This window comes from Staurois parvus, unplaced genomic scaffold, assembly GCF_062004578.1.
Source record: "Staurois parvus isolate SC_StPar_1 unplaced genomic scaffold, SC_StPar_1.0 ptg000553l, whole genome shotgun sequence".
Taxonomy (NCBI): Eukaryota; Metazoa; Chordata; class Amphibia; order Anura; family Ranidae; genus Staurois; species Staurois parvus.
The window spans coordinates 925,245-1,047,140 of NW_028318349.1; the positions used below are offsets into that span (position 1 = coordinate 925,245).

At 44.0% G+C, this 121,896-nt stretch overlaps 3 protein-coding genes across 5 annotated transcripts in view; 1 reads left to right on the plus strand and 2 right to left on the minus strand.

Moving 5' to 3' along the window:
• Positions 1–1,678, minus strand: part of HEATR5A (HEAT repeat containing 5A) — a 132,048-nt gene extending 130,370 nt beyond the window's left edge. For both annotated transcript variants that reach the window (XM_089691190.1, XM_089691189.1), the window contains exon 1: positions 1,477–1,678. In XM_089691190.1, coding sequence (XP_089547316.1) covers positions 1,477–1,596 — 120 coding nt within the window. In that variant the 5' untranslated portion in view covers positions 1,597–1,678. The remainder of the gene's footprint in view (positions 1–1,476) is intronic.
• A 39,216-nt stretch (positions 1,679–40,894) lies between these two features.
• Positions 40,895–67,393, minus strand: DTD2 (D-aminoacyl-tRNA deacylase 2). 2 transcript variants are annotated; one of them, XM_089691192.1, is made up of 4 exons: positions 67,247–67,393; positions 52,404–52,514; positions 48,146–48,215; positions 40,895–41,456 (listed from the first exon to the last, which is right to left on the minus strand). In XM_089691192.1, the coding sequence occupies exons 1-4, from the start codon at positions 67,331–67,333 to the stop codon at positions 41,116–41,118; spliced, it is 609 nt and encodes a 202-aa protein (XP_089547318.1). In that variant the 5' UTR covers positions 67,334–67,393; the 3' UTR covers positions 40,895–41,115. The 2 variants fall into 2 exon arrangements, with proteins under 2 accessions (XP_089547318.1, XP_089547319.1); XM_089691193.1 differs by having other exon boundaries at positions 40,895–41,441; positions 67,247–67,392.
• On the plus strand, positions 67,325–121,545 carry NUBPL (NUBP iron-sulfur cluster assembly factor, mitochondrial). Its single transcript, XM_089691191.1, has 11 exons — positions 67,325–67,484; positions 91,054–91,201; positions 93,369–93,403; positions 96,688–96,778; positions 96,899–96,938; positions 102,482–102,572; positions 103,225–103,318; positions 106,860–106,945; positions 111,132–111,252; positions 116,356–116,438; positions 120,458–121,545. The coding sequence occupies exons 1-11, from the start codon at positions 67,386–67,388 to the stop codon at positions 120,524–120,526; spliced, it is 957 nt and encodes a 318-aa protein (XP_089547317.1). The 5' UTR covers positions 67,325–67,385; the 3' UTR covers positions 120,527–121,545.
• Positions 121,546–121,896: the final 351 nt, after the last annotated feature.

Sequence of the window (121,896 nt, forward strand, 5' to 3'; positions counted from 1 at the left end):
TGAATGTCATTCAGAAAAGCTGGCAACTATGGGTGATTATGGTGTGCCCAGGCACACCTGGCACAACCCATGCACACACCTATGACCATACGGTTGGGATCTTTTCAGAACCTGGACCAGCTGAGTGACGTCAACCGACAGTGGACTTTAGCTGAAAACAGGTCACAGGAATGCAGAACTAACTGCTCTCCCGTGATCCATAGAAGTACAAACAAAATAGCTTTGGCCATACTTCTTTAATAAAATTTTGGATGTTTTCTTCGAGATCTCTGGTGTGCTGATGACATATCTTTTAATCTATGCGGTTGCAGCAAAGTAGTGTGGCATTTAGGGGGTTACAACACAAAGTGAGGAGGTGACATATTACTTCCTCCTTGCCTGTCAACCTCATCTGAAAAATCACCCATGTTCAAATCACTTTTCAGAAGTGTTTCACAGATCATTGATCAGCTCCAAGTATCTTATTTTCAGCTGATCAAAAACAGTAAACTGCATGTCCATCATTACTGATCATCACAGACAGTTCAAACTGCAGGTGATGTGCTCAGTGTAGGAGGATACAGGTTGATGACTCGTGTCAGCTTGTCATAGACTTCCCAGCACACGATAGGGGCAGGATCACAGCAGTCACACACCAATTGTGTCCCCTCAGTACAGTGCGGTGACCCCGGCTGTAGCTTTATCCCCTCAGTAAAGTGCGGTGATCCCGGCTGTAGCTGTATCCCCTCAGTACAGTGCAGTGACCCCAGCTGTAGCTGTATCCCCTCAGTACAGTGCAGTGACCCCGGCTGCAGTTGTGTCCCCTCAGTACAGTGCAGTGACCTCGGTATTCGTGTCCCCGCAGTACAGTGCGGTTACCCCGGCTGTAGTTGTGTCCCCTCAGTACAGTGCGGTGACCCCGGCTGTAGTTGACACCCCTCAGTACAGTCCGGTGACCCCGGCTGTAGCCCCGTCCCCTCAGTTCAGTGCGGTGACCCAGGCTGTAGCCGTGCCCCCTCAGTACAGTGCGGTGACCCCGGCTGTAGCCGCGTCCCCTCGGTACAGTGCGGTGACCCCGGCTGTAGCCGCGTCCCCTCGGTACAGTGCGGTGACCCCGGCTGTAGCCGCGTCCCCTCGGTACAGTGCGGTGACCCCGGCTGTAGCCGCGTCCCCTCGGTACAGTGCGGTGACCCCGGCTGTAGCCGCGTCCCCTCGGTACTGTGCGGTGACCCCGGCTGTAGCCGCGTCCCCTCGGTACAGTGCGGTGACCCCGGCTGTAGCCGCGTCCCCTCGGTACAGTGCGGTGACCCCGGCTGTAGCCGCGTCCCCTCGGTACAGTGCGGTGACCCCGGCTGTAGCCGCGTCCCCTCGGTACAGTGCGGTGACCCCGGCTGTAGCCGTGTCCCCTCAGTACAGTGCGGTGACCCCGGCTGTAGTTGTGTCCCCTCGGTACAGTGCGGTGACCATAGCAGCAGCACCACCCCGCCCCCTCATTACCCGAGCTGTGACGGGCAGCTCCATCCTCAAATACTGGAGCCATTCCAATACACGCAGAGCCCGCTGTGGCTCCTCCAGTCCAGACACATCCAGTAGTTGCAGCCGCTCCGAGCGCTCCATTCCTCGGTAAAGCGCCGTGACAATCACATCTGGGCTCTGCACAAAGGTCTGCCGGGGCCGCCAGCCCTTCTATCGGTAATCGTCAGCAAGACCTGTCAAGTCCAGAGATCGGCAATCCGCGCTGTAGGCTGCAAAGCGTCGAGGTAATCGATGCGAGCTGAGGCTGTGGAAGGGGAGTGACTTCTCAGGGACCCGTGAAAGCCTGCATGGAGGAAGTTCTCCTGGTGGTCAGGCTGGGCTCATGAGAAAAGGCACCAGCCAGCCCTCTCTGATGTCTTACTCCATCACTCACCCTTGCAATGGGTAGAGGAACTTCGCTGCCCCCCTATATTTGCCTCCTGCCCCTTTTACATTGTATACAGTGGGTATAGAAAAGAATCAACCCCCCCCTTTTTTTTTTTAATAATCACATTTTGTTGATTTGCATCGTGAAATAAAGACAGGCACAGTTTTTGTTTTATCCACATCAGTGCAACTTACAACATCCAAGTGAAAGATGTAACACCAACATGTCAGAGAAAAATAAAAATTCAAAAACAATTGCTGAGTTGGAAAAAGTATCCCCCCCTTGTGTCAGTATTTTGTTGAACCCCATTTTGCTTTAATTCCATCCTTTAGTCTGTTGGGATATGTCTCTACTAACTTTGCACATCTAGACTTTGCAATATTTGCCCGCTCTTCTATGCAGAATTGCTCAGATTCAGTCGGGCGGACTGACCATTCGAGCACTGAGGCACCGCCCGGGGTCAGTAGGGGGCCCCATAAACTGCCCCTGCTACCTTTTATAGTCTTTTTTGGGTGTGATTTGAGTGTGGGCAAGGACACGGGCCCCATGATCCCCTATTGCCCGGGGCCCCATGAGTTCTCAGTCCGCCCCTGGGTTCAATTACATTTGATGGTGACCGTTTGCGGACTGCAGTTTTCATCATTCCACAGATTTTCAATGAGGTTGAAGTCTGGACTATGACTAGGCCATGCCAGGGAATTCACCTTTTTCCCCTCCAACCACTGTGTGCTCATTTGTGCTGTGTGATTTGGGTCATTGTGATGTTGGAAGGTAAACCTTCTTCCCAGTGACAACTTTCTGGCAGAGGGCAGCAGATTTTCCTCAAGATTTTGATGGTATTTTACCCCATTCACCTTTTCTTCTATCCTGAGATGTGCTCCAGTCCCTGCTGCTGAGAAACCCCCTGTTAGGGATCCGGGTATGACCAGAAATGTGTGGACTGACACAGGGAAACACAGGCTCCAAGTATAGTATAAACAATACAATTTATTAAAGACTAAACAATACATAAACACAGTGCAACTAAACCTCCAACAGATAACAATAAGAACAATACTAAACATAGTCGGGCAGGCCGGGTCGGTAGCAAACGGGTAGGCAAGGTACAAGGAGCAGGCGGAAGCATAGTCAGGAATAGCCGAGGTCAGGACAGGCAGAGTTCATGCAGAGTCAGGATTAAAGCAGGATCAGGCCGGAAGCAGACAGGATGCAGGTACAGGGGCTCATGGGAAACATACACCAAGGCCCTGATCACAGGCCTGGCCATTCCTTAAATACACCTGCTGTAATCAGCCTCAGGTGATGGCTCATTGCAGGAGTGAGCCTCTGGTTGCTGAGAACACCTGCTGGCCAGCCCTGGTACTGCAGCCCACAAGGCAGGTGAGTCCCACCACCACTGGCAAGTCCATTCCTGACACCCCCCATAACAGGATATCACCACCTCCATGCTGTACTGTAGGAATGGTGTTATTTGGATGGTGAGCTGTATTGGACATATCGTTTAGTATTGAGGCCAAATAATTAATTTTTAGTCTCATCTGACCAGAACACGCTTTTCCATGTGGCCTGAGAATCTTCAAGGTGTGTTTTGGCGAAGCTCAGTTGTGACTGCATGTAGCCTTTCTCGAGGAGCAGCTTTTTTTCTTGCAACCCTCCCATACAAGCCACATTTGTGGATAATGTGTGATAATGTCACATACACGCAATGACCATTCTTTGTCATATTTTCCTGCAACTGCTTCAGAGTTCCTGTAGGCCTCTTGGTAACCTCTCTGACCAGTTTCCTCCTGGCTCTTTCATCTAGTTTGGAGTGACGTCCTGATCCAGGGAGGGTCTGTGTTATCCAAATACCTTCACTTCTTTTTTTTTAAAATCAGATCATTTTTATTAGAAAAACCAACAAGTTTCCATTTTCAAAATAACAGTTCTTGTACAAAAACGCGTACAAAAGTAAAAACAATCAAAAACAGAAATCACAGAAAAAAACAAACAAGGACAACTGCCAAAATCTCTGTCACAGATCAAACACACACTAGATTGTTGTGCAGGGCTGTACCATCAGGGTATATAATACACTGACTATATGTCCACCTGCGCAATCATGTCACACAATGTTACTAATGGTTTTGAACCGTATCGACAAGTTGAAAGAGGAAAAAGAAAAAACATGGCAATACAAAAACCACTTAGACAGCACTGTCTCTGTGCTGGTATGCGTCACTCAGCACCATTTGGAGTTGGACAGAATATTAGCCATTAACTGCTTAAGGACTGCCCTATAGCAGATATACTGTTACAGGGCGGCACCTGTGCGCAGAATCACATATGTACACGTCATTTTGCATTTCCGGGTAGGGGGCGCACACGAGCCACGCACGTGCCCTACCCACGCCGCCATTTGTGGCCACGGATGTCAATCACCCCAGCCGGTAATTACCCGCCAGCGCCCGGTGATTACCGAGCATCCCCAATGGGGAGGAAGAATGTTTTGTTTGCAAACAATATTCCTCCCTGTCAGCTGGAGCACACAGCACACTGGTGAAGAACACCCCCCCCCTAGTAAAACACTCCCAGCACACAGTTAACCCTTTGATTGCCCCTCACATTAACCCCTTCCTGCCAAATGCCATTAGTACAGTGTCAGTGCTTTTTTTTTAGCACTGATCACTGTATTGGTGTCACTGGGGTGTAAGTGACACCAAGTTAGTTCCCCCCCCAGTGTCCGAATGTCCGCCGTAGTCCTGCTAAAAGTCGCTGATTGCCACCATTACTAGTAGAAAAAAAATCCCATTATCTATACCGCTATTTGTAAATGCTATAACTTTTATGTAAACCAATTCATGTGCACATATTGGGATTTTTTTAGCAAAGACATGAAGCAGAATACATTTTGGCCTAAATTTGATGAAATGTGATTTTTAAAATATTTTTACTGGACATGTTTAATAGCAAAAAGTTCAAAAAGTTTTTTTCTCAAAATTGTTGGTCTTTTTTTGCTTATAGTGCAAAAAAAAAAAAAAAAACACACAGGCGATCAAATACCACGGAAAGAAAGCTCAATTCGTGGAAAAAAAAGAACGTAAATTTAATTTGGGTGCAGCGTTGCATGATAAATCCTCAGGAGGGCAAGTGATTAAAGGACATTATTATATAATGTAAATACCTCAGCCCAAGTGGAAGGGAACACAGGTAGCTTGTTCTTGATAATGTGAGTACTACTAACAAGGGGATTTCTCAAGTGTCATACCAACCCAAGGGGCAATCCACCACTCAGTAGCCTATCCTTCACTAGGTGAAATGGTTTCAGGCCTGGCATACCCAACCAGGCATCCCATAGTTTCATCAATTTGCCCGCAGTTCCCCTGTGTTGGTAAACTAGTTTTCCCGGTGTAACATATCATTGACTGCCTTGATCCAACAAGCCATAGACCGGGGGGGTTGGAGACAACCATTTTTGTGCTATGAGCTTCCTAGCCATAAATAAAAGATAATTTATAGCTGTGTATGTGAGTTTTTCAATGGTCTCCTCATCTAACCACCTAAGCAGAGTTTAGGATCTACAGGGAGAGCAAGAGTGAAATGTTTATTAATCAACTTCATTACAGATGTCCAATAGCGCACCAATTTAGGGCATTTCCACAGCATATGTAATAGGGTTCCATTTTCTATAGCACAACGTGGGCAAAGGGGGTATCCTTCCTGTGCCAATCAAATAATCTCTGGGGGGGGGGTGATGGAGAATGAAAACCTGGGTAAGCTTTTGTGACGAAGACACAGATGCCAATAAAATATTAGAAAGAATGGAGGACCACTCTTCATCAGAAATATACTCCAAATCCCAGGACCACTGCAGTCTACAATTAAGAGACATAGCCCTGGATACCCGTTGGATCAATGCACTATACAGTGAGGAGATCTGTCCCTTTTTGGTTTGGTATCCCAATTTATTGAGAAGCCGGGGAAGGAGCCAAATTCATTGATTAATGTCATTAGGCATGTGAGGGGAGTGACTTTTGGGGGTGGGGGGACCCCTGTATCATCTTCCCTAATTCTTATATTTAACACACCCTGTATATCATATGTACTCTCCAGCACCTCAGGATATGCACAGCCAAAGGGGAAGCCAAGGAAAACAGGACAGCAACAACCAAAGGAAATGCTTCAGGGGTGCAGCCCTCCACAGACAGGGAGATCAGCCACTAGATAAAGAAAAAACAGGTGGCGCACACACCTAGTGCATTATCCAAGGTTTATTGAAAGGAGTGAAAGATAAAAACATACTCACAGACGAAGCTTATATCTAAAAAGCATTGCAAAATGACGATGGCCACAATGGCAGGCAAGTTGTTCCCACTGTCAGTACGGTCAAATGGCTGACGCATTTCGGGGACGAATCTCTTTCCTCAGAGCTATTGACCAGCTTGTGTGTGCTAGGTGTGTGCGCCACCTGTTTTTTCTTTAACACACCCTGTGCCTGTTAAGGGGTACAGGGTGTGAATGTATATTGTGTATTGGTGTGTTGTCCTTTGTTCTCTGCCATGTGGCTGTCCATTGTCCTCTGCCATGTGCTGCATCCCATTGTTCTGTGTCTTGGTTGGGGGGGTGTTTCCTGTATCCCTTCCCACTGATGGGGTGGTCTGATGATGTGTTTCCTGTAGCCCTTCCCACTGATGGGGCGGGCTGATGAGGGGTTTCCTGTCCCTGGTTGTGTTTCCCCGCCCTGTGTATATATCTTGTGTGTGTAAGAATAAAGGAGTTGACTTCCTGTCTTAAGTAGAGTCGGGTGCTGTCTTATTTCCTGCATGATCAGCGGGTGGTGTCCGGGGATTTGTGTTCGGACAGGGAAACTGGAGTATAACGGAAAAGTGTGGTCTGGGGTCCGGGTTCTGTTACAAGGCATGTCAACGAGGCGGATGTATCACCCAAAAACAGAAGGGTGTTGTTGGCAAATAATGCTACTTTCTCCATCTGCTCTCCTCTACAAAAACCAACTATACCCGGATCCTCTCTAATGGCAGCCGCCAGAGGTTCTATCGCTAAGGCGAATAACAGCGGGGAGAGAGGAAAGCCCTGTCATGTCCCTCTGCCTAGTGTGAATGAGGTGGATAGGTCATTATTAACCCAAATTCTGGCTGACGGGGCACTCTAGAATAACTGAATCCATGAAATGAAGGTGTCCCGTAGGTTAAATTTCACAAGGACTTGCCAAAGGTATCTCCATTCTACACTGTCAAACGCCTTAGCAGCGTAGAGACAAAATCCCCCTGTCTCCTTCCACTTCTTAATAATAGACTTCACTGTGCTTCTAGGCATTGATAAAGCCTTTGAAATCTTTTGTATCCATGTCCTGACTTGTGCCTGTCCACAACTTTATCCCGGAGATCTTTTGAGAGTGCCTTGCCAGGCATAGTTGATTATTTGCTTCAGTTGCACTATCAGGGACTGAAATGTTCCAGGAAAGCTCTTTTCATGCTGAGCTAATCAAAATGACCACAGATGATCACAGTTGAAAGTCAAATGGCTTTGTGTGCAATTGAGAAGGTAATTAGCTACACCTGATTGAGTTTACAAGTTATATTTAGGAGGGGGCGATCCTTTTTCCAGTGATTTTGTTTTTGAATCTTTTAAATTTTTTTCTGACATGTTGGTGTTATATATTTCACATGGATGTTATAAGTTGCACTGAGAAAATACTGCTGGATAAAACAAAAACTGCGCCTATCTTCATTTCAGGCTGCACAGCAACAAAATGTGATTACTTTAAAGGTGAGTGACTCTTTTCTATACCCACTGTGTATAGATAGATACAAAATAATTCATAAATACAACAATCATCAATACTTATAAATATCAGAGGTACCATACATCATAAAACACTACAATGGCACTAAACGCTGGTTTAAAAAAAAATACACCAATCAGCCATAACTTTATGATCACTGATATGGAAAGTTAACAACATTGATGAACTCGTTAAAACACATTTTTGCACCTTTATGTACAGCATTTTAAAGTGTTTTTGAGCTTTGGAAAAATGTCATCTGTTTCATCTTTTGTTGCTATGTTTTTCAGTTTTTTCATCTGCTTTTATTTATTAATCTTTTTAACTTTTTTTGTTTAAGGGTTAAGGGTTAATTTATTTAATTATTATTATTTGTATTATTTAATATTATTATTTATATTATTTATTTACTTATTTATTTATTTATTTTAGGGGCTGGCTTAATTTATTTATTTTTATTATAATTTTATTTAATAATTATTATTTATGTCTTTTTGTTAGGGGTTAGAATTAGGGGTAATTAATGTATTTATGAATTATTTATTTTATTTTATATTTATTAATTATTATTATTTATTTTCTTTCTTTAATAGTAATATTATTTATTTTTAATTATTTATTGCATTTGAGTGGAAAAAACACTTACAACTCGCAACAGAACACGTGAAAATGCTCAAAAAATGCGCAAATCGCGACTTTTCAACGCATGGGGGAAACATTTTTTTTTTTTTAAATGCAGCAATCTGCCCAAATCGATCTACAAAAGGCTTCAAAACTTTATTGTGCTTAAGACATTTGAATTCAGGTGACTTGAGTGAGAGTTAAGATGTGAACCAACTCCATAGAGAATAATTGATTTTTTTTTCTCCTCCAGTGTTTTGGAGCTACTGACTGCTTGATGCCAGATTCCACAGCATACCATCAGAGGTCTAGTGGAGTCCATGCCTCGACGAGTTACGGTGGGTGGTCTTAATATTATGGCTAATCTGTACACACAGTATAAATATTTATACACATATATTGTATATATGGATTGATACAAATTATTTCATAAATACAAGAATCTATATATTAAAATAAATACTTATAAACAACAGTATTGCCATAAATAATAAAACCCTAAATTGACACTAAACTCTGGTTTAAAAAGTATATTCTATTCAAGTATGTATTCTTAAAGTGACTGTAAACCCTCACCTTGTAAAACAACCCATTCAGTTTAAAACAGAAATGAAAGGCAAACATTTGTGTACAGATATAAAAAAACCTTATAAACACATTGTTTTTTGTTTTTTTTTTATAACTGATCACATTCCCTCTGTTCTCAATGCATACCAGGTGGGGCAGGAGGAGAAACAGCAGCACATTAATCTTCCCAGTGAATGGCTGTGCGGGGGGAGGTGTCAGGACAAGTCTGATCATTGGAGGAGAACAGGCTGAATTCCCAGCACAACTAGAGAACTGACCACGTCATACTCCCCTGCTTTGTGTGGTCAGTTTTTAATAGGAAAGCAGAGGGATTGGCAGAAACACCAGGGATTTCACACAAACAAAACAATACACAGAGCTTTTTTAATACAAGTACTGTACATGGTACAGCAGGCACATTTATGAAGTATTGGGTTTATATACTCTTTATCTCAAAACAGTATCTTCCATAGCTCTCAGTCTCCTCGAAATCCTTTCCTGCCTGATCTTCCACTCATAGAACCCGTATCACAGCTTCTATGAATGACACAGGTTGGGTGGATGATTGATGGCTCCATGCCCTCCATTCATAGATCATGTATTATTATTATTATGGCTTCTATGAATGGTGGATCAGGCTCGATCTCCAGCTGTGCTGCCTGTGTCCAAAGACACAGACAGCATGAAAAGGCTTTGCTACTAAACACACTGCAGCTATCTGCAGCTAAATGCAATGCATGTTTAGCTGCAGATAGTTTACCTTGTACACAGCACTTTCCTTCTTTTCCTAAACACAGCTAAACTGCTGCAACTAAATGTTGCTAATCATTATGTATGAATAACATGATTACTTGCATTGTGTGAGTCCACCTGCTTTCAGGCTAGGTTTACAGTTGGGGGTGTGGGAATCGTACCTGTTACCAAACCCTCAACCACCCACAGCCCAATCATGCAGCTCTTGTGAGACGCACAGGGCTGCCATTCATTCTGAATGGCACCCCACGCATCTCAGCCCACAGTGCAATTGGAATATCAGGGAAACTGCATGGTCAAAAAGACCATGTGGTTTCCCTGCGGCCGCATTTTCAAAAAGATGTATGTACCTTTTATGTGCAGAAACACGGGCACAGCAGCCCATTCAAATGAATAGGCTGTGGTGCTTGAGCAAACAAGGACCACAGAGCCCGCAATAGTGTGAACCAAGTCTAAGGAAAAAAAAAAAGAAAAATAAATTTAGCAATCTGTGTGAATGTAGCCTATCTTCTTTCTAGAGCATGTTTCACAAATTGACTCCATTGTTGATTTCTGTATTACTTGGTGTTTTGGAAGTAAGGTCTCCTGTGATGCAAATTCATTATTGGTCCCTGACTTCCTAGAAAAATGTCTGTTTTCCAGATTTTCATTATTTACTTGATGTTTAACTGCTTCCGCACGCGCCCTATCTGCACCGCCATTCACTGCCTCGACTGTCAAAGGGTCCCGGCCGGTGATTCCTCGCTGGCACCTGTGGATTGCCAAGTATCACAGACGGGGGAGAGACCTTTGTATAAATAACACATCTCTCCCCTGTCAGCTCCTGCACACTGCTTTGTATGGCTCTGTACAGCAGAGCCATACATAGCAGTGTGCTTGCAGAGTAAAGCACACACACAGCACAACAGCACACAGTTAACCCTTTGATCGCCTCAGATGTTAACCCTTTCCTGCCCAGTGCCATTAGTACAGTGTCAGTGCTTTTTACTAACAGTGATCACTGTATTGGTGTCACTGGGGATGTCAGTGACATCAAGTCAGTCCCAACTCAGTGTCAGAATGCCCGTCGCAGTGCTGCTATAAGTCACTGGATTGCCGCCATTACTAGTAAAAAAAACTAAAATTCCAGTATATATTGTTTTTTTTGTTTTTTTTAGCAAAGACATGTAGCAGAATACACTTTGGCCTACATTTATGGTGAAATTAGATTTTTTAATTTTTGGCCTGGTCAGGAAGGGGGGGGTAAATCCTCTGGAGGGCAAGTGGTTAAATCAAGTTTTAATTTCGTTTTGTGTCCTTTGGTCTGCCAGAATGTCTGATTTGTCTATCTAGCTTCCTACAATCTTCAAGGACTTCAAATCAGTTCTTGGTAGGTACAGTATATAAAAATTGTCTTCCCCATTGTTGATTCACACGTGTGTGGTGTGGATTGAAGGTTCGTATTGAAGCTCAGGTTTCGAAGCTAATTGACACAGTAGTTGTTCACAGGTTCATCTCAGATTTACATCAGCTTCAGGATAGGATTAGGTCAGGATTTTATCCTGTTCACACATGTGCAGTTTGGAAACGGTTCACAAAGAAGTCAGTAGCCTGTAATCTGAACCGGACCACACTGCTCAGAAACCGTATAGGACTCTTTTTCAAACTGCAGTGAACCCGCACTGAATCCACAGCTCCAGTGCACTGGGCATATGTGAACAGGCAGCATAGGAAGCAATGTTATTTCAAGTCATGCGGATTGGATGCAGTTCAAATGAACTGGCACTGAGATTTTGTACACAATCAGGTTTTGTACCTTTTTTAACTTTTTTCTTTAAAGGAAATCTATAGTCTCAGCTTCCAATTTCATCCATGACATTAGCATTGTAAGAACAAAACAAACAATATTTATATTTTACAATATAAACTTACTTTCAAAATCCTCTTTCATGTTGTGAGTTCTGCATATCTGCTGCTATTCTTTTTTCATAACATCCTGGTTGCCTGCATGCTTTGCAGCTTCTCCCCTGCTGTTTACTGTAATTTCTAAGGACTACATATCTCATGGTACCTTGCTGCCTCCAACCAGTGACTCCTTTACTGACTCCACCTCCTGGGACTCCTTCTCTCAGCACCTCTGTAACTCAGAAGGCAGGTTCCATGAACTCTGTGACACAGCAGTGCTACTCACAGGACATAGTGAATATGTGTCACAGAAGTCAAGGGAGTAAATGTGTGGGATCTTTATTAAGTACATTTACAGATTCCAAAATTGTTCATATTTATGGCGATAGGCTATAAATAATTACAATACAATGTGGAAATGAATATATAATTTTACATTATGACAATAGATATGGTTTAAATATCCTACCAAAATTCCTGGACTTGTATCACTTTACTTGCAAGAGAAGATACTGCAGATTGTGTCAAATCTAGGGGATGGGGGGTTCTTTGAAACATCATATATTTGGGTGTTATCTGTTATGCCTAGGTCCTTTGTTTTAATAATATTGTCTTATATTGAAATAATATGTAATAAATGGAACACATTTTTATAAGACGACAGATATGTTTATTTGATTAAGAATGGTATCGTGATAGTCCCAGGTGTTTAAACAACAGAAAAGTAGTATTTCTTCTGGGATTATGATAGGGATAATGATACAGTGGGGCAAAAAAGTATTTAGTCAGCCACCAATTGTGCAAGTTCTCCCACTTAAAAAGATGAGAGAGGCCTGTAATTGGCATCATAGGTAGACCTCAACTATGAGAGACAAAATGAGAAAACAAATCCAGACAATCACATTGGCTGATTTGGAAAGAAACTCCCTCCAAAGGTTTTCAATGGGGTTGAGATCTGGAGACTGGCTAGGCCACTCCAGGACCTTGAAATGCTTCTTACGAAGCCACTTCTTCGTTGCCCGGGCGGTATGTTTGGGATCATTGTCATGTTGGAAGGCCCAGTCACTTTTCATCCTCAATGCCCTTGCTGATGGAAGGAGGTTGCACTCAAAATCTCACGATACATGGCCCCATTCATTCAGTCCTGTACATGGATCAGTCGTCCTGGTCCCTTTGCGGAGAAACAGCCCCAAAGCATGATGTTGCCACCCCATGCTTCACAGTAGGTATGGTGTTCTTTTGATGCAACTCAGCATTCTCTCTCTTCCAAACACGACGAGTTGTGTTTCTACCAAACAGTTCTATTTTGGTTTCATCTGACCATATGACATTCTTCCAATTCTCTTCTGGATCATCCAAATGCTCTCTAGCAAACTTCAGACGGCCCGGGCATGTACTGGCTTAAGCAGGGGGACACGTCTGGCACTGCAGGATCTGAGTCCCTGGCGGCGTAGTGTGTTACTGATGGTAGCTTTCGTTACGTTGGTCCCAGCTCTCTGCAGGTCATTCACTAGGTCCCCCCGTGTAGTCCTGGGATTTTTGCTCACTGTTCTTGTGATCATTTTGACCCCACAGGGTGAGATCTTGCGTGGAGCCCCAGATCGAGGGAGATTATCAGTGGTCTTATATGTCTTCCATTTTCTAATTTTTGCTCCCACAGTTGATTTGTTCACACCAAGCTGCTTGCCTATTGCAGATTCAGTCTTCCCAGCCTGGTGCAGGTCTACAATTTTGTTTCTGGTGTCCTTCGACAGCTCTTTGGTCTTCACCATAGTGGAGTTTGGAGTGTGACTGTTTGAGGTTGTGGACAGGTGTCTTTTATACTGATAACAAGTTCAAACAGGTGCCATTGATACAGGTAATGAGTGCAGGACAGAGGAGCCTCTTAAAGAAGAAGGTACAGGTCTGTGAGAGCCAGAAATCTTGCTTGTTTGTAGGTGACCAAATACTTATTTTCCACCATAATTTGCAAATAAATTCTTTCCAAATCAGCCAATGTGATTGTCTGGATTTTCTTTCTCATTTTGTCTCTCATAGTTGAGGTCTATCTATGATACCAATTACAGGCCTCTCTCATCTTTTTAAGTGGGAGAACTTGCACAATTGGTGGCTGACTAAATACTTTTTTGCCCCAATGTAGCTGATGTAATGGATGATCTCTACAATGTAAGAAAGAATGCTGAAATCATGTTCAAAAACTGATGACATGTACAATTCAGAAGTGGTTTCCATATTAGTAAATGAGCCTGAATCTGCACCTGAACCTGACCGCACTGCTTAGAAAACTGGCAGGACTCTTTTTTTTTTTTGCACTGAATCCACACTCAGGCTGCACCAGACATATGTGAACACAGTGGCTTCCCTAGGAGTGTGCGGGGGGTACGCGCCACACCGGGTGACACCTATCGCACAGGGTGACCCCGGACCCTCTGCACGAGCTCCACGAAAAGGAAAGTTTTAAAGCAAGTTGACAATTCCCGCAAGATGGTTCAGATCTGCAGATTGAACATAATGGATCTGAGTCTGATCCATTATGCTCCCCAATCTGTAGATCCGATCCATCTTGCGGGGATCTTCAGCTTGCAACCTATACGGGTTAACTGATCTACAGTAGGTAAGGCTGTGCAAAATCCGGGACTTGTCTGTAATCAGGAAATGCGGCTGCGATAGCTGGAACCTCCTCCATCTGACATCACTTCTCGAGCATGTGAAGACCTCGTATAGTTTGCAAGCCGACGATCCCCGCAAGATGGATCAGAACTGCGGATTGGGGAGCATAATGGATCGGACTCCGATCCATTATGCTCAATCCGCAGATCCGATCCATCCTGCGGGGATTGTCGGAGGGGTGACACCAACCCTAGGGATGCCCCTGTGTGAACAGGCACAAGAGAAAGCACTGTTATTTCACATGTCATGCAAATTGGATGCGGTTCAATACACATCCAATTCGCATATATTTGAACCAGCTCTGAAGTTAGATTTATTTACAGTAAACCAGAATCCATCCAAACACAAGCACACAGCAAACATAAACATAAATGAACCAAAAACCCAGTGACAGAATACCTAGCAACAAACAGCTATCGAACTACAGTATATATAATATATACAAAATGGGGTACATAGAAAAGCAGGGGCAAACTGTAGGTGCAGGGAGTAGATGTGAAGGGGGAACCAAAACTGGGATCAGATACAAGCCAGCAGGGGCAGGAGCAAGTCCAAGATAAATGGCAAACAGAATCTGGCAGCAGTAAAACACAGGAGCAAGAGGCACTAGTAGGGGAGGACCTAAATACCCTCTCAGCAGCCAGCATCAGGTTGAAACTGATTACTCGGATCTGCTGACTGTTGGGATGCACCCTCTGGAGGACACCAGAACTACAACCTGCTGCTCATGGGAGCAGAATGCAGCCAGCACACCCCCCACGTCCGCTATCTCCGCCGGACACAGCAGAATGAGAATCCCTGTAATCGGGACTTGGTGATCACAATGACAAAGCTTTTATGAATCAATCTGATTCGTAAACGCTTTGCTTCTGTTCCTGGGGAGCTGTGATTGGTCCACAACTCTCATATGGCACATGGGGCCAATCACAGCACCTTGTACCATGTGACCAGCTGGAGCCAATCACAGATCACTGTATTTTGAACTGTCATGAACTTAACACATTCATGACAGTTCAAAGCAAGCTTTGCATTGCAGAGCAATAATCCTCATTGCTCATGCAATGCAAAGTGTAAAAAAAAAAAAAAATCCCTGATCACCCTCCTATAGTACAATGTTACTACTCTGATGAAAGTATTTGAAAAAAATAGTAAAAGGAAAATAATGTTTAAAAAACATAAAATATGTTTTTAAAAAATTGAGAGAAATTATTTTTTAAATTTACTTGCCGCCTGCTCGCCAACAATGTGCGACAAAGCAACATAATCTTACAATGCTTTCTATTTCCGGGTATGCGTGCGCATGTGTGCATCCCCCGCTGCCCCCTATGCCATCCAAGAAGAGAAGAATGAACATGGCACTGAGTAAAAGCACTACATTTTACACGTTAGATTAGCACATTTAACTCTTTGATCACCCCTATTAACCCTTTGATCACTCCGTCACCCAGCCAGTTCCATTAGTACAGTGTCAGCATATAGAATTTTTCACTGATCACTGTATTACTGTCACTAGCAACATCACATAGTATCAGAATCAGTTAGCGTCCCTCCCATCCAGGGTCAGCAAGCGTTAGATTGCCCACACACTATCGCACTCACGCTATATGTCGCTGATCACCGCCATTACTAGTATAGTGTTTGTACAGATCAATATATTAATCATGAACAGAACTATACTGGTGCCTCCTTAGTATAGTATCCCCAAAAATGCAGTGTTAGCAGGATCAACTCCGTTTGCTGCCAGCACTAGCGTTTAGTCCCCAATGTATACACACAATACATGGACACCCACCCAAATTCAGTCCTTGCCAGACAGTTCGCATGGAAACCTATCCTTTCCAAATTTAAACTTTTTTGGACCTAACCCTCAATATGGACATTACAAAAAAGAATGAATTGCTGTGATATTGGTCCACAGACCCAATTCATCATATGCCCGTGTTCTCTGCTGTTGCATACACTATTTTGCCAAAAGGATTGGGACGCCTGCCTTTACACGCACGTGAACTTTAATGACACCCTAGTCTTAGTCCGTAGGGTTCAATATTGAGTTGGCCCACCCTTTGCAGCTATAACAGCTTCAACTCTTCTTGGAAGGCTGTCCACAAGGTTTAACAATTGTCTATGGGAATGTTTGACCATTCTTCCAGAAGCGCATTTGTGAGGTCAGGCACTAATGTCGGATGAGAAGGTCTCGCCGTCTCCACTCTAATTCATCCCAATGGTGTTCTATCGGGTTGGGGCCAGGACACTGTGCAGACCAGTCAAGTTCTTACACCCCAAACTCGCTCATCCATGTCTTTATGGACCTTGCTTTGTGCACTGGTGCGCAGTCATGTTGGAATAGAAAATGCTGATGTCTTAAGAGTTCCCTTTCAGCCCAACCCCTGAAAAACAACCCCACACCATAATCTCCCCTCCATAAAACTTTACACTTGGCACAATGCAGTCAGGCAAGTACCGCTCTCCTGGCAACTTCCAAACCCAGACACGTCCATCAGATTGCCAAACAGAGAAGTGTGATTCGTCATTTCAGAGAACATGTCTCCATTGCTCTAGAATCCAGTGGCGGCGTGCTTTACACCACTGCATCTGACACTTTGTATTGCACTTGATGATGTAAGGCTTGGATGCAGCTACTTGGCCATGGAAACCCATTCCATGATACACTCTATGCACTGTTGTGTTAATCTAAAGGGCACACAAAGTTTGGAGGTCTTTAGCTATTGACTCTGCAGACAGTAGGCAACTTCTGCTTGCTGTGAGCTTCAGCATGAGCTGACCCCGCTATATCATTTTACTTGGCCTATTACTGTGTGGCTGAGTTGCTGTTGTTCCCAGTTGCTTCCACTTTGTTATAATGCTACTACCAGTTGACCGTGGAATATTAGTAGCAAGGAAATGTCATGGATGGACTTATTGTACAGGTGGCAACCTATCACGGTACCACGCTTAAATTCACTGAGCTCCTGAGAGCGACCCATTCTTTCATAAATGTTTGTAGAAGCAGTCTGCATGCCTAGGTGCTTGATTTTATACACCTGTGGCCATGGAGGTGATTGGAACACGTGAATCCAATAATTTGGAGGGGTGTCCCAATACTTTTGGCAATATAGTGTATATGCCCAACATGAACCAGCAACATACTAGTACATCACTGAACTTTGAGTGGTTAAAACAGGATGATGCCTGCAGCTACAGGCATTATTCTGGTATCGTTTCTTTCAGCTGGAGGTCAGCTTTCATTTAAAAACAATCTTAACTGCTAACTGCCACCTTCCGAGGTTTTCTTGGGCACTCTGTTCCTACAGGAACTAGCTGACAATAGAGCTGATTGGAGACTGGAATGCCTCCAATCATCTCTATGGTCTAAGAGACCGGAAGCTAAAAGCATTTCATCATTTATGTTTCTACAGATATAAACAGCGCCATTTTAAAATCTTGAGAGAAGCTGATCACACCGATCTTGGTGTGATCAGATGTTTTAAGGGCAGAGCAGAGATCTAGAGTCTAATAGACCCCAGATTTCTTAGAAAAGAGTACCTGTCACTGCCTATTGCTGTCACAGGGGATACTTACATTTCCTGTGATAAAAATGATCGAAAAAAAATGAAAGGGACAGTGTACAAATAATAAAAAAAGCAAAATAAATAATAATATAAAAAAAAAATTCACCTCCCACCCCTGTGCTCACATGCAAAGGCAAATGCAAGTGGCGATCCCGTGACGCTATGTAAACAAAGATTGTACCATGCATGTGAGGTATCACCGTGAAAGTCAGATTGAGGGCAGTAATTCTAGCACTAGACCTCCTGTGTAAATCTAAAGTGGTGACCTGTAAATGCTTTTAAAGTGTCACCTATGGATATTAAAAATGTACGTAATTTGTCGCCGTTGCACAGGCGTGCAAAATTTTAAGGCATTTCATGTTTGGTATCCATTTAGTCGGTGTAATATCATATTTTATATTTTATCAAACAATTGGGCAATATATTGTATTTGTGCATTAAAATTCTAAAGTGTATTTTTCCAAAATATTTGCTTTTAAAAAATCGTTGCGCAAATACTGTGTGACATAAAAAAATTTCAACACCCACGGATTTATTCTCTAAGGCCTCTGCTTTAAAAACATATATAATATTTGGGGGTTAAAAGTAATTTATTTTCAAGTAAACAAAGTTTGTTAGAAAAGCTTGTTCTTTAAGTGGTTAGAAAAGTGGGTGATGTCTGGCATGAGCTTCTAATGTTAGCCCTGAAATGCCAGAATAGTATTGGAAAGTAACCCCTTCTTGGAAAGTAGACACTCCAAGGTATTTGCTAAGAGGCATGGTGAGTATTTTGCAGATCTCATTTATTGCCGCAAGTTTTTAGAAAAAGAAAAATGTATTTTTCCTTTTTTTTAATTATTTTTCAAAACCCTATGACAACAATGATATCTGTAAAATACTCACCATGCCTCTTATCAAATTCCATGGGGTGTCTACCTTCAAAAAAGGGTTCATTTGGGGGGGTGTTTGTACTATCCTGGCATTTTAGGGCCTCCGAAACTGTGATAGGTAGTGAGGAAGTGATATGAGGAAATATGCCCTTTGAAAGCTTGGAGGTGGTGGATTTTGGGGGCCTATATGTAGCTAGGCTGTAAAAGGTTTCTCATATGTGGTATCCCCATACTCAGGTGAAGTAGCAGAATGTGTTTTGGGGTGCAATTCCACATATACCCATGGCATGCGCGAGCAATATATTATTTAAGTGATAACTTTGTGTAAAAAAACCCAAAACATTTTTGTTTGTTTTTTTAAATTTGTGGCAAAAAATAAAATGTTCCATAGACTCAACATGCCTCTCAGCAAATACTTTCCAAAAAGGGGTCACTTGGGATTTTTTTGTACTGCCCTGGCATTCTAGCACCTCAAGAAATGTGATAGGCAGTCTGAAAGTAAAAGCTGCGTAAATTCCAATATATATATATATATATATTTATTTATACACACACACGCCATAGTTTGTAGATGCTATAACTATCACACAAACCAATTAATATATATGAAATTAGGTGTTGCGCTAAGAGTGAACAACATAAATTAATAAAACCAATAAATGAATACACAATAAAGTGCACTACATACACAAATGATGACAGTCCGTAAAGGACCTTATAGTGCTCAAAATCCACATATATAAAAATTATTGTGAGAACAGTCTTAGCGAGTAAAGAAGGTTTCTTGAATGTGCAAATACATCCAAACATCATCAATGTGAATGGCCACCACCATATTTAAGCAAACTAAAGGCTTACCAGATTCTCAGACCTCTTAATTATAGGAGCTCGAGTTAGGCTCAGTGTGAATGAGACTTCCGTCAGACTGATGGACTACATGGGACCCATTGCTCTGCTCCGATATAATCAGCCGTTCCAAAATTAAAGATCAGGGTTGGCTCATAAAAAACAATAAAGAGGTGCCTCTCATAGTGTAGTAAATTCAATTCCAGATTCTCAGACCTCTTACTTATAGGAGGTCAAGTTGGGCTCAGTGTGAATGTGACTTCCGTCAGACAGATGGAGTATATGGGACCCATTGCTCTGCTCCCATATAATCAGCCGTTCCAAAATTAAAGATCAGGGTTGGCTCATAAAAAACAATAAAGAGGTGCCTCTCAAAGTGCAGTAAATCCAATTCTTTTATTGAAACAAACAAGATTGCATTTACAACAGCGCTGAAGTTACAGGCATCACTCGTTACACATGGGTGTTCCAAGATGGCGGACAACACAATGACATCAGAAGGGAAGCTCTACCCCGACGCATTTCGTCAAACAGCTGGCTTCCGGAAGACATCTGTTTATGACGAAATGCATTGGGTGGAGTTTCCCTTCTGACGTCATTGCATTTTCCGCCATATTGGAACACCCATGTGTAACGATTTTGGCCATTTTGGGCCAAATGTATGACTAACTTTGAGTATACTGGAAAGTAAAAAATATTGTGTTTTTTTTCAAAATTTTTGGTCTTTGTTTCCGTTTATATTACAAAAAGTAAAAAACCCATTGGTGAGCAAACACCACCAAAAGAAAGTTCTATTTGTGTGGAAAAAAAAATTTTGTTTGGGTACAGCACTGCAAAACTGCACAATTACGAGGTAAAATAGAGCAGTGTCAAAAAGCAAAAAATGGCCTTGTCATTAATCTTCCGGAGGGCAAGTGGTTAATACCCCTTTTCTCCTCTCATACACAGTTTTTCCCCTTTTTCCTACTCCACCTCTTCCCACATTAATCTCCTTACCTTCCCATCTGCTCATATCCCTTACCCTTCTTCCACTCCCCAAAACCTAATTCACTTACCCCCTTCATAGATTCTCCCTCACTTTCTTCCATCTCTATTGTGATTCCCCGCTTCGCCTTTCCTTCTTGTCTGACTTTTCTTCCTGTCTGTAAATCCTTCTTGTTAGTCCTACAATAGCAAACGATTGTACTGCTATTTTACCTTTGCTCACTGCCAACCACACTGAATGTCAAGCACTCTGCTGTTATGTTTACTTCTCAATGACAATACTGAATTACACTTCTCCAGTTATGGTTTGTAATCCGCTTTGCTTATTTAAAAAAATAAAGAATTTACAAAACAAACTGTAACTAAAACATATTTTCCCCATTTGCATGGAAAATTAGGGATGGTATTCCTCCATTCCTCAACATGTTTTCCAGCTAAAGAGGAAGACCAGAATACTGGTCTAGCTCCCTGACAGCCAGAAAAGGGAAACTGGGGGCCAAGACATTGACTTTTTATTTTATGCTTTATCTGATACACATTAAATAGGGACATAAATAGTCACCAATAAACACTTGAGACATGCTATAACCTTTCTATACTTTACCACCCAAAATTTGTCAGGAATTTAACTTCATAAAGAAAATATAGCCTCCCATTAGCCTAGAGCAGTGGTCTCCAAACTGCAGCCCGAGGGCCAGATGTGGCCCTTTGCTTGCCTTTATCCAGCCCTTGGGGCACCATGCTATCCACTGACACCAATGATAGGGTACAATTCCTCCTACAGACACGAATGACGGGGCACCGTTCCTCCCATTGACACTAACATTTGTGCACCATTCCTACTGTGAATACCAACAATGGGGCACCATTTCTTCAACTGATACCAACAATAGGGAATTATTCCTTCCATTAAAACCAATGATGGGGCACTGTTTGCTCTCACCAGCACCATGGTGTTTTCTAGTCCCATTGGCCACAGTCTGGCCCCTCTAAAGTCTCAAGGACAACAAACAAAGTTTGGAGACTCCTGGCCTAGAGAATGATGGACCCACCAAGACTTTCTTAAATTACTAATATTATTAGCTTGTTAATGCTGTTACAAATCCATTATCATATCCTGTATCATATACTGTACATTGCCTGAATCTTTTACATCACTTGCCAAATGAGCAAGGAAGTCCCTAGTTACAGACAAGTAAAAGCAGCTCTTGTTAAAACTAAATTATATTTGCTGGCAGCACTCCTACACAGGTCAAAGTCTCTGATTAGTAAAGGTGAAATGATATGTGTCTAAGTGACACAAGTATCATAGTGCGTCTCATTCATCAGCCAAGTATTGAATCTCACCTTTATTTGACATTCTGACTCATTATCACATTGCAACACCCACACATACATGCCAAGGAAGCTGAATTAGCAGAACCCATTCACATTTTGTATAACAATGCCCCTAAATTGTAAAACAAAAACGAATTCTCCTGCGCTCTAGGGCTCAGACAGGTGGCGAACAGATGGAACCAGGCCTGGAGGGATCGTCCACCAATGCATAAAGGGCTGTGCGGCTCCAAAACAAGGCTGGGGAAGCCCAATCAACACTGCAGAATGAAATGAAAACGAGAAGCGCACCAACCTTGCGCATTACCTCAGTAACCAAAATTTATTAATTGTAAAAAATATACTCACAAACAGCGAATAAAATCAGGCATGTAAGTCCTCACAGGGACTTGAAGCTAACATGAGTCCCATCAGGGGAGTAGGTGTTCAGTACAGCTGACGCGTTTCGAAGGGGGTCCCTTCTTCCTCAGAGCTCTGAGTTTGTGAGTATATTTTTTACAATTAATAAATTTTGGTTACTGAGGTAATGCGCAAGGTTGGTGCGCTTCTCGTTTTCATTTCATTCTGCAGCCTAAATTGTAAAATCCTTTGTGCAGGCCGCTTATGCTATTTGCGTTTTGTAGTTCAAATGTTTTACACTCTGCACAGCATCACAGAAAATAATGATAATAAATATAATTGCTCTAGTGAATAGTGTATACAATTTACAAGTTCTTCTAGCTGCTTTGGATACATTTAGAACAGATTCATTTTGTCACAGATTGGGCATCTGCTCCTAGGGCAAATTGGATAACCAAGAGCTGGTAGCAGCAGCAGCTGAGACTAGGCAGGGGTGTTGGCCACAGAGGAGACACGGGTAGACCCCCCCGGGGGGGGGGGGGGGTGTCTGTGATGGGATGGATACTTGAAGGCACTGGTGGTAAGAACCCAGCATGCTCCCATCACAAGCATGCGTGCATCAGCCCTTAGAAGGGCCAGGGTGCTAAGTCTAAGGCAGGGGTGCTCAACCTTTTGAAGAGCAAAGGCCACTTAAGTAATTTGGTAACCGGTCATGAGTCACAAATGTAAACGAGCCCTTACTGTCTTGGGCCCCTTATATGGCTCCTTTCACACTGATATGCTGAAGTTTACCCATACCATGGGTGCAGCACAGTGCACCTGCAGGTTAGGTGCGTTTTGCCATAGTTTTATTTTATATCTTGGGGGGTGTGGTGGTTTTTCTGAAAGAGCACTGAACCCGCAGGATATAATAGAAGTCTATGGCCCAGTGCAGATAACCTGCAGGAAAGCCACAGGTGCACTGCGCTGCACCCGTAGATCAATGTAAAACAGCCTAATATCTATTAACCCTTTTATAGGTGCTAATATGCCTATTGCAAAAGCTATAATGCTCAGTGTATGTATAGTTGAATACAATGATCTTATTTTTCCTGGCATTGCTTTCAGGCTGCTTGAAAGGATTAGAGGTGAAGTGCACCTGGTATCACTCAGTTACGCCACCAGTCACGTGGCTTCATCAGGGGAATGAATGATGAATCATTTTCCCTGATGAGGCCAGGTGACCGGTGGCGTAACATGTAGGGGAGGGGCTTTGACGTCACGATGCCTGATGGTTCCATACTGACACCAGCTGGTAATTTTAGGATTTTCACCACTGCCAAAAATTCAGGACGATACATTTTGTGCACAAAGCGGTTTATATACAGATATTATGTGAGTGCATTACTTTTATTAATAAAATGTTTTCAAAGGATAAAACACTATGATTTGATTATTTCTCTATATAAACCACAGTGAAGGAGAACCTATCGATTGAGTGAAGGGGGATCCCAAACAGCAGGATACCATCCCATCCACAATTTGGCCCATTTAAAGGGACACAAGCGCTATATGACCTCACCTAATGGTTTGGTCATATTTCTGAGGTGAGAGCACATCGGTAGGGGAGCACACAAATTTAAGTTATTTTCACAAAGATCAATTTAAAAGCACTGGATATTTATTTCATTTTAAGGGAACACGAATTTCTGAAGAAGAATATATGGACTTTTTTTACATTTTTTGATTTAATATATTATTTTTGGCACTTATTATTAATAGAATTACATGGATGTATTTATGATTTGAATTTAGCATTATTGAGTGAAGCGCAGCACCTTTTTTATTTAGTCTATACAATACACACTGTTGTCTGGATTTACCAGTAGAGTGTGCTGCAGCAGCATTAATGATTTTACCGTGTTCTTTGTCTTCAGACACTTTGATGTAAAGAAAATGTGTAAAGCATGTGCTCTGGCGGATGACTATGTGCACATGTATCTGTAATTCCAAAATAAGAGCAAAACACAACCAATATTGAAGCCTGATTAACCATACTCACTCATAAAACGCTATAACTTATTCCACTATTATGCTAAGCGATGCTATGACAAAAGCCATCATAATTTACTGCATGTGATCACTCTAAGCCATTTTACCAGTACCAGATTCATTTCCTGAAAGTGGGGCATTCTCTAGCACTTTTTAATACTACCAAAACCTTTCTACAGATGTTTCTCTCCAAATAAGACATTTCAACATATTTTAAATCCTTCCCGCCGGCTGCATGCATATATGCGGCTTTTCGGTAGGTGAGCTTAACGCCAAGAGGCCGCGTACTTGCATACCCAAAGAAAACCAGAACTGTGCCAGGAGTGTAATACCGTGCGCACTCCCGACAGTTACCACCGGCTAACGGAAAGCTCCCAATCTCTACTTGTGGTCAGGAGCTTTCCAATCATGTGGTCTTAAAGGCCCTGTTATGATCCGCCGGTGGTGCCTCAGGCTGCCAGCTGGCGGACCTACTCAGAGCGTGGGGTCTAAGCCCGGGCTGTGCTTTCACCAGGGCCCCTGATGGTGGGGATGGACTTAAAACAGTCCCGGGCCAGGTCACGACCTCCGAGCAGGCCCCCCAGTGGCCGAGGAGACCTTTGGGGACAGGTACCGGGAGAGCCAGATGTGAAGTGGCTAACGGCCCTAGCAGGGTAACAACTGATCGTGAGCCCGTGAGGGTAAGCGGGGTACAGAATCAGTAGGCCAAGAGTAGTCGGGTCACACGCAGGGTCAGCAGGGGGTATCAATCCGTAGAATGGTCAGGGCAATCCGGGTCAAACGCAGGAGCAGGCAGAATAGTCAGGGTCAATCCAGGTCAAAACGCAGGGACAGGCAGAATAGTCAGGGTCAATCCGGGTCAATCACAGGGGCAGGCAGCGTAGTCAGGGTCAATCAGGGTCTCAGGCAGGTACAGGAACTTCAGGATCACAGGAAGACCTTGCGGCAACTTGTGACAGTGCAGGGCATCTTTAAATAGTGCGCCCTGCACTGTCATTGGCCGGCTAGGACGCGCCCCCGGCTGTCATTGGACGCCTGAGGCGCGCCCGCGGCTCCTACTGCGCATGCGCGGCGTCCTGTCAGCCGCGGCTCGCCGGGCCCTGGTGCCTGTGTCCCGGCGCGATCTGCCGCCACCGCGCATGCGCGAGGGACGGAGCCGCGATCGCGGCTCCATGGGCCGTGATCCCTGACATTGCCCCCCCCCAATGGGCACCCTCCGGGAGCCCCACTGATCTCTCCACCGCGGGTGAGCACGAAAAAACTCCCGGATGAGCCTGGGCGCGTGAACGTTCCGGGCGGGTTCCCATGAGTTCTCCTCAGGACCATACCCCTTCCATTTTATCAGGAACTGCGTCTGGCCTCCCCTCCTACGGCAACTGAGGACAGTCTCCACTTCATATTCCTCCTGGTCACCTATGGTGACTGCCTCGGGAGGTCTAGATTCACGGTCCGGGAAGGGATCCGGTCTAGAAGGCTTCAGGAGGGACACATGGAACACAGGATGTATCCTGAGTGTCTGCGGAAGCTCGAGCTCGTAGGCCACCCTGTTGATGACTCGTTTTACAGGAAACGGGCCAATGTACTTGGGTCCCAGCTTCCTTGAAGGGCACAGCATCTTCAAATTGGTCGTTGCTAGCCAAACCCGATCTCCTGGTCGAAGCAGTAATTCTCCTCTTCTCTTACCGTCGAATGCTCGTTTACTGTCCTCTTGGGCTTTAGCGATGGCTTCCTGAATTGTCTTGTTATTGACTGAAAGGAATTCCAAGATGTCTTGAGATGCCGGTACCGGATTCTCAGGCATAAGGTCAGGGAGGAATGTGGGATGATACCCGTAATTGGCATAGAACGGGGATTGACCCGTAGCTGAATGACTCGAGTTATTGTACGAGAATTCCGCGGAAGGCAGCAACGACAGCCAGTCATCCTGGAGGTAAGACGTGTAGCACCGCAAGTATTGTTCCATCGTCTGGTTGGTCCTCTCAGTTTGGCCGTTGGTCTGTGGATGGTAGGCGGATGAAAGCGATAGCTTGATTCCCAGCGATTTACATAAGGCTTTCCAAAATCTGGAGGTGAATTGGACCCCCCGATCGGACACTATATCTTCGGGAACCCCATGAAGCCTCACCACTTCCTTGATGAAGATCCGTGCCGTTTCTGGTGCTGATGGGGTCTTCTCCAAGGGCACGAAATGTGCCATCTTTGAAAAGCGGTCGACGACCACCATTATTGCAGTGTAGCCCTGGGATGGTGGAAGTTCGACCACGAAATCCATGGCTATCATCTGCCAGGACCGCTTGGGTATGGGCAATGGACGTAACAGTCCCCATGCCCTAGTTCTGGAGGGCTTGTTCCTTTGACAGGTGGGACAAGTTCGGACGTAATGCTCACAATCCTTGATCATGTCTGGCCACCAGAACGAGCGCCGTAATAGATCCAGAGTTTTCGTTACCCCGAAGTGGCCCGCCATTGGATGGTCGTGGCAGTGCCCCAGGACCAAGGTTCGCACTTCTTCTGGGACCATGATCCGGTTTTCCTTCCAAAACAGCCCCCCCTGGCTCTGGAGGGGTGACCCAGACGGAACTGGTAATCCTACGGAAGCATCGAGAAGCCGGGAGCGAAGTTCCGTTTGTAGAGCGAGGAAACTCCCAGAAGGCAAGATGGTGTCCGGCAGCACAGCGTCGTCGGGGTCCTCGAACATGCGGGACAGAGCGTCTGGTTTAGTGTTCTTAGACCCGGGTCGGTACGTTATATGGAATGAGAATCGAGAAAAGAAAAGAGCCCATCTTGCTTGGCGAGGTCTCAGTCGTTTCGCCGTTCTTAAATATTCAAGGTTTTTGTGATCTGTGAATATTAGAATTGGGTGCGTGGCTCCCTCCAATAAATACCTCCATTCTTCAAGAGCAGTTTTTATGGCCAGAAGCTCCCGATCTCCAATGTCATAGTTACGTTCCGCTGGTGTCAACTTCCTGGAGAAGAACGCCACGGGGTGCAGTAGTTCCTTGGTACCATTCCTTTGGGATAACACCGCACCTACCGCATTTTCGGAGGCGTCCACTTCCAAAACATATGGGAGGGAAGAATCTGGATGGCAGAGAATGGGAGCAGAGGTGAACAATTCTTTGAGTCTTTCAAATGCCGTCTGCGCTTCGGGAGTCCACTTAAAGCGGACCCCTAGTTTCGTCAGTTGTGTGATTGGGGAGACCAGACCGGAGAAGTTCCTAATAAACTTCCTGTAAAAGTTAGAGAACCCAATGAAGCGCTGTACCCCTTTTTTGTCGGCGGGTATTGGCCAATCCAAGATCGCCGTGACCTTCTGGGGATCCATCGCGACCCCCGCGGAAGAGAGAACCAGTCCCAAGAACGTTATCTCGTGCTGTTCAAAACAGCATTTTTCTGCCTTCGCGTATAGCCCGTGTAGACGCAACCGTTCTAGTACCCGTATTACGTGACCCCGATGAACCTCCCGTGAGGGGGAAAAAATTAGGATGTCATCCAAGTAGACCACCACGAAAATGTCGAGAAAATCACGAAAAACATCGTTGATAAAGTGCTGAAAGGTCGCCGGAGCATTACAGAGCCCGAACGGCATCACCAAATATTCATAGTGGCCGAATCTCGTACGGAATGCCGTCTTCCACTCATCCCCTTCCCTGATACGGACTAGGTTATAGGCCCCCCGCAGGTCTAATTTAGTAAATATCGTTGCGGATCTCAATCTCTGGAGGAGCTCGGGGACTAGGGGCAAAGGATAACGATTTTTTACTGTTATTTTGTTCAGGTCACGGTAGTCAATGCAAGGCCGTAACGATTTGTCTTTCTTCTCTACGAAGAATAATCCGGCCCCGGCTGGGGATGTGGATGGACGAATAAATCCCTTCCGTAGGTTTTCGTCAATATAATCCCTCAGCACACCCGATTCTGTTTCGGACAAGGGGAAGATACGGCCGAATGAGATTTCAGATCCGGGTAGGAGGTCTATGGGGCAGTCGTAGGAACGGTGCGGAGGGAGAACATCTGCTCCTCGCTTACTAAAGACGTCTAAGAAGTCGTGGTAGGCCGGAGGAATAACCTGGGATAGATTGGTGTCGCCATCCAAGCACAGGAGGAACCGGGGCACCATGGGTCCTGTGACGTGGCAGTGACTCAAACAATAAGGGGAGCGAAATTGAATTGTCCCCTTTTCCCAGTCAATCTGGGGGTTATGGGCCCTCAGCCAAGGGAGCCCCAGAATGACTGGAAAAAGGGGGGACGCGATGGCATCCAGGCGGAGGAACTCCTGGTGATGGTCTGCCATTGTGGTGAAAATGGGTGGTGTCTCCTGGTCCACCACCCCTGATTTTATACGGGACCCATCTGCCAAGAAGATGTTGAACCCCCTTTCTTTGGTCTGGAGTGGGATCTTTTGCCGGTGGGCAAAGGTCAGGTCGATGAAGCAACTACAGGCTCCTGAGTCAACGATTGCGGTCACCGACAATGTTCCTCCGGGGAGCTGCAAAGACACAGGAATGGCCAGGTAACTCGACTGATCATCCCTTCCTGCAGGTAAAGTAAGAGAAACGGGCGTGGACTTACTCATTTTAGCAGGACACGAGCGCACCTGATGACCAGCTTCCCCGCAGTACAGACATAGGTTCCGTGATAGTCTCCTCTGACGTTCCTCGACCGATAAGTGGGAACGGGCCAATCCCAGTTGCATGGGTTCCGGGTTGTCCCCTGTTTCCGTGCTTCGCGGATGGTTTCCTGGGGTTGGAGCTGTATCTCTGGACGGAATCCATGCCACCCTTTGACCCTGGCTGCTCCTTTCCAGCCGACGTTCCCTTAGTCTACGGTCAATTTGTATGGCCAATTCGATCAGTTTTTCCAGGGTGTCAGGTAGACCTACTCGTGCGAGTTCGTCTTTGAGAGACTCAGACAGCCCGATGCGGAACTGGTGACATAAGGCCGCATCGTTCCATCTGGTGTCTCCCATGCAACGTCTAAAGTCGGCCGCATATTCCTCGGCTGCCCGGCGGCCCTGCCGTAGTGAGTATAGGGTAGTCTCTGCGGATGCAGCCCGCTGAGGGTCGTCATACAAGACGGCCATGGCCCGAAAGAACTCGGTCACGGAGTCAAGATGTGGGTCGTGCCCCTCCATCAGACGATGAGCCCAATCCTGGGGCTCATCCTGCAGGAGAGAGACTATAAACCCCACCTTGATGGACTCGGTGGTGAACGTGCGGGGCTGTAAGTCAAAGTACAGGGTACACGCACTTCGGAAGGCTCGGAAGCGGTTCCGGTCACCACGGAATCGCTCTGGCAGGGGAACGCGGGGTTCGGGAGCTAGGGGTGTGGCAACCGCTCCGGATCCCGGGTTAGCGGGAGGTTCTGCAGGTGGAGGACTCTGAGCAGGGGGAGTCAGGGGAGCTAATGAATCCATGCGGTCCTCCAGTCGGGCGCAGCGACTGTGGAAGTTCTGGAAAGCTTGGGTCAAGGTTGCCAGGTGCTGACAAATATCCTCTAGGGACGCCGGTACACTTCCTGGCTCTGTCATGGCCGCAAGGTACTGTTATGATCCGCCGGTGGTGCCTCAGGCTGCCAGCTGGCGGACCTACTCAGAGCGTGGGGTCTAAGCCCGGGCTGTGCTTTCACCAGGGCCCCTGATGGTGGGGATGGACTTAAAACAGTCCCGGGCCAGGTCACGACCTCCGAGCAGGCCCCCCAGTGGCCGAGGAGACCTTTGGGGACAGGTACCGGGAGAGCCAGATGTGAAGTGGCTAACGGCCCTAGCAGGGTAACAACTGATCGTGAGCCCGTGAGGGTAAGCGGGGTACAGAATCAGTAGGCCAAGAGTAGTCGGGTCACACGCAGGGTCAGCAGGGGGTATCAATCCGTAGAATGGTCAGGGCAATCCGGGTCAAACGCAGGAGCAGGCAGAATAGTCAGGGTCAATCCAGGTCAAAACGCAGGGACAGGCAGAATAGTCAGGGTCAATCCGGGTCAATCACAGGGGCAGGCAGCGTAGTCAGGGTCAATCAGGGTCTCAGGCAGGTACAGGAACTTCAGGATCACAGGAAGACCTTGCGGCAACTTGTGACAGTGCAGGGCATCTTTAAATAGTGCGCCCTGCACTGTCATTGGCCGGCTAGGACGCGCCCCCGGCTGTCATTGGACGCCTGAGGCGCGCCCGCGGCTCCTACTGCGCATGCGCGGCGTCCTGTCAGCCGCGGCTCGCCGGGCCCTGGTGCCTGTGTCCCGGCGCGATCTGCCGCCACCGCGCATGCGCGAGGGACGGAGCCGCGATCGCGGCTCCATGGGCCGTGATCCCTGACAGGCCCATTGGGGAGTGAAGGTCTGCTTTAAAGTGTCAGTAAACCCAGGACCCTGCATTCACTATATCAGGTCTCCCACAGTACACAGAACTGTAATTATTTTAGTAAATATAAACTGCTAAATACCTTTTTTCATCATCAGTTAGAGCAGTCTTGGGACTTCTAGCAGTGTCCAGCCAAGCACTGGTTAAAGCTTGTAGGAGTTTTCAGTTTGCTCTAGGAGGATGCAGAACCTCTGACCTCTGTCTGCACAGTGCTGATTGGCCCTGTGGTGATCACATGCACTCTCCCAAGAAAAAAAAAAAACCCTCTCAAGCGATACACACCAAACTGAGCATGTGCAGAATGATTTCACATGATATGTCTTATCAGGAGATAAGAGGGGGACACTGGAAGAAGGGGAGGATCTGAGAAGTCTTTTTACACAATGCAGAGCGTTAACCCCTTAGGTTCCACAGTGAGTATAACAAGCATGCTTTACTGCATATACAGATTGATTTTACTGTTGTGAGTTTAGTAACACTTTAAGTTAGCCAATAAAGGGTATCAAACTCCAAAAATTCTGCTGACACATTACAAATCTAGGACAGAGCTGCTGAGTTACAATTATTGGGCCCAGACTTCTAAGACTGCTTACAGTACACCTGTAGACATCCCTTTAACTGCCCCTTTTCCACCCTGCTATTTATCAGTGTCAGCGACTGAATTGTAAAGACATGGAACAGTGTGCTTTCTCATTTTTCCACACATTGCAGAACTGTGCAGAGAAGATGTTCAAGGGCAGGTTCCGAATGCAGTGATACTTTATCATTGCATCCCATACTTTTGCCCATGTGACCGATGATGTGAGGACCAAGTACTTAAAATGCTTTCAGCATCTACCCTTCCAACTCTGCAGTGCACAAATGGTGTGACAGCACTACTTTGCTTTGATAAGGACATTAGCGGGGGCAGTTTGGTTCCCAAACCAGATTGTACCGATGTGCCACCAGCACAACACCCTACCCAATCCATTTACCTATAAGGCCACTATTCTTACATATCCTATGCTCAGCCCTGTGATATTTTGCTCTGTCATCGCCTTCTCACTAGCAACTGAGCTTTGACAGTGATTTGAGCAGTGCAGTACAAGCTGTAGGAAATGTAATGTTTTTAATGAATCAGCTGCTTTTCTGTAGAACACATCACAGAACAATGTGGAAACACACACCAATAATTATGAAGGGAACATGGTGCATAATAGTCCTTCTAAAGTATGACATGGCCTTTCATACAAGAAAAACATGATTCCTTACAGACTTGCCCTTGTGAATCATTTCCTTCAAGAATGACAGCATCAGTTCCTGGAATGTACAACTTCTTCCTCCATTTTCCCTGTGTATTGACCAATGCATGGGAAAACACTGAGAGGGAGTTATGTCACCTGTTTTGAAATCAATAAAGAACACTATCAAAAGTTGTGTGCTGTAGAAATGTAAAGGTACATTACTGTACTTATATTTACATAGACTATAGACCGCGGTCAGGAAGCTTAGTCAATGCGGGCTAACATACCTGTACGTCAGCCCACATCGGCGAATCACAGAGCACACACCCGGGAGCCCGGTGATATATATGTAGATCACCTGGACACAGAGGATCACATTACCACTGTGTCCGGGCAATCGCATGGTGTTTTACCATGTGATTGCTGTGTCTAATCACAGCAATCATATAGTATACATAGCAAAGTGAAACTAATAAAGTAAAGAAATAAGTGAGCACTTTTTTAAAAAAAAATTCAAGCAGCTAGGCACGCAGGATAACCAACAAAAATCCTCACAAAAAGTTATATAAAAGTGCAGCGCTAAAAATATATAAAGTTGTCATACATATATGAGAAACACAATAATTAAATGTGAATAAAAAATAGTCCCAGCAAAGGTGACTTGAAGTAAAAGTGCACACTAACCAGATGTGCACATTAAAAGTGCAATGTAGAGATCATAAGGCTCATGGGGTAATCATCAGAGTAGAAATGGTGTTCCCTTGGTCAGAGAAGATCCCCGGGTGGTGCAGAGCTGGGCAGGAAGAAAACCTGGAGCTCCGGCGGCTATTACATCTGACAGGACGGTTAGTCCTGTCTGTGCTTATTTGTTTTATTGGATGCATCCCCTCTGCTACTGTCATTTTTTACTACAATAAATTGTTTATGCAATACTTCACTATGGGCATCTTTTCTTGACCCCCCGCGGGGAGCAACCTTTTTCCAGATATGTTTTTTTGCCCAGTGGAGGAGTCGTGTTTCTTCTGGTGGATCAACGTTCGTTCTGTTCCCGGTTATCAAGAGGTTTTCTTCCTGCCCAGCTCTGCACCACCCGGGGATCTTCTCTGACCAAGGGAACACCATTTCTACTCTGATGATTACCCCATGAGCCTTATGATCTTTACATTGCACTTTTAATGTGCACATCTGGTTAGTGTGCACTTTTACTTCAAGTCACCTTTGTTGGGACTATTTTTTATTCACATTTAATTATTGTGTTTCTCATATATGTATGATAAAGTGAAACTAATGATTGCTTCTCTATGCTCTTACTGTGAGAGCAAAAAGAAGCAATGTTGCAGCCTGTGAGTGTACAGCAGCCTGTCAGACTGCTTGTACACTCACAGACTGCAGTGCAAGTCACACCAGTTTTCCTGTTTACTGCCTCAGTGTAGGGACAGTAAACAATGCAGCCAGCCCTGTCACCTATCCCAGTGCACATAAAAACACCACCATACACCACACCAGTGTCCTGATCACAGCCATACCCCATACCAAAACCCTGATCACCACCATATGCCATACCAGCACCCTGATCTGTACCATATGACATACCAGCGCCCGGATCACCGCTGTACACCATTCCAGCACCCTGATCACCTCCATACCCTATACCAGCCTCCTGATCACCGTCATACCCCATATAAGCATCCAAGTTACCCCATATGCCATGCCAGCATCCTGATCACCGCCATACCCCATAGCAGCATCCTGATCACCCCATACCAGCATTCTGATCACCGTCATACCACCGTTCTGATCACTGCCATACCCCATGCCACCACCCTGATCAGTACAGTATGCCATACCAGCGCCCTGATCACCACCGTACACCATACCAGCACTCTGATCACCTCCATACCCTATACCAGCATCCTGATCACCGCCATACCCCATACAAGCATCCTGGTTACCCCATATGCCATGCCAGCATCCTGATCACCGCCATACCCCATAGCAGCATCCTGATCACCCCATACCAGCATTCTGATCACCGCCATACCACCGTTCTGATCACTGCCATACCCCATGCCAACAGCCTGATCCGTACAGTATGCCATACCAGCGCCCTGATCACCACCGTACACCATACCAGCACCCTGATCACCTCCATACCCTATACCAGCATCCTGATCACAGCCATACCCCATACAAGCATCCTGGTTACCCCATACACCATGCCAGCATCCTGATCACTGCCATACCCCATAGCAGCATCCTGATCACCCCATACTAGCATTCTGATCACGGCCATACCAGCGTTCTGATCACTGCCATACTCCATCCCAGCGTTCTGATCACCACAAATACCCCATACCAGCATCCTGATCACCCCCGTATCCCATACCAGCATCCTGATCACCGCCATACCTCATGCTAATGTCCTGTTCACCACCATACCCCATACTAGCATCCTGATCACCGCCATACCTCATGCTAATGTCCTGTTCACCACCATACCCCATACCAGTGTCCTGGTCATTGCCATACATCATACCAGCGTCCGGCATTTTAGGGTCTCAACTGATCAATTTTCAGAAATATATTCCATAGTTTGTAGACTCTATAGCTTTCACACAGAAAATATTAATATACACTGTTTTGGGTTATTTTTACCCCACAGATGTAGCAGAATACATTTTGCCCTAAATTTATAAAGAAAAATTATTTATTTGAAAAATTTTATAACAATACTAAGCAAAAAATGATTTTTTTTTTCAAAAATGTTTTTTTCAGTTATATACAGTGCTTCGAAAAAGTATTCATACCCCTTGAATGCTCTACATTTTGTCATGTTACAACCAAAAGCATAAGTGTATTTTATTGGGATTTTATGTGATGGACCAACACAAAGTGGCACATGATTTTGAAGTGGAAGGAAAATTATGGTTTTCAAAATTGTTTACAAATAAATATCTGAAAAGTGTGGCGTGCATTTGTATTCAGCCCCCTTTACTCTGATATCCCCCAACTAAAATCTAGTGGAACCAATTGCCTTCCGAAGTCACCTAATTAGTAAATAGTGTCCACCCACCTGTGTGTAATTTAATCTCAGTATAAATGCATTCTGCAAAGCCTTCAGAGGTTTGTTAGAGAATATTCGTATACAAACAACATCATGAAGGCCAAGGAACACACCAGATGGGTTGGGGATAAACTTGTGGAGAAGTTTAAAGAAGGGTTAGGTTATAAAAAAATATCCCAAGCTTTGAACATCTCATAGAGCACTGTTCAATCCATCATTCAAAAATGGAAAGAGTATGGCACAACTGAAAACTTACCAAGACATGGCCGTCACCCTAAACTGACAGGCCGGACAAGGAGAGCATTAATCATAGAAGCAGCCAAAAGGCCCATGGTAAAACTCTGGAGGAGCTGCAGAGATCCACAGCTTAGATGGGAAAATCTGTCCACAGGAGAACTATTAGTTGTGCACTCCACAATTCTGGCCTTTATGGAAGAGTGGCAAGAAGAAAGCCATTGTGGAAAGCAAGCCATAATAAGTCCCATTTGCAGTTTGCGAGAAGCCATGCGGGGGACACAGCAAACATGTGGAAGAAGGTGCTCTGGTCAGATGAGACCAAAATTGAACTTTTTGGCCTAAAAGCAAAACACTATGTGTGGTGGAAAACGAACACTCCACATCACCCTGAACACACCATCCCCACCATCGGCAAAAGACTTGAGACTGGGGCGGAGGTTCACCTTCCAGCATGACAACAACCCTACATATACAGCCAGAGCTACAAAGGAATGGATTAGATCAGAGCATATTCATGTGTAAGAATGGCCCAGTCCATGTCCAGACCTAAATCCAATTAAGACTAAGTGGCAAGACTTGAAAATTGCTGTTCACAGACACTCGCCATCCAATCTGACGGAGTTTGAGTTATTTTGCAAAGAAGAATGCGCAAAAATGTTGCTCTCTACATGTGCAAAGCTGGTAGAGACATCCCCAAAAAAGACTTGCAGCTGTAATTGCAGTGAAAGGCAGTTCTACAAAGTATTGACTCAGGGGGGCTGAATACAAATGCACGCCACACTTTTCAGATATTTATTTGTAAAACATTTTGAAAACCATTTATCATTTTCATTCCACTTCACAATTATGTGCCACTTTATGTTGGTCTAGCACATAAAATCCCAGTAAAATACGTTTATGTTTTTGGTTGTAACATGACTAAATGTGGAACATTTCAAGGGGCTTGAATACTTTTTCAAGGCACTGTGCTGTAGAAAAAAATAAAAAACCCAGCGGTGATCAAATATCACCAAAAGAAAGCTCTATCTCTCAAAAACAATGATAAAAATGAATATGGGTACGGTGTCACTCAAACTGTGATCGTTCTGAAAGCTGAAAATTAACCTGGACTGGTAGGAGGTGAAAGTTTCCAGACTTAAAGTGGAGTAAACACTAAAAAACGAGTTCTGTATATAACATCAGATTCCCCCCATTCCAGAATGCCACACGAAAGGAGTTAACTGCTTCCCGACCACCCTATAGCAGAAATACTGCTACAGGGCGGCACGGGTGCACAAAACCACACACATATATATATATATATATATATATATATATATATATATATATATATAGGTGATTTTGCATTTCCAGGTAGGGGGCGTGCGTGAGTTGCGTGCACGCCCTACCTGCACCACCATTCGCGGCTGTCATTTACTGGGTCCCGGCCAGTGATTACTCGCCAGGCCCCGTGATTGCCGAGCATCTCTGATGGGGATGAGAACTGTAAACAAAACAGTTCTCCTGTCAGCTCATGCACACTGCTTTGGATGGCTGCGCACAGCACAGCCATGCAAAGCAGTGTGCTTACAGTAAAGCACACGGACACAGCACATAGTAAAACACAGCACAGTTAACCGTTTGATCACCCTTCATGTTAACCGGTTCCTGCCCAGTGCCATTAGTACAGTGTCAGTGCTTTTTTGTCACTGTGGATGTCAGTGACACCAAGTCAGTTGCCCCCCAGTGTCAGAATGCCCGCCGTAGTCCCATTATAAGTCACTGATCACAGCCATTACTAGTAAAAATAAAATAAAAAATCCCAGTATACTGTATATACCGCCATTTGTAAACGCTACAACTTTCACATAAACCAATTGATTTCAATGTATTGGGATTTTTTTTTTATTTAGCAAAGACATGTAGCAGAATGCATTTTGGCCCAAATTTATGACGAAATATGATTTTTAACATTTTTTTACTGTACATGTTTAATAGCAAAAAGTCAAAGATATAGGTTTTTTTAATCAAAATTGTCGTTTTTTTATAGTGCTAAAAATAAAAAACAAGTAGGTGATCAAATACCACAGAAAGAAAGCTCAATTTGTGGGAAAAAAAGGACGTAGATTTCATTTTGGTGCAGCGTTGCATGACTGCGCAATTGTCAGTTAAAGTAACGCAGCGATGTAAAAAAATGGCCTGGTCAGGAAGGGGGGTAAATCCTCTGTAGAGCAAGTGATTAAAAAAGTTTGAAATTATGTTTACTTTTCTTCTGGGTTCTGCACTACAGAGGGTGTCCTCTTGATATTTTTGGTAAATTCCTGTGAATGCTGAGTATCCGAAATCTCACAAACAAAATGATGCTCCTGCACTGTGAAGAAATGTACTTTTGCAAATTTGGGATCCTCATCAATCCCAATATTTCACAGGAAGGATTGTAATGGTACCACCGCCTTTGAGATTCTTTTCTGGGCCTAATTTCTCCTGGGACAGTGGTAAACTTCATTTTTAAGGAGGAAGGGGTTGGAGATCTGCCCCAAAACAAAGAAATATTTTCCTTCCCTTAAAAATGTGTTATCAACTTTTGCATTGATATCTAAAATAAAATTATTACTGGAAAATAAGTGGACATCCCAAATTATCCGATAGACTTTACAAACTGTACCCTTTTTTGACTGTCTGACTGTGAGTATTGTGACTAGCCAGACATGTAACGTTACCCCTGGGAGACATTCAAGGATCTAATGAATAGGTGCTGTGACTTTATACTTCAGCAGGATCAGTATGCAGGCCAGCTTTAGCTCTTATATGGATACCTAGAGTTTTCAAGTCCCAAACTTTGAATGTGGAGTCTGCTTTAAATTTGGTTCTTAGAGACCATATTGTTAAAGCCTAGGTCATAAAACGGTGCATAAAGAAATTAAAATAGCTTCCAATTTTATTGTAGAAGTATCAGCAGACTTTGTTCATTTTGCCAGAAGGATTAGATCTTCTTTCGTGTTGATGAATAGGCTGTTTGGCTTAAGTATTTGCCAGCAACACTTCAATTTGGGCTGTCCTGGAATCCAAGGACTTTCTCCAAGGTACTGCTGACAGTATTGACTTTTCTTCATCTGCCAGGAATATTACATTTTTCACTATTTGGACATCATCCTGTTACTTGTCAGTTCCTCCTTTCTCCTGTGTCACAGAGACATAGGGATTGATTTACTAAAACTGGAGAGTTTAAAATCTTGTGCAGCTGAACATGGCAGCCAATCAGCTTCTAACGTCAGCTTGTTCAGTTAAACTTTGACAAAAAAAACTGGAAGCTGATCTGTTCCTGTGCACAGCTGCACAAGAGTTTGCGCTCTCCAGTTTTAATCAACCCGTAGTATTGAATACCCTGAAAAAGTTAATGTTGTTTTTCAGCCTCCAGTCATCTGGATGCTGCACAATCTGTAGAGTATCATGGCATGCTTTGCAAGCCAGGACATTTTTTTTCCCAGGAATATATGGAGGATTGTTTTGAGATCAAGGAAAGTGATGGATCCTTCCTCACTGACAGTGAGGAAGTACATAAGCTACAGTGGGGCAAAAACGTATTTAGTCAGCCACCAATTGTGCAAGTTCTCCCACTTAAAAAGATGAGAGAGGCCTGTGATTGTCTGGATTTTTTTTCTCATTTTGTCTCTCATAGTTGAGGTCTACCTCTGATGCCAATTACAGGCGTCTCTCATCTTTTTAAGTGGGAGAACTTGCACAATTGGTGGCTGACTAAATACTTTTTTGCCCCACTGTATATAAGTCTTTCGGCCATCTACAATGCCAGCAGTGCCACGGGCGCATTGGAAAGTCATTAACATATTATTCCAGGGAATCTGACCTTCTTTCAGCCCTAGAGACTGGATTATGATTATTTTATAGGCCAGTCTCTAAGGCTTTGATACACTGTCTGGGCCTCCATGCCCAAGGTAGATTATATAGTTTGGTCCTGAGACAATCACATTTCTTCAAGCTTCAGGCGGTACTGAAGGCATTAGAGACAGTAGGGGATCAGCCTTAGGATTTTAAAAGGTACAAGTGTCTGAATGAATTGCCGACTCTTACAGAACTTGCTGGTCACCCTGTGGTGGTAAATTTCCCCAGAGCTTCAATAAAAATGATTCCTCCTTTTAGCAGTGGAACTGACCAGTGGTCATGAAGGCCTTGGCCTCTTCTTCTTTCCTACTTTCTTATAGTTTTTTTGTTGTCAAATTTAACCCTGCTTACAGTTGCATCCAACCACAGGGTTTTCACTAGAGATCAAGTCCTTTTCAAACAGGAAGCCATACTGCCAGCTGTTCCCAGAGAAGGTCATCAAGCTGTCCAACGCAGTCTTTTAGTGCTTTGCTTTTTCTCTGGCCTTGTCTCATGATTAAACATTTGTGCAGCTTTGGTTTTCTGTGTCATGACTCCCTTATTTTTGCTAGTTACATCCTACAAGTATGCTGACATGAGGTGAACCAGAAATATAGAAAATTGTTGATATACAGAGTTGTCCTGGCAGGTCAAAGAGCAAAGTTGACGCAGAAGAATTCCAGGACAGGAAAATTTCTGTTTCTGTAGTCTTTATCACAGTTCGAGGTTAAATTTTACATATTGCCTGAAGTTGCTTATTAAAGGTAGACTCTAGTCAAAGTGTGAAACTAAAGCTTGAATGCTTGAACTGAGATTAATAAAGTATTCTGAATCTGAAAACAAAAATCACCTGCTAAGGGCTTCAGAGTTTCACCCAGATATTGCTGTAATGTTCTAGTTCAGCCCAGTGGCTTTTGTCTGTAACCTGCTGATCTGGGAACCTGTTTTGCTTACCCATGTATAATGCAGGAAAGGGATAATTCAATTAATTTAATGTTGTTACAGGCGATTGACTTTCCCTGACTTCATGTTCCTAACCACTACCATCCAATGAAACTGCATCAGTTGTCAGTAATGACACTCTCATTGGACAGGGCTTTTTTTCAACCCTTTTGCTGCTTGTCCTTGCCCCTTTTTTACCTTTTAGATGACTGAACCAATTCTGTTTGTTACATGCACATTATAAACTTTAAAGTATGCAGAAGAACCCCAGAGGTATATTCTATGAAAGCACATAACCTATTGAGTTAAAATGATATACCCCATTGTATTTTTGCAAATGCCAATTTGAATAGAAATGCACAAGCTGCCTGCAATAAAAACTTATTCTACTTCATCATTTGGCATTTTGTTTAAAAAAAAAAAAAAACAACAATCTTAAATTATGCTTAATCCTCTAGCATGTACAGATACCTAATGGGTGTAGTCTAAACGTTTTTAATGTGTATTTGTTAATCCTCGTTGTGCTTCGGTATATATTATGAGCGTATGGCTGTATTTTGTGTTTGCTTTTTTTTTAATATATATTCTATTTTTGTCTTTTCATTTTTTAAATTTTATTACAAAATGTCGCAAAGTCCACTTTATCAACACATAAAATAATTTTATTAAATCACAGATGTTTCCTCCTCTGTGTGCTGTACACAAAACGTAGAGCCACTTGGGGGTTGATACTTGTTACAAGAGAGAAGCTCTAAGTACCAGCCATGAATCACACCCATAGGAGGAAGAATAGAGTGAACCGCATGAACTCTATAGCTCTGCTGGTGCTGGACCTTCACCTATCCAGTCACTGGCCTGTAGGTCATTTTCTATGATGCATTAAAATTAAATGATATAATACAATACTGCATAATGCAAACACCTCACTGAGTGCCAGTGTGTAGCAAGTCAAGTATTCCAGTCACATCAATTGAAGAGAATTTCTGCAACACTGAATGCCCACCATGCACCCGTTTAACACTGGGTTCTTTGTAATGTATTTACATGTACTGTATGACACTTAGAAAATGATAAAGAGTTGTCAAGTAAAGTAAATTAGTGCTTTATTATTAACCATAGAAGACCCTGGAATTGGAGCTTAGGGAGTGTCACAGATAAAGTTGTAAGATCACATAAATGTTTGCTTGTAGCAGACTGATAAACTCAGAGAAAGTAATTTTTTTTATAAATTTACTTTTACACTTAACACCGGAGGTAATAAGAAGGAGAACTGCAACCCTATTCCCAGTATAAGAAGTCACGAGAGTTCAGAATTCCAGTAAGTGTGTGTAAGGTCCATTAGTGTTGAGCTGCAAAACTTGTCTGTTTCCATATGTTCCATGACGTAGCACAGCACCAGCTTCCACCCAACTAGGGTGAGATTCCAATTCTTTCTGACACTGAGAAATGAACTGTGCGTATAATTCCATACCAAGCTCCTTGCCTGCATTTGAATGGTACTGCATACATCGGCCCTTTGACTTTCCTCCAAGAGTTGCCTGTGGGACAATCAGAATGTCTCCTGGAAGTTCAACGACTGATACATGCTTCCCACTGTCTGTTTCACTCAATTTTACATTCAGCACGGAGCTCACTGAAAAAGACACAACTTTGAATACAAATAAAAGAAGTTTTTGCATCAACTGCAATCAAGCTGCAAGCACATAAGCATTTTCAATGTGCATACACAGTACTGTATATATGGTGCTGTGCTTCCAATTATGAACACAAGGCTGAATAAATATAATACACAGCGCAGCACCATATACAGTGGGGATCGAAAGTTTGGGCACCCCAGATAAAAATTTGTATTAATGTGCATAAAGAAGCCAAGGAAAGATGGAAAAATCTCCAAAAGGCATCAAATTACAGATTAGACATTCTTATAATATGTCAACAAAAGTTAGATTTTATTTCCATCATTTACACTTTCAAAATAACAGAAAACAAAAAAATGGCGTCTGCAAAAGTTTGGGCACCCTGCAGAATTTATAGCATGCACTGCCCCCTTTGCAAAGCTGAGACTTGCCAGGGTCATGGATTGTTCTCAATCATCGTCTGGGAAGACCAGATGATGTCAATCTCAAAGGTTTTAAATGCCCAGACTCATCTGACCTTGCCCCAACAATCAGCACCGTGGGTTCTTCTAAGCAGTTGTCTAGAAAACTGAAACTTAAAATAGTTGACGCTCACAAAGCTGGAGAAGGCTATAAGAAGATAGCAAAGCGTTTTCAGCTGTCAATATCCTCTGTTCGGAATGTAATTAAGAAATGGCAGTCATCAGGAACAGTGGAAGTTAAAGCAAGATCTGGAAGACCAAGAAAAATATCAGACAGAACAGCTCGCAGGATTGTGAGAAAAACAATTCAAAACCCACGTTTGACTGCACGATCCCTCCAGAAAGATCTGGCAGACACTGGAGTTGTGGTACACTATTCCACTATAAAGAGATACTTGTACAAATATGGTCTTCATGGAAGAGTCATCAGAAGAAAACCTCTTCTACGTCCTCACCACAAAAATCATCGTTTGAACTTTGCAAATGAACATATAGACAAGCCTGAAGCATTTTGGAAACAAGTTCTGTGGACCGATGAGGTTAAAATTGAACTTTTTGGCTGGAATGAGCAACGGTACGTTTGGAGAAGAAGGGGCACAGAATTTAATGAAAAGAACCTCTGTCCAACTGTTAAGCATGGGGTTGGATCAATCATGCTTTGGGGTTGTGTTGCAGCCAGTGGCACAGGGAACATCTCACGAGTAGAAGGAAAAATGGATTCAATAAAATTTCAGCAAATTTTGGATGGTAACTTGATGCCATCTGTGAAAAAGCTGAAGTTAAAGAGAGGATGGCTTCTACAAATGGATAATGATCCTAAACACCTCGAAATCCACGGGGGATTACATCAAGAGGCATAAACTGAAGGTTTTGCCATGGCCTTCACAATCTCCTGACCTCAACATAATTGAAAATCTATGGATAGACCTTAAAAGAGCAGTGCGTGACAGACAGCCCAGAAATCTCAAAGAACTGGAAGACTTTTGTAAGGAAGAATGGGCAAAGATACCTCAAACAAGAATTGAAAGACTCTTGGCTGGCTACAAAAAGCGTTTACAAGCTGTGATACTTGCCAAAGGGGGCAGTACAAGATATTAACTCTGCAGGGTGCCCAAACTTTTGCAGACGCCATTTTTTTGTTTTCTGTTATTTTGAAAGTGTAAATGATGGAAATAAAATCTAACTTTTGTTGACATATTATAAGAATGTCTAATCTGTAATTTGATGCCTTTTGGAGATTTTTCCATATTTCCTTGGCTTCTTTATGCACATTAATACAAATTTTTAGCTGGGGTGCCCAAACTTTCGATCCCCACTGTATATATATTACATGTCTTAAAGTTTAAAAAACATACAATTTTCATATATGAAAGAATGTACATGGTTTCAGTACTCACATACCCAAGGGGATCCTGGTTTTGCCTTTGGCATATGTTATATGAGAGGTAGTCCCGGTTTGTCTTAAATTATTAAGATCAGTTTAAGGCTATCCTATTTTATTTGTAATTAAAGGTGACACTGATGGAAGCTAAGTAATAATAAAAGTAATATAAAAATTGGGATGTAAATAAACTATCATTTCTGCCTACTCACTAAACTGGTGCGGTCCTAGCAGCTAAGGTTAATTACCAGCACAAAAAGGAAGAAGAAGGGCCAGAGTATTAAACTTTGATCCTGATAAAAAGCTGCACATGCAGGATGCAAGCAGCCTATGAGCAATTATATGACTGTGTAAACTGTAAAAAGTCCACCGTGCAATGTGTGCAATATCAGTGAATGCTGCTGTCACATTTAATCATTTGAAATTTGTATTGAGTTGGCTTGTGTTACCTAGCATGGGATACACATAAATACCCCTTAACCCTCCATAAAAATAGACAACTTTGTCTAAAGGAAATGACAAACTGCAAAAATGTCACCCTAAGCAATTTGTGGGAACACCACACTGCAGAGTTTGAGGCATTTCTTATGAGCCTATTGGCCATAGACCAGGGGTGGGCAACTGTGGCCCTCCAGCTCTTGGTGAACTACAAGTCCCATCATGCCTCTGCCTTTGGGAGTCCTGCTTGTAACTGTCAGTTTTTCAATGCCTCATGGAACTTGTAGTTCTACAACAGCTGGAAAGCCACAGTTGCCCACCCCTGCACTAGACGATTATAACCCATGGTGTCGCACAAAAAACCCAGCATACATACAGCAAAATGCAAAACCATATTAACTTAGGACAGCAACAGATAACAGACATCATACTTTTTACACATGATGACACTACATGGAGGAGCTCAGCTATGAGGAAAGATTAAAGGAACCGAATTTATTCTCTCTTGAGAAGAGGAGATTAAGGGAGGATATGATCAACATGTATAAATACATCAGTGGTTCATATAGTGAACTCGGTGTAGAGTTAATGACCCTGAGGTCATCACAGAGGACAAGGGGGCACTTTTTACATCTGGAGGAAATGAAATTTAATCTCCAAATACGGAAAGGTTTCTTCACAGTGAGAGCTGTGAGAATGTAGAATAGACTCCCTCAAGAGTTGGTTCTGACCAGCTCAGTGGATTGCTGGATTCTTTCTTAGATACACAGAATATAACTGGATACTAATGTTTATAGGTAAAGTTGATCCAGGGAATATCCAATTGCTTCTTGGGGGATCAGGAAGTAATTTGTTTTTCTGCAGGAGCAAATTGGATCGTGCTTTGCTGGGTTTTTTTGCCTTCCTCTGGATCAACTGAGGGTGTAGGATTATAATTTTTATTTTTTTAATGGTTGAACTGGATGGACTTTTGTCTTTTTTCAGCCAGACTAACTATGTAACTATACATGTAAGGCATCCTAATGTATTGATGAATATCTAACTAGGCAGTGCAGCATTCAGATACTACAGTCCCACTTAGACTGGAAGGAAGCAAGGCATTCAGTCCCCACAGCAGGGTTTTAATTATACATTTTTTCCCACAGTGGGTAATGCTGCTAACCATCGAAAGATAAGTAGACAATAAAATCCTAAAAATAAGTTAATGAAGTAAAGAGATAGTAAACTGATGCAGTTTTCCAAGTTGTACAATCACCAGTTCAATAAAATGCAGAGCTCAACTGGGTGCTCATGGCTTTCCCAATTGGAATGAGCATTGATTATGCTACAACACACTCAGCAGTCCCACACCTGCGTCCTGCATGTGCAGCTTTTTATTAGGACTAAAGTTGAAGACACTGATGGAAGCACCTATTCCCAAACTCATGTACCATACTATGTATTAGCGGGTGTCTTTTCACTCTCTCAAAATTAACATGCACTATCAATCAGTAAATGCTTCCATCAGAGCCTAATTACGCAAGTGATTTGCTATTAGACAAGTTCTCTTTAACCAAAGTGGTTGTAAACCTCAGACATGAAATATGAACAAAGCTTATCCCTCTTTAGTGTGTACTTGTCTCTATCCAGGGCACTAGGTGCCATTTCTGTCTGCTGCTTCATTCCTCTGCTATCAACATGAACCACTTCTGACAACTTTTTCTGACACCAAGAGAAAAATGGTGACAGGGGAGGGAGCTCCAGTAGATTGACAGTCTCAGCTCTGTTCCTGTGTGCTGTATGAAAGTGGGTGTGTCCCTTCCCTCCAATCAGCTCTTAGTGCTCTCCTCATTGAGTGTAACTTCAGTTTCCCACCCCCTGTTTTTTAGAGCTGAGAAATCCTGGGTAAATTCTGCATTTTGAATGGATGCAAAGAAAAGAAACTACAGATAAACAGGTACAACTTATGGAGGATTTCTTTTGTCTCGGTTTATCACATGAGGCCAATCATTTCACTGGGTAGGTAAGGGTTTACAACCACTCTAAAAAGAGCTGCACACAAGCAGGCTATCTACAACCAAAAAGGAAAATTGTTATAATTAGTTTAACCAAACATGCTAGCGATGGAGTAGGACTGACTTGGTATATGAGGCTGTATGGAAGCTGAGCTCAGTTACTGCCCAGTGACCTGAAAGCATCCTGCTATAACCTATTCTGACTCTTATAGCAGCAAACTAAGGGTTGCCATAGATGTGCTGGACTGATCCGAATGCCTTTGGCATCTAAGCTAGCCACCAGTCCCTGAACACGAATGGTTGCAGGAATGGAGGCTCCGTACACGCTCCCAGCATTGGCTTAGTGGGGGAGGTTTACAGCATCCAGACATAGTTTTGCAACCTCAACAAACTTTGTTAGAATCTGCAGCTGCCCCATATACAGTGGGGATCGAAAGTTTGGGCACCCCAGCTAAAAATTTGTATTAATGTGCATAAAGAAGCCAAGGAAAGATGGAAAAATCTCCAAAAGGCATCAAATTACAGATTAGACATTCTTATATGTCAACAAAAGTTAGATTTTATTTCCATCATTTACACTTTCAAAATAACAGAAAACAAACAAATGTTGTCTGCAAAAGTTTGGGCACCCTGCAGAGTTAATATCTTGTACTGCCCCCTTTGGCAAGTATCACAGCTTATAACCGCTTTTTGTAGCCAGCCAAGAGTCTTTCAATTCTTGTTTGAGGTATCTTTGCCCATTCTTCCTTACAAAAGTCTTCCAGTTCTTTGAGATTTCTGGGCTGTCTGTCACGCACTGCTCTTTTAAGGTCTATCCATAGATTTTCAATTATGTTGAGGTCAGGAGATTGTGAAGGCCATGGCAAAACCTTCAGTTTATGCCTCTTGGTGTAATCCCCCGTGGATTTCGAGGTGTGTTTAGGATCATTATCCATTTGTAGAAGCCATCCTTTCTTTAACTTCAGCTTTTTCACAGATGGCATCAAGTTACCATCCAAAATTTGCTGAAATTTTATTGAATCCATTTTTCCTTCTACTCGTGAGATGTTCCCTGTGCCACTGGCTGCAACACAACCCCAAAGAATGATTGATCCAACCCCATGCTTAACAGTTGGACAGAGGTTCTTTTCATTAAATTCTGTGCCCCTTCTTCTCCAAACGTACCGTTGCTCATTCCAGCCAAAAAGTTCAATTTTAACCTCATCGGTCCACAGAACTTGTTTCCAAAATGCATCAGGCTTAACTATATGTTCATTTGCAAAGTTCAAACGATGATTTTTGTGGTGAGGACGTAGAAGAGGTTTTCTTCTGATGACTCTTCCATGAAGACCATATTTGTACAAGTATCTCTTTATAGTGGAATAGTGTACCACAACTCCAGTGTCTGCCAGATCTTTCTGGAGGGATCGTGCAGTCAAATGTGGGTTTTGAATTGTTTTTCTCACAATCCTGCGAGCTGTTCTGTCTGATATTTTTCTTGTTCTTCCAGATCTTGCTTTAACTTCCACTGTTCCTGATGACTGCCATTTCTTAATTACATTCCGAACAGAGGATATTGACATCTGAAAACGCTTTGCTATCTTCTTATAGCCTTCTCCAGCTTTGTGAGCGTCAAATATTTTAAGTTTCAGTTTTCTAGACAACTGCTTAGAAGAACCCATGGTGCTGATTGTTGGGGCAAGGTCAGATGAGTCTGGGCATTTAAAACCTTTGAGATTGACATCACCTGGTCTTCCCAGACGATGATTGAGAACAATCCATGACACTGGCAGGTCTCAGCTTGGCAAAGGGGGCAGTGCATGCTATAAATTCTGCAGGGTGCCCAAACTTTTGCAGACGCCATTTTTTTGTTTTCTGTTATTTTGAAAGTGTAAATGATGGAAATAAAATCTAACTTTTGTTGACATATAAGAATGTCTAATCTGTAATTTGATGCCTTTTGGAGATTTTTCCATCTTTCCTTGGCTTCTTTATGCACATTAATACAAATTTTTAGCTGGGGTGCCCAAACTTTCGATCCCCACTGTACATTAAAGTGTATGTATGGCCATTTTTTGTTTTAGATAGCGTAGGGATTAATTAAAATTTTTCAATCTCTTATTATCTAAATCACATTGGGAAGATTTCCCCTTCAATTCCTGTCCAGGAGATATCAACAAGTGACTGTAATGAGTGTCCCCACTGGAAGCTTTCCTCTTTGTTTCTGTTCCAATGGCAACTCAAAATTTTTAGATATTCTCTCACTTTCGGTCCTTGTGACAACAGTGACTCGAGCTAACTGAAAATGTGAATATTCCCAGCAGGGACACAAACAGAAATAGAAACATGGAAAAAGTTCCTTTAGAACCATACGGAAACTAAAATGAGTCAACAAAAAATGTCTTTATTTATTTGCTGCTAAATAAAACAATTCCAGGTTTACGTACCCATTTTTGGAATGACATCTTTAGTTGATCCTTTAAAAAAGCACAGATAGATTACCATACCCCTTTGTATCTGCAAAGATAAAAGTAGAGGCCATTCAACTAATATTTAGCTATGCAGTCTGCTCTCATTAAAGTGGAATTAAAAGTACAAATACTCATCTATGCTCCAACGGTCCGGCGCCTGCAAGGTCCCTCGCCACATTTTTCCGGGTGTCAGTTTTCAGCTGTCTTGATTGGCTGGTGCAGGATGACATCATTCATCTTGGCAAACTGGCACTGTGCCAGAAACATAAACCGAGCTGCGTATGCACAGCTCTATGTACATTCTGCAGAGGGCTCGGACAGGTATGTTTATTTTATTGCAGTAGAGACATGATTCTCACTACTCTCCAAGGCTTGATGATCAGAGAGGCAGCCCACCACCTATCATTTATTACTACATGCTCTGTTAATATGCGCTTCCGGTGAGTGCGCATTTCTGCTATTTTGGTCGGCTGTTTATACCAGCATTTGAAGTACCGAGGTACCTGCCTTATAAGGGTCTATTGCTATTCGTTGAACTTTTATATATTTATTGATGGAACTTATCTTAAGCGCTGCACTTCTTTGAATTTTGAGGTATGTTTATTTTATTGCAGTAGAGACATGACACTGGCATGTCTCTTCTGCAATAAAGAGCCTGTCTGTTGGCAATTTTTTTTGTGTGTTCAGTTCCACCTTAAAAACAAAAGTAATTTTAAACTTTTTCAAAATCTGCAGCTTTAAAAGAATATCCTGTGATCCTGCTTGAAGATCTTTGCTCATGCACTTCATATCATAGGATGACAATGCTCTGTCCATTTTTTTCAAATGCTCTCCTACATTGTCACCCTGTCACAGCCACTTTCAGTGCAGACTATAAGCAGCCATGTTGATGTTCAGTGTTCCTCAATCAGAAACTCGGCCCTGGGAAATGCCATGCAGCTATTGCTGGAGTGGGTGCATATACAGACTAAGTAGCTGCAAAGAGGCCACAGGAGATCAGCAGCACTGTAATGCTAAAATGATGGTGAAAACAGCATTAGTAAAAAAAATGGTAATAGTTTATGGTACACTGCTTTTTAGCAAACAATTAGGGTTTCTTATCTACTTTAATTCACAAGAAGCTCAGATCCTTTGCTATTATCAGTAACAGTTGTATTTATTTCCTACAAGTTTAATAAACAAACTCTGAAGTGATTATAGTAGGCCTGGTTCACACCAATATGTTTTTTTTTTTTTTGCTTTTTTGCAGAAACACATTACCATTTAACGACCACAGGTTACCACAGACCATTTAACGTGGTTTCCTATTGGACATGTTCATATTTATGCGTTTTTCAGCCGATGTGTAGCAGCGTCTTTGCTACAACAGGGTTCAATGGAGACGCTGCTTAAACTCATGTAGTGCATTTTTGCAGCGTTTTTATTCTGCCCAGCAACAAAAACATTTCCCCTTCAACAAAAACAAAAACAAAAAAAAAGCTGAAAAAATGCAAAATGCAGTAAAAACACAGCAAAGCTCATGTCCAAAAACGGAACACAAAATGCAAAAAGCATTGCAAAAATGGATCAAGAGTAAACTGAATAGGTTTGAACCAGACCATAAACTAAAAGCAGCTACACATACACAACATACACACACATTAATTAGCCCCGTCATACAAGACGTTCTGCAGTAGCTAACGCAACTGGACTTTCTACTGCTGTGCAGTTGTGAACTATGCAAATAAGTTTTAAACTGTAAATAAAGTGAAAAAAAACTAAAAATTACATGTTTCAAGTTATAAAGTAATAAAGACCGCAAAAATTTAAAAAGTATGACAGACTGCAAAAGATAGCAGGACCAACCCCAAAAAATTCTTTAAATATATTAATAGTAAAAAGGTCCGAGCATGTAGGCCCTTTACAAAATAATCTAGAGTGGGTGACTGGGGACAAAGAGAAGGCAAATTTATTAAATACTTTCTTCAGTTCTGTGTATACTAAGGAGCATGGGGGAGCTCTTATCAATAATGGGTATGGTATTGGCACAGCCCCAGATGATCCACAATGGCTCACAATTGATATGATCCAAAAATATTTAAACAGAATAAAGGTGAATAAAGTAGGCTTGGAAAAATCTGTATGTAAATGGATAGAAAACTGGCTAAAAAATGGTATTCAGAGAGTAGTGGTTAATGATTCATACTCTGAACGGTCTAGGGTTGTCAGTGGTGTACCCCAAGGTTCAGTGTTGGTACCCTTACTTTTTAATATATTTATAAGCAATATAGGGTCTGGAATTAAAAATCCCATTTCAGTCTTTGCAGATAACACCGAGCTGTGCAGTGGAATAACGTCCTTACAGGATGTCTCCAACTTACAAGCCGACCTCAATGCACTGTTTAATTGGGCAACTATGTGGCAAATGAGGTTTAATGTTGATAAATGTAAGGTTCTGCACTTGGGGGCTAAGAATATGCATGAATCATACATACTGGGGGGGGTACAACTGGGGGAATCAATGGTGGAGAAGGATCTGGGAGTTCTGGTAGATCACAAGCTTAATAATGGCATGCAATGCCAAGGTGCGGTTTCTAAAGCAAGCAAAATCCTCTCTAGTATTAAAAGGGGTATAGACTCCAGAGAGAGAGATATCATATCACCTCTGTACAAATCATTAGTAACACCTCATCTGGAATATGCAGTTCAGTTTTGGGCACAAATTCACAAAAAGAACATTGGGGAAATGGAGAAAATACAGAGAAGGGCAACCAAACTGATAAGAGGCATGGAGGAGATCAGCTATGAGGAAAGATTAGAGGAACTGAATTTATTCTCTCTAAAGAGGAGATTAAGGGGGGATATGATCAATATGTATAAATACATCAGTGGTTCATATAGTGAACTCGGTGTAGAGCTATTCACCCTGAGGTCATCACAGAGGACAAGGGGGCGCTCTTTACGTCTGGAGGAAAAGAAATGTAATCTCCAAACATGGAAAGGTTTCTTCACAGTGAGAGCTGTGAAAATGTGGAATAGACTCCCTCAAGAGTTGGTTCTGGCCAGCTCAGTGGATTCCTTTAAAAAAGTCCTGGATTCTTTCTTGGATACACAGAATATAACTGGATACTAACATTTATAGGTAAAGTTGATCCAGGGAATATCTGATTGCCTCTCAGGGGATCAGGGAAGCATTTTTTCCCCTGCGGGAGCAAATTTGGTCATTCTTTGTTGGGTTTTTTGCCTTCCTCTGGATAAACTGTGGGTGTAGGATAACTTTTTTTTTTTATTTTTTAAATGGCTGAACTGAAAGGACTTTTGTCTTTTTTTTTCAGCCAGATTAACTATGTAACGATGTATGTTTCAGTTCTCAGTGATTCTATGCTGATTCTTTAAAATTCTTTGTATATTTAGTACTCATAAATACTTTAGAATCATTTCAGAGATCCCCACCTGTATTCATTTTCTTTACGCCATCAGATGCTAGATTGCTGTACCATAATCAGGTATAATAGCATGTAATCAAGCAGCTGATGGGCAAACTGCATAGCTAAAGTTTACACTGTCCAGTGGCCATCTCCCTTGCTGGAACATCCATAGCTAAAGGGTGTGTTGTAGGGGTGTGTTCTTTCACTTTTGCAATCAGCAGGAAGTTAATGCATCACCCCCCTGCTAGGTATTATGAAAACCAAGACATACTAAAAAAAACCCAGCAACTTTAGTATTCTAACTTACTGATTCAAGTACCTCTGTCGTTTTTTTTTTATTGGAGTTAACTTGGCATCAGCAATCATCATCAATTGTAAAATAAAATCTTGTAAAATATATATTATAGACAGGTTTGTAGGAAGGAGTGATTCTGTAGCTGGTGGTGGGTTCCCCATACAATTTTTTTCTGAAAACTTCTATTTCAGGATTTTATTTCATTCCATGACCCATTTGGAAACATTTGCCCTCTCTTCCCTTCCCTTTTGACCCCTGCACAAAAAGTGAGAAATGTGTTGGTCAAAGGAACAGGTGCAGACATCAATGACATTATCAGGTGTCCAAACTCATATCTACTAAAATGTGTTTTTGTCTTTGTCTTCATTACAGAACAACGCTCTCATCACTTGTTACCCTGACAGGAAATGAGGGGAAATCTCCCAAGCAGGGACAGAGATGACAATAAAAAACCCAACAGAGGCTATAACTCGTCAATGCTCTAAAACTAAGACATTAGAGTTGGGATTTAATATGTACACAGGTTTCTTACCTCTGTCCATTCGGCCTCAGAGTCTTCATCTGGAGGTTTAACCTGCAGCTTAGCATGTAAACACTGTTGGAGGACAACACGGGCAGTTACCTCCCTGTCAATCGTTGCCATCTGCAACAAAACAAAACAATGAAATAAAATACAAATACACTGGGCTCAATTCACAAAGCTTTAAAGTGGTTGTAACCCCATACATATACCTAGTGAAGTGACTGGCCTTAGATAATACACAGGGTTGAAACAAATCCTCCTACATAGGTTGTATCTGTTTATCTACAGCTGTCTTTCCCCTACATCCATTCAAAGTACAGAATTTAAACAGAATCTTTCAGCTCTGAAAAGCAGGGGGCGGAGAGCTGAAGTTACACTCAGTAAGAAGAGCTCTGGGAGCAAATTGGAGGGAAAGGACACATCCCCCTCCACACAATACACAGGAACAGGGCTGAGGTTATCACTCACATACTATGCCCTCCCGTCACCATTTTTCTCTTGTTGTCAGGAAAACTTGTCAGAAGTGACTCATGCAGATAGTAGAGGAAGGAGGCAGCAGACAGTAATTATACTTAGTGCTCTGGATGGAGACAAGTACACATTATAAAGGGATATGCTTTGTTCATATTTCATGTCTGAGGTTTACAACCACTTTAAAGTATAGGTGAAGTCATTGCCAATTAACTAGAACATTTCTACTGCATGCTTTAAAATGAGCTTAAACTGTTTGTTTTATTCATTTGTGTACAAATACCTTTTTATGAGATTAATGCAAAACGGTCATGTGATATAACAGTTCTGTAGTAACCGTGCTAAGAGTAGGAGATTGGTCTGTTCTGCAGTATGTGGCCAGTGCGAATGTGATTATTGTCCTTGTCCTAACCACAAAGTTCCATCAACCCTTACAAGCTTTACAAACAATTTCTCATTAGAATAAACTTGGACTTGAATATTATGATATGGAGTTCCTTCAATTTCACATTGACTTGTACCTATTACAACCCAAGGTGACTGTAGAGGCCCTTTGTTTTGCAGAGGCTGTCAGCCCAATAGTTATATTCTATACAATCACACCACTGTAGTATTATTGGATGACAATGATAATATGAAAATAAAATACAAAACAAAGAAATGCCAACGTGCCAACACCCCCCTTCCATTTTTCCCAAATATTATCCCTTATCCATGTCCTTAACCCTCGTCCTGCTGTTCATTAAGAAAGTTTACAGAACATGTCTGTCACTGCTACCTCAGGTCTAAAACCCCAAGTAGCATGGTCAGTAAAGAAGAGGAAAGTGGGCAGAACTCTGGAGACTGGCAAGTTAGAGGTTCAGTTTTTGGCAGCCACATTAGATACACACATTAAGTGATTCTAAAGGTTGTAATTAAAAAAATATAACAAACATATCATACCTGCTCTGTGTAATGGTTTTGCACAAAGCAGCCCTGATCCTCTTCATATTGGGTCCCCAGCCAGCGCTCCTGGCTCCTCCCTCCTACCAAGCGCCCCCAAGAACAAGCCTCTTGCTATGGGGGCACTCGAGCAGGCTTGCTCCTGAGCCGCAATCCTCATTGGCTCACTGGCTTTGATTAACAGCAGAAGGAGCCAATGGCTCCCACTGCTGTGTGAGGCAATGAAAGAGAGCATTAGGAGATCCGGGGCTCTCATGCACATCTCTGGATCGAGATAGGGCTCAGGGAAGTATTGGGGGGGTTGAGGGGGGAGCTGCACCCAGAAGGTTTTTTTACCTAAATGCATAGAATGCAATAAGGTAAAAAATCTTCTGCCTTTAGAACCACTTTAAGATGAAAAAGGAGTTAACAATGAATTTAAAGCAGACATTTATTATTATTATTATTATTATAAAGCGCCAACAATTTGCGCAGCGCTTTTCAAAATGAAGGTATACATAACAGTTACAATACAATTTGGTACAAGAGGAAACAGAGGGCCCTGCTCATAAGAGCTTACAAACAAGGAGATATGTAGATATTTCTATTGCAGAAGAGACATACCATGGGGTGGATTTTGTAAAGACAACTAGACTGTGCACTTTGCAAGTGCGGTTGCACTCATTTTCCCCAGAGCTCAGTAAATGGGGTAAAGCTCTGCCGATTTCCATTATCCAGTCATGTGCAAGCAAAAATGTTTTTTTTTTCCTTGCACCCGATTGAGTATTTTTTACAAAGTGAAGCTGTACGACATTTACATTTACTAAGGAAAATAAGTGCAACTGCACTTGCAAAGTGCATAGTCTATTTGCTTTTAGTAATTCAATCCCTATGTCTCTTCTGCAATAAAGGCTTCTTTTAACCTGCATGTTCACATGCACTGTCAGGGCTCCCGGGTGTGACCAGAGGTATGTGACTGACGCAGGGAAACGCAGACTTCAGATATGTTATAAACAATATAATTTATTAACACTAACAATACTAACATAAACGCAGTGCAATACTAAAACATAACACAGTGCAAACAAACCAAACCAACCACCCACAGATAACAGTACATACAATGCAAGCGTCATCAGGCAGGCCGGGTTAATATCAATCGGGCAGGTAGGTACAGGGGGAGCAAGCGGAGAATGGTCGGGGTCACAGGCCAGGTTCAGCAGGTAGCGGGCAGCGTGGTACAGAGGGTCAGGCAGAGGGATGGTCAGGGTCACAAGCCAGGGATCAGAACAGGAGAAGTCAGCAGAGGTCAGAATCAAGCAGGGTCAGCAACAAGACAGGAACAGGAACAGGAACGCAGGTTTACAAGATACAGGACCCAGGAAAAGCACACACCAAGGCAGAGTCTGCAGGTCTGAATGTCCCTTAAATACACCAGTATAATTAGTTCCAGGTGTTTGACTGGCTGCAAGGTTGAGTCTCTGATTGCTGGGAGCACCCGCTGGCCAGCCCTGGTACTGCAGCTCATAAGGCAGGTGAGTCCCACTATTGCTGGCCAGTCCATTCCTGACATGCACAGTGTAGTGTACAATTTTGGAGTATGTCGGAGTGAATGAACTCCCATGTATGCATGGGACAGAGGGTACAGAGGGTGGTACAGAGGGTCAGGCAGAGGGATGGTCAGGGTCACAAGCCAGGGATCAGAACAGGAGAAGTCAGAATCAAGCAGGGTCAGCAACAAGACAGGAACAGGAACAGGAACAGGAACGCAGGTTTACAAGATACAGGGCCCAGGAAAAGCACACACCAAGGCAGAGTCTGCAGGTCTGAATGTCCCTTAAATACACCAGTATAATTAGTTCCAGGTGTTTGACTGGCTGCAAGGTTGAGTCTCTGATTGCTGGGAGCACCCGCTGGCCAGCCCTGGTACTGCAGCTCATAAGGCAGGTGAGTCCCACTATTGCTGGCCAGTCCATTCCTGACAGTACCCCCCCCTCAAGGAGCGGCCTCAGGACGCTCCAAACAGTCCTAGCTGGGCAAAATGTTCCACCGCCCGGGTCTGGTAACTGGCGGGATATCAAAGACTGGCACACCGGGCAGGACTCCGGGCAGCGGCACACCGGGCAGGACTCCGGGCAGAGGCACACCGGACAGGACTCCGGGCAGAGGCACACCGGGCAGAGGCACATCGGGCTGGACTCCGGGCAGAGGCACATCGGGCTGGACTCCGGGCAGAGGCACATCGGGCTGGACTCCGGGCAGAGGCACATCGGGCTGGACTCCGGGCAGAGGCACATCGGGCTGGACTCCGGGCAGAGGCACATCGGGCTGGACTCCGGGCAGAGGCACATCGGGCTGGACTCCGGGCAGAGGCACATCGGGCTGGACTCCGGGCAGAGGCACATCGGGCTGGACTCCGGGCAGAGGCACATCGGGCTGGACTCCGGGCAGAGGCACATCGGGCTGGACTCCGGGCAGAGGCACATCGGATTACAAGGCGAAGCAGCAGGCACCGGGCCACCGGGCGGGGCGGCAGGCACCAGGCCACCGGGCGGGGCGGCGGGCACCGGGCCACCGGGCGGGGGGCGCCGGACCCCCAGGCGGAGCGGCGGGCGCCGGACCCCCAGGCGGAGCGGCGGGCGCCGGGCCCCCAGGCGGAGCGACAGGTCTCAGGCCCCCAGGCGGAGCGACAGGTCTCAGGCCCCCAGGCGGAGCGACAGGTCTCAGGCCCCCAGGCGGAGCGACAGGTCTCAGGCCCCCAGGCGGAGCGGCGGGCGCCGGACCCCCAGGCGGAGCGGCGGGCGCCGGACCCCCAGGCGGAGCGGCGGGCGCCGGACCCCCAGGCGGAGCGGCGGGCGCCGGACCCCCAGGCGGAGCGGCGGGCGCCGGACCCCCAGGCGGAGTGGCGGGCGCCGGACCCCCAAGCGGAGCGCCAGGTCTCGGGCCCCCAGGCGGAGCAGCGGTCACCGAGTCACCAGGCACGACAGTGGGCACCGAGTCGTCTGGCAAGACTGCGGGCACCAAGTCGTCTGGCAAGGCTGCGGGCACCAAGTCGTCTGGCGGAACAGTGGGCACCGAGTCGTCTGGCAAGGCTGCGGGCACCGAGTCGTCTGGCAAGGCTGCGGGCACCGAGTCGTCTGGCAAGGCTGCGGGCACCGAGTCAACTGGCGGAACAGCGGGCACCGAGTCGTCTGGCAAGACTGCGGGCACCGAGTCAACTGGCGGAACAGCGGGCATCGAGTTAACTGGCGGAACAGCGGGCACCGGTTGTCTGGCAAGGCTGCGGGCACCGAGTCGTCTGGCAAGGCTGCGGGCACCGAGTCAACTGGCGGAACAGCGGGCACCGAGTCGTCTGGCAAGACTGCGGGCACCGAGTCAACTGGCGGAACAGCGGGCATCGAGTTAACTGGCGGAACAGCGGGCACCGAGTCGTCTGGCAAGGCTGCGGGCACCGAGTCGTCTGGCAAGGCTGCGGGCACCGAGTCGTCTGGCAAGGCTGCGGGCACCGAGTCGTCTGGCAAGGCTGCGGGCACCGAGTCGTCTGGCAAGGCTGCGGGCACCGAATCACCAGGCACGACAGTGGGCTCTGACTCAATTGGCACGACAGCGGGCACCGGGTCATCAGGTACCGGATTGTCTGGCTCGACAGCGGGCATCGGGTCACCAGGTATGACAGCGGGCACTGGGTCACCAGGCATCAGGTCATTTGGCTTGCCAGCGGGCACCGCGTCATCTGGCAAGGCAGTGGGCACCGGGTCACCAGGCATTGGATCGTCTGGCTCAACAGCGGGCATCGAGTCACCAGGCATGACAGCGGGCACTGGGTCACCAGGCCATTTAGCTCGCCAGCGGGCACCGCGTCATCTGGCAAGGCAGTGGGCACCAAGTCACCAGGCACGACAGCAGGCTCTGAGTCAACTGGCATGACAGCGGGCACCGGGTCATCAGGTACCGGATTGTCTGGCTCGACAGCGGGCACCGGATCAGGTACCGGATCATCTGGATCAACAGCGGGCATCGAGTCAACTGGCCTAATAGGATCGTCAGGCTGGAACAGTTCATCATGCTGGGTAGAGGCATCAGGCTGAATGCAGGCATCCGGCCGAGTAGAGGCATCAGGCCGAGTAGAGGCTTCAGGCCGAGTAGAGGCTTCAGGCCGAGTAGAGGCTTCAGGCCGAATAGAGGGATCAGGCTGCGTACAGGCATCAGGCTGAGTAGAGGATTCAGGCCGAGTAGAGGCTTCAGGCCGAGTAGAGGCTTCAGGCTGAGTAGAGGCTTCAGGCTGAACCACGGAAGGCAGGTTCACCGGTTTGGATACTGGCAGGATGGTACTGGTTGGAAAGAATTTTCGCTTTTTTCTGGTTTTAACTACTGGAGCACTGCAAGTAAACGCAGGTCTGCAAACGAATGGAGCAGCTGGAGACAGAGAAGAGCTGGAGGATGGAACAGGGGAGGGAGCAGTTGCTACGGAGGGCTCTTTTACAGGGTTAAAGGCAGGATAGGTGCAGCGAGTGGGAACAGGGTACTGACATGCGGTAGATAGCAGGGCAGGAGGAGCTGTTGGGAATGCAGGAATAGAGCTTTGAGGAGATAGATTAGAAGCAGGACTGGGTTTTTGTAGGCTGACTGAGGCTGGGTGCAACAAATCTGTCCATGTCTGCAGTATGGGTTGAACAAAGCTGAGCTTACACAAAGCCTGTCTGACTAAAGACTGCACTGCGTTTATACAATCTCTTAGTATCTGTGGTGAACATGCAGCATAATGCTCCAAGAAGCAATCCACATCATCCTCTAATAACCACACCAGGGACTCTACCTGGTCATCACTAAATGGCGGCAAAAATTCATCCCTGCATTCGGGGGTACCAGATGAAACCAACTCCGCACAAACCTGAATCAATGGCTGCACCTCAGAGAATTCTGTGCCCTGATCTACTAGAACATGAGCGAGCCGTATACATTCTAGCAGTTCATCCCGGGGATACTCCTTCAGAGTTTGATAAGCATACTCTCTGTCATCAAACACTAGCAGATATAAATAAGCAACCTCATCCAGATCCATCCTTCCCATCAACAAACCAAGATGGCTTCCCTGTGCAGCCACTTCTGGTCAGGATTGGCCTCAGGGCCAATGTCAGGGCTCCCGGGTGTGACCAGAGGTATGTGACTGACGCAGGGAAACGCAGACTTCAGATATGTTATAAACAATATAATTTATTAACACTAACAATACTAACATAAACGCAGTGCAATACTAAAACATAACACAGTGCAAACAAACCAAACCAACCACCCACAGATAACAGTACATACAATGCAAGCGTCATCAGGCAGGCCGGGTTAATATCAATCGGGCAGGTAGGTACAGGGGGAGCAAGCGGAGAATGGTCGGGGTCACAGGCCAGGTTCAGCAGGTAGCGGGCAGCGTGGTACAGAGGGTCAGGCAGAGGGATGGCCAGGGATCAGAACAGGAGAAGTCAGCAGAGGTCAGAATCAAGCAGGGTCAGCAACAAGACAGGAACAGGAACAGGACCAGGAACGCAGGTTTACAAGATACAGGACCCAGGAAAAGCACACACCAAGGCAGAGTCTGCAGGTCTGAATGTCCCTTAAATACACCAGTATAATTAGTTCCAGGTGTTTGACTGGCTGCAAGGTTGAGTCTCTGATTGCTGGGAGCACCCGCTGGCCAGCCCTGGTACTGCAGCTCATAAGGCAGGTGAGTCCCACTATTGCTGGCCAGTCCATTCCTGACATGCACAGTGTAGTGTACAATTTTGGAGTATGTCGGAGTGAATGAACTCCCATGTATGCATAACAGCTTACAAAATCTTGCCACGGCCAATCAAGATGGCTGAAGATCCCAAACTGAGAAGAAGATCAGATGAAGACAACACTACCAAGGCAACTTACAGACATGCATCAAAAGAGGGGAGGGAAGTGTAGTTCTGCTCTTTTTTTTTTTTAAGTTCCCATACATTTTAAAGTGGAACTTTAGTCAGAAAATCCTGATAGATCACTTCAGGCTGGCCCCTTTTGCAGAAACAGCTATGTAAAACATTAAAAATAACTGCATATACCGTTTAAAATCCAGTAATACAATCTCATCCTGCTCTGGACACACTCAGTTGTCCTGTATTCTTTGCAATGTGCCGATTAATCTTTAACCGCCTCCCGCCCGCCATATAGTCCAATGATGGACGCAAGGCGGTTCTCTCGTTCTGGGAGAACGTCATATGACGTCCTCCCATTCTCACCGTGCATGCGTGGCTCTGGGGGCGTGCAGCGCGGCGAGCTGCGATACGCTGTGTCCCTTGGACACAGAGGATCACCGATCCACGGAAAGAGCCGAAGATGTTGGCTCGGTCATGTGATCAGCTGTGTCCAATCACAGCTGATCGCATGTAAACAGGGAAATGCCGGTTATCGACATTTCACTCCTCACAAGCTGTCACGCTGACACCTCGAGAGGAGAGGAGAGCCGGTAATCGGCATTCCTCGGAGGGGACATGTACACTGATCATCAAGGCACTGATGATCAGTGTAGCCCCAGCAGTGTGACCTGTCAGTGTCCATCATTGCCAGCTCTCAATGCTCATCTATGCCACCTGCCAGTGCCCATCAGTGCCACATCAACGCCACATATCAGTGCCTACCAGTGCACATCAATGCCACATATCAGTGCCCATCTGAGCTGCCTTTCAGTGTCACTCATCAGTGCCAGTCAGTGCCACCTATCATTGCCGCCAATCAGTGCCACCTATCAGTGCCACCTATCAGTGCCAGTCAGTGCCGCCTATCAGTGCCCATCAGTGCTGCCTATCAGTGCCGGCTAACAGTGCCAGTCAGTGCCACCTAACAGTGCCAGTCAGTGCCATATATCAGTGCTGCCTTTCAATGCCCATCAGTGATGCCTGTCAATGCCCATCAGTGCCACCTACCAGTGCCTCCTCATCAGTGCCCATCAGTGCCACCTATCAGAGTCCATTAGTGCAGGCTATCAGTTCCCATCACTGCAGCTTCATTAGCGCACATCAGTGAAGAAGAAAAATCACTTATTTACAAAATTTTTGGTTTGTTGGAGAAAAAATAAAAAACCCAGTGGTGATTAAATACCACCAAAATAAAGCTCCAACTGTCACAAAAAAATGATAAAAATGTCATATGGGTACAGTGTTGCATGACCGCGCAATTGTCATTCAAAGTGTGACAGCAATGAAAGCTGTAAATTGGCCTGGGCAAGAAGGGGTTATAAGTGTAGGCTAGTGGTTAAAAGTAACTCCACTTATGTTGGGGAAAAAAAAACATTCCCTTCCGGGTGATCAATGTACATTGCAAGGATTTTAAGAAACTTTGCTGCAGATTCTTACTTCTTGTTAATCTGAATAAATAGCAGTTTGTTTGTCTGTGTCCATGTGCAAAATGAATGTGAATGGGAGTGATTTATAATTATTAATCAGCTGCTGCACTTGAAGGGTTCTAATGAAGAAAGTGGCAGGGTCTGCTTCCCTTTAGATGTGCTTTCCCTTTGGAAGTATCTCACCAAAAATACATTTTTGTTGCAGGGAATGCCTAAAATCTTACTTGTATCTTAGTGCAGACTTCTGGGAAAATCAGTAAGCCAACCCCACAAGCAGGAAAATACATTTCTGGGGGGTATTCTATACACCATCTGTGTACGGAACACCTCCAGGTTGCCATATTGCACTGCATGTTACCGCAAATTACAGTGCTGAAGATTGAAAAGGAAAGGTACTTTTTAATAACATTTCATTACAATATACCTTGAGTCACAATTGTATATGCTATATTATTTTTGTTTATTTGCTATTTTTTCCCAACAAAAGTGGAGTTACCCTTTAAGATTTATTGTTACTAAAGGGATAGAAAGCAACAGGAATAACACAGGCTGTGCCAAGGAAGGACAGATTGGAGAGAGAGAACAGAAAAGCAGGAGAGGTGACAGGACAAACTCTGCTGCCAGGGTGACTCAAAAAAGCATATTCTGTACACCATCTGTGTACAGAACACCTCCAAGTTGCCATATTACATTGCATGTTACAGCAAATTACAGTGCTCCAGATTGAAAAGGAAAGGTACTTTTTAATAACGTTCAATTACAATATGACTTGAGTGGCAATTGTATATACTATAAAATTTTTATTTGCAATTTTTTTCCAACAAAAGGGGAGTTACCCTTTAGGATTTACTGCTACTAAAGTGATAGAAAACAACAGCAATAACACAAGCTGTGCCAAACAAGGATAGATTAGTGAGAGGGAATAGAAAAGCAGGAGAGGCGACAGGACAAACTCTGCTGTCAGGGTACACAAAAGAGTTAAAGCCGGGGATAAAATGATGGTGGCATGGAACCTAGCGGACATCATATTGTTGGAGCTGAGGTGAGAATCAGCTGCTTTAGTTTCACTAACTAAACTCATTATTAATATAATACAGGATTTATATAGCGGCAACAGTTTGCTCAGCGCTTTACAATATAAATGGGGACAATACCACAACGATACAGTTCAATACAAGAGGGTTAGGAGGGCCCTACAATCTAAGAGGGAGGGGCTGGTGGTACAAAAGGTAATAACTGTGTGCTAACTAAATTCCTGTTTTTAACGCATACTGTTAGACAGGTTAATTCGGTTTGTTTGTAGGCTGGTTGGCAAGTTGAGCCAGGAATTTTCTCTCTTACTGTAAAGAAACCTTTCCGTATTTGGAGATTACATTTATTTTCCTCCAGACGTAAAGAGTGCCCCCTTGTCCTCTGTGATGACCTCAGGGTGAATAGCTCTACACCAAGTTCACTATATGAACCACTGATGTATTTATACATGTTGATCATATCCCCCCTTAATCTCCTCTTCTCAAGAGAGAATAAATTCAGTTCCTCCAATCTTTTCTCATAGCTGATCTCCTCCATGCCTCTTATCAGTTTGGTTGCCCTTCTCTGTACTTTCTCCAGTTCCCCAATGTTCTTTTTGTGAATTGGTGCCCAAAACTGAACTGCATATTCCAGATGAGGGTTAACTAATGATTTGTACCGGGGTAATATGATATCTCTCTCTGGAGTCTATACCTCTTTTAATACAAGAGAGGATTTTGATCGCTTTATTAGAAACTGCAGCTTGGCATTGCATGCCATTATTAAGCTTGTGATCTACCAGATCCTTCTCCACCATTGATTCCCCCAGTTGTACCCCCCCTAGTATGTATGATGAATGCATATTCTTAGCCCCCCAAGTGCAGAACCTTACATTTATCAACATTAAACCTCATTTGCCACATAGTTGCCCAATTACACAGTGCATTGAGGTCGGCTTGTAAATTGGAGACATCCTGTAAGGACGTTATTCCACTGCACAGCTCGGTGTTATCTGCAAAGTCTGAAATGGGATTTATAATTCCAGACCCTATATCGTTTATAAATATAATAAAAAGTAAGGGTCCCAACACTGAACCTTGGGGTGCACCACTGACAACCCCAGACCATTCAGAGTATGAATCATTAACCACTACTCTCTGAATACCATCTATGAGCCAGTTTTCTATCCATTTACATACGGATTTTTCCAAGCCTGTAGACTTTACCTTACACGTTAACCTCCTTAGTGGTATTCCCGAGTGTAGCTCGGGGTAACATTTCAGTACCAAAAGCGGTAACCCCGAGCTACACTCGGGCTTACCCTGCGGCACTGCTCCGGCATGTGTTCTTCACTTACCTTACCCTGCGCTCCCACGATGTGTCCCCTGCAGCGTCCCCGGCCATCTCCTCCGGCCGATGCCGGCATCCGGCTTCTGTGTCCTGTCCCTGTGACATCGGGAAGTACGGGCGCCGCCGGCGGCGGCGGCGGGAAATTTAAAAATTTTAAAAAATGTCATTTTTTTTTTTTTACATTTTACATAGTAAAACATTGCTGTCTCAACCAATTTCACATACATTTTGTCCCTAATGCTTTGTCCTGCGCTCTGCCTGCATTTTGTCTGTTCTTTCTGCCTGGAAACTGAGAAATGTCCATGGCGTCCAAAAAGTGTCCCTTTAGGTCAAAAGCGGTTTAGATCAGCTAGAGAACAGCGATAGTAAATCAGAACCACTTGCAGAATTGAGTGATAATGATTCGTAGGGGAAATTCCTCATCAGACACTGAAAACGATTTTGCGACTGAGCTCAGCAATGTGCGAACTTGGCGCTCTATTTCACATTTCAGTGTTTTTGGTTTGATTATATTATTGAATTAAATTTTTTATTATTTTTATGTTATTTTTATGATTATTTATTAAATTATAATTTATGATTTTGTGTTTCAAATTTTATCATCCCCGGGATGTTTACTAGACTCTTGTTCGGACAGATTTCAGTGAGTTTTTCCTAAAAATTACAGCCTACAATAAAAAAAATACATATTTCCATGCAAAAAAATGGTACCGCTTTCAGCACCAAAAATCTGAAATAATCATACCGCCAGGGAGGTTAACCGTGTGTGGGGAACTGTGTCAAACACTTTTGCAGAATCCAAGTATACCACGTCCACCGCCACCCCTCTGTCCAAGTATACCACGTCCACCACCACCCCTCTGTCCAAGTATACCACGTCCACCACCACCCCTCAGTCCAAGTATACCACGTCCACTGCCACCTGTCTGTCCAAGTATACCACGTCCACCCCTCTGTCCAAGTATACCACGTCCACCGCCACCCCTCAGTCCAAGTATACCACGTCCACAACCACCCCTCCGTCCAAGTATACCATGTCCACCGCCACCCCTCAGTCCAAGTATACCACGTCCACCACCACCCCTCTGTCCAAGTATACCACGTCCACCGCCACCCCTCAGTCCAAGTATACCACGTCCACCGCCACCCCTCAGTCCAAGTATACCACATCCACCGCCACCCCTCTGTCCAAGTATACCATGTCCACCCCTCTGTCCAAGTATACCACATCCACGTCCACCACTCTGTCCAAGTATACCACGTCCACCCCTCTGTCCAAGTATACCACGTCCACCCCTCTGTCCAAGTATACCACGTCCACCCCTCTGTCCAAGTATACCACGTCCACCCCTCTGTCCAAGTATACCACGTCCACCCCTCTGTCCAAGTATACCGCGTCCACCCCTCTGTCCAAGTATACCGCGTCCACCCCTCTGTCCAAGTATACCACGTCCACGCCACCCCTCTGTCCAAGTATACCACGTCCACCACCACCCCTCTGTCCAAGTATACCACGTCCACCGCCACCCCTCAGTCCAAGTATACCACGTCCACTGCCACCCGTCTGTCCAAGTATACCACGTCCACCCCTCTGTCCAAGTATACCACGTCCACCGCCACCCCTCAGTCCAAGTATACCACGTCCACAACCACCCCTCCGTCCAAGTATACCACGTCCACCGCCACCCCTCAGTCCAAGTATACCACGTCCACCACCACCCCTCTGTCCAAGTATACCACGTCCACCGCCACCCCTCAGTCCAAGTATACCACGTCCACCGCCACCCCTCAGTCCAAGTATACCACGTCCACCGCCACCCCTCAGTCCAAGTATACCACATCCACCGCCACCCCTCTGTCCAAGTATACCATGTCCACCCCTCTGTCCAAGTATACCACATCCACATCCACCCCTCTGTCCAAGTATACCACGTCCACCCCTCTGTCCAAGTATACCACGTCCACCCCTCTGTCAAAGTATACCACGTCCACCCCTCTGTCCAAGTATACCGCGTCCACCCCTCTGTCCAAGTATACCGCGTCCACCCCTCTGTCCAAGTATACCGCGTCCACCCCTCTGTCCAAGTATACCACGTCCACCCCTCTGTCCAAGTATACCACGTCCACAGCCACCCCCCTGTCCAAGTATACCACGTCCACAGCCACCCCCCTGTCCAAGTACACCACGTCCACAGCCACCCCTCTGTCCAAGTATACTACATCCACCCCTCTATCCAAGTATATCACGTCCACAATCACCCCTCTGTCCAAGTATACCACGTCCACAGCCACTCTTCCTTCCAAGTATACCACATCCACCGCCACCCCTCCGACCAAGTATACCACGTCCACAGCCACCCCTCCGTCCAAGTATACCACGTCCACAGCCACCCCTCTGTCCAAGTATACCACGTCCACCACTACCCCTCTGTCCAAGTATACCACGTCCACCGCTACCCCTCTGTCCAAGTATACCACGTCCACCGCCACCTCTCTGTCCAAGTATACCACGTCCACCACCACCACCCCTCTGTCCAAGTATTCCACGTCCACCACCACCACCCCTCTGTCCAAGTATTCCACGTCCACCGTCACCCCTCTGTCCAAGTATTCCACGTCCACAGCCACCCCTCTGTCCAAGTATTCCACGTCCACAGCCACCCCTCTGTCCAAGTATATCACATCCACCCCTCTGTCCAAGTATACCACGTCCACAGCCACCCCTCTGTCCAAGTATATCACATCCACAGCCACCCCTCTGTCCAAGTATACCACGTCCACAGCCACCCCTCTGTCCAAGTATACCACGTCCACAGCCACCTCTCTGTCCAAGTATACCACATCCACCCCTCTGTCCCAGTATACCACATCCACAGCCACCCCTCTGTCCAAGGTTTTGTTCACCTCCTCATAAAAAGAAATCAGATTTGTTTGACAACTTCTGTCTTTCATGAATCCATGCCGTCTGTTGCTTAAAATAATTACCGTGTTTGAAACGCGCTGTCTTTGCAATCTGCTGTGGATGCCAATACATTGCTATTGGCACCCAAAACACAGATTGGAAATGCAGTGTGTTTTGCAGGCATCAGATCACATGGTACCGCAGTACCATGTGATTTGGTGCAATGCTTTTTTCTCAGAAGTACATGCACTACTTTTTGTGCAGTCCAGTGCAATTTTCAGCCCATTGAAACATATTGGCTTCCAAATCACAATGCAGAGGAACACACAGAGATCGCAAAGAAATGTGCAATTCTGGTGTGGAGGGGCCGAACTCCCGGCTGACCGAACTGAGCCGGAAGTGGGGGAGGGTACCTATCAAAAACAAGTATCCGCACCCCCCAAAAGGTGCCAAACATGGCAGTGGAGGGGGGGAGGAGGCAAATAAGCGGTTGGGTGGACCTCCGCTGTAATCAGCCACAGAACCCGTGTAATAATGTGTTCAGGTGTAAAGGGATGAGGTGACAACCCTGGGGTGCACTCAGCACATAAACATGGACAGTTGCCTAAAACCAGCATTCATGGTCCTATCACAGAATGACTGCACAGCGCTCAGGTCTCTTCGCCTCAGTAAACCCATAGGACCTGAACTCTGGGCAATAGAAGTAATAATTATTAGATGAGCCATTTAATTCAAAGCATCATGACTGCCCCTAGAACGCATGCTCATGCAGACAGTGGTGGTCCAGGACCAGTACAATCCCTCTCTATGCACATTTCCGTGTCTTCTACTACTCACCGTCCATGCAACGCCTCCCGGTGCTTCCACTCTTCTCCTCCTGATTGGACAGAAAAGAAAGAGGCTTGGAACGCAGACTTCCGCCATGAAATTTAATGGAACGCATAGAGGACTGAGCACGCGTTGCTAAGAGACGGAAATGGCCGCTGTCAAAGGCCTGATACAGGGGACTCTGAGGTCCCGGAGGTTACTGCAGCTAGGACGGTATGTGACCGCCGGTGTGGCCTCCCTGTCCTCGGTAGGTAACATTCCAGCAGACTTGTAATGGCGCCACAGGGCTGAGCACGTGTTTCATGCAGGCAGGGAGGCCAACCCATCCAGATTGTGAAGGACAGTCCCTGGCTGGAAGATCTGTCCCTGGAGATGTCCCCTTTTCTGTGCTGGCCTGTGGTCCCATGACATGCTTTGCATGCTGCATTGAGATCGGTTAATATGTGATTGTCAATGTTAAAACAGAAGTGCAGGGAAAGTTTGTTTTCTTTTTAAGTTTTGGAGTGTTGATGGGTTAGATCCTCTGTCAGTTTATATGGCTGCCTGTGTCCCGTTAGTGGGATTCGCCCTCTGTAAGGCTTCTTCACACTTTTCCTCGGCATCGTGGTGACACATGCTACAGGTATTAGCGCATTGCAGTGCCATTTATTTGCAACGCACTAATTACCATGATACACACTCTAATAAATGATCCTTTCTTTTCAGATCGATCTCTTCCAATAGTAATAATCGATCTGTAGTTGACAACCCATTCCATCAATGTACCACAAACGGAGAAGTAGACTTGGCTCAGTAGTTTAACTACTTGCTCTCCTGAGGATTTACCCCCCTTCCTGACCAGGCCATTTTTTGCATTACGGCGCTGCGTTACTTTAACCTCCCTAGCGGTATGATTATTTCAGATTTTTGGTGCTGAAAGTGGTACCATTTTTTTGCATGGAAATATGTATTTTTTTTATTGTAGGCCTGTAATTTTTAGGAATAACTCACTGAAATCTGTCCAAACAAAAGTCTAGTAAACATCCCGAATATGATAAAACTTGAAACACGAAATCATAAATTATAATTTAATAAATAATCCTAAAAAATAATAATACATTTTAATTCAATAATATAATCAAACCTAAAACACTGAAATTTGAAATATAGCGCCAAGTTCGCACATCACTGAGCAAAGTCGCAGAATCGTTTTCAGTGTCTGATGACGAATTTCCCCACGAATCATTATCACTCAATTCTGCAAGTGGTACTGATTTACCATCGCTGTTCTCTAGCTGGTCTAAAACCGCTTTTGACATAAAGGGACGCTTTTTGGACGCCATGGACATTTCTCAGTTTCCAGGCAGAAAGAACAGTAAAAATGTAGGCAGGGCACAGGGCAAAGCACTCGGGACAAAATGTATGTGAAATGGTTTGAAACAGCAATGTTTTGCTATGTAATATTCGTTTACAAAAAAAATGACAGTTTTTAAAATTTTTAAATTTGCCGCCGGTTCCGGCCCCCGTACGTCCCAATGTCACAGGGACCGTAACACGGATGCTGGCATCGGCTGGAGGAGATGGCCGGGGACACTGCAGGAGGGACATCGCGGGAGCAAAGGACAAGGTAAGCGCTGCAGGGAATCCCTGAACAACGCCACATGGTAACCCCGAGCTACACTCGGGGTTTCCGCTTTTGGTACTGAAACTTTACCCCGAGCTACACTCGGGAATACCGCCAAGGAGGCTAACTGACAATTGCGCGGTCATGCAATGCTGCACCCAAATTAAATTTGCGGCCTTTTTTTTTACCACGAATTGAGCTTTCTTTCGGTGGTATTTGATCGGCTGTGTGTTTTTTATTTTTTGCACTATAAAAAAAAAAGACCGACAATTTTGATAAAAAAAACAATATTTTTGACTTTTTGTTATTAAACATGCACAGTAAAAAAATTTAATCAAATTTCCTCATACATTTAGGCCAGAATGTATTCTACTACATGCCTCTGCTAAAAAATCCCAATATGTGTGAATTAATTGGTTTACGTGAAAGTTATAGCCTCTACAAATGGCGGTATAGATAATGGAATTTTTTTTACTGTTTTTTTTTTTTTTATACTAGTAATGATGGCGATCGGTGACTTATAGCGGGACTGCGGCAGGCATTCTGGGTTACTTGAGCTTTCCCCATGAGTGCCACATTTGCCTAACCACTTGCCCTTCTGAGGATTTACCCCCTTCCTGACCAGGCAATTTTTTGCGTTACGGCGCTGTGTTACTTTAACTGACAATTGCGCAGTCATGCAATGCTACACCGAAATTAAATTTACGTCCTTTTTTTCCCATGAATTGAGCTTTCTTTCGGAGGTTTTTGATCGCCTGTGTGTTTTTTTTTTTTGCGCTATAAAAAAAAAGACCTACAATTTTGAGAAAAAAAACAATATTTTTGACTTTTTGCTATTAAACATGTCCAGTAGAAAAAATTAAATCATTTCGTCATAAATTTAGGCCAAAATGTATTCTGCTACATGTCTTTGCTAAAAAAAAAAAAAAATCCCAATATGTGTGAATTAATTGGTTTATGTGAAAGTTTTAGCATTTACAAATGGCGGTATAGATACTGGGATTTTTTTTTTCACTAGTAATGGCGGCGATCAGCGACTTATAGCAGGACTGCAGCAGGCATTCTGACACTGGGTGGAACTGACTTGGTGTCACTGACATCCCCAGTGACACCAATATAGTGTCAGTGCTAAAAGAAAAAAGCACTGACACTGTATTAGCGGCACTTGGCAAGAAGGGGTTAACATGAGGAGCGATGAAAGAGTTAACTGCGTGCTAGGAGTGTTTTACATAGGGGGCCGTGTCAGTGTGCTTCACTGTAAGCACACTGCTTTGGATGGCTGTGTTGTGCACAGCCATTGAAGGCAGTGTGCCCGAGCTGACAGGGAGGTAAACTATTCGTAAACAAAATAGTTCTCCCCGTCGGAAATCACCGGGCACCAGCAAGTAATCACCGTCCCGTACCCTGTGATTGACAGTCGCGAATGGCGGCGCAGGCACAACTCGTGCGCCCCCTATTCAGAGATGAAAAATCACATATGTATGATTTTGCGCACCCGTGCCTCCCTGTAGCAGTATTTCTGCTATGGGGGACAGGAAGTAGTTAAATACGATCATAAGTTATCGATCGCATCTGTTTCCACCATCTAATCTCATGTATTGAAATACTATCACATTCACAAACAGTGTTCAGTGCTGCGATAGTATATTTTTTGAGATGGATGGAGCTTTGTTTTGGCCATATTTAACCCGTTCATGACAAGGGTAAAACAAATCCTAACACCTGAACACAGTTTTGCAAATCTGACATGTTAGCAATACTGTATATATCATCCCAGCTACTGATTGTTTCCAGGTGGATTATACCTTTTTTATCTCCTCGTGACTGCGCTATAGTCGAGAGACGGCTACAGCGTCTCCAGTTGTGAGAGGCTGTCCATTGACGTCCTTCCACATGTACGCATCTGGCGCGCTCTGTGACCACTGTGCTCTTTGAACACAGCTGATCTCAGATCACAATAAAGGGCCAATCACAGCGGCCCTCTATCATGTGGTCAGCTGAGTCCAATCACAACTGGTCACATGTGAACAGACTTGCTCGTTATTGGTATTTCTTTCCTTACACACTGTGTCTGTGTGAAGAAAGGGGAGCCGATAATCAATAAGACTGACAGTACACTTGTTTACACTGATAATCAGGACCAAAAATAACACTCGGGCAGCCTATACAGTGACTGATCATTTTAATAGCCAATCAGAGGCTATCACAATGATAAGTATCCAGGCCTTCCACTTTCTGATCTTTGGTATAGGACCCGGAGCTCTCAGCAAGACCCCAGTCTCTAGGCTGTGAGCGGCCTGTGCATATATTCAGCCTCACGGATAAAGACCCACTTTCGTAAGGTCAGATACAGATATATATATATATATATATCTATCTCTATATATATGTATATATATACATATGTGTGTACAGTTGGTGGGAAGGGGTTAAGAACTAATGGGTTTGTTATTTTGTTATTATATAAAAGAAAAAAAGACCAACATTTTAGAAAAAAAAGTTTTCCTTATTCCGTTATCACAAATAAAAATGCCAGTACAGTACACCCCTGAAATGACCCCTTTAAAAAAAAAAAAGTAAACACCCCAAGGTCATTTTTTTAAATGTTTTTTTTTTAAATAAAGCAACATGCTGGAAATAGGGTGGCTAAAACATGGAGCTTGGTAATGGTGCACTAGACGTATCCGCATCATAGGTCATACACAGTGGAGTAAGTAAAGGGATTAATGTACTGGTTACATAATTGGGAGGATGGAGATGAAGACGTTAATGTGCAGAGGTGCAAAATGAGGGGGAAGGGGTAGATGTACAGGTACCATAGATACAAGATGGAGAGCAGATGTATGGGGGAGGTAAAAGATTTAAAATGGTTTCCACAATCACACCCCATCCTACCCTGCATCTGCAGAGCTAATGACTGGTCCTCCTTCCTTCTGTTGTAAGAGGAAGAGTTGGGCTCTCCAATGTAAACAGTATACTGTTTACATTTGTGATTGGATATCAATTATATAGTACAGAGCTGTTCAGATCGGTTCTGTACCCTGTGTCTGTGAATGAATGATGGGAAGGGAATGGAGGAAAAGATGTATGCACTTATTCTCTAAAACAACTAATTCTGTCTAAATTGCTGTATCTTCTCATTAGCTTATCTGACAGAAGTCCTTCTCAGATTCTGCACTCACCGGGTCTAGGGCAGCCTTTCTCAACCAGGGTTCCATGGAAGTTTCCTCTAGAAGTTGCTAGGGATTCCTTGAGTTACAGCTTATTGACCTCCCATTTGATGGTGTCTACATACACTATATTGCCAAAAGTATTCAGGTTTTCCAATCACCTCCATGGCCACAGGTGCATAAAATCAAGCACCATGGCATGCAGACTGCTTCTACAAACATTTGTGAAAGAATGGGTCGTTCTCAGGAGGTCAGTGAATTTAAGCGTGGTACCGTGATACACATGTAAAGGGCAAGTGCTACAACCCTCATAACAAATTCCAGGAGGAGTATAAATCTCGCCGTGCTATTTCCACGGTCTCCATCCGCCGACCCAATGAGTCAATCACGTAGGATTGGCAACAAGGTCTTGTATGACTGAAAAGCGTTAATGTTGCTTGTCTTCTGGAACGGTTTTATACTGTATTCAAATAAAGTTTCTACAGTTTTTTCCCACTTTGTTGCCGATCCTACGTGATTGACTTAGTGGTACCGTGATAGGTTGCCACCTGTGCAATAAGTTAATCCATGAATCGTCCTTGCTACTAAGTATTCCACGGTCAGTTGTTAGTGGTATTATAACAAAGTGGAAGCAACTGGGAATAACAGCAACTCGGCCACGAAATGGTAGACCATGTAAAATGACAGAGCGGGGTCAGCACAAGCTGAAGCACACAGTGCACAGAAGCCACCAACTGTCTGCAGAGTCAATAGCTAAAGACCTCCAAACTTCATGTGCCCTTCAGATTAGCACAACAACAGTGCGTAGAGATCTTTATGGGTTTCCATGGCCGAGCAGCTGCATCCAAGCCTTACATCACCAAGTACAATGCAAAGCGTCGGATGTAGTGGTGTAAAGCACGCTGCCACTGGCCTCTAGACCAGTGGAGACGTGTTCTCTGGAGTGACAAATCACACTTCTCTGTATGGCAATCTGATGGACATGTCTGGGTTTAGCGGTTGTCAGGAGAACGGTACTTGCCTGACTGCATTGTGCCAAGTGTAAAGTTTGGTGGAGGGGGGATTATGGTGTGGGGTTGTTTTTTAGGGGTTCGACTTGGTCCCTTAGTTCCAGTGAAAGGGACTCGTAAGACATCAGCATACAAAGACACTTTGGACAATTTCATGCTCCCAACTTTGTGGGAACAGTTTGGGGATGGCCCCTTCCTGTTCCAACATGACTGCGCACCAGTGCACAAAGCAAGGTCTATAAAGACATGGATGAGCGAGTTTGGGGTGGAGGAACTTGACTGGCCTGCACAGAGTCCTGACCTCAACCTGATAGAACACCTTTGGGATGAATTAGAGTGGAGACTGCGAGCCAGACCTGACCTCACAAATGCACTTCTGGAAGAATGGTCAAACATTCCCATAGACACTCCTAAACCTTGTGGACAGCCTTCCCAGAAGAGTTGAAGCTGTTATAGCTGCAAAGGGTTCGCCAACTCAATATTGAACCCTACAGACTAAGACTGGGATGCCATTAAAGTTCATGTGTGTGTAAAGTCAGGCGTCAAATACTTTTGGCAATATAGTGTAGGTCCAGGGCCAATGCCACTTGGCAAAGTCAGTGGCATGTAGCCAATGATCTTTTTAGCCAACTGTAAGGGTGGCACTCTGATGACCACTGTAAGTAGGCATTTTTTACTGACCATCAATGAAACAATTTAGTGGTGTTCCCTGAGAGCTGAAAATTATTGCAAGGGTTCCTCCTGAGGTAAAAGAAATGCTGATGTAGGGGGATAGAAGTTGTTATCCATAATCACATTCACTCCTTAAGTTCTTCCTTTTATAATAAATACAATGTTGCCTTGATAAGAAAGCATCAGTGCTTTCCAAAAACAAAGATTTTCTGGTGATTGCACATTCTTGAAAGCATCTGTATTTGCAGTATTTTGTTTTGCTAGAAACTGCTGAGCATAGTATCCAGTTTTAAATGATTTACACTCTACTTAATGTTGTTGAATCTGGTAAAACGTCTTTGGTACAGGATGTATAGACAGTTTGATGCATTATTAAAGATGTTTTCCAAAATGTTATATTTTGAATCTCTCTATCATGAAGGTTCTTTGCAGGTAAAGTAGGTAACACAAGGACCATTGCCCCTTTATTGCTTACACTGTATACTGATCAGCCATAACTTTATGACCACTGACAGGTTAAAGTGATTCGAAAGGCAAAAGTTTTTTTAAGTGGTAGTAAAGCCTACCTGCTTACTTATACCTAAAACAGGGCATACCTGTAGGTACACCATTTAGGAGATATTTACTATAGCAGCAGCCGGTGACATCACCGGCACATGTGCACTAGGCTCTCAATGGACGGTGTGCTGTCCATTGAGAGAGCCATGACTCCTGTGTGCATGCACGGGAGTGACGTTATCGCAGCTAGGCCGGTAAAGAAGCCATGGCCCGCTAACCCCGAAGGAAGACCGGGTGAAGATGGAGGCGCCTACAGCGGTGACAGTGCACCGCTGGAGGGCTTCGTTCTAAGGCAAATCTTTCATAATGTTCTAGTATGCGATGCATACTAGCATATTATGCTGTTATTTTGCAGGGGAAAATTTTGGGATTTTTTTTTTTTTGCGGTTTACTACCACTGTAACTTAATGCATTCTCTACATTAAGGTAAAAAAACTTTTAATAGAACTCCTGCCAAAGCCCCCCCCAACACTTAACTAAGTCTTCTCTTGATTGAGCACTTTTCTGTCTGCAACAGCTCTTCTCCCCTCTTTCTGTATTCACAGGAGGCTCTGATAGCAGCAGGAACCATTAGCTCCTGCTGCTGTCAATCAAATCCTGTGAGCAGGGACTAGGGGGCATAGCCGAGTCGCGCTATTGGGGGGCCAAAACCAAGCCATGTTGCGTATTTCAATGGATTCACACAGCCCGTCTCTGGATCAATCCCACACATATGCCCCCATAGCACACAACTTGCTATGGGGACACACAGAAGAGAGGAGGAGTTGAGAGCACTGGCAGGGGACCCCAGAAGGAGGTTCAGGACCACTCTGTGCAATACCATTGCTCAGAGCAGGTAAGTATAACATGTTTATTTAAAAAAAAAAAAAAAAACCCTGAAGTATTACTTTGAAGGATCTGTTACTGACGGCTTGATGCCAGATACCACAGCATACCCCCAGAGGTCTAGTGGCATCCATGCCTCGACAGGTCAGGGCTGTTTTCGCGGCAAAAGGAGATGTTTTGGCAGTAAAAGGGGAACCTACTCAATACTAGATGGGTGGTCATAAAGTTATGGCAGATTGGTGTATATGATGTATTTCCCTAGCACTGAAGGAAGAGTTCTGCCTAAGAGTAGAAAATGTCTGTCACACAAAATCTCATTCTGTGTGCCTCTTGGTAAAAGGCTTCGCTTTGTTACTGTGGGGCCTGTCTTAACCCCTTGACGCCGAGCGCACACAAATATGCGGCCTCTCGGCGTTTGGGCCTTGACGCTGAGCGGCTGCATATTTGCGTGCCATTAGAAAATACATATGTGCTGAGAGCGCGTGCCCTGTGCGTTCCCAGCACATATGTCTGTGACTCATGGAAAGGTCCTGATCTCCCCTTGCCATCGAGACCTTTTACGATCATGTGATGGCGAATCACGGCAGTCACATGACCCTAAAACCCCGCCCGCCTTCCAACTTCTGAAACTCTTAAAGGACCGGGATGCACTGGCGCGAAGTGGTTAAAGACCAAACCCCGCCATCTGCCATCCCCACTGAGAATGCCTTTGTTGGCCATGAGGTGTGGGCATCAGGCAACTGGTAGGGCTTCATCTTTCAGCCAGAGCTCACATTAACCTCTTGCCACCCACATAATGCAGCAGCAAAGAGGGTGGATTTTAATGCCCACATGCCGCACATATGGATTCATGCTTTCTGTGCTGAGAGTGCTCTCCCCGCACAGTAACAAAGCCGTCAAAGACCGTTCTCTGTCTGCACTAATAAACAGGAGTTAGCCGAACCAGCTCCTGATCATGAGACCACTTTGGCAACCAAATACAGTGGTCACATGATGTGGCTGGTCCTTCCTGACCCTCGGGCATACAGACCCTATGAAAGGGACACCTGGGCTGGGTGAAAATGGTTTAACTAATTGAACCGAGTTTTGAGAGGCAAAGCATGAAACCGTTTCTGCCTTACAAGGGCCCGTTCACAGGAGCAGCTACAATAGAATGCAGCGCCTACTGTGCAGTAGGATGCACCGATCCCAGCGCATCACATGTTAAGTTTTATAGCAAACTTAATTCAAACATCACAAAGTGACATGTAAACTCAATATTTCATATTCCTGATATGTGCCTGATGTACCATGCTCTTGTATGGAAAAAAAAATCCTGTTCTCTGTGTATTGCTTCCTTTGTGTGAAATCCCTGGTGTATCTGCCAGTCCCTCTTCTTTCCTAGTAAATCTGACCACACTAAGTAGGAGAGCACAGCATGGTCAGTTCTCTAGTTGTAATGGGAACTCAGCATTCTCTTTTCCAATGTTTACACTTATCCTGACACACCTCCCCTGCACAGCCTTGCACTGGGAAGATCAGTGTATTGCTGTTTCTCCTTCCCCAGCTCTTATGTAGCTGAGAACAGAAGGAATGTGATCAAAAATGTTATATATATACAGTGGGGATCGAACGTTTGGGCACCCCAGCTAAAAATTTGTATTAATGTGCATAAAGAAGCCAGGGAAAGATCATTTACACTTTCAAAATAACAGAAAACAAAAAAATGGCGTCTGCAAAAGTTTGGGCACCCTGCAGAATTTATAGCATGCACTGCCCCCTTTGCCAAGCTGAGACCTGCCAGTGTCATGGATTGTTCTCATTCATCGTCTGAGAAGACCAGGTTATGTCAATCTCAAAGGTTTTAAATGCCCAGACTCATCTGACCTTGCCCCAACAATCAGCACCATGGGTTCTTCTAAGCAGTTGTCTAGAAAACTGAAAATATTTGACGCTCACAAAGCTGGAGAAGGCTATAAGAAGATAGCAAAGCGTTTTCAGATGTCAATATCCTCTGTTCGGAATGTAATTAAGAAATGGCAGTCATCAGGAACAGTGGAAGTTAAAGCAAGATCTGGAAGACCAAGAAAAACATCAGACAGAACAGCTCGCAGGATTGTGAGAAAAACAATTCAAAACCCACGTTTGACTGCACGATCCCTCCAGAAAGATCTGGCAGACACTGGAGTTGTGGTACACTATTCCACTATAAAGAGATACTTGTACAAATATGGTCTTCATGGAAGAGTCATCAGAAGAAAACCTCTTCTACGTCCTCACCACAAAAATCATCGTTTGAACTTTGCAAATGAACATATAGACAAGCCTGATGCATTTTGGAAAAAAGTTCTGTGGACCGATGAGGTTAAAATTGAACTTTTTGGCCGGAATGAGCAAAGGTACGTTTGGAGAAGAAGGGGCACAGAATTTAATGAAAAGAATCTCTGTCCAACTGTTAAGCATGGGGTTGGATCAATCATACTTTGGGGTTGTGTTGCAGCCAGTGGCACAGGGAACATCTCACGAGTAGAAGGAAAAATGGATTCAAAAAAATTTCAGCAAATTTTGGATGGTAACTTGATGCCATCTGTGAAAAAGCTGAAGTTAAAGAGAGGATGTCTTCTACAAATGGATAATGATCCTAAACACACCTTCGAAATCCACGGGGGATTACATCAAGAGGCGTAAACTGAAGGTTTTGCCATGGCCTTTACAATCTCCTGACCTCAACATAATTGAAAATCTATGGATAGACCTTAAAAGAGCAGTGCGTGACAGACAGCCCAGAAATCTCAAAGAACTGGAAGACTTTTGTAAGGAAGAATGGGCAAATATACCTCAAGCAAGAATTGAAAGACTCTTGGCTGGCTACAAAAAGCGTTTACAAGCTGTGATACTTGCCAAAGGGGGCAGTACAAGATATTAACTCTGCAGGGTGCCCAAACTTTTGCAGACGCCATTTTTTTGTTTTCTGTTATTTTGAAAGTGTAAATGATGGAAATAAAATCTAACTTTTGTTGACATATTATAAGAATGTCTAATCTGTAATTTGATGCCTTTTGGAGATTTTTCCATCTTTCCTTGGCTTCTTTATGCACATTAATACAAATTTTTAGCTGGGGTGCCCAAACTTTCGATCCCCACTGTATATATATATATATATATATATATATATATATATATATATATATATATATATACAGTATCTTACAGAAGTGAGTACACCCCTCACATTTTTGTAAATATTTTATTATATCTTTTCATGTGACAACACTGAAGAAATGACACTTTGCTACAATGTAAAGTAGTGAGCATACAGCTTGTATAACAGTGTAAATGTGCTGTCCCCTCAAAATAACTCGGCACACAGCCATTAATGTCTAAACTATATATGAAGAGAGGGACGAGCGCTGGATATGATAGGATTCAAGCTGCTAGCATATAGGTAAACCTCGTATACCCCATTCATCAAAATTCAAATAAAAATAAAAAAATGCAGCGCTTGAGTGTATAATACAGGGAATTAGCATGAATAACAGATTTAAATGTTCATATTTCAACATGCACCAGATTCCACATTCTTAAATTGTTAAAACAATAATCAGATGAGTAATGAAGATCTATCCGTCTAATCAAGGTGCATATAGTGATGGTGATGCTAAAATCATAAGTTCTGTGATGTATCCAAAGAAATCCGTGACTTCCGTGATAGGGGAATGACTGTATAATGCACTAACCAGATAGCGCAAGTACATGCGCATTGGAGTATAATGACCTACTCCTGGTCACAGCCAGATGGTCCTCAGCGTGAAGCCCTCAAGGACACCAGTGCACCACTCTTGCCGTCTCCTACCACCAGGGGGGGTGCGCCTCTTTACAGTAACACGAAATCACTTTGTATCCTCTATCGCCAGGATTGGTGTACTTTCTTATCAGGAGATCATCTCAGGGGCTCAGCAATAAGACCCAAAAGAAAGAAATCTTGATAGTGTAGTATTTTATTCAAAGGTAAAAAAGAAATATGCAATATTCCAATTATGATAATCGCAATGCTCCCTCCAATCATCATTATTATTCACCCAGACCCCAACAACAACATACACCAAATCCTTTTTTAGGGAGAGGTACAGGCAAAAAAAGAAACCTAAGGCAAGAGGAAGACGAGCAGGAAAACGTGTCAATAGACAAAAAGAGAAGAGTATGAATAATGATGGCATCTTTAATATTAGTAGTTCCACTCTAACAGACAAGGAACTTAATCTATTAAACAAAGGTTTAAAATATGCTCCACCATCCAAGTTGAATAAATTCAATACATACATTGACATCCATAGGTTTACGAGGAAATTGTCCCTTAAGAGACATTTCCTCAAGAATCCCTTGAATCGAGTTAGTACTATTTCGAATGCTAATATATGTAAGGCCTCTAACTTGAGGAATGCATCCCTTTTTAATCCCCCTGCTCATTCACATGTGAATATTTTTAAAAGTATGGTTCTTAACGACCTGGAGAATTTAAGGGTTAAGACCAAACGCCACCATTTTAACAATAAGAAACAAATAGACATAATGGTTAAAAGTCTACTAGAAGAAAAGGATCTGGTAATACGGCCAGCGGATAAGGGGGGAGGTGTAGTAGTGATGGATAAAAGCTTCTACCTCCTACAGGTAGGGAATATCGTTAAGGACACGAATACCTATAAAGAGTTATAAAGAGTTACTTAATAACCCCCTTATTACGTACAAAAAACTTTTAAAGGTGATATTGAAAAGAGGTTTTGAACAGGGGATTATTAATGGTAAAGAAAAGGACTACCTATGTCCCGCTGCCCCCCGATTACCGGTCATATACTGTTTACCAAAGGTTCACAAAGATCCTGTGAATCCCCCTGGCCGCCCCATCATTAGTGGAATCGGCTCTTTGTGCTCCCGCGTGGGTGAATTTATTGACTTTTTTCTCCAACCCTTGGTCTGCACTACCCCTGCTTTCCTCAAAGACACAAAACAGGTGTTGGCAGACATCAGAGAGGTCACTTTGAAGCAACCCACCTTCCTTGTTACCGCTGATGTCGCGGCTTTGTACAGCAACATTAACCATGATGATGGACTAGCCGCTGCTGAATATTATCTTAATACAGCTAACGATATACCAACCTTACAAAAGGCATTTCTGCTAGAACTTCTTGACTACACCATGAACCACAACTACTTTTGGTTTAGTAACAAATTTTACTTACAAATCACTGGAGTTGCCATGGGCGCGAAGTTTGCCCCGAGTCTTGCCAATTTATTTATGGCAAGATGGGAGGAGGATCTCATCTATTCCAGAGAGTGGCCACAATTATTGTTTTACCGTCGGTACATCGACGATATTTTACTCCTATGGGAAGGGGATGAATTTACCTTGAACAACTTCTTTACTACATTGAATCTCAATGATATGAATATTAAACTTACCTTTCAATATAGTAATCAGGAAATCAATTTTCTTGACCTGACATTATACATTGAGGGCCCGAAAATTTTGTCCAGGAGTTATTTTAAATCATCAGACAGGAATAGCTTTATCCCTAAAGATAGTTGTCATCATCCGAGATGGTTGAGCAACATACCAAGGGGACAGTTTCTTCGGATCTACAGAAATTGTGACAAAAAAGAGGACTATGTCCTCCAATCTGAGATCTTAAACGGAGATTCGTTGAAAAAGGCTATAACGCCAATATGCTCGAGGTTGAGAGGGACAAGGTGGGGGGCATGAATAGAGATAGTCTTATCATTACTAAGCAAAAGACTAACACTGAGAGATACTGCCCTTTTATCACTGACTTTTCTACTCAATTTAGGGATGTAGCTAGCATTATCAGAAAGAACTGGAGAATTCTTAAAGATGATCCGGTGCTAGGGAGTCATTTACCGGAAGCCCCCGAAATCACTTACCGTAGGGCACCACCTCTGAGAAACACCTTGGCCCCCAACATTGTTAACCCACCAAAACAACTTTCCTTTTTCTTCAACCGGAAAGGGTTCTTCCCCTGTAATAAATGCATGCTATGCACTAATAATGGAATTCATAAATATCCAGTAACCACATTTAACTCCAACACAACTGGTAAAACATATGAAATTCAATCTACCATCACGTGCAATAGTACCCATGTTGTATACCTATTGGAGTGTACATGCGGTAAGCAATACGTGGGACGGACTATTAGGAGACTTCGTGACAGATTGAGGGAGCACCTTAAGAATATTAACAAGGGGTTCAAGGAACATTCACTTTCCTTGCATTTCCGCCAAGCGCATAATAAGAACCCACATGGCTTGAGATTTATAGGAATTGACACAATACATAAACACTGGAGAGGAGTACACAAGTTAAGAGCAGTTTCAAAACTTGAAACTAAATGGATTTTTTTATTAAGAACACTTGCCCCACATGGGTTAAATATTGATGTGGACATAAATTGTTTCTTGGATACCAGGTAATTCCTTTTGGGTTGTCCTTGCTTCATCTCAACAAATATCCAGTATGTACATATTATCGACATTGATGTATCTTTAGGGTTTCCGGGGGAAACTATGGTTTTATAACATCATTATCTTACCTCGAGGGGCTTCTCCCTCCCCCCCCCCCTCTTCCACCAATCAGCTGGATGATGGGCTTATTCTTCCTTTTCTGTTCAATACGCACTATTCGCACTGGTTGTCATCCAAATTATCCTAATTATCCATTTTTACCACTGGTACACGAATTTTGACGTGGATATGTCCCACAAGGTTAGGGATTAACGCCCCCAGTGATCCATATGGGGTTGCTTTTGTTTTAATCATAGTTTCCTAGGGAATATCCTAGGGGCTATTTTGATATTGTGGTTTTATTTCATTTTTAATTTTCATTATGTTTCATGACCATTTATATTATGTCTATGATCATCAGTAATAATTAGATCATATGATTATCATTATTTATATGACTGTTCGCTTATTATATATTTTTTATATTTTGCGCATTGCATTGGCTGTGTGTAATCGTGTTTTTAATTATTGTCGATTTTAACTTTCCTTTTATGGAATTTCTGGTGTTGTGTGTAACTTTTAATAATCTATAATGATGGCCCCTGGCATCTTTGCATGAATATAGGGGGCTGGTACTTGTAGTTCTACCACACCAAGATTCAGTATTTGCAACCAGCACTTGGCATGGTTTATCCCTTTGCTTGATATAGTTATCTCCTCCTCACTATCCCCAATTGATTGGTATTATGCTGAGATCTCCTGGCATTGTCAATTGTGCTAGGTGTGTTCTCTCCCATCACAACCCCTTCTTTTATCTGGGCTGTGGATCCCTTTCTCTGGCTCTGCAGTCTTGGTCTTCTATAAAATGGCCGTGGGATACGATCTGCGCATGCGCGGGTTATCCGCGATGACGCGGGAGGCTTGCATTGCGCATGCGCGGGCGTCTTAGCCTCGCGCATGCGCAGTAGCGCTAAAATGACGCGGAAATGCGTCTTTTCACAATTAAGAGGTCCTCTATATATAAGGGACCATGGTTGAGAGGCACATTCCCTTTGATAATGTGCCATTGCCACGAAACGCGTTAGGGATAAGGACACCTCTCACACCATTTATTATCCACTGGTTTCATGCATCTGACTGTCGGCCATCTTTTTGGATTCTATGCATCAGCTTTTTGGACATTACCATGTAAGTGTATTACTTACTTTTTTACCTTTGAATAAAATACTACACTATCAAGATTTCTTTCTTTTGGGTCTTATTGCTGAGCCCCTGAGATGATCTCCTGATAAGAAAGTACACCAATCCTGGCGATAGAGGATACAAAGTGATTTCGTGTTACTGTAAAGAGGCGCACCCCCCCTGGTGGTAGGAGACGGCAAGAGTGGTGCACTGGTGTCCTTGAGGGCTTCACGCTGAGGACCATCTGGCTGTGACCAGGAGTAGGTCATTATACTCCAATGCGCATGTACTTGCGCTATCTGGTTAGTGCATTATACAGTCATTCCCCTATCACGGAAGTCACGGATTTCTTTGGATACATCACAGAACTTATGATTTTAGCATCACCATCACTATATGCACCTTGATTAGACGGATAGATCTTCATTACTCATCTGATTATTGTTTTAACAATTTAAGAATGTGGAATCTGGTGCATGTTGAAATATGAACATTTAAATCTGTTATTCATGCTAATTCCCTGTATTATACACTCAAGCGCTGCATTTTTTTATTTTTATTTGAATATTAATGTCTAAACTGCTGGCAACAAAAGTGAGTACACCCCTAAGTGAAAATGTCCAAATTGGGCCCAAAGTGTCAATATTTTGTGTGGCCACCATTATTTTCCAGCACTGCCTTAACCCTCTTGGGCATGGAGTTCACCAGAGCTTCACAGGTTGCCACTGGACTCCTCTTCCACTCCTCCATGACAACATCACGGAGCTGGTGGATGTTAGAGACCTTGCGCTCCTCCACCTTCCATTTGAGGATGCCCCACAGATGTTCAATAGGGTTTAGGTCTGGAGACATGCTTGGCCAGTCCATCACCTTTACCCTCAGCTTCTTTAGCAAGGCAGTGGTAGTCTTGGAGGTGTGTTTGGGGTTGTTATTATGTTGGAATACTGCCCTGCGGCCCAGTCTCTGAAGGGAGGGGATCATGCTCTGCTTCAGTATGTCACAGTACCTACTGGCATTCATGGTTCCCTCAATGAACTGTAGCTCCCCAGTGCCAGCAGAATGTATGTATAGGTATATATGTGTGTGTGTGTGTGTGTGTGTGTGTGTATATATGTGTGTATATATAATATATATATATATATATATATATATATATAATGTGTGTGTGTGTGTGTGTGTGTGTGTGTGTGTGTGTGTGTGTGTGTGTGTGTGTGTGTGTGTGTATATATATATATATATATATATATATATATATATATATATATATATACACATGTTTTGACTTTAAATTCTATTTTAAACTGCATGGGTTGTTAGCCACACTGTTGAGTGATGTGATGGACTACATTGCACCACATTGTTTTGAAAAGAAGTAATGCATGATATATTTTTATTTTTTTACACTGCATACCATCGCAATGGGCTGATGTGAACTGGCCTGCTAGGAAGCAAGGCATTTTTCCTTGTTTTTGATAGGACTGCACTGGGGTACGCTGCTTGGCATAATTTCACCACATTTGGTGTGAACAAGCCCTAAAGGCTGGTGCAGGTATTTTGTGTCTGTTGTAATGATATGCTTACATTAAAGAGGCACACACTATGTTTGTGATCGTATAGCTACTTTGTCACACTTACCATTTCCCCTGGTTATCCTATTAGGCTGGGTGGGATGGGCTTTGAGCAGGGGCGGACTGACCATTTGGAAACTCGGGCACTGCCCGAGGGCCCTGGGTCAGTAGGGGGCCCCATGAGATGCCCCTGGTACCTTTTTCATAGGCTTTTTTGAGTTTGGTCAAGGACACAGGGGCCCTATGATCCCCTATTGCCCGGGGGCCCCATGAGTTGTCAGTCCGCCCCTGGCTTTGAGTAATGCAATACATGTTGTAGATGTGCCTAAAGCGTCATATTGTCTGTGCAGAATCCAGGCCCTCTGTACACCCTGGGTCTAGCATTCTCAGAGGCTTCAGAAGTACTCTTCAGCGCTATTGTTATCTTAGTAAAAAACTTAGGCCAGGTCAGGTTCACTTTAAATCTCTTAATGTCTCTAGCAGTCAGATTCCCCGGTCCAAATTCCTGGCTCTTCCCTTTCCCACCTCATTCCACCTACTGCATTCCACATACGGATGAAAGGAGAATAGGAGCCCCTTATAATGGCTTCAACATGGGAGAAAAGTTGTAAACTCAGGAGAACGAGCGAGTGTCTCTGTGAGCGTGCTTTAGAAGACATTAGTAGTTCGAAGGCACTGGCAAGAACTGAAATGTCTTTTGGGTGGGCTGACACTTTATTAGAACTGGCAGTATGCAGTAGATTTGTTCCAAAAGTATTAGAATACCTCCAGCAGAGATGCAAAGTTACACTAGAACAATGAAAAGAATGCCATTGGGAGAATCAATTGCAAGTAAGCAATACAGAATTTCTATAGAATACCAGCACAGTATTTGGCTTATTCTAGCCTGGCTAGCTTTAGCACCACTTCTCTTTATTGGCCGCTCATATTTTAATATCTGCAAGTTTTTAAATTAAACATTTGTACAATAAAGCAGAGCTAAACTCCCATCCTCCGCCGCTTTAATAGTAGAGTGGAGCGAGAGGCAAAACAGTGCCAGATGGAGGGCGGGAGCTACATTAGTTAATTTTGCAAATTAACCAGCAGGTGATTGGTTGCTAGGCAGTTCTACCAACCAATCATTCGCTTGTTAACATGCAAAGTTAACTCTGACAGCTCCTGCCATCCACCCAGCACTGAGCTGCCAATCGCTCTGATGTACAGCCTGTGTAAGGAAGGATAGGGCCACCTACACACGGCTGTGTTACTACATTTGGGGATAGAGAACACTTCTTTCGGGGGGGGGGCAGAGGACACTGCTGTGGAAGATGGGGGTATGCAGAGGACAGCACTATGGAGGGGGGGCAGAGGAAACAGCTATGGGGGCACAGGACACTCCTGGGGAAGAGGGGGGTGTGCAGAGGATAGTGCAATGGAGGGGGCAGTGGATGCTACTGTTACGGGACGGGAGGAATGCAGAGGACAGTGCTATGGAGGGGGGGGGGGGGGCAGAGGTCAGTGCTTTGAAGGGGTGCAGAGGACATTAGTGTTATGGAGGAGGGTGCAGAGAACAGTGCTTTGAAGGGGTGCAGAGGACATTAGTGTTATGGAGGAGGGTGCAGAAGACATTAGTGTTATGGAGGAGGGTGCAGAGGTCAGTGCTTTGAAGGGGTGCAGAGGACATTCGTGTTATGGAGGAGGGTGCAGAGGGCATTAGTGTTATGGAGGAGGGTGCAGAGGTCAGTGCTTTGAAGGGGTGCAGAGGACATTCGTGTTATGGAGGAGGGTGCAGAAGACAGTGTTATGGAGGAGGGTGCAGAGGACATTAGTGTTATGGAGGAGGGTGCAGAGGTCAGTGCTTTGAAGGGGTGCAGAGGACATTAGTGTTATGGAGGAGGGTGCAGAGGACATTAGTGTTATGGAGGAGGGTGCAGAGGACATTAGTGTTATGGAGGAGGGTGCAGAGGACATTAGTGTTATGGAGGAGGGTGCAGAGAACATTAGTGTTATGGAGGAGGGTGCAGAGGACATGAGTGTTATGGAGGAGGGTGCAGAGGACATGAGTGTTATGGAGGAGGGTGCAGAGGACATGAGTGTTATGGAGGAGGGTGCAGAGGACATGAGTGTTATGGAGGAGGGTGCAGAGGACATGAGTGTTATGGAGGAGGGTGCAGAGGACATGAGTGTTATGGAGGAGGGTGCAGAGGACATGAGTGTTATGGAGGAGGGTGCAGAGGACATGAGTGTTATGGAGGAGGGTGCAGAGGACATGAGTGTTATGGAGGAGGGTGCAGAGGACATGAGTGTTATGGAGGAGGGTGCAGAGGACATGAGTGTTATGGAGGAGGGTGCAGAGGACATTAGTGTTATGGAGGAGGGTGCAGAGGACATTAGTGTTATGGAGGAGGGTGCAGAGGACATTAGTGTTATGGAGGAGGGTGCAGAGGACATTAGTGTTATGGAGGAGGGTGCAGAGGACATTAGTGTTATGGAGGAGGGTGCAGAAGACATTAGTGTTATGGAGGAGGGTGCAGAAGACATTAGTGTTATGGAGGAGGGTGCAGAAGACATTAGTGTTATGGAGGAGGGTGCAGAAGACATTAGTGTTATGGAGGAGGGTGCAGAAGACATTAGTGTTATGGAGGAGGGTGCAGAAGACATTAGTGTTATGGAAGAGGGTGCAGAGGTCAGTGCTTTGAAGGGGTGCAGAGGACATTAGTGTTATGGAAGAGGGTGCAGAGGACATTAGTGTTATGGAGGAGGGTGCAGAGGACAGTGCTATGGGGGGGGGGGCCGAGGACATTAGTGTTATGGAGGAGGGTGCGGAGGACATTAGTGTTATGGAGGAGGGTGCGGAGGACATTAGTGTTATGGAGGAGGGTGCGGAGGACATGAGTGTTATGGAGGAGGGTGCGGAGGACATGAGTGTTATGGAGGAGGGTGCGGAGGACATGAGTGTTATGGAGGAGGGTGCGGAGGACATGAGTGTTATGGAGGAGGGTGCGGAGGACATGAGTGTTATGGAGGAGGGTGCGGAGGACATGAGTGTTATGGAGGAGGGTGCGGAGGACATGAGTGTTATGGAGGAGGGTGCGGAGGACATGAGTGTTATGGAGGAGGGTGCAGAGGACATGAGTGTTATGGAGGAGGGTGCAGAGGACATGAGTGTTATGGAGGAGGGTGCAGAGGACATGAGTGTTATGGAGGAGGGTGCAGAGGACATGAGTGTTATGGAGGAGGGTGCAGAGGACATGAGTGTTATGGAGGAGGGTGCAGAGGACATGAGTGTTATGGAAGAGGGTGCAGAGGTCAGTGCTTTGAAGGGGTGCAGAGGACATTAGTGTTATGGAGGAGGGTGCAGAGGACATTAGTGTTATGGAGGAGGGTGCAGAGGACAGTGCTATGGGGGGGGGGGGCCGAGGACATTAGTGTTATGGAGGAGGGTGCGGAGGACATGAGTGTTATGGAGGAGGGTGCGGAGGACATGAGTGTTATGGAGGAGGGTGCGGAGGACATGAGTGTTATGGAGGAGGGTGCAGAGGACATGAGTGTTATGGAGGAGGGTGCAGAGGACATTAGTGTTATGGAGGAGGGTGCAGAGGACATTAGTGTTATGGAGGAGGGTGCAGAGAACATTAGTGTTATGGAGGAGGGTGCAGAGGACATGAGTGTTATGGAGGAGGGTGCAGAGGACATGAGTGTTATGGAGGAGGGTGCAGAGGACATGAGTGTTATGGAGGAGGGTGCAGAGGACATGAGTGTTATGGAGGAGGGTGCAGAGGACATGAGTGTTATGGAGGAGGGTGCAGAGGACATGAGTGTTATGGAGGAGGGTGCAGAGGACATGAGTGTTATGGAGGAGGGTGCAGAGGACATGAGTGTTATGGAGGAGGGTGCAGAGGACATGAGTGTTATGGAGGAGGGTGCAGAGGACATGAGTGTTATGGAGGAGGGTGCAGAGGACATGAGTGTTATGGAGGAGGGTGCAGAGGACATGAGTGTTATGGAGGAGGGTGCAGAGGACATGAGTGTTATGGAGGAGGGTGCAGAGGACATGAGTGTTATGGAGGAGGGTGCAGAGGACATGAGTGTTATGGAGGAGGGTGCAGAGGACATGAGTGTTATGGAGGAGGGTGCAGAGGACATGAGTGTTATGGAGGAGGGTGCAGAGGACATTAGTGTTATGGAGGAGGGTGCAGAGGACATTAGTGTTATGGAGGAGGGTGCAGAGGACATTAGTGTTATGGAGGAGGGTGCAGAGGACATTAGTGTTATGGAGGAGGGTGCAGAGGACATTAGTGTTATGGAGGAGGGTGCAGAAGACATTAGTGTTATGGAGGAGGGTGCAGAAGACATTAGTGTTATGGAGGAGGGTGCAGAAGACATTAGTGTTATGGAGGAGGGTGCAGAAGACATTAGTGTTATGGAGGAGGGTGCAGAAGACATTAGTGTTATGGAGGAGGGTGCAGAAGACATTAGTGTTATGGAGGAGGGTGCAGAAGACATTAGTGTTATGGAAGAGGGTGCAGAGGTCAGTGCTTTGAAGGGGTGCAGAGGACATTAGTGTTATGGAGGAGGGTGCAGAGGACATTAGTGTTATGGAGGAGGGTGCAGAGGACAGTGCTATGGGGGGGGGGGCGGAGGACATTAGTGTTATGGAGGAGGGTGCGGAGGACATTAGTGTTATGGAGGAGGGTGCGGAGGACATTAGTGTTATGGAGGAGGGTGCGGAGGACATGAGTGTTATGGAGGAGGGTGCGGAGGACATGAGTGTTATGGAGGAGGGTGCGGAGGACATGAGTGTTATGGAGGAGGGTGCGGAGGACATGAGTGTTATGGAGGAGGGTGCGGAGGACATGAGTGTTATGGAGGAGGGTGCGGAGGACATGAGTGTTATGGAGGAGGGTGCGGAGGACATGAGTGTTATGGAGGAGGGTGCGGAGGACATGAGTGTTATGGAGGAGGGTGCAGAGGACATGAGTGTTATGGAGGAGGGTGCAGAGGACATGAGTGTTATGGAGGAGGGTGCAGAGGACATGAGTGTTATGGAGGAGGGTGCAGAGGACATGAGTGTTATGGAGGAGGGTGCAGAGGACATGAGTGTTATGGAAGAGGGTGCAGAGGTCAGTGCTTTGAAGGGGTGCAGAGGACATTAGTGTTATGGAGGAGGGTGCAGAGGACATTAGTGTTATGGAGGAGGGTGCAGAGGACAGTGCTATGGGGGGGGGGGGGCCGAGGACATTAGTGTTATGGAGGAGGGTGCGGAGGACATGAGTGTTATGGAGGAGGGTGCGGAGGACATGAGTGTTATGGAGGAGGGTGCAGAGGACATGAGTGTTATGGAGGAGGGTGCGGAGGACATGAGTGTTATGGAGGAGGGTGCGGAGGACATGAGTGTTATGGAGGAGGGTGCGGAGGACATGAGTGTTATGGAGGAGGGTGCGGAGGACATGAGTGTTATGGAGGAGGGTGCGGAGGACATGAGTGTTATGGAGGAGGGTGCGGAGGACATTAGTGTTATGGAGGAGGGTGCGGAAGACATGAGTGTTATGGAGGAGGGTGCGGAGGACATGAGTGTTATGGAGGAGGGTGCGGAGGACATGAGTGTTATGGAGGAGGGTGCGGAGGACATGAGTGTTATGGAGGAGGGTGCGGAGGACATGAGTGTTATGGAGGAGGGTGCGGAGGACATGAGTGTTATGGAGGAGGGTGCGGAGGACATGAGTGTTATGGAGGAGGGTGCGGAGGACATGAGTGTTATGGAGGAGGGTGCGGAGGACATGAGTGTTATGGAGGAGGGTGCGGAGGACATGAGTGTTATGGAGGAGGGTGCGGAGGACACTACTGTGGGGGGATGCAGAGGACAGTGTTATGGAGGAGGGGCAGAGAACACTACTGTGGGGTGGGGGGGTGCAGAGGACATTACTATGTGGTAGGGCAGAGGATACTACTGTGTGTGGGTGGGCAGGGGAAACTACAGTGAAGGGGCAGAGTACATTACTGGGGGGATGATGTGAAAAGGGGCAAAGGACACCACTGTGAGGGGGGGCAGAGGATACTACTGTGAGGGGAAGTGATTTGAGGCGGGGCAGAAGACGTTACTATGACTCATTATATGTTCCTCATGCTGTTATTTTAATGGGGGCTTGATTCTTTTCTTTTAAAAAAGCCCCCCCCCCAACACAACAGCCACATCCTAGGTGATCTGAGCAGAAGTGGGAGCAGGTACCTGTCAAAACTAGGTACCCCCTCCCCCCCTCCAAAATTACACAAGGATTATTAATAGTTAATGTTTGAAAGAGTTTAGTTACTACTTGTAAAACCAGATGTAATGTAATGATATAGACGATTGATATGCTGGTAAACCAGAATGCCCCCTGCCTAATTCATCCACTGAAGATGCCCTTTGCCCAATATCGGTGATAATGACAGGTTTGGATGACATTTCAGTAGTACTTGGGGGATAAAGGACTGCTTGTATTACTACAGTCACCACTGTTTAATAGCTGTAGCCACATTAACAGCTTTTGTGCAAATTCCAATTACTGTCCAATGTCAAGTTAAGTTCCTATTGTTCGTTTTTACAATTTGATGCTGTAGGACAGTTCTCATAACTGTGCTAACCTTGGCAGATGTAATCTTTGGCTTTTAGTTACTGACTCTAATAGAGCCAGTATTTGCCAGTAGGTAATGTAGCTTATTTGGTGTCCATCTAATTTCCAGTCTGTGATTTGTTATGTTCTCTGATTTGTAGTCGGCAACATCTCCAGAAGAGAAGCTCAAGGACAGACAGACACAGGTGATGGCTCGTGGTTTGCCAAAGCAGAAGCCAATTTGTGGAGTTAAGCACGTTTTGGTTGTAGCTTCAGGCAAAGGAGGTGTTGGCAAGTCCACTACTGCAGGTAAATCAGATATTTATATGGAGACCTGAAATGTTTGTTTTATACAGAAAGTAGACTGGTCAAAACACATACCAAGTTTGTAAAGTATATGTCTGGATCACAGTGAAAATGTCCCATGTGGGCATTTCATAAATCCTCAGTGAGCCAAAGGCCAGTGCAGGGGGATTCAGAATGAAGAACAGGAGAAGGTCACTGAATGGGATCTCCTTTAGGTTAAATCAACTCATCCTCTCAGCTCTGGGCACTTCTGGGAACAGAGTTGTCATAATCATGGCAGCAGGGGCAGAAGCTAGGAAAACTGCAGATTGAGGACTCTGTTTTCCAGATCTGCACTGGCTGAAGGTAGGGGTCTTTATGTCTCCATAAAGAGTACCTGTCATTGCCTCTGCACTTACATAGGGGGATTTAATTAAATTGTATTAAATGAATAGTTGAAAACATTAATAAATGTTAAAGAGCCTGCACACACGTGCATGCAGTTAGGATGTACTTACATAGTTACATACATAGTTAATCTGGCTAAAAAAAGACAAAAGTCCATCCAGTTCAACCATTGAAAAAAAAAAGTTATAATCCTATACCCACAGTTGATCCAGAGGAAGGCAAAAAAGCCCAGCAAAACATGATCCAATTTGCTCCTGCTGGGAAAAAAATTTCTTCCTGATCCCCCGAGAGGCAATCGGATATTCCCTGGATCAACCTTACCTATAAATGTTAGTATCCAGTTATATTCTACCTATTACTTGGGACATAGTAAAGCAGTCCTTCACTCAAAAAATGAAGCCCCGCTTATACTCCCCAACCTGTAACTGAGTTGCAAGTTTTTTTGAGAGGAGCGAGGACCTTTTTTTTTTTTTTTTTTTTTTTTCTGTACCCACTTCTACTTCCACAATCCTTTCCTAGTCATTCATCCCGTCCCCCTCCCTTCCCTTGGCCTCCTGGAACATGTAACATGTCCCAATAGGCTACAGAACCAGTCTCCCTGTGCTGTGCAATCTTATGTATGCTCAGTGGGGAGCCAGCTGTGATTCATCGGGAAGCCACAGCTGGCTCTCAAATCCAAGATGATAGCACCAGGGACCTGCAGTTGTGAGAAGAATTGGCTGCAGGAAGATTTCACTGGAATCCATGGAATGGTAAGTACCTGATTTCTAAAAGTCAGCAGCCACAGTATTTGTAGCTGCTGACTTTTAATTAAAAAAAAAAAAAAAGGGAAAAAAAAAAGCTCAGTGAATTTCCTCTTTAAGTATACACTCCTTAGAGGTGAAGAATACACTTAGGGCCATTATTTAGGTTTAACTTTAAGGCAGGATTCATATTACCGCATGATAACGCACACGCATAGGTGTGAATAGGCCCATATTGTTCCCTTTACCTTTCACAGTAAGCTGCAGTGCATTGATGTGAACCATCCCTGTAGGAAAAAATAGAATTTTTACTTGAAATGCATTTTTAGACAGGAGCAGGTTTTTTTTTTTTTTTGGTATTAACATTTTCACAGTTTTTCAACCATAGACTAAAAATGCATTGCACATATTGATTTGATTAAATCCCTATATATGTTTAGAAAGGCAAAAATTATATTGTGTGAGTGCGAAAAAACATGTGTTTTGTCCAAGTTTTCCATTTCTCTTTGATTTTTACCGTGCCTTATTTTTCTTTTTGAGCACCCTGCTAATATTTTATCTCATCCACTTGAAAAAATATCTAAGAATAATATTTTGCATTGCTTACCCCATACAAAAAATGGTGTGGAGCAAAGCCACTATGTGTTTTCACACCATTGGCATTAGTAGAAACAAATAAAAATGCCTCTCAACTTATGCACATGTGGACATGTCATGATACACGTAAAAGATTCATGACTGGCATCGTTGCGCATTATGACACACATTGACATCCAACACACAGTGCACTGGAACAAGCATTAAAACATGCAGCAATGCATGTTAATGTGTGGTGACATGCACTTTCATGTGTTTCCATTAACTGAATTGCATGAAAAGGAAAAGACATAGGCGAGAATCCAGTCTAACATTCATACAAAACATTCATCATCACGTTACACATACAGGATATGGCATAGGACCGCACACATATAATTTTTTTATGTCTTTTGTGTTAAAGTGTTTGATGCATTTGAATGTTTCATTTTTGTTTTTATCAGTTAATCTGGCATTGGGATTTGCAGCTAGTGAACATGTAAGTCAAATATTTATTTTTCATTTAATTATATTTGTGAAAGGTTTTAACCACTTGCCTACCGGGCACTTATACCCCCTTATTTACCAGGCCAATTTTCAGCTTTCAGCGCTTTTGCACTTTGACAATTGCACGGTCATGCAAGATTGTACCCATATGAAATTTTTATCATTTTTTTCTCACAAATAGAGCTTTATTTTGGTGGTATTTAATCGCTGCTGGGCACTTTTACTTTTTGTGCTATAAGCAAAAAAAGTGCAAAAAAATTTGAAAAAAAAAAGTTTCTTTGTTTGTTTCTATTATAAAATTTTTCAAACAGGTAATTTTTCTCCTTCACTGATGTGCGTTGATGAGGCAGCACTGATGGGCACTGATAGGCAGCACTAATGAGGTGGCATGGATAGGCTGCACTGATAGGCAGCACTAATGAGGTGTCAGGGATAGGTGGCACTGATATGCGGCACTGATTGGTGGCACTGATAGGCGACACTGATAATGGGTACTGATAGACAGCACTGATAGGTGGCACTGACTGACATCACTGCTGGGCACTGACTGGCGGCACTGCTGCGCACTGACTGGCACAACCGCTGGGCACTGACTGGTGGCACTGACTGGCAGCACTGCTGGGCTGCACTGATGGGTGGCACTGGTGGGCACAGGTGGGTGGCACTGGTGGGCACAGGTGGGTGGCACTTCTGGGCACAGGTAGGTGGCACTTCTGGGCACAGGTGGTGACACTGCTGGGTGGCACAGGTGGGCGGCACTGCTGGGTGGCACAGGTGGGTGCATTGCTGGGCACAGGTGGGCGCACTGCTGGGCACAGGTGGGCGGAACTTGTGTGTGGCACTGCTGGGCACCGATCATCAGGGCACTGATGATCAGTGACCCTGATGATCGGTGCCGATTCCCGCTCTGACAACTGCCGGTTTTCGGCAGCACTTTCCTCACGATCTGACAGCGTGAGGAAAGTGCAGCCGAGAACCGGCATTTGCATTTCCCGGTGATCAGCATGTCATTGGACACGGCTGATCACATGGTAAAAGGCCACTGTGATTGGCCTTTTACCACGTCACGTGATCAGCTGTGTCACCATGGTGACACTGTACTGCTAGGGTGACAGTATGTGAGAAAAAAAAACCCATAAATTAATAATATAAAAATGTAAAAAGATTTATGAAGAAAGACTATGTATTTGCAAATGTTTATATGAAAAACACGTTTTTTCTAATTTTTGGGACATTTTCATCTATATAGCAAAAAAAATAAAAATCCCAGAGATGAATAAATACCATCAAAATAAAGCTTTATCTGTCTCAAAAAAATTCTAAGAAATTCATATGGGTACAGTGTTACATGACCGCGCAATTGTCATTCAAAGTGTGATAGCACTGAAAATTGGCCTGGACAGGAAGGGGGTGAAAGTGTCTGGACTTGAAGTGGTTAATCTTAATGCGTATAGCTAAAACCTTTTTATTCATTTATTGCATTTATTTATTTTAAGTTTTTTTTGCACAGGTATCTGAAAGTATGCTACTTCCAACTGACCCTTTTTGAGTCTGTGTATTCCTGTTCAGCTGGGGCTACACAGAAATTGGATTAATACAAACAGAATGAAGGTTCTGATTTAAAGGACAAGTTTGCTTAAAAAAAAATAGCCCACAATCCCTAGTCTCCTAACTTAAATTGTTACTAAACCCAGGACCCTGCATTCACTATATCTGGTCTCCCACAGTACACAAAACATGGAAGTGCAATTATTTTAGTAAATATAAACTGATAAATACGTTTTACTCATCAGCAGTTAGAGCAGTCCTGTGACTTCTATCAGTATTCAGCAGAGTACTGGTTACAGCTTGTAGGAGGAGCTTTCTTTCTCCTCTCGGAGGATGCAAAACTCCTGACTTCTGTCTGGACTATGCTGATTGGCCCTGTGCTGATCACATGTCCTCTCCCAAGAAAAAAAAAACCTCTAGCAATACACACTAAACTGAGCATGTGCAGAATGGCTACGGGTTCAGTCTGTCTTAACGGTAGATAAGATGTTAACATTTGAACAAGAGGAGGGGCAGAGAAGATAGGATAAACAGCCCTTTTTCACAATACCTCCTTAACTCCTTAATTTCCCCAGTGAGTATAACAAGCATGCTTTACTTGCATATACAGACTGATTTTACTGTTGTGGGTTTAGTAACACTTTAAACATCTGAATGGTAGAGTTCTAGGTTTGTTTATTTGCCTCCCCATGACAGTGGTGGCCTCCTCCAGTGTTTACTCTCTTTTGGCCTGAAATTTTCTCCAGTGCTACCCACACCAACATAATGTCTCCTCATAGACTTTAATGGAGCTGAAATACTGGTATCTGTAGTTAAGCATATGACCCTAATCAAGTCTATAGGGAGTCAAGTCACAGATATGGCCAATACAAGGAGCAGGCCAGCCCTGTCATAGAGAGGTAAGTAAGCATCTAGATGGTGGTTGGGTTCAAGGCAAAATTGGGTTAGGGGGATAGGAAGGCAGGCTAGTGGATGTTTGTTTAAAAGTGAACTTGTGCCTTAAAGGGGACCTTGCAACTAAAATGCAAGGACCACTTATTTGATGTTGAACCACCACCTAGTGCAAAGTAGCTGCATTTACTCCTTTAAAACAAGATTAAACATAATAAACAGTGGGGAAAAGTTAAAAATACATACCTTACACCTAGCCTCCTTTTGCAGAACCTTGGTGAGGATGATGTCACAATATTTTCAACAAATTGCTAGTTATGATGCACATCCCATTTTGCTAGAAGATGCTCCAGCACTGTGCAATTCTCCTTAGATTTGGGATACTACACTCTCCCAGAATTTCACCATAACAATCGTGACTTCACCCTTTCCAATGTGGAAGCTGGGTGTAAGGTAAGTATATTTGTTTAAATTTTTTCACAGTTTTTTTAAAGGGGGAAATGTAACAGTTGACATGGGTGGTAGTAAATTACTGAATAATCAGATGTGCATTGTAGTGCAAAGTCCGGTTTTAAAATATAAGGACACTTTCAAACATCAAAGACCCCCCCTCCCCCCCCCCCCCCCAGGTCCACTTTCAGCACTGTTGCTGCATTCACTTTATATTGTTGGCTTCCTAAATGTTTCTTGGGTTTCTTATTTCTTGTTTTGTCCAGGGATGTTGTTTTATATACTCACATGAGAGCCTCCTGAGTACTAACAGTGGATAGTTCCGTGATAACTGTATATTTTAGTAATTCACATTTGAAAAATAAGATATCAAGTTATTACATCTAGGTAAAGTCAGTCGGCTTATTGGATGCTGATGTATATGGACCGTCCATTCCCCGAATGATGAATCTAAAGGGAAACCCAGAGGTGACAAGCAGTAAGTAAGAACTTTTTCTGTCAGTTTCATGAACAGTAGATAATGTAGGTTCCAAGTGATGAGCTACATTTTCAAATTGCATTGGAGCAATTCTGATTGCATTGTGTTTCCTTTTTACAGACAATTTAATGATCCCTCTTGTCAACTATGGAATTAGATGGTAAGGAATTGGGGATGATGCCACACACCAGTGTTATTGGACTTATTATTGAAAAATACTTTGTTGAATAACAGACCTCTGCTAATTTATCCACATATGTTTAGGGGGGGGGGGGGTAGCACATGTAGAATGGATTTACTATTTAAGAATAGAATTTGATTAATCCATTTCCTCAACTGCTTAGGGTTGGTACTGCCCTAATGACCAAAAGTTGTGAATATTTTTTAAACAATTGAAAGTTAAGTGACAGATTATTGAAATACCTATTCCTTAGATGTTCAGACTAGCGGTCAGTGATACTGGTGCAGAAACATTCCGCATATTCCTATGGATAATTTAATAGATAGTGATACTAGTGGTTGCATCACTTTTCTTGTGACCGTTTTGCCATGAAAAATATGGAAATCAATTTTATCAGGTAACGTTTGAAGCTTAGCCTGAAACAGCCATGTCTTAGCAAAAAAAAAAACCCTGCTCTCTTGGGTTCCTAAAAACTGCTTCTTGAAAGTAGGGTTGCATACTGTACCACCCAAAAAATTAAAAAAAGCATTTGGGGTGCTCAACCTACTAACCCCAACGGTTTGAAAAATATTTTGGGTCTTAAAATCTTCTTGCTTCACAGTCAAATGCACACATACAGACCATGACATCTGCATAGATATTTGGTTTACTTATAACTTCAGTCTCCCCCTCCACCACTAGATATTTAACTCTAATTCTTTTTATCAGTTAGCTGCATATTAGACAATTCTGAGATCAGTTTCTGTAGATATACCTGCAATCAGTGTCCCAGTAGTGCCTACAAGATGACCTGCACACTTAATATCTACATCACCCCTGGAAACCTATTGTGTCAACTGCCATATGACAGCCATGTAATGGGTAACAGTCATATTAAAAAACTCTGTTTCCAAAAGACTACCATATTATCAAAGTTTTCTGCCATATTATCCGAGACTTCCACATTACCAAAGACCATCATGGTACAAGAGACTGTCCTGTCACAAGGAACTGCCAAGAGCATGACTGTCCTATTCCCCAAATGTACCCCTGCTTCTGTATTTCTGCTTGTGAATTTATCTGACTGATCCATTTCACGTGACGGACATGTAGAACTTATTTTCTTACATCTCTGGGTGCCTCTGGGGTTCCAAATGCAAACAGGAGACAGGCATACAAGAAGCATTCAGACATGTAAGCAAAGGAGTCTTATGTGCAGGTCATGAGAAGAGGAGCACTTGGCTTGATCCAGAAGCTGAAACTTGTCTATGTTGATGCCAGAATCACTGTTGGATTAGCATTACAAATTTTAACAGATATGTATGGTATCTTTTATTTAGGTAAAATATTATGTCCTCTTAATAATATTTGTAATTGTTGTTGTTATTTTTTTTACTGCTGTTTGTAGTCCATAGCTGACGAATTTTGTTTTCTTGTAGTTTTCATTGTAAAATATATACACAGGTTCTGGTGTTTGTTGTGTGATGTTAGTCTATATTTTATTGATCTTATAGCAGATTTTTCTTCAGGAAGTGATTGAAATGAATGGGTACTTTTTAATGAGCAATTCAAATCCCAAGTAGATTCTGCTAATAACAGCAACATTTTATTGATCTGTAATCCAGAAAACCTTAAATAGAAACAGACAACTAATACCTGTAATTACTGTGTATGTGTTTGTATTTTAGTCACTGTAGTTAGTTGGGCATGAAGAAACTATAATCTTTGCAGCTGTACTAAGATCTTTGTTTTTCTGACATATTTTATCATGCAGTGCAGCTTGTCTGGTTTGTCCACAGTTTGAAAGCTGAACATGACACCAAGGTGTAACTAAAAACCTGTTCAACGACAAATTCTGGAAAAGCGTTTTAAAGCTTTATAATTTTCAACAGATTTTGTGAACCATAAAATTACTAAAAAGTTAACTATGGATACTTCTGGATTAGACATTGGGTACTTTTATTATGAAGTGTCAGTGTAACATTTTTACAGGGACCTACCAGTGATAAGACCTCATGCATTCTGGGTGTTTATTTCCAGCATTTCAGTGCGGGCAGATAGTACAAGTGCACCGTCTAGCCTTGCTACCAGCAGCCTGTCAAACACCATTAGAGGCTGCCATTAATTCTTAATGGCACCCCCACACATTGGCACCTGCAGCACATTTTCGCGTGCAGCAAACCACGTGGTATGTGATGCGATTAAAAAAGGAAAAAGGGTTAGGACTTTTTTCCCTGCGTTTCTCACGGGTAGGGCAGCCCATTAAAATGAATGGGCTGCCCTACCCGTGATGTGCAACATGCACATATCTGAATTGAACCTCATATCACAATCCTGTTCTTACATCAGCATCCTCAGTCCTCAGAGGACTCTGTCCTCAGTGACCCATTAATGTCCTCAGTCCCTCATTTTTATCCTAAGCCCTGCCCATGACTGTCCTAAGTGACCCCACTAATGTCCTTAGACCCTCATTACTGTACTCGGTGACCCCATTAATGTTTTCAGACCCTCATCACTGTCCTTGGTGACCCCATTAATTATCCTCAGCCCCTCATTACTGTCAGTTACCCCATTAATGTCCTTAGACCCTCATTACTGTACTCAGTGACCCCATTAATGTCCTCAGCCCCCTCATTACTCTCTTCAGCCCCCCCATTACTGTCCTGAGCTCCCCCATTACTGTCATAGGCCCTCCATTACTGTCCTGATCTTCCCCTTTAACTGACCTGAGCCCCCCCATTACTGTCCTGAGCTCCCCCTTAACTGTCTCCTAATCCACCCCCCCTTAACTGTCTCCTAATCCACCCCCCCTTAGCTGTCCTGCTCCCCTCCCCTAACTGTCCTGAGCCCCTCCATTACAGTTTTTAGTGTTTTCATTAATGCCCTCAGCCGCCCTTCACAACGCCCCAATATCCAAGTAATACTGCTGATGTGACTCTTACTGATCTTGAGCTGATTTGGATTGTATCTTTCTTATTTATGTCTTCTTTGAAATGCTATTATCTTGCATTTTACTTTGAAAAATACCATTAAATAAAATCTGATTTAAATACTTAGAAAATCAAATGTATTTACTTAGAATGAAACATTTGGAAGAAACTTCTGCTAGTGTATGGCCAGTCTAAAGTATACACTCACCAGCCACTTTATTAGGTACACCTGTCCTATTGTTTGGTAACACAAATTGCTAATCAGCCAATCACATGGCATAAACTCAATGCATTTAGGCATCTAGATGTGGTGAAAACAACTTGCTGAAATTCAAACCGAGCATCAGAATGGGGAAGAAAAGGGATTTAAGTGACCTGAATGTGGCATGGCTGTTGGTCTAAGATGGGCTGTTCTGAGTATTTCAAAAACTGCTGATCTACTGGCATTTTCAAGCAAAACCATTTCTAGGGTTTACAGAGAATGGTTCGAAAAGAGAATATATCCAGTGGGTGGTAGCTGTGTGGACGAAAATGCCTTTTTGATGTCAGAGGAGAATGGGCAGACTGATTCGAGATGATAGAAAGGCAACAGTAACTCGTGTCAATATTGACCAAAATCTCTGAGGAATGTTTCCAACACCTTGTTGAATCTATGCCATGAAGAATTAAGGCAGTTTTGAAGGCGAAAGGGCATCCCACCTGGTACTAGCAAGGTGTACCTAATAAAGTGGCCGGTGAGTGTATGTAATCCCTCACCTTGTAAAACAACCCATTAAGTTTACAATAGAAATGAAAGGCAAAACATTTGTGTATAAATAAAAAAGCATTCCAAACACTTTTTTCACTTTTTTTTATAAGTGATCACATTCCCTCTGTTCTCAGCTGCATATCTGGGGGAGGAGAAACAGCAATACACTGAACTTCCTACTGAATGGCTGTGCCAGGTAGGGGGGGGGGTGTCAGGACAAGTCTGATCATTGGAGGAGAGCAAGCTCAGTTCTAGCAAAGATAGATAATTGACCACACTGTTCTTTTATGCTTAGTGTGGTCAGTTTTATTAGGAAAGCAGAGGCACTGGCAAGAACACCAGGGATTTCTCACAAAGGGAGCAATACAAAGAGAACGGGATACGTTTTCATACAAGTACATAGTACATCAGACACACATCAGGTATATGAAATGTTCGGTTTACATATTCTTTTAAGGGAGGATACAGCAAGTGAAAGAGTTTACTCTGGGTGTAAGGGAGTATACAGAAGATGATCAAGCTTACTGTCTAATGGGTATGACAGAGGATACAGATAGCAAAATTGCTTGCAATCTATTATGTTCTAAGGGAGGATAGAGAGGGTAGAAGAGCTTACAATCTATTATGGTATAAGGAAGGATACAGTAAATAATAGAGCTTACTGTCTAACAGAGTGCAATGGAAGATACAGAAATCAAAAGATACAGAAAAGTGGGTGGATAGACCACTTATGAAAGTTCATACACCAATAGATCAAAGGTTGTGCAGCTCTTAACAAGGCTGGGGAAGCTCGACCAGTACTGCAAAGTAAAACAAAAAGCGCACCCACCTTGCGCATTACCTCAATAAACTGAGATTTTATTAAAATTAGATATATACTTACAAACAAAGCAGTAAAACAAGTGTATAAGATCCTCAAAGGAACTTTTGAAGTGCAAAACCAGTGCGAGGCTACGCGTTTCGAAGGGGGTCCTTTCTTCCTCAGCTAACAAAACTGAGTGCCCTCTTCTATTATCTATCTATCTATCTATCTATCTATATTTTGATATGACTGCTTTGTTTATGAGTATATATCTCATTTTAATAAAATCATAGTTTATTGCGGTAATGCGCAAGGTTGGTGCGCTTTCTTTTTGTTTCAATTGAGGCAGGCCCTGAGCTTTTAGAATTCTGCCCACTTGCTTATTTCAGCTTTTAGGTTAAAGCAGGTTATACACTAGTAGAGTTTCAAACAAAAGTTCATATGGCCATTTGTACGAACATTCAAACAAAAATTCATCCAAATATTCCTTGTACATTTGACTAAACAAATGTCATTGGGCACCTCTAAAATTTTACTTGATTTTGAAGTGAATGTAATTTGCCAAGCAAGAACCACATACGTTGATAGAAATTCGCTCATGCAAAGAAAAATGTTCCATCCTGCCTCTTTGAATTTTCTTATCACTGTGGTCAAAAACAAATGACTATTTTGGCTCCACGAATGATTAGAAAATCAGAAGAACATTCTTAAAATGAAATTTTTTTTAACAACTTGCTACTAGTGTATGGCCAGCTTAAGACTTGCATATTTTTGGATTCTTCTTTCTTTGCTGTGAGTCACTTTTCACTGTTTGTCAAATAAACATATAAATAAACCTGTTCAGTTGTAGATAAAAACACAGATTCATGATCAAGCACAAATTGAAATGTTCCCACATATTTACTAAACAGATGTACTCAGTATGATCCTAGCCAAATGAAATACATAGTCTGACTCACCAATGTATCCACAAGAATGATTCATTAGTGCTGTATCTAAGTATGTGTCAGTGGCAGCCCAGAGCTACACAGTCTGATGATTCCTTTGTGTGTGTCCATGCCAGCATGTCAATGGGATTCCTGGTAGAGGAGACGGCTCCGATTGTGTGGAGAGGCTTGATGGTTATGTCCGCAATAGAGCGGTTACTAAGGCAGGTGAGAACCAATGATAATAAAGTTCACCCATACAATATAGTATTTAAAGTGGTTGTAAACCCTTACTTATATCCAATGAAGTGACTGGCCTCATGTAATGCGTAGAGATGAAACAAAACCTCCTACATAAGTTGTACCTTTTTTTATCTGCATTTATATCTTCTCTACAGCTGTTCAGAGTCCAGAATTTATAAAGCTTATATGAGTTTTCAGGAAAAAAAAGGGGGTGGGGAGCTGAAGTTGTACTCTACAGAGCTCAGGGAGAGCTGATTTGGAGGGAAACGACACACTCCCCTTCACACAGCACACACAGGAACAGAGCTGAAGCTGACAATCACGGGCTGTGTGCTAGAGCTTCCTCCCGTCACCCTTTTTTTTCTCTTGGTGTCAGGAAAACTTGTCAGAAGAGATTCATGTTGATAGGAGTGGAACCACGTAGCAGGCAGAAATTACACTTAGTGCTCCTATTCCTACTATATTGTACTTGTACTGTTCCCCTTTATATTATAAAGCCCTGCGTAAACTGTTGGCGCTACATAAATCCTGTATAGTATTCATTGAGATAAGTACAGACTATAGAAGGATGTGCTTTGTTCATATTTCATGTCTGAGGTTTACCACCACTTTAATGTATCATGTTTTCATTTTACAGGTTGACTGGGGGGAATTGGATTACCTGGTTATAGACATGCCACCTGGAACTGGAGATGTACAGTTGTCTATATCTCAGAACATCCCAATATCTGGTATGAATCAGACGCCAGACCTTCACAGTTGTACATCGTTTGCATCCGATTAATGCAAATATAACCCTATCTGGTTTGTTATAGCACTGTGTATCCTAAACAATTACCATGTTTATTTTTTATAACATACTGTTTGTACGTTTTTGTTTTGTTTTTTGGGGGGATTTGTTTTTTTTCCCACATCAGTGCTGTTGTTCACGTTTAGCCTCTTTTACTTCCTGTCTACATGCACAACCTCCAGCTTTGGGCTAATCATTGCTTTGTACTGGCTTCCTGATGGTGACATCTATGCATTGTCACAGCCACTTGGAGTCTTCTCCAGAGGTGCATTTCACAACTAAGTAAGACAATTGGAGGACTGTTGTCACCATTTAACAGAAAGTGCCTGAATAGAGACCTTCTTGGCTGGATCACGAGAGCGTATTTTAATGTTAGCACGTTAATGTATATCCAAAATTTGTTTTCAATATTTTTAAATCTGCAGCTAAGATTATTTGATATTTCAATGATTGGATGTAAAGTCAAACTTTTCTTATTTAGTTTTGGTTAGACTGAAGAGGAATTCAAATGCATATCAGGTGTTTATTGCGGTCTGTGTCCCTGTTTGGGAGAATTTACCCTCTTTATTTGTCCTGGTGTCCATTATTCCTAAAAGTGAGTGAAAGAAAATCCTGAATGTTGAGTGGTCACCAAAAACAGGAATAGAGAGGGAATTTATCCATTGGGGACGCTAGTTCTGGAAACCCTGGTGACTACCAGGGATCCACTTACTTTGGAGGGTACTCCTTTCATTTCCTGTAGTGGCTATGTGACAGGAAATGAAGAGAATTCTCCCAGTGGGTGTCACGGATCCAAGCCACACGCCCACAGTGATTAGCTAACCAAGGCGCGACTTGGGGTAAGAGGGAATAAGGGGGACTTAATCTGAATATATATAAGACCAGCCGTGATATACTTTCACAGCCCGCACTACCTCTGGCCACCGCTAGAGGTAGACTCTAATCCAGCTGGCCGACCACACACAGGCAGATACGAATCTTATATACAATCTGGTGCACGCTAAGGGTTGGGGAGCAGCCTAGCAATCGGCACACCCTTTTCGGATTCCTCCAGCTATCCTACAAGCTTGAACCCCGGAGTTAATCACTCTTCCACTGTCCACACACCCCCACACCAGATACACCACAAATGGTAGCTTGCCACCGCCCAACAGTTTTATCAGCAGACTGGCCTGCTTGGCCACCACACACACATAGATCTTCGTCTGGCAGACCTGTTACCTTTACAATCTGCATGCAATCTGCCAACATGTAGTGCAATTGCATACAGATTGGCAATGAACTTGACCGAGCATATAAAGACACTGCAATACAATACAATACAATCTCTCTGGAGATATGAGCCTGAGCTTAAGTACCCAAAAGTCACTTATTAATTTTATGATTTAATAGCCCGAAAGTGGGCAGTGCATAAAATATGTACAAAGTATAAAAGGTTACAAAAAATACAAGAAGACACACAATTGGCTATTGACTATAAAATAAAAGGGAATAAAACAGAAATAAAACTTTACCAAGAGTTATCCTGTGACTGGAGCAAGTCAGAGAAAGTCTGCGATCCGCCAGTCGATAGAACTGGCTCCGTACGAATCCCACTGTCTATATCCCTGGTCCTCAATTAATGGGAATATGGACGTAGGCTGGACATTAGCCCTTGGCCAACCAACTCTGGGGGGTGTTACTGTACCAGCCCACAGGACGTTCTGGGTACTGAAATGCCCAAAGTCGATTGGACCAGGAACGGTTTGAATCACCAGGTCAGGGATTGAATTTCCAACACCAGCGCATCAGTCCAATCGCGACAGTACCAATCACTGTTCAGCTGTTGCAATCAGGCGCCATATAACCATTTTCTGCATTTCTCTGGGATTCTACAGAGGCTACAAATACAGTTTTACATGCAGGTGTAGCCTACAGTGTGTCCAATCAGAAGAAAGTATTTTCATCTCTCTGCAACTAATATTTTAGCTTTTATGAGAGATGAAATATATTCCTTTGGTCTGTGGATATACCTCAGAGCTTGACAGACACATCAAAACCACCTCTGGTCTCCCGCTGTGTCATGAAGCCGAACTGGCTAGAGCCTTTACCTTCCAGATTTCCCAAAGGTGACAAATCTTATTGGCATCCAGGTGTCACCTCCAGTCTAGAGGAAGCTCTGTCCCTTCAGATGCTAATTGGTGATCATATGTCTCTGACTTAATTCTGAACACATCTTATATTAACATGGAATGAGCTAAATCTACAGTCATATTTCTACAGATCACATCTCCGCTATCAAATCTTACATGTACGTTACAGTGGGATATAGATAGCCCTCCCTTACTCTATGGAAAAAGTTAAAAAAAATGCCTTCGGTCCTACTTTTAAAACTACTTCAAATTATGTGAGCCACTTCATGGCTAGATTGGTCCACAAAACATACTTTGAAAGGAATAGTGGTCTGCTGAACAGTTATGCAAATAGTGAATTAAAGTGTATCGAAAGGGAAGAAAAGCATTTTTTTCTTTTCTTGATTTGGATAGTGTGGAGAAGGATCATCAGTCTTGGTGACCACTCTCAGTGAGGCAGAAAATGAATGTAAATCCAAAATTTTAGAGTTGTCATCAGAGCAAGAAATGAGGGAAACCATCCAATGGAGACAAGATGACAGCTGTCAAAGACAGGAATTTTTCATTTCTAATTTTATTTGCGTCCCCTAGGCAGAAAGTGAAGGTAAATCTCTCTGGTACAGGTACAGACAGCAAAAATACAGAAATAGGGGTTTAACCCTTTCCCGTACTATGTAAAGCAAAAAAAAAATTTTTAGCTTTAAATCCACTTGCAGTGGCAGTACACATTCAGATGACTTGGAGGCACTTGTTATAAAACCACTTTGCCTATAACTATGTGAATATGGATTTCCCCTAGCATATATGTACTTATTATTCATTACTGAATATACAAATGCATGTGGCCCTCATATTTGTTTGTGTTATTCCCTGAACCGCATGGACAATCCTTACCAGCCCAGACAGATCCTGTTAGTCCAGTTTGGCCATAAGTAGTCAAATCTCTTTCGGACTGCCTTCTGCCAACAAGGATAATTGTTGGGAGATCCAATCTGTATGTTTATGTGAAGGTTCTCATTTGTCCAGGTCATGGTATAGCTTCTAGTGTTCTGTAATGTTGAAGACGTTCTCCTTTAAGGAAAAAAAATGAGTGTACAAAAAAGAAAATCTACACAGCATGTTCAGTACGTTTTATCTGGTTATGTTCAAAAATGTTAAACGGGCTTATAATGATGCATTATCAGTGCAGCAATTATATGTAGAAGTTTTCTAAGGCAACAGCAGTATTTGTTTAGTTTAATAGCTCATTGTCTTCTCCTCCCCTGACCCATCATGTTGGTCAGTACATGTTCTCAGCAAGAGGCAGTGGGAGCGGGATCTCATTCCAGGCAGTGAGTGGGAGCAAAGTAACTGAATGATTCATCTTCCCAGGGGCTGTGATAGTCTCCACTCCCCAGGACATTGCACTGCTGGATGCTCGCAGAGGGGCTGAAATGTTTCAGAAAGTCAACGTTCCTGTAAGTTCGCTTTAACTTTCTCATCACTACTTTTGTTTGAATACTGTTGTTGTAAAGCTGCTAGATTTATGTAGGAGGAGGGATCATACCTCACAACATTATCTTTTTTAGCCACTCACTAAATTACATTTTTTTGGGTAAATACTTGTAATTATCTCAAGAAGAACATCAATATAATTAGCATTTTTACTTTCCTTCCTTCCTGCTGAGTGAAACGCATAATATTCGTTGGTTGAAGTTGTGTTGCTTGGTAATAATCAATGTTTTGTTTAAAATACAATGATGATTCATTTTAACTAGGCAAGCAAGTTAATTGACAGTGTCCAATGATCTTAAATCACAACTGCAGCCAAAATGCTTTAACGTGTAGGTGAAATACATGTCTGAACTGTCATATCTGCCAAATGATTTGTAATTCTGTCCAGTAATTTGTGTAATTCATACATCTCTGCCAGAGAACACAGCTATACAGTTCAGATGAATGAATCTTCCGCTGCAACTGCTGTCAGCGGCTATCAGAATATCCGAACAACTGCTACCTCTTTATTATTATTATTATTATTATTATTATTATTATTATTATTATACAGTATTTATATAGCGCCAACAGTTTGCTCAGCGCTTTACAATATAACGGGAGACAATACAGCAACAATACAGTTAAATACAAGAGGGATAGGAGGGCCCTGCTCCTTGGAGCTTACAATCTAGGAGGGAGGAGCTAGTGGTACAAAGGTAGTAACTGTGGGGGATGGACTGGTTGGAAGAGTAGAAGATTCCATTATTAGCTGAGGGCAGGATAGGCTTTCCTGAAGAGAGAGGTTTTCAGAGATCGCCTAAAAGTGAGCAGATTAGGTGATAGTCTGATAAATTGGGGTAGAGAGTTCCAGAAGGAGCAGGGCCCTCCTATCCCTTTTGTATTGAACTGTATTGTTGCTGTATTGTCTCCCGTTATATTGTAAAGCGCTGAGCAAACTGCTGGCGCTATATAAATCATGTATAATAATAAGCTCACCTCTGTCCATGACCTTTTTGTCTCCCGCTCCCTTAACCTACTAGCAATTACAGAAACCTGGCTTCAAGCAGCAGATTCTTCTTCTCCCGCAGCACTTTCCTTTGGAAGCCTTCTCTGGACTCACTCACCCAGACCCAGTGGTCGGAAAGGAGGAGGGGTTGGTTTGCTTCTATCCCCACTGAGCACCTTTCAAGTCCTCCCTAACCCTCCCTCTCTATCCTTCTCTTCTTTTGAGACTCACTGCATCTGGCTGTTTTCTCTCATTTCTCTGAGGATTGCAGTGATCTTTCGGCCTCCTGGACCGGTGTCCCGCTTTCTTGATGATTTCTCCGCCTGGCTACCTACTTTCTCTCCTCTGAACTACCCACTATCATTCTCTGAGATTTTAACATCTCTATTAATGTCAACAACCCGGTTACATCCCAACTCTTCAACTTAACCTCATCTTTTGCATTAGCGCAATGTATACAGTCCTCACTCTGATAGGAATACATTAGACCTTGTTTTCTCCCAGCTTTGCACTCCCTACAACCTCACAAACACCCCCTTTCCTCTCGCTGATCACAATCCCATCACCTTCACAGTGTCCTCGTCTTCAAACACCTATCCCTCCAAGCAGCAAACAATTACCCGCAGAAACCTTCACAACTTGAACCCTGCTCCTTTCCACTCTGCAAATGACCAACTCTATGACAGAATCTCTCCCCTGTCCTGCCTGACCTGGCCACTGCTGTCTACAACAGTTTGCTTTCATCCACATTAGACTCACTTGCTCCTCTAACAACACGAAGCATCAGGCCCCGACCGTTACAACCTTGGCAGACTGACAACACCAGAAATCTTAAACGACATAGTCGTGCGCTGGAGTGATTGTGGCGTAAAACCAAATCTCAACAAGCATTCACCCTATATAAATATGCTTTCTTCGGTCAGTGCTAAGAGGCTCTGCAGACCAGCCCTCTGGAAATTCCTCCTGCTCTAGAACTTTGGAGAAAGGTCAAGAAGCAGTGGGTGGATCTGAGGAGTGGCTGATCTTCACTTTTAAAGGAGCCTGGCCAATCCCCAACAGGAGGCTTGGCAAGGGGCCAGGACAACCCTTAAAAGTGAGTGAGCCTGCTCAGCTGCAGGAAAGTTTGGATAAAAGACAGAGGGGAAGATGTGAGGCTGAGGAGCAGGACCCTGGGAAGGGCTCAAATAGAGAGAGGGGCTCACCTAAAGGCAGTGGAGCTGTAAAAGACAAAAGCTCAGACCCTCACCAGCCCCCTGAGAGAGGACCATCTGTAAAGCAGGGAAGGAACGGCCCAGCTAAAAGGACTGGTAGCAGCCACCGACCCACCAGCAGCACAGGAGAAGCACTGGGTGAGTAACCCTGCACCCCCTGGGCCATATAAGGGAAGGAGCACTCTGGTGGTAAACCAGATTCACAACCTACTAGGGCTATCTAATTTCTTAAAGCGACAGGCACTGGATCCCCTGCTCAAGGATACCTCCAGAGAGTTGGGAGAAGCAGTGGAGTCCATCTGGGGTGGTACTACAGGAGATGCTGGCTAGCTCTCCAAAAGAGTCTGTGTTGCATTAGACTTGTAAATCATTTCAAGAAGTTCATCAGTTTCATTGGGCATCCCATATACCCCCATCGAAGTTGAAATCCTCCTGATAAAACATAAAAAACAAGCTCAAGGACTGATTACTGACTCCTGGGTGCAAGTCTTAGGAAAATGCAAGTTGCCTGGCTGTGCAGGACTATAGTGGGACCCAAATACTCAGTAATTTCTAAGGGGGTAGTGCTACATGTGGGGCAACACTATTCCGGGATCTCCTATAGCAACCTGTATGGCCATTGCCCCTAGCACCCGGCAACTAATGAGCCAGAGGAAAGAGCCAAACCAGAGAAAAAGACAAATGGAGACCATCTTTATGCCTTATAGTTAGATCAAGCCTCTGCTTGGTGCATAAGTGATGATATGGAGATCATAAATAGTACAATGGTCCCAGGCAGGTTGTGTAGGTGAAAGCAGCATTTCATAAATCCTGATGTTTTGGGGACAGCTGATTTCATTCATAAAGAATTCAAAGTGGGAAATGTAAAAATTTTGTTAGCAACAAGTGGTCATCTTGAAACTCAATCACTTGCTCTACAAGCATTGCAAGTATTAATCACTTTCTTTGGTTTGTGTGTATTGTAGTGGTGATAATGGGGTAGTCGTTCCTGGGCTTTGGTGGAGTTAATATAGTGACTAGTTTCTGGCTATATAGGTGATATTTGTGTTGTGTTGTACTCCATTACCATTCCCTAGGTCTAGGTAGTCCCTGTGTTACAAACATCCGACGTACATATGACTCTTACTTAAGAACAGAGGCAGCATGATGTAATGCTGGTCCCGGAAACTGCCACGCGGCCATCTTGCTGCTCACCACATGCTGCCACCTACTGTCCTGCGGACCTGTCGGCAATCCCACATCACTGCATGGCCAGTTCCAACTTACATACAAATTCAACTTAAGAACAAATCTACAAAATCTTGTTTGTAACCCGGGGACTGCTTGTATTGTGGTGTTTATGTATTGGCTATTACCTGGGTATGTAGTTGGTCATTTTTCTAGTTGTTATGATGACTTGCCAGCTGTATTGGTGGTTACTCCCTGATTGTAACATTGGTCAATCCTTGGGTCTAGCAGGTGTTATCCCAGGCTGTTGTCTGTGTACATTGGTGATCAATACCTGAGTTTAGAGACTGTCATTCCCTGGTGTAGCAGTTATCCCTATCAATGGCTAGTGGTTGTCAGTCTCTGGATTCCGTGGGGGACACTCCCTCTATTGGGACTTGCCTGGTTGCTTACTCCAGAGTTGTACTATTCACTTTTCTCTTGTCTTCTCCTCTCACCATGCTGTGTAACAGTGTTCAGATACTGCAGTAAATTACATGTTTTCAACCTTCTCTCTGACATGCTGCTGGCTTATCTCATAAAGACCTGGAGTTCTTTAATGTGACCAAAGATAAGATAGAAGAGTAGCCAGGATTTAAATAATTCCAGAACAAGTGTCCACATTTAGAGGACATGAAAGCCTGTGGTCCTGCTTTTTATTTTATTTTATTACATTTTTTTTTTTTTTACAAGAGTTCACTATTTGTAGGTAAATATACAAATGATGGTTTTGTCTCCTGACAGGTGCTAGGTCTTGTGCAGAACATGAGCGTTTTTCGATGTCCTAAGTGTAATCACGAAACCCATATCTTTGGAGAAGATGGCGCACGGCAACTTGCGGCTTCCATGGGACTAGATATTCTAGGTAGGGGTACTGTTGATGTGATAATCTATCATCGCTGAATGTGAATGCATACCTGATCTGACCTAAAAAGTGCCTTAAAGGATAAGTTCACCTTTTAGCAAAAAATAATGCACGTATTGTTTAGGGGAAAAAATGTGCATTTATTATTTTCCTTCAGGATCCTGCAAAGCATTGCAACCACGATCAGTGGATCTCAAGAGCAATGTCAGTCTCCTGCATGCTTTCCCTCCAGCTCTCTGCCTGTACCTCTGTACAGACTTTGTTTGAACAGTGGCGGAAGAATGAATGGACTACGATCGTACTAATCAGCATGCTCATAATCCAATGAAAACTACACATCTGCTGCTATGCCAGATTAGACTTGTGGTTTATTCATTTACAGATCTCTGTGAATGAATGACATGGCTGTACGGGTGTAGCCCACACAGCTGTGCTGATTTTTGTTTTTTTTGTTTTTTTTAAATCCAAACAACTTTTATTGCCAAGATAATAAAAAAACGGAACAGTACTTACAGAATCCACAATGACATTACTGTAACAACAGGATTACATATAATTGGAACAATGTGGATACGCAGATCCCATAATGGACAGAATAACAGAAATAGTAATCGAACAAAACAGAGACCACAAGGATCCAAAGCCTTCTTGACAGTACCTTACTTTCTCCTTTTTACCATTTATTCCTTCCAAATGTAAACCTAAATGGGGGGGAAAGGAACAAAGCCCAAAACATGCCTTCAAACAATAAAAAATAACCACATCAAAAACAACATCTGGTTCACCTGAGACATCTCATCAGAAAAAAATGGGGGATGCACATGATCTCCCTTAAGGGGAGGAGTGGAGCCACACACCTGATAGAAAATGTCACACCTGCAAAAGTCGGTCCACTATTAATTGAGGAGGGGCAAGCCCAGGTGTATCCAGCCAATCCTGCCATACCTGCTGGAACTTACGATAAGCATTGCAATATTGATACGTGAGTTTTTCCTGCGGGAGTAACGAGTTAACATAATCTATCCATTGCTTGCTAGTCGGCGAAGCCAACGATAACCAAGCTGTACTGATTTGTAAATGCGACAACGACTGTGGGGGAAAAAATCCCCCCAACTGGTGTCACCGGGGAAGGGAGTCAGAAGCAGGGGCGGACTGACCATTTGGAAACTCGGGCACTGCCCGAGGACCCGGGGTCAGTAGGGGGCCCCATGAGATGCCCCTGGTACCATTTTCATAGGCTTTTTTGAGTTTGGGCAAGGACACAGGGGCCCCATGATCCCCTATTGCCCAGGGGCCCCATGAGTTGTCAGGCAGCCCCTGGTCAGAAGGACAAGGGGGCAGCTGCTAGAACATGTTACATATTACACTCTAAATATGGCTGTGCATGTTTTAAAGGAGAACTTTAGCCTTTATGTAACTGTAGAACTGTAGTAGCTTGTAGTACCTGCAAGCATCTTTATTACTCTTCAAATGAATCCACAAATCCCTTGGGATTCCTGGCCTGTCCAGTGCAAGGGGCTGCAACTTCTCTATAAAATAAATTACCAGATATAGCGGATAGACAAAAAAAATGGAAATACTACATGATTTGCAGATGTGAAAGTGATATAAAATTCTTTTGCTTCTGTGATGAGACACCTAGCTAACAGGTGGAAAGCCTCACTTCTGTCATTCACTGCATGCGCTGCTAGTAATACAGAGTCATGTTAGAGCTTACTGAGCTTCAAAGAGGGCAAATTATTGGAGGCCGCTTAGCTGGTGCCTCTGTGACCTGAAGTTGCCAAATTATTTCCCATATTGCAAGGTACAGTATCGACGGTTATGACAGCATGTACAGTTTCCAGGAAAACGTCATCTGATAGGCATAAGTGTGGTCGACATGGTCAACTGACCAAAAGAGACAAAAGGACATTGCTCAGAATTGTGACCCGGAATAGGAGAACAATTGCTGCAAAAGCATCTGCAGAGCAAATCTTAGTCTTCATGGGACTTCAGTCACAGTTTCCATTTTTTTTTAGTCTAACCCCTGTAGATGAATAGTGGGAGTGTAGCATCTATAATGAGGTTCTGCTTTTATTTTACATTTCTACATTTATGGCAGCTTGGATTTGTCTGCTTGCATACAGTATATTCAGAAGAATCTGTAATTCAGGTGGCATAATATAAGGAAGGTTTCCTGTTTCTTTATACAATGCTGCAGTTTTTTGTATTATTCACTTACTTTTTGGTCCCTTAACTGTCCATTAGTCAATTTTAGCCCAGTACGAAGATCAGGTCCTCCTCTTCACTCTGCATGGAGCTACAAAACTGGTTTCTGAACTCCTTGTAGAGTAGGGACTTCATTGCTACATTGGGAAAGCTGGACATCCCTACCCACATACTTTCCCTGGAAGAAACACAGTGGGTGCAGGGATACGTAGCCCCATGGCTGAATAATGTGGCAATAGGGAAGTATGGGGTGGTTTTTCTGTTTTAAAGCAGGCCTTAAATTGGTGTTAAATCCAAAACCAAAAATGAGAATATTGCAGTTTTGCTGCCCTTAAATGTGGTGGCTGCGTTTTGCTGTTTTTAACTGGTCATCTGGCCAGTAACATACGTCCTGTCTTAAGGTGTTTTCACTCTGTGTGCATGATTGTTACAGTGAGAACTCAGTGATCAGCAGTCATGTGATTGCTGAGTTCTCATACTTAGAGCCGGCAGGGGACAGATGTAGGATCAGACTGATGCTGCATCCACCTAGGTAAGTATGATTTGGGGAAAAAAACAAAACCCAAACTTCTCTTTTAATCGTGACATGGCCAGCCTTTCCCTTTTTTTTTCATTGGCCGATTATGGAGGTTTGCAGAGACTTTCTAGGCTGGGTGCTGTGTTCCTGAGGTTGACGAGAAATTACACAGGAGGTAGTAGCTTGGATGCACCTGTTCCAGTTCACATCCAAGAATTAGTAAGCTGCAATATGTTACATTTTGTTTTTTGGATTCAATGCAGCAATAACAAGAGTTCTGAACAAAGTGGTGAAACAGAGCGAGGGAACAAATTGTGCATACACTTCTACAAGTTTTCGATACCTATGATACCAGGAGATACATATTTTTATTTGTCACGGAGTGCCCGTGCCTTCCTCACCTCCCTTTGCCTGTCTCTCTGCCTGTCCCTTCACCCCTCCCTCCCCCCTTGCGGATTCCTCACGTCCTGCCAGCCTACATCAAAGGGCTGTGCAGGATGGGAGGAAACGCCCACCGGCCAAGGTGTCTCCGCGCGGGCGCGAGGCTTTCCCGCGCTCTGTGCCCACCGGAGACAAAGGCCGCGCTCCCTCAGCGCGGCCCGAGTGAGGGGGGCGTGCCTCGTTGCCCCGGCAACCCGATGCTGGGCCAGCTGTTGCTGGGGCAACCCGGAAGCGTTCCGTGCGACTTTTAAAAGGCCAGAGTGAAACCAGTCTCTCTCTCTCCCTCTCTCTCTCCCTCTCTATCTCCCTCCTGTGCTGTGTTGTCCCCCTGGAAGCTGTTCCGTTGAGAGGTCCAGGTGGGGACCGGGCCTCCGCAGCCATCCCCGGTGAGCACTCTGCATGAGACTCCCCCAAAGGTCAGAAACATCCCAGGCACAGACCCCGCACAGCCAAGACCCTGCCAAGCCCCTGCAAGCGTGCTGTGCCCCTATCGGTGGATCGCTGGGTCCCTGGGAAGCCGCCCCTGTCTGCTGATTGCTGGGCCCCTGGGGAGCCGCCCTGTTTGCTGATCGTTGGGCCCCTGGGAAACCGTCCTGTCTGCTGATCGTTGGGCCCCTGAGAAGCCGCCCTGTCTGCTGATCGTTGGGCCCCTGGGAAGCCGTCTCGTCTGCTGATCGCTGGGTCCCTGGGAAGCCGCCCTGTCTGCTGATCACTGAGGCCCTGGAAAGCCGCCCTGTCTGATTGCTGGGTCCCTGGGAAGCCGCCCTGTCTGCTGATCACTGGGGCCCTGGGAAGCCGCCCTGTCTGCTGACCACTTTGTCCCTGGAAGCTGCCGCTACTGAGCATCCGCACGTCACCTACCTCCCTGGAAGCCGCCTGCTGCTGAGCGTCCATAAGTCGCCTACCTCCCTGGAAGCCGCCTGCTGCTGAGCATCTGCAAGACACCTATCGTGAGTGTCCCTAGAAGCCATGAACTGTCCCTATTGTGTGCACAGACCACCCTTGTCATGAGCTGCCCCTATTGCACGGTCAGACTACCCTTACTTGAACCGCCCCATGGCGTGCCCGGAGTATATCTATCTGGGATGCCCCTGAGTGCTTGAGCCATCGCTACCCGTTGAGTCCCCGTGAGCCTAATGTTGTCCCTAGTACGCTGTGCGGGAGCTGTGTTGAGACCATAATCCACAGCCTAAGTCCCATTGAGTCCCCGTGAGCCGATGTTGTCCCTAGAAAGCTGTGTGGGGGTTGTGCTGAGGTCAGACCCCATTGCCAAGGTCCCGTTGAGTCCCCGTGAGCCCGCTTACCATGGGTGTCCCTACAAGCCGCATATCACGGAGTGCCATGAACTGTCCTGATTGAGTGTCTTTCATAGTTCAATAAAGCTTTGTGTGTTCTGTCCTGCCTACGCTTCTGTTACATTATTAAACCACACAGATTTGGTTAAATGAATGCTGTGCTATGCAAGTATTCATATGTATAGATTTGTATTATCTTTTTTTCTTCTTATTTTGCGCTTTCCTCTCTGCCCCCTGACCAAAGGCAAATTTGGTTTCTGTCAGCCCTAGTATCACATTTTTTTGGTTTAGAATACACATAAGAGGTTTATGAAGACAGATTCCTTAACTGGCCTGGACCTGCCCTATCACAGTGGGTGTTAAAAGCAGTAACACAAGTCATGGACTCCCATAGGCACTTTGAGGAAACTAAAAATATTTTGTGTATTTTCTTGATATATGGAATAAAAAAAAAAAAAAAAAAAGAAAGGCACTAAACATTTATTTGTATTTGGGAGTTGAAATATATATAATAAACAAAATAATTAGAAAATTGCTTTAAGGAAATTGTTTTTATTTAAAATGCATGGCAAATAGGACAATAAATTATATGGCTGCTTTACAATGACTTGATGATAATGATTTATGTTTATTTTTGCTTAGGTGACATTCCTCTACATATTCGCATTCGAGAAACCTGTGACATGGGAAAGCCAGTAGTGGTTTCTGCTCCAGAGAGCAGGGAGGTGAGTACTTATAAAAAAAAAACTGTAATTTTTTTCTCCATAATATGTTTATCAAAAAAATTTTTTACAGGAATATCAAAGTACAGTGTCATGCAATAAAAAGAAAAGAGAGACCTGAAAACAAAGAACCGGAACCAATGACAAGGATTCCAGTCAAAAGAACACATAAAACTGTTAAGGACCATTGGTCCAGAGCCATAGCAACATAGGGATAGCATATATGTTAAAAGCCAAGAATAATTAGAGATAGGTGCTACACCTAAAATGAGTGATCAATAACCTACTAAATAAAATCCCAACAAAATTGTGCAAAATGATCAATACATAATAATTAGTTCTGATGATCGAACACGTACTGTAGTTCTCATTTCAGCACAAGTGCACTGATAGCATAGCACTTATAGTCAATTGATGCTTCCTCTTCTCCTTTAACTGAAAGTCTGTACCTCTGTATGGACCAGCAGCTGCAGAAAGAGTCTGCAGGAGCCAGAGCATTGAACCAATCTACTGATTGTGGCTGCAGTTCTTTCCAGGCTCCTATGCAAAAAAAAAACAAAACATATTTCTTTATCATACATCACAGGACACAGAGCAGACTATTCATGACTATGTGGGTTATATGCCACCTATAGATGAATGGACACTGGCCAACCAATCAGAGGAGATCCTCCCCTTTATAACCCCTCCTACACAGGAAGTACTTCAGTTTTTTCGCCAGTGTCTGTAAGGTGGATGGTCACAAAATGTTGCTTGTGCTCATGGAGCATACCTAAGGTCTAGTATGGTTCCTTCGAGAATCATGAACTTTAATCCGATCCATTTGGAGAGCTGTGAGCCAAAATGGATGGTACCCGAGCCTCACTGGATAAGAAGAATCCTCTGGGTTTTGCCTGTAATGTAGCCTGCAGCCTTAGAATGCTGGACCCCAAGTAGATGGAACCCTGTGCAGTTTTAGATCTGACCAAGGCGCTTTCCATTGGGGTGCTATACGGGTCCGAGGCAGTGGCCCCCACATTATGGGGACTAGGTCCTTGAAGGTCTGTATGACAATGCCCGCTGTGATGGGTGAAGGTTGGTGGCTGGCAGAAGTCAAGATATCTCCTTTTTTTCTGTTAAAAAAGAAAAGGGAGAGGAACAACAAAGCTCAAGTTTGGTGGGAAAGGAGAGGTATTGTTGTTTGGCTGGGTTTCCACCAGGGGAAGTGCTCGCGGTTTCCCGGGACATTCTTGCCTGTTGTTCTGTTTGGAGCCACTTCATTCTGGTTCCTAGAAGTGCGGCTGGCCATCGAGTGTGGGGCGTGTGCACAGCAGGGTGTGAACGCATGAGGATCGCACGTGCATGCGCAGTAGGAGCCGGAAACAGAAGTCTGTTATATTTATCTATCTGGTGGCTGGGGCACACGTGGGCTGCTGCTGCTACCACTGAAGGATTCCTGTGGCCGGGACACAGACCAGGCTATTCAGTGGGGCACGTGAGTACTCCCCTGAGGGGGAAGCGTTGGCCAGTCATTCAGGAGCCGCCCTTGGTAGCTCATAAGGTCAGCAATTTGCATTGAGTATTTTTATTCAGCACACTATTTGCATAGTTGTATCTTGTGGTCTGTGTTTACTACTGGAGGTGCACAGGTTTTTAAGCTATTTTAAGTCATGTCTTCCAGAAAGCAGAGTGGGGGAGGTAAAGCAGGAAAGGGCACTAATGTGCTGCCACCAGGTCCTGAGGAACCTAGCCAAATGTCTGCTATAATATCCTCCCTGATGGCCTCACTGCGCTGACGTCACGCCGCTGAGGCTGCATGGTGGTCCGGCAGCCATCTTAGCTATTGTATGTACTTCTCTGCATACCTGTCATTGATGTATCCTGTTCATCTGAAAACTGTGCCAAACTATTAAAAATTACTACACTATCAAATACCTTTTGGTGGCTTGTATCTGAGCCATTTCAAGGTGGAGTAGTTTCCATTTGGCAGTCGTTCTTATGATGGTAACGCATGAAAAGAGTTGTCCGCATATGCTGTGAGGGTCCAGTGGAGAGGTTTGGAGTGCCAATTCTGTGTCTATACACCAGTGGAGCCCCCTGCCGCTGACCAGATCCCTGATAATCATCAGTGTCCTTTCTTGGAATATATATATATATATATATATATATATATATATATATATATATATATATATATATATATATATATATATATATATGCGCAAATACCTTGCGCTTCTGGTGAGTGCAAGCATATCTCATTTTATCACGAGAAGTCACAAGCACGGAAGTTTTCATTCACCATCTTCGTTGGACTGTATTTTATGTGATTATCACTATAAATTTGAAGTCACTATTATTCACTATTTAATTTTTATCCATTCATGGTTTGTTCGGATTTTATTTTCACAGTGACTTATAATATTTATTTCTTCATTTGTCGGATATAATTATTGATATTCACCATATATTATTTGTGGCTGTTCAAATACATTTATTTTCACTAATACTTGTCACTCAGATTATTTATCCATTCACATGTGTACTCTTCATCCATTAGACGAGATTCATCACTTTTCAATATTAATATTGCACTATTCTTTTTGCATTTTTTTTTATTCTATATAGTGAGATATATGTTCCTGAGCACTTATTACCTATAGAGCTACATATTTTGTTTACAAACCTGCATGTGCCGATATTCATTCCTCACCAAGGATTTCTGCGGTTTGCAGTAGGGACTCAGCATTTCCAGTTCATAGCACTACCATTTGGGCTGGCCACGGCTCCCAGAGATTTTACAAAAATTCTTGCTCTGGAGTTGGGGCTGCTCAGAACTTTGGAGGTATCGGTCATAGGTTGTCTAGATGATCTGTTGCTCATATATCGGTCAGTGCCAGGTCTGAGGCAGGATGTGGTCCTTATGATGCAGATCCTGGAACAGCTGGGCTGGGTGCTTAACTTCAAGAAGTCGGCCCTGGAACCAGTAAAGAGCCTGAATTATTTGGGGATTGTCCTAGACAAAGTTCAGACAAAAGTATTTCTGCCTCCAGGGAAACCTTGCACCCTGAGGAACAAGGTTTGCAATTTGAAGGCCAAGAGGTATCCTGCAATTCACCTTTGTATGACGTTGCTGGGGAAGATGCTGTCCTCGTTCAGGGCTATTCCCTATGCCCAGTTCCACTCCAGACCTCTCAATGGTACATTCTGACTGTTTTGAACAAGAAGATTCCAACCCTGGATTACTGCATATCTCTGTCTCCAGGGGTACTGCAAAGCCTGAATTGATGGTTGTTGACTCACAATTTGGAGAGAGGGAGATATTTTCGGCCAGTTGTGTGGAGGTTGCTAATCATCGATGCCAACCTCTCGGGTTGGGGGGGCTGTCCTGGAGGAAGCCACAGTTCAGGGAACGTGGCTTTCATGGGAAAGGGTTCTTTTTCCTGGAACTTCGGGCAGTGAGACTAGCTCTGAGGTATTGGACATCCAGGCTTCAGGGTTGGCCTGTAAAGATTAAGTCCGCCAATGCCACAATGACGGCATACATCAACCAGGATGGTACCAGGAGCTTCGATGCTCAGGAGGAGGTGAATTACATTCTGCCCTGGGCAGAGATATGTTCCAAGTTTGTCAGCGGTGTTCGTTCCAGGGGTGGTCATGAATAGCTTTCTCTGTGTCCCGTGACATACTCCAAGAAAAGGATTTCACAAGTATGTAAAAAAAAATCCAGGTTTTTTTGTTTTTGTTTTTTTTTTTTTGTTTTGTTTTTTTAATATGGGTGAATATTATTATTTTTTTGCAAAAGGTGGACTTAAAACAGCAAAAGTTTTTCATGGGGAATGTTTGTCTGCCTAAAAGAATCCAATGTTAAAAGTTGCCAAGATACATTTCTGAATCAAATAGTGAATATACCATGTACTGAATGCATTTCAATACATTGGTTGAATATGAGCTGAATTAACAGACTACTGTTGCTTGGGGAATGTTGATTTTTACCAGATATCCCATTTAATTTATTATCACCTTACCCTTGATTTCTCTAGGCCATGGCGTATGTGAGCATTGCCAAAGAAATAATGAAGAGAATTTCCGAAGATGGTGCAGCCAAATAGAGAGCAACATAGGAAAACTATCATGCCAGTTCTACAAAACAGAAGGGTCTGTTGAGCACACACTGGTGATTAGCCTGTATACTGGAATGGACACTGCACAGTAAATTTGTGAAGAGAATACTGGGTTGTTTCAGATGTTCTGTTGCAGTGGTGATTGCACCTTCCTAAGCTGTTGAATGTTATCTTGTACAGAAGCCTTACAAAACATTTGCTACTATAATTTAACATTGGATAAAAAATGTGTATATATACTGTATATACTCACCAGCCACTTTATTAGGTACACCTTGCTAGTACCAGGTTGGACCCCCTTTGTCCTTCAGAACTGCCTTAATTCTTCATGCCATAGATTCAACAAGGTGTTGGAAACATTTTGGTCCATATTGACATGATCGAATCACCCAGTTGCTGCAGATTTGTTGGCTGCACATCCATGATGGGAATCTCCCGTTCCACCATTTCCCAAAAGTGCTCTATTCAGTTGAGATCTGGTGACTTTGGAGGCCATTGGAGGACAGTGAACTCATTTTCATGTTCAAGAAGCCAGTTTGAGATGATTTGAGCCTTGTGACATGGTGCATTATCGTGCTGGAAGTAGCCATCAGAAGATGGGTACACTGTAGTCCTAAAGGGATGGACATAGTCAGCAACAACACTCAGGTAGGCCGTGGTGTTTACACAATGCTCAATTGGTACTAAAGGGCCCAAAGTGTGCCAAGAAAATATCCCCCACACCATTACACCACTGCCAACAGCCTGATACTTTGATACAAGGCAAATTAGATCCATGTTTTCATGTTGTTTACGACAAATTCTGACCCTACCATCTGAATGTCGCAGCTGAAATCAAGATTCTTCAGACCAGGCAATGTTTTTCCAATCTGCTATTGTCCAATTTTGGTGAGCCTGTGTGAATTGCGGCCTCCGTTTCCTGTTCATAGCTGACAGGAGTGGCACCTGGTGTGGTCTGCTGCTTCAAGGTTCGACATGTTGTGCGCTCATAAATGATATTCTGCATACCTTGGTTGTAATGAGTGGTTATTTGAGTTACAGTTGCCTTTCTAACCTCTCAAACCATTCTGTCCATTCTCATCTGACCTCTGACATCAACAAGGTATTTTGGTCCACACAACTGACGCTCACTGGATATTTTCTCTTTTTCTGACCATTCTCTGTAAGCGCTAGAGATGGTTGTGTGTTAAAATCCCAGTAGATCAGCAGTTTTTTAAATATTCAGACCAGCCCACTTGGCACCAACAACCACGCCACATTCAAAGTTACTTATATCCCCTTTCTTCCCCATTCTGATGCTTGGTTTGAACTTCAGCTTGTCATCTTCACCACATCTAGATGTCTAAATGCATTGAGTT

Excerpts from the sequence above, each read along its gene's own strand:
- DTD2 (XM_089691192.1), bottom strand. The coding sequence starts at position 67,333 with ATGGCGGAAGTCTGCGTTCCAAGCCTCTTTCTTTTCTGTCCAATCAGG. Across the intron at positions 48,216-52,403 it reads CTGAGGCCGAATGGACAGAG|ATACAAAGGGGTATGGTAAT; the intron begins GTAAGAAACCTG and ends TTATCTTTGCAG. Across the intron at positions 41,457-48,145 it reads AGATGTCATTCCAAAAATGG|TTGTGTCTTTTTCAGTGAGC; the intron begins GTACGTAAACCT and ends TTGTATTCAAAG.
- NUBPL (XM_089691191.1), top strand. The coding sequence starts at position 67,386 with ATGGCCGCTGTCAAAGGCCTGATACAGGGGACTCTGAGGTCCCGGAGG. Across the intron at positions 103,319-106,859 it reads TCAGAACATCCCAATATCTG|GGGCTGTGATAGTCTCCACT; the intron begins GTATGAATCAGA and ends TCATCTTCCCAG. Across the intron at positions 111,253-116,355 it reads CATGGGACTAGATATTCTAG|GTGACATTCCTCTACATATT; the intron begins GTAGGGGTACTG and ends ATTTTTGCTTAG.